Source organism: Vitis vinifera, chromosome 17 (genome assembly GCF_030704535.1).
Source record: "Vitis vinifera cultivar Pinot Noir 40024 chromosome 17, ASM3070453v1".
NCBI lineage: Eukaryota > Viridiplantae > Streptophyta > Magnoliopsida > Vitales > Vitaceae > Vitis > Vitis vinifera.
Window position 1 is genome coordinate 2,542,633 of NC_081821.1, and position 144,179 is coordinate 2,686,811.

The 144,179-nt window shown below is 35.7% G+C and overlaps 9 protein-coding genes and 1 pseudogene across 11 annotated transcripts; 6 read left to right on the forward strand and 4 right to left on the reverse strand.

Annotated features, from left to right (window-relative positions):
- Positions 1–7,640: 7,640 nt before the first annotated feature.
- Positions 7,641–10,879, reverse strand: LOC109124293 (MDIS1-interacting receptor like kinase 2). Its single transcript, XM_019226368.2, has 2 exons — positions 8,101–10,879; positions 7,641–8,009 (listed from the first exon to the last, which is right to left on the reverse strand). Exons 1-2 carry the CDS (start codon positions 10,874–10,876, stop codon positions 7,711–7,713), a joined length of 3,075 nt encoding a protein of 1,024 aa, XP_019081913.2. The 5' UTR covers positions 10,877–10,879; the 3' UTR covers positions 7,641–7,710.
- A 2,699-nt stretch (positions 10,880–13,578) lies between these two features.
- On the forward strand, positions 13,579–38,806 carry LOC100244007 (translocon at the outer membrane of chloroplasts 64). Its single transcript, XM_002282366.4, has 13 exons — positions 13,579–13,974; positions 15,134–15,286; positions 15,458–15,582; positions 22,082–22,207; positions 22,990–23,172; positions 23,296–23,440; positions 25,595–25,763; positions 28,749–28,883; positions 29,066–29,266; positions 35,948–36,075; positions 36,153–36,204; positions 37,924–37,993; positions 38,377–38,806. Exons 1-13 carry the CDS (start codon positions 13,772–13,774, stop codon positions 38,457–38,459), a joined length of 1,773 nt encoding a protein of 590 aa, XP_002282402.1. The 5' UTR covers positions 13,579–13,771; the 3' UTR covers positions 38,460–38,806.
- Positions 38,807–41,023: 2,217 nt separating this feature from the next.
- On the forward strand, positions 41,024–43,744 carry LOC100259327 (wall-associated receptor kinase-like 22; annotated as a pseudogene).
- A 1,653-nt stretch (positions 43,745–45,397) lies between these two features.
- LOC104882358 (wall-associated receptor kinase-like 8) lies at positions 45,398–48,603 on the forward strand. Its single transcript, XM_010665380.3, has 3 exons — positions 45,398–46,454; positions 46,723–46,824; positions 47,219–48,603. Exons 1-3 carry the CDS (start codon positions 45,632–45,634, stop codon positions 48,409–48,411), a joined length of 2,118 nt encoding a protein of 705 aa, XP_010663682.1. The 5' UTR covers positions 45,398–45,631; the 3' UTR covers positions 48,412–48,603.
- A 4,489-nt stretch (positions 48,604–53,092) lies between these two features.
- LOC100249181 (auxin efflux carrier component 1-like) lies at positions 53,093–56,945 on the forward strand. The gene is made up of 6 exons (XM_002282184.4): positions 53,093–54,796; positions 54,888–55,134; positions 55,285–55,370; positions 55,662–55,819; positions 56,214–56,290; positions 56,381–56,945. Exons 1-6 carry the CDS (start codon positions 53,617–53,619, stop codon positions 56,445–56,447), a joined length of 1,815 nt encoding a protein of 604 aa, XP_002282220.1. The 5' UTR covers positions 53,093–53,616; the 3' UTR covers positions 56,448–56,945.
- Positions 56,946–87,732: 30,787 nt separating this feature from the next.
- Positions 87,733–97,807, forward strand: LOC100254279 (phosphoethanolamine N-methyltransferase). 2 transcript variants are annotated; one of them, XM_002282146.5, is made up of 12 exons: positions 87,733–88,034; positions 88,165–88,283; positions 92,114–92,251; positions 92,365–92,502; positions 93,379–93,522; positions 94,090–94,200; positions 94,296–94,437; positions 95,947–96,227; positions 96,825–96,986; positions 97,094–97,147; positions 97,245–97,319; positions 97,438–97,807. In XM_002282146.5, the coding sequence occupies exons 1-12, from the start codon at positions 88,022–88,024 to the stop codon at positions 97,534–97,536; spliced, it is 1,476 nt and encodes a 491-aa protein (XP_002282182.1). In that variant the 5' UTR covers positions 87,733–88,021; the 3' UTR covers positions 97,537–97,807. The 2 variants fall into 2 exon arrangements, with proteins under 2 accessions (XP_002282182.1, XP_059589935.1); XM_059733952.1 differs by having other exon boundaries at positions 87,796–88,034; positions 88,168–88,283.
- Positions 97,808–97,913: 106 nt separating this feature from the next.
- Positions 97,914–101,458, reverse strand: LOC100247357 (uncharacterized). 2 transcript variants are annotated; one of them, XM_002278412.4, is made up of 7 exons: positions 100,844–101,453; positions 99,919–100,160; positions 99,709–99,831; positions 99,502–99,618; positions 99,240–99,422; positions 98,372–98,513; positions 97,914–98,287 (listed from the first exon to the last, which is right to left on the reverse strand). In XM_002278412.4, the coding sequence occupies exons 1-7, from the start codon at positions 101,235–101,237 to the stop codon at positions 98,103–98,105; spliced, it is 1,386 nt and encodes a 461-aa protein (XP_002278448.1). In that variant the 5' UTR covers positions 101,238–101,453; the 3' UTR covers positions 97,914–98,102. The 2 variants fall into 2 exon arrangements, with proteins under 2 accessions (XP_002278448.1, XP_010663680.1); XM_010665378.3 differs by lacking the exons at positions 97,914–98,287; positions 98,372–98,513 and adding an exon at positions 98,520–98,635 and having other exon boundaries at positions 100,844–101,458.
- Positions 101,459–103,851: 2,393 nt separating this feature from the next.
- Positions 103,852–106,428, reverse strand: LOC100259401 (tubulin beta chain). The gene is made up of 3 exons (XM_002282121.4): positions 105,769–106,428; positions 104,876–105,145; positions 103,852–104,766 (listed from the first exon to the last, which is right to left on the reverse strand). Exons 1-3 carry the CDS (start codon positions 106,160–106,162, stop codon positions 104,093–104,095), a joined length of 1,338 nt encoding a protein of 445 aa, XP_002282157.1. The 5' UTR covers positions 106,163–106,428; the 3' UTR covers positions 103,852–104,092.
- Positions 106,429–120,132: 13,704 nt separating this feature from the next.
- LOC132252834 (uncharacterized) lies at positions 120,133–124,413 on the reverse strand. Its single transcript, XM_059734175.1, has 2 exons — positions 123,357–124,413; positions 120,133–120,305 (listed from the first exon to the last, which is right to left on the reverse strand). Exons 1-2 carry the CDS (start codon positions 124,411–124,413, stop codon positions 120,133–120,135), a joined length of 1,230 nt encoding a protein of 409 aa, XP_059590158.1.
- An 11,972-nt stretch (positions 124,414–136,385) lies between these two features.
- On the forward strand, positions 136,386–139,144 carry LOC100250993 (WUSCHEL-related homeobox 1). The gene is made up of 4 exons (XM_010665377.3): positions 136,386–137,222; positions 137,360–137,656; positions 137,857–137,930; positions 138,461–139,144. The coding sequence occupies exons 1-4, from the start codon at positions 137,042–137,044 to the stop codon at positions 138,950–138,952; spliced, it is 1,044 nt and encodes a 347-aa protein (XP_010663679.1). The 5' UTR covers positions 136,386–137,041; the 3' UTR covers positions 138,953–139,144.
- The last annotated feature ends 5,035 nt before the right edge of the window (positions 139,145–144,179 follow it).

A 144,179-nucleotide genomic window follows, 5' to 3' on the forward strand; every position in this document is an offset into this window, starting at 1 on the left:
GGTTCGATGGATCCATCCCTTATTGGCAACTTCATTCGGTTTCCAACGGCAAAGCAAGTTTGGGATGCAATTGCAACCACTTACTTTGATGGAAGTGATGCAACCCAAGTTTATGAACTCCGACGACGAGTGGCGCGACTCAGGCAGGGTAGTGGCTCTCTAGAAAAATACTACAATGATCTCCAAGGTCTATGGCGGGAGATTGATTTCCGTCGTCCCAATCCAATGCAATGTCCAGCAGATATCCAACATTTTAACAATATGCTGTAGGAGGATCGGGTATATACGTTTCTTGATGGTTTGGATGATAAACTTGATAATATTAGAAGTGATGTGTTGCAGCTTAAGCCATTTCCCACAGTGGAACAGGCATATGCCCATGTTCGTAGAGAAGCTGTGCGTCAGGCGGTGATGACAGCCAGTAATGGAGAAGAGGCGGCTGGAGCAGTGATGGCTTCACGAAGCCTCAAACAAGGGCCCTCCATTGCAGCCAACTCTCTGTCATTGAATGGAAAATTTTCTAAGTCAAATGGCCCATCCAATGACATGAAATGCTCTCATTGTGGAAATTCGAAGCATACTCGAGACACATGCTTCAAACTACATGGCTACCCAGATTGGTGGCATGAATTACAAGCCAAAAGGCGACGAGATAGGAATGGGAAAGATGGTGGAGCTAGCAAAAATGCAGCTAATGGCACGGGCAATGCCGCGATAGCCTCGGCTGAGTCCCAATTGTCACTTATTCTGACAACAACAATTGATTTGGATACAGGTATGAGTTTTCTCGGGACCAATACCACTAAATCATATGATGGTTGGATTCTTGATTCAGGGGCGACAGACCACATGACGTATGATGCAAGTGATTTTTCTGAACGATCCTCTCCTCGACGTACTAGCATTGCTAATGCTAATGGAGACATCTCTTTGGTAAAAGGGGCTGGTACAGTGATGATATCACCAGCTCTCTCCTTAACCAATACCCTTTTTGTACCCTCATTGTCTCATAAATTATTGTCCGTGAGCCAAGTCACGAAGGAGTTAAATTGTATTGTTCTAATTTATCCAACCTTTTGTCTTCTTCAGGATATTCTCACCAAGGAGATAATTGGGCGTGGTACTAAAAAGGGGGGGCTCTACTATATGGAAGATTTTAGCATCGGTCAAGCTAACCATACAAGAAGCTCTAGTGATCGAAATAAGGCGAACATTTTGTTGTGGCATCGTCGGTTAGGACATCCTTCATTTGGATATTTGAAACTTGTATTTCCTACTTTATTTTCAGGTTTGTCGAATTTGGATTTTAAATGCGAGACATGCATCTTAGATAAAAGTCATCGTGTTAGTTATCCTTTGAGTTTTAATAAGAGTCAGATGCCTTTTGAATTGATTCACTCTGATGTGTGGGGTCCATCTCCCAAATCCACCATATCTGGGGTTCGATGGTTTGTGATTTTTGTGGATGATTGCACTCGTATGACCTGGTTGTATCTAATGAAGAATAAGGATGAAGTTTTCTCTGTTTTTTGCTCCTTTCATGAGATGGTTAAAACTCAGTATTCTACTACAATTCGCATACTTCGATCCGACAATGGTGGAGAGTATATGCATCGTGACTTCAAAAATTATTTCAGTCACCATGGCTTGATTCATGAAACTACCTGTCCTCAAACACCACAACAAAACGGAATTGCCGAAAGGAAAAATCGGCATATTTTAGAGACTGCTCGGGCTATTCTTCTTGGTGCTCATGTACCTAATCATTTTTGGACTGATGATGTCACTACAGCAGTTCACCTTATTAATCGGATGCCTTCTAGGGTTCTTAAGTTCAAGACTCCTCTCCAGGCCCTATCCACTGTCATCTCTCTACCTACTGCCTTAATGCTTCCGCCTCGAGTATTTGGCTGTGTTGCCTTTGTTCATTTACACAAGAATCAACGCACTAAACTTGATCCCTGCGCAGTCCAGTGTCTTTTTTTGGGGTATGGCCTACATCAAAAGGGATATCGCTGTTATGATCCATCTAATCATCGCACCTATGTGACGATGAATGTCACCTTCTTGGAATCAGAGACTTTCTACTCTCCAACCACATCCACTTCTACTCTTCAGGGGGCGCCTCAAAATAAAGAGTTGAATTGGCTGAGGTTTGATTGGGAGCCTATTGTTTCTGAATCCAATACAGAACTTGATGTTGAGCCTGTTGTTTCTGTATCCAATACAGAACCTGATGTTGATGTTGACACAGAACCTGGTGTTCTACCATTAGTAATTGAAGAGCAACAGCCACAACAGTCGATAGTACCCCCTCCTTCCACAGTATCCAAAGACCCATCTCCTGAGAATATTCCTGAGGTAAGTTCCCTGAACACTCTGAGTACACCTGTGTTAACTAATGATGCTCATGTGGGCTATGAGTTACCATACAGGCATAATCGAGGCAAGCCACCAGATAGATACTCTCCTAACATAGAAGACCGGAGGTTGAAATACCCGATTGCCAACTATGTATCCACAAAGACACTTCCAGAACCTCTAAAGACTTTCGCAGCTGCACTCTCCTCGTGTCAGGTTCCTACAAGTGTTGAAGAAGCAATGAAAGACCCGAGGTGGGTCCAGGCTATGAAGGAGGAGATGGAGGCACTATTGAAAAATAAGACCTGGATTCTTGTCAATCTACCTAAATGACAGAAAACAGTGGGGTGCAAGTGGGTGTTTTCTATCAAATACAAGGTAGATGGAACAATTGAGCGTTACAAGGCGAGACTTGTAGCAAAGGGATTCACGCAGACATACGGAGTTGACTATCAGGAAACATTCTCACCCGTTGCCAAACTAAATACGATGAGAGTATTATTGTCACTTGCAGCAAATCTGGATTGGCCCCTGCATCAGTTCGATGTAAAGAATGCGTTTTTACATGGTGATCTAGAAGAAGATATATATATGGACATTCCCTCAGGATATGTAGCCAACACAGAAGGCAACATTGTTTGCAAGTTACAAAGAACTCTATACGGGTTGAAACAATCACCTCGAGCTTGGTTTGGGAGATTCAGTACAGCAATGAAAAAGTATGGATTCCAGCAAAGTAACTCTGATCACACTTTGTTCCTAAAGCATAGACAGGGCAAACTAACTGCTCTGATAGTCTATGTAGACGATATGATCATCACAGGAGACGATTCAGAGGAGATAGTGAGACTTCAAGAGCAATTGGCATCTGAGTTTGAAATGAAGAACCTAGGAGGACTAAAATACTTTCTGGGAATTGAAGTTGCTAGATCAAAGCGAGGTATATTCCTGTCTCAGAGAAAATATATTTTAGACCTATTAACAGAGGTTGGATTACTTGATTGTAAGCCTACAGAAACTCCAATAATTCCGAATCACAAACTTGGAGAATATCCCAATCAAGTACCAACAGACAAAGGAAGGTATCAAAGACTGGTAGGCAAGCTTATTTATCTTTCTCACACACGGCCGGATATTGCTTATGCAGTAAGTGTGGTAAGCCAGTTTATGCATTGTCCAAGTGAAGATCATATGAGTGCCGTTATGCAGATTTTGAGATATTTGAAGTCCTCCCCTGGAAAAGGACTTATGTTCTCCAAAAATGATCACCTAAGAGTAGAAGGATATACAGACGCAGATTGGGCAGGGAACATCATGGATAGGAAATCCACCTCAGGCTACTTCACTTTTGTTGGAGGAAACTTGGTTACTTGGAGAAGCAAAAAACAGAAGGTGGTCGCTCTATCCAGTGCGGAAGCTGAGTTTCGTGGAATGGCTAAAGGGCTATGTGAGTTATTGTGGCTTAGGAGACTTCTAACAGAGATTGGTTTTGCCCCTGACTCCGAGATGAAGTTGTTTTGTGATAATAAAGCAGCAATTGACATCTCCCATAATCCCATTCAGCATGATCGGACTAAGCACGTAGAAGTAGATCGACACTTTATTAAACAAAATCTTGATGCAAAGATTATCCAATTCCCTTTTGTGAAATCCGAAGACCAACTAGTCGATATTCTTACAAAAGCTGTGAGCAGTAAAATATTCCATCACTCACTAGACAAGTTGGGACTTATTGATATTTACATACCAACTTGAGGGGGAGTGTTAGCGTGAGCTGTTCTCTGAACCATTAAAGGAGAAAAATCAATCACTGCAATCAGTCACTGCAATCCCTCAGCAATTGTAGCCGTAATCCATGTAGTCCATGTATAGCCTTTTCTTTTATCTATATATACACTTGTACTCTAATGAATTGATATAGAATAAAAAAATATCTCAGACCAACAGATAACTGTTTTTTTTAAATAGTTTTTTATTCTAGAAAAAACAAAAAAGGTTTGATAGAAGAAAAAAAACAGAAAGTAAATTGTTTTTTGAGTATATATAAAAGTTATTTTTAAAATATATTTAAAAATATAAAAAATATATGTTTGGGAATGATTTTAAGAAATGTTTTTTATATTTTTTAAGATATGAAAATTTTTTATTTTTTAAAAATTATAAAAATTAAAAACACTTCTTAAAATCACTATTCATACACTTCCAAAATATTTTAAATTCTTTAACGAACTTTTGTTTTACAAAATATTATAAAATAGTTGTAAAAAATTATTCTCTTTTTAGATCCGTTTTCAAAAACACTTTTTAAATAAAGCCATAGTATTCACTTTTTATGGCATTTTTTTTTCTTTTTTCTTTTTTATAATTTTCAAATAAATTATTGTATAAAATCATAACTTTTTTCCTTTTTAGAAAAATCTTAAACAATGGTTGAAAATATTTAAAGTTAATAAAGTTACTTATTAAATTATGATTTTATAACCTTAAGAAAATTGACTTACCAAACCAATTAAAAAATATGTAGTATATTTTCTTTCACCAATTAAGGTTTATTTCACCATCAAACTAAGGGAAGTTTTAAATATTTCTATTATACGGTGGACTTGAACTCCAAGTATGAGTTTATGATTATCTTGAAACATTGGAGAGACTTGTGCATTTTGTATAATTGTTGAGATCATGATGCAAAATTTTTGTTGAGTTGTGATAATATATACAAAAATTTATTAGAATTTGTATGAGAATTGATTTTAAAAATAGTTTTTTGTTCCTAAAAATAGAAATTTGTTCTCCGAAAACTCATTTTTGATATAAATATCATTCACTATTTTAAATATTTTATATATATATATATATTTTAAAAAGTTATTTTTACAAGAAAATAATAAGGACATTTTTGTCAAAATGGGGCCAAAAAATAATAAAGGGTTAGATTTCCAAATTTAGGTTTCCAATAACCATTTTAATCAAATAACCCTAATAATTTTTGGAAAATTTTAAGTTTGGTATCATTTTGATATATTTTTTATTTTATGTTTTTAAAAAGAAAAAATAATATAAACTTTTACATTAAATATAAAAACTCTTTGAAACTTATTTTAAAAATATAATAATTTTTTTTAAAGATAAATTCATAAGTTTTATATAAAAGTCATTATATTTTATATTTTATATAGAAGTTTAAAAATAAAAAAATTCAAAAAAGTATTTATTTTTAGCAAATAATTTTAATAATTAAAGCGAATATTAAATAACAAATTTTAAATTAACAACTTAAACCTATCATATCGAATATGAAGTATTAAGTCGTGTACATATTTGTTTGTTGTAACTTCGTTAAAGTTGTTATTGAGCTCTTTATATAACTTTTGACTCTGTATTTTTTATTCAATTTTTTGTTAAATAAGAAAGGGTTATTTTCTTCTTCCATTTCCTTGTTTTCAACTTGATATGGTATTAAAGCAAATGATATGATTTGCTGCTCTTTCTCATCTCTAATTCTTCTTATCTTTGTTTTCCTTTAAGATTGTTGAGTATTGTTGTATTTTTTTTTTTCAATTGTTATGGAGACTCCATCATCTGAAAATTAATGAACCTTTCAATCCTTTCTTCATTATTTGGATAGTTCAAGACTCATTCTTGTTTCGCAATCTCTCATTGAAGATAACTATGCCTTTAAAAGTAAAGTGATGTCGATTGTTTTCTCTTTGAAGAACAAACAAATACGTACATGACATAATATGAAGGTTGGTTAGGATTATAGTGGAGTTTTGGTCTTCACTTTGTAAAGCCCTTTTTGCTTTCCACACTATGGATCCCTTGCTTTTTTGCATCTTTAAGTTCTCAGTGTAAAACTTACTTGTACAATAATGATAACCATTCAATATGATCTTATTAGTAAAAGTTACATGGTCGGTTACCTTGATAAAACTGCAACTTTAAGATAACACCCTTATATCAATAAAATAAAAAAAAGCCACCCATGTGTCTCATCCCACAAACAAAAAAAAAAAATTCAATGTGGCACAAAAAGTATCAATAGATGCAATATTTTTAGTTTTATATACAAACCCTTTTATGCAATTCCAAAGAAGGATGATTTAGTTCACTTTTGTTTTAGGGTGTTTCACGTGTTTTGATTTTTGAAGAATTCTTTAAAGAATTTTTTTACATATTTTATATTTTACCCTCTCATGTCTTACATTTGGTGCTTTACTCCCAACTTGTAAAAAAGTAACACTTTACCATTCAGACTTGAGTCATGTTTTCCCGTCAATGGTGAATGAATTACTTCTTAAGAAAAGAAATAAAGCTGAAATATATAAAAACAAAAATAAAAATACATATAGTCTAAGTTTGATTATCACATTTTAAATAATATGGAAAAATATGAATAATCATACAATATCTTTTCAAAATCAAAATTAGTGATCGTCATATTTAAAAAACATTTGAAAATTTTTGTTTCAACGCCGTTAATTGAAAATTATTTATATTCAATCTCAAACCAATGTTGGAATTAAAGTGTGAAAAAAAAACAAACAAGCAATTTCATTTATAATTTATAAAGGGTTCTCGAATGATATCGAAGTGTTACCGTTCAACAAGTTAGGGAATAAAATGTTAAATTTTAAATATAATAGGATAAATTCTAAAATATGCAAAAGGTCGGCCGATAACTTTTTTTTTTTCTATATGCAGCAAAATCAATATTGATAATGTTGGTTTTAAGCTTATTTAAAAAAAATTGAAACCAACAATGACAATTAATATTGATTTTAAGAAAACAATATTAATGGTGCTCTTAGTCTTTTACAAAATTATTCAAAAACCAACATTCCCAAATGAGATTTTATATAAAACAAATTTTAAAAAATAATTATTTCACTCCAAAATTTGCCAAACAAGTTCTTAAAGTTTGAATATTATTTTCTCTTTCTTGATAAAAAAAAATACTTTTAAAAATAGTATTTGTAGTAAAAAAAATTGTCTTTAAACAAAAGAGTACTAATCATTACTTTAAAATTTTAAAATAATTTTATTGTTTTATACTTTTTTATTAATAAATTTATTTCTTTGTATCTTCCTCGTATTTTGAATTTCATATCTTAGACTTTTGTAATCAAACTTTCTTGGACCCGGACCGGACCGGACCCTTGTTATAGAATACAATACCTGAAAATTTTGTTGATCGGAATCTTGATGGTGAGTGACAAATTAACCCAAAGAGGATATCACTGAATTGAAGATTTATTTTTTCATTAAATACAATTATTATATATACATATTTGCACACAAATTCGTCAGACTGGATCGAGTTCCACACAAATTAGATATTTCCTAGATGGATTAAATCCTTTGTGACAACATCTGAGAAACCATCTGCATGGTCGGCCTAGATTGTGGGCTGCCGTTTAAGCATGCAGTTGCGAGCTGTATGACAGACGTCACTTCTGCTTCGTCTCGGAATGTGGGAGGTGGGAGTCGAGGATCTAACACATCTTTCAACACTACGTTATCCTTCCCTGGTGAATCTGATAGAGAGGAGATAAGATCTCCAGGATGTCTTCCTCTCATCACTTCAAGTGCCAGCACTCCAAAGCTGTAGACATCGCATTTCTCGGTTACCTTCATCGTGTAAGCAAGCTCTGCAAAATCAAAAGACAGATTATATATACATACACCTGTACGTGTTAGATTATTTCTTTGATAACTGAAGAGAAGAGGGAACTGATGTACCTGGTGCGACATATCCATATGTGCCTGCAAGAGTGCTCCAGTTTGATGAGTCTAGCTTCAGAAACTTAGCAGTGCCAAAGTCGGATACATGGGCCTCATATTTAGAATCCAGCAGAACATTATTGCTTGATATGTCTCGATGAACAATTGGAGGCACACAATCATGGTGCAGGTAAGACAAAGCATGAGACACCCCTTTAATAATGTTTACCCTTGTACCCCAACCCACTTCCTTAGCTTGTAATTCTTTGCTCAAGATTGTACCCAAGCTCCCTCGTTCCAGGTACTCGTATACCAGAAATGAGTGTCGTGAATGTGAGCAGAAACCCAGAAGCTTCACGATATTTCGATGCTTTATCTCTGTCAATGCTCTTATTTCATTCACGAAATCCTTTTGATGTGCCATGTCAATGTCGAATCGGTGAAGCTTCTTCACAGCTACTATGTTACCTGACGGCAGCTCTGCTTTGTATACGCTTCCATGTCCTCCCTCTCCGATGCAATACATGGGATCAAAATCCTTGGTCGCCTCTATGATTGCTTCATACGTTGTTCTTCCATCAAAAGTCGAGATTGAGAAGAGATTTTCAGTCTGTACATCACCGGCCTTCTCCATTTTTGCATTTCTTCTTCCTTGAGAAATCAAGGAAATCCCAATGAAAGCAGAAAGAATTAGAAGTGCTCCCAAAAGAGAGAATATGATTATGAATACAGCTTTATGAGTACCCTTTGTTGCAGAACGATTTTCGCAAGGTTGTAACCCTTTAACGCTACCACACAAACCTTTGTTTCCCTGCAACACTTCAATGGTAACATTCTGAAATGCTTCGCTGTTGGGAATGGAACCCTGCAAATCATTGTAAGATATGTCGACTTGCCACAAGCCATGCATATCCTCAAAAGCCTTTGGAATGATACCAGATAGGTTGTTATGGGATAGATTAAGCTTCTCTAAGCTCTGCAAACCTTGGATTTGTGATGGGATTTCACCTGTAAGTAAGTTGTGACTCAGATCAAGCAGGGAGAGGTGACTGAGCTTGCCCATCTGAACCGGAATTCCGTGGCTGAGTTTGTTGTTGCTCAGGTTCAAGTAATTCAAGTCCAAGCAGTTACCCAAGTGCTCTGGTATTGACCCATTCAATCTATTTCCTGACAGGTCTAGATACCCAAGGTCAGCAAGCGATCCAAGTTCAGGTGGTATATTCCCGGAAAGTCGGTTATCATTCAAAATCAGCTTCCACAGAGACGATACACTTCCCAACTTCTTTGGAATTTCCCCAACCAAATGATTTGAAGAAAGATTAAGCACGGTTAGTTGAGTTGAGATTCCAAAATCTGCTGGTATGCTCCCTGTGATATTATTCCCGGCAATGTCTAGCCATTGTAGTTTGTGACACCTTCCCCAATTTTGAGAAAGTTCCCCATAGAACTTGTTGTTGCTCAAGTTGATGTGATACAGGTTTGGACAGACCCCAAATGCCTCGGATATATTTCCAGTGAGTTGGTTTCCCTGAAGCCGAGCTCTGGCTAAGCTTGGGCAATTTTTCAAGCTTTCGGGGATGGGCCCAATGAGAAAATTGTCAAACACCGTGAAGTTCTCCAGAGATCCACCTTGGCATATGCCTTCTGGTAAAAAACCAGATAGCTGGTTCGTGTCTATTTCTAGCTCAACCAACTTATGAAGTTTCCCAATTTCTGGAGGAATGGAACTAGAAAGTTTGTTATCACGGAGGTATAAAATTTCTAAGTTGATCAAATTACCCAGTAAAGTAGGAATGGAACCATTGAGTTGATTTTGGGATATTTCTAGGTCAACAAGAGATCTCAAGTTTCCCATTTCTTGAGGAATGGGGCCAGAAAGTTGATTATCAAAGAGCTGCAGAGATTTTAGGCCACTCAGATCACCTAATGACATGGGGATTGGACCTGAAAGATAGTTACTGGAAAGGCTTAGATTCCGGAGGTGCTTCAAATTTCCTATTTCTGTTGGGATAGGCCCAGAGAGTTGATTGTTGTAGAGGCGCAACAAAGTTAGACTTTTTAAATTGCCCAAGGTAGAAGGGATGGGACCTGTCAGATTGTTGGCATTCAAGCATAGCTCAACAAGTTTGGTGAGATTTCCCATTTCCGGAGGAATCAAACCAGAAAGTTTATTTTCATCAAGATACAAATTGGTCAAGTTGCTCAAATTACCCAGAGAAGCAGGAATTGTTCCCTCCAGTTTGTTGGTGTACAAAGAAAGATCACAAAGAGACTTCAACTGACCTATTTCATGAGGAATTGAACCATTCAGCTGATTCTCAACCAGGTGCAGGACCTCGAGATTAGTTAATAGGCCGATTTCCGACGGTATTCTCCCTGAAAACTGGTTGGTGGACAGATCAAGATATTTGAGCTTGGAGAGAAAACCAATTTGAGGTGGGATAGGACCAGAGAGCTTGTTCATGTTGATATCAAAATATGCAAGATTAGGAAAAGACGAGAATGAGAAGTCTTGGAGAGTACCGATTAAACCCAAATCTGTGAGGTTTATTCTGATTACACTTCCTGCCTTGCAAGATATCCCGAACCATTTGCATGGAGTTCTGGTTGCTGTTCCAGGTTGGGCAGAAGAATTTGTGATGTTGTTAGGATGAAGACTCCACAAAAGCAGGTTTTGGTTGAGAAGGGTGGCTTTCCATTTGAGCAGAGCTTGTGTTTCTTCATTAGAATGAGAAGAAACATTGTCTGAACAAACCAACATAATCCATAGGAGCAAGGAAACAAGGGAGAGCATTTTCTTCAAGGTGGAGAATGCCATGGTTTTGGTTGATGTACTGCATGTGCTGCTTCACAACTCTATTTATCCACTTTACTCCTTTCATCATTTACTTTTTTTTCTTTATATTTTTTTTTTGTTTCATGGTTATCATAATCTTCTCTGTCTTTGCATTAGAAAAATGAACTTACAAAGATTGGTTGGGAGTTGTATGATTGTGGGATTAGCCACTAATAAATTAATTTAATGACTTAATTCAAGTTATTAAATATATTTAATATATATGTTTAGTAAAAATGTATTACGTGTCTTGGTATGAACGGTAACACCATGGTATAGGGGGCCGTGACATGAGTCATAAGTGCACTCATCACATATCTTGGCACGAGTCATCATACTTTGATGAGTAAATATTTTAACTTAAAGGTAAAATAATTTTGATAAATTTAGTCAATGGCATTGGATGAATTTAAGGGTATTTAATAAATCAATTTAAGAATTTAAAATAATTTAAAGTAATAATCCTAAATAATTAATTTTTTTAATTCTAAACATATTTTGCCTTAAAATAGTTGCTTTCTTTTCTTTTTTTATTTATCTCTTATAATTTAACAGGGTAATATATAAAATAATTTTAAATTTTTTTTATTATCACGAATTTAGAAATTTTTAAAAATAATGTTTAAAATAATTTCATATTTTTTTATATAAAAGTTATTATATTTTAAATAAAAATTATTAATTTTAATAAACAATTTTAATATTTAAAATGAATATTAGGTAACAATTTAAAATTAACGACTTACATGAAATTTAGAATAATTATAGACCTGTTTTGGTCTCCGTTTTGTGGAGCCTTTGCTTGGAAGAGCTTTTGCTTTTTTTAATGGAACCAATAATGAAACCATATCTATATAGAAAACAATAATTCCAAAGAAGAATCCTTTAGTTCTCCTACTGCTTTTGCTTTCAAAAAGACTTGGGGTTTTTTTTACAGTTGTCTGCAGATGCTTGCATGGTCTTTCCCTTTAGAAAAAGCCAAGGCTTGCCACCAAACAAGAAAGATTTTGAAGTATTTGGCAACCTCATACTCCGAAGAAAAAACGGAGATACTAAAAAAAATTTAATAAAGATTTGTGCCCATTGTCCAAGATTCCTTTGTGGGACAAATGAAATTCTCAATCATATCGAATTGGCTTTTATGATTGTCTTCACATAACTTGAGTAGACAATAGCCGAAAGTCTCCTTTGGTTACTATAGCCGCTTGATTGCTTATTTACTATGAACCAGAATAACTTTCTTTCTTATTTAGAACTTAAGATTTATGCATATCATGTATCAATAACCTCATTTCCATTGATAGTTCTCCTAAGTCAATGGTTTTTACTTGAAAATAAATAAAGTATGGAGACCTATTAACATAGATTAAGCAACTACTAGATCCTCCATCTTATTGAAGAATAAAATACTTTGTTCTTGGGAAGTGAATGAAATTATGGTATGATGATACTACTTGATTAGTGATATCTCTTTGTTAGGTAAATACCGAAAAAAATATATTTATATGTTATAATCAAACTTTTTTAAAAGGAAACAAAGTTTTGTAATATTTTGATTGATTTCTATTATTTGACGTTTCTCTACTTAGTCATAATTTTATTTTTATTTTTTTTAAATTTAAGGGTGTGAATCAAGTGAAATTCGTGATAAAAAAAATGATAAAATCTTTTAATCCAATGGCCCGTCATAATAATTGATACCAAGAATGTTGGTTTAAATAATATTTTATTTTTCTATCAACAAATACGTGGTGAGGTTGACAAGCATGGGGATTGCTCAATTTTATCGTTGTTGCATGCAATCTCTCGTAATGGACAACACCAGAATCGACCTTTTCAACTTAGCCCTTCATTTGCTTTTCTCTGAGAAAGTAGCAGAAAATGGCCTCTTCCAGGAAGTTCTTCCAGCCCATTGGGCCTAATCAAGAAGCTGCCCGGTCTCACCATAATGTGGGCTTCGTCCAGCATAGAAATGCTTATCAAGATTCATTCTTTCAAAATGGGAGAGATTTCTCTTAAAAAAAAAAAATAGAAGAAAAAATTTAACTTACACATACTTTCCTGGGGCCCACTCCAGGATTGACTTCGTTGTGCTTCAACAAAGATGAATATGAGAAGATAATATATAGGTTTTATTTGAGAAGTGTTTTGAAAAGAATTTTGGAAAAATATTTTTTTGAAAACAATTTTTTGTACATCAAAAGTTTATTTAGAAAATTGAAATATTTTTTATTTATTTTTTATATTTTTACTAACATTTTAAAAAAAAATCTAATAATTTAATGATGTTTATAGAAGATTTAATTAAAGTTCTTGAAAGCTCATAAATACTAAAATTAGCTGTGAAAATTTAGGTATAAATGAATTTGATGGAGAAACAAAATAATAAGATTAAATAAATATTTGATATGACCTGATTCATCAAATACAAATCTATTTTTTGTTATTTTAAAATGATTGATTTAAATAAAAATGACAATTTATTTTTCTATCATTATTTTAAAACCGTTGATAAAAAGAGAAAAAGCATGTGCTTGGTTTTGAAAAGTAAAAAAATTGTTAAAAAATAAAAAAAAATAAATATAAATAAAATTTATATATTTTTTAATTATTTAGTCTTATTTTTCCTTAAACCAAACGTAGGTAGGGAAACTACAAATATTTGAGAATTTTCGAAGCATATAAACTATAAAGAGAGAGGAGATTGGGAGTGACACGCCACTAGTGAAGTAATTGGCTCGGCCTCTCTCATACAAAACAAAACCAACACCCACCCACGGTACGCAGTCTAGGTTTCGGAGTGGGCAGGGTTACTGTGTTATCCGCTTCTCCTTCTCCATCTCCGTCTCTCCCATGGCTTCGTCATCTGCGAATCTGTGGGTTTTGTTGGGATTGGGATTGGCTGGCGTATTGTTGATGACCAGAAAGCTTAAGAAAACCATCAGAGAAGATTTTGGCGCATTCGTCCAACGTCTTCAGCTTCTCCCTCCGCCCCAGCCCGCTCCTCCCAAAGCTCCTCATCCCCTCACCAACCTCTCCTTCGCCGTCTCAGACGTGTAAGAATCCACTCCCTGCGCCTTTTTTTTTCTTTTTTTTTTTTATGTTTGGTGCCAGAGAAAATGAATACTCTGAGAAAATCAAAGGGCGTTACTGTTTATTTTTGAGTTTCTATTAAGGGAATTTTTTTTCCTGATCTTTAACTAAGGGGGAGGGTTTGGTGAAAGAATAGAAAAGAAAGTTGAGATTTTTGGTTATTTTTGTGGTTTGGGACGCGGGTGATCATAGACCTCCATTGAATTTGGCTTCATACAAAAAATGTGTAGTTGATTGATTGTGGTGCGTTTTTAATGATTTGGAAAATCCAAGGTTCAACATATTCCGACCCTTGTTGGGCGGTGAAGAATTTGGTATGGGAAATGCAGGAAGCTCATCACAACCCTGCTAGCGTGTATGTGTGTGTATATATATATATATATATATATATAAAATGGATCAGAAACCCTGGATTTTGAATTTTAACCCCTTTTCTTTTACTAACTTTTCTGAGCAAACGAACAATCTTGATTTTCTGAATTAATTTTCTTTATTAATTTGGAGTGTTTGTATATTGAGGGGCTTATTAATTCAATTAAGATGCATCACTGCTTACTTTTTATGGCCCCCTTTCAGTTGTCAATAAAGTCCAACGGTGTAATGCTTTATTGTAGTAGTTGATATTTATGCATTTTTTTTATCTTAAAGTACTTGGGATTGGGTTAGATTGTACATTGAGGGTGGTTCTTTATCGTAGTTAGACTTCACATTCCTCTGGCTAGGGCAGTTAAGTTCGTGCCATGTGGATTGGGTAGGCTCTCGGTATGGTGCGATTGCAGGTTTTTCTGTCTTTGCGCCTTTTTTGTCCTTCTTTCTTTGTATATGGGCGTGTATACTTTCTTTCTTTTAATACAATTCTTATTTACCTACCAAAAAAAAAAGTACTTGGGATACTTTACTATTTTTACCATCTAAAGGACTTGTTGTACGTTAAGAGTTCAATTTGGTGATTCTGGTGACCTTGGTCATATCATTTACAGATTAGCATGTGTGAAATATAATGTCAATGGATGTCCTTTTTTGGCCTTGTATACATCGTGTATACTTTAGGCACTTTAAATACATTGTGTATCTACTTTTGGCACTGCTTTAGTGAAAAATTTTTCTTATTTTGCTTCTCAGATTTGACATTGAAGGATATGTGACTGGGTTTGGCAATCCAGACTGGGCCAGGACTCATGACACAGCTTCTAGGACCTCTCCTGTGGTTTCAGCTCTTGTTGAAGGAGGTGCCACATGCACTGGGAAAACTGTTGTGGATGAAATGGCATATAGGTTTGTGGTGGCTTCATTAAGTTCTCTTATAGGGCTCAGTTCAATGCTGAACGATGTTGCTTATCTATTCCTCTATTTTCCCAAGTTTCAGTGGTATCATACATGAGCTTTATGTTTGCTGTTGTTTAAATTTTTTAATTTCCAATGTTTTTCTGCATGATCTATTTTCAGTATCAATGGAGAAAATAAGCATTATGGTACACCCACCAATCCTGCTGCTCCTTCACGGATACCAGGAGGATCCTCCAGTGGAGCTGCTGTGGCCGTAGCTGCAAATTTTGTTGATTTCTCTTTAGGTAGGTTTCTTAATATCCGTTAAATTCAATCCCCTCTTATTTTCTCGTTCCTTTTTTTTTTTGCTTTCCCTAAGTTTAATAGGTCTTGCATTTACTTCTAGTTTTCTACTTTAGTAAATGGATCTCCTTTTGATTTTTTCCAAAGTTCGAGGGGATTGAGACAAGGAGATCCTCTCTCCCCTTATTTGTTTTTTGTTTGTGATAGCCATGAGGGTGTTTAGTTGTCTCTTGAGGAGGGCTATTAGCGGGGGCTACTTATTTGGTTGGAGGGTGAGAGGTAGGAGTGGTGAGGGGATTCTGATCTTGCACTTGTTATTTTCTGATGATACTTTGGTGTTTTGTGAGACGTCTCAAGACCAGATGACTTATCTAAGCTAGCTTCTCATGTGGTTTGAGGCTTGCTCAGGTTTGAGAATCAATCTGGAGAAAAGTGAGTTAATTCCAATGGGTAGGGTGTATGATGTAGAGGACTTGGCCTTGGAGGTGGGGTGTAAAGAGGGTGGTCTCCTTTCCCGCTATTTAGGTCTTCCTTTGGGGGCTCCCTTCAAATCAGTGGCAGTGTGGGATGGTGTTGAAGAGAGATTTCGAAAAAGGTTAGCAATGTGGAAGAGACATTATATCTCAAAAGAGAAGGAGACTCACTCTAATTCGAAACACTTTGTCTAGCATGTCTATCTATTTCATGTCCATTTTTTGCATGCTAGGACAAGTGAGGTTGAGATTGGAGAAGATTCAGAGGAATTTCTCTGGGGTGGTGGAGCTTTTGTGCAGAAACTGCATCTTGTTAGGTGGAACACGGTTTGCTTTGAGAAAAGAAAAGGTGGTTTGGGTGTGAGAGATCTCTCTAATGAATATAACTCTCTTAAACAAGTGGAATTGGTGGTTTGCCAATGAAAGAGAGATCCTTTGGAAGCAAGTCATCAGTCAAAAGTATGGTGAAGAGGATGAGGGGTGGTGCTCCTGCAAAGTGAGTGAGATATATGGTGTGGGATTGTGGAAAGCTATTAGGAAGAAGTGAAATTATTTGAGTAGGAGGCTGGCCTACCAAGGGGGTAATGGGCAGAGAGTGAGATTTTGGATGGACAAGTGGTGTGGAGATGAGCCACTTTGTGAGTCATTCCCTTCCTTATTTACCATTTCTTCGTCTAAGGAAGCTTGGGTGGCGGATGTTTGGAACCTTGATGGTGATGGAGATGGATGGACCCCTCTTTTCTCAAGGGCCTTTAATGATTGGGAGTTAGAGTTGGTGGAGCATTTTCTGCAAAAGATCCAAGCTTTTAAGGTGCACAGGGATGCGGAAGATAGAGTGATTTGGACAATTTCAAGGTATGGGACCTTTTCGGTCAAGTCTCTTTATTCTATCTTGGAGCCCGAAGTTTCTCCTTTGTTCCCTAGTGGTAGTATTTGGAGATCGAGCGTGCCTCCTAAGATAGCTTTCTTTGCTTGGGAGGCTTCTTGGGGGAAAGTCTTAACTTTGGATCAACTTCAAAGGAGGGAGCACTTCTTGGTAAATAGGTGTTTTCTTTGTCTCTCTAAAGTAGAGATGATTGATCACCTTCTTCTTCATTGTGCAAAGACTCAGGTTATTTGGAATCATTTTTTCTCCCTCTTTGGTGTGTCTTGGATTCTTTCTTGTTCAATAAAGGAAACTCTTCTTGGGTGGCATGGGTCGTTTGTGGGTAAAGCTCGTAAAAAGGCTTGACAAGTGTCCCCTTTATGTATATTTTGGACAATATGGTAGGAAAGAAATTTGTTAGCGTTTGGTAATAAAGAGCTTTCGCTCCAAAGATTGAAAAGTCTTTTGTATGTAACCTATGGTCTTGGGTTATGGTGTCTATAGATTTGAGCCCTTTTTCGCTTGTAAGCTTTATTGATTGGTTAGGCTCTAAGGAAAGGCAGGTGATGTTTTTTGTTTCTATCCCTCTCCCTCTAGTTTAAGCCTTTTGGCTTTTTTTGTATACTTGCTGTATACTTTGAGGACACTGTTTTTTATGTCCCCTTTTTTCTTTATATACAACTTTTCTTTATCTATCAAAAAAAAAAAGCAGTCTTGCATTTACATTAATAGAACTGTTAATGAACATCAATTTGTTAAAGTGTGTATGGGTTAGGAGAGTGGGGTGCCTCTTTTCTATGATCGGGTTTATATCTTATTTCATCTTGAACCTTGATGCTTTTCATCTTGCTTCATATCTTTTTTAAATCTTGGGTTAGAAGGGTTTGATATTGACCTGTGTTTGGCGCTATATTTTTGTCAATCTTCAAAGGTGTGTTTATGGGGTTATGGAACAGCTGTAGGAGGTTCCTATAAACAAAATAACCTTAGTAAGTGTATTCAGAAAAGGTAATTTTTTTTTTTTTATGGGCATATAAGAATATACATAAAGAGTGCCAAACTAAAGTGGCGAACACAACATAATGGAAGTTACAAGTGAGAAACAAAAAGACCAGCTACAGTAGCTACGACTCTACTTTAAGACTTGGAGCACAACCATTCTATAAAATCTAACAAAAAATGTAGACTTCTCTATCATCACCTAGAAGACACCCTTTATACCCATGAACAAATTAGTAATGAGCAAATTTTTTAAAGGCATTATTCAAGTGTGCATCAAGGTGCACTTCAGGGCGAGGTGGCTGCCAAACACGTTGAGGTGTAAGAAAAAAACGTCAACCCTAAAATGCGTATGTATGCCTTAGGGGTTAATGTTTGGTTGAGATGCGCCTCAAGCGCACTTTTCACGCCTTCTAGGTGAGGTGTAAGCCTCAATAAAGTTGCTTATGTGCGCAGAAAGATAAAAATAAAAATATAAATTGAATAGAAATGGATTGAGAGAGAGAGAGAAGATCCTCATTGTTTCAGTCTATGTTTGCTCTCATTGGGGTCACCACTTTTTTGTTTCTCCGGTTGCAAATTTATAAATGCTTTTCCCTCGTTTCTTTGGTTTCTCCGTTCATCTCTCTCATTTTCTCTCTCTGGTTATGTTTCTTCCTCTCTTCGTCTCTCTCGTTTCTTTGTTTTATGTTTTTTTTTTTCCTTTTATTTGTGTGGAAAAAGTCAAACCAACATCAGCCCTATCATGTGCCCTTTTCATGCATCTAAAATTCTAAATCATTATTTCCTATTTACTATTTCCAATGGTTGTATTTCTATTTTTTTTCCCTTTTTTATAATTAAATTTATTGAAAGAAATTTTTTTCTTTTCCATGAAATCATTTTCGAATTTGTAAGAATATTATAATGAAAATAGAAATGCATGTCACTTACTGTATTAATTATTATTATTTCTTTTCTTATTTTGTAGTATATATATTTTTTCTATATTTAATTTTATGATTTAATTATTATTTTGTATCAAATAAAAATAATTATGTATTGCAATTATTAATGTGGTTTTTATGAAAAATGAATTTATTATGAAATTTATTATTTATTTAATTTAATTTTATAGATTTAAAATTATTTTAATAACTATGAAAATTAGAGTCCTAAAAGGCTTACGCCTTAGCACTAAAACGCTTCGCCTTATGCTTTCGCCTTTAAAAACTTTGGTAAAGAGGGAGTCGTTTAGAGATTGGATAATGTGTTACTCTGCTTCAGAGGTTCTCTAGTTTTGTTCCGTCCATATTGTCCAAAAAACGCAAAACCTTCCTTCTTTTCTTACCCACAAAGCTTCCATATCAAACCATTAACAAATCCTTCGCTAAAAATGGGAGAACCCATGAAATGCAAAAAAAAGAAGAGAAAGTGTCGTAACTTTCTAGCTATCCCATAGTGGATGAGAAGATGATCTACCGATTCATTTGTAATTTTGCACATACAACAAAAACCCCCCAAAACCCATCGTCTCATTTTGAGTTGGTCCATAGTTAGGATCCTTCCCCAAGTTGCTTCTTAAGCAAAAAAACTCACTTTGCTAGGAGCCCAAGATCCCCATACTATCGTTGAGGGGAAAGTCACTTCACCCTCTGCTTCTAATGCATCATAGAAAGTCATTGGGAAAAATAATTGTTGAAAGATATAATGTCTGATTTTATGATTTTTTTTTTTTTTGTAAGGAAACATTTTTATTGTATCGAATTGGTACATCAATGCATTGAAATGGTAAATACAAAAAAGGATAAACAATCCTTCTAAAATGTGAAATTGTTGATCAAGTAGTAGCATAGTATACTATTATACTGTAAGTCCAGACACTAAATTATCTGCATAAATTATAGGTACAAAAGCAATACATGTACAAACCACTCTACATGCTCGAGGAGGGAAAAAATTCCCAACAAAGAAAAACAAAACTAAATATTTTGCTTCTTGTTGGGTTAATGGGTATGTAGCTTGATTAGCTCAGTGAGGAACCCAAGAGAAGGAGCATGGAGCATCCCGCCTCATTGGCAATACTTATAATCCTGCTAAGCCAACCATTGATCTTCGATGCACCTTTCTCTCTATTGGACTTACAAGAAATAATAACAAGTGAATCTCCCTTTACACTTAGATTGGAGAGATGCAAAGCTACAGATTGCAGGAAGTTCTCCAATAATGCGGGCCACTCAATAGCTAAATCCACTCTAATAGGTTTTGAATGAAACCTTCGACAGCCATAGTATCTTTTTATACTAGTAGAATGTTTAATTTTACTTTTAGCAGGAAGAAGGATAATAGAGAACAAAAAAGTGATGGCTGCATATCAATTTTCCAAAGCCCAAGCATTATACAATCCCATGAATGCTGGAGTTTTTTGGAATGGGAGCCAATTGGGAAGTCTGGCGGGTTGTGGTTCTGGAATGGAATGGGAGCTTTTTGAACAATAGTTGTGGTTTTGGTTTAATCCTATCTTCACTAATACTAACTACTTAAATAAATATGTTGAACATCTGGGTGTATTCTTTGATTTGTGATAAGACTTGAAAGTTTCATATACCTCAATTATGGATATAGAATTGTCTAATATTCCTTTTAACTTTGAATTGTAGAACTTTTTCCTTCTTCTTGAGAAGTTCAAAACTTATTATATTGTTGATTGGGACTTGCTTTGGAGTATTATGTGTATATGACTGTAATTGAGGTCTTGTTGTGTAAGATGGTTACTTCTATTGTCCTGTAGGGTGTAGGCAGGGTTATTTCCGTAGGCTGAAGATGTTGCATAATGGCGTTGGAAAAAGATGGTTTAATCATTCCCAATAAGCTTATTAAAAATTCCAAGGAAAGATAGAGGTGTTAATGCAGTTTCATCTTCAGGGTGCTTATTAGCATTCTTGGTGGTCATGTATGCGTTTGATTTGATGAATTTAATTCTTGGTTTTCTTTTGTCACCTGTTGGTTGTTCACTAAGTGTAAGGAAAGGGAGCCTTGTGAAGTTTTTGTCCTTATGAGGTGGGTTATGAAAAGGATTATTTGGTTCCCTTTTTATAGCTAGGTTGTTTATTGTTTCTTCATACTCGATGTGACTTCGCCAGGTGATGGGGATAGTTATTGATTTTAGAAAGATCTCCTTAACCAATATAGTTGGTTTTACTACTGGGAAACCACCTTTCTGCCACAGCCATACAACCTGTGAAATCTCTTCTTTGGCCTTTACTTGATGCCTTTATGTATGTATATACCAATACTTCTATGATTGCCATAATTTAACCTCAATAGCAAACTCTACCTGATAAATCAAGATAGTAAAAAAAGAGTAGTTCTTGCTGCCCTATGCATTCTATGCACATCCAACTTAGAACCCAACAAATAATGACCAAAAGTAATCTATATCTTGCCCTTTAGATGGGACTTGAACTTAAACCCTGCCTCATAATGGGGGTTTTTCCAAATAAAATTACATGCGGATTTTCCGGAGTGCTAATTATAGGAATGCCAGCCAACCAGTTCTAAAAGAAGCCTGTAGTGATGAAAAGAAATGAATCCTGTCCTAAATATCCTTTGCTGCAGCTGCTTTCCTTCAAATTGTACAATTTCTTCCCAGCCAAATGAACAGAAGAGTAGCCTCAAAAGCTTAGACTCTAGAACCTTGCCTTTCTTCTCCCACCCAAGATACCAAACAATGCCCTTCATCATGGACCTGTTTTCATGAAGGACCACCAAATTCATCATTGTGGTGGTGAAAAGACATTGCCAGAAAATATGCCACATGACAATGGAGGAACAAAAGGATCCACCACCAATTTATTGCCATCCTTACAAATGTGGGATTGCAGATTGATGTAGTATTGTGCTTTGTAAAGTAAGAATAAAATATAATATTTTAGACTGCATTATTGAGGCAAGGGTGGTTTCTATACTGTTGATTAATATGGGCCTTTATTTTGATTTGTTGAGTGAAACTGACCATTATTTATCCTTGTGTTCTATATTTCCTACAGTTCTTGTGTGTGTGTGTGTGTGTGTTGGCATCATTGAAATGTGAAAAAAGTAATGACTGTTTGATGCTATTTAGTTTGTGGGGCAGTGTTACATGTCTAGTTTGGTATAATTCAGAAAATGCTTTTCATATTGCAGGCCTCGATACTGTTGGTGGCGTGAGAGTACCTGCTGCATTTTGTGGTGTTATAGGATTCCGGCCCTCACATGGGGCGGTTTCTCACATGGGGATCATTCATGTTTCATCGAGTCTTGATACTGTTGGTATGTATGAGCAGCATTTATTGCCAACTAAATGCAATGATGTGGGTTTTTTTTTAATTCTCCTGTACCATTTGAGCTTGGGTTAAGGAGATAATAATACTCTAGTGCTGTAACATGTTCTTCTCCTTAAGATCTCACATGATATGAGTGTGATTAATCATTGTTGGAAAGTGATACTCTTAAATTATTTACCCTCAGAAAAGAAATGTAGAGCACATTTTAACTTGCTGTAATTGTTTGGCATAGTCAAGTTGTATATTTGTGGAGATTATCATTTTTTTGAATAGGATATATTTGTGAATTAACTAATGTCTAGTTAGTTTATTTAGGTTTCTGTTTCACTGTGTTTTCGCCATCTTTGCTCCATAGGGAAAAAACAATATAAGTAACCTTATAAGCTATACAGATCGACTTGGCTCTATCATTTAATCTGGGAACCCATTTTGAATGATTCATTTAGTCTTGAAGTTTAGCTAACCTATCAAAAAAAAAAAAAAAAAAAAAAGAAGAAAAAGTCTTGGAGTTTAGTTTCTTCACTTCTCCTTTCTTTGAAATTCTACATTTTACACTTCTGATGGGTGAATCTTTGATTGTTCTAGATACTGAAGTGGTAGCCACAGTTTGGTCAGAGAATTTGTACCCTCTTTGTTGACTGGTTACCATGATTCTTATTTTTTATTTGTCCTGTCTTTTTAGTTATTGCTTTATGTATTGATCTCTTTAGTTAAATAGATTCCTTCTAATACTTCACTGCATGTAACCTTTCAAATTTACTCTTGCAGGATGGTTTGCTAAGGATCCTAGTATACTTCGTCGTGTTGGCCATGTGCTACTGCAACTTACATATGCTGTTCAACGTAGTCCTAGACAAATTATATTTGCTGATGACTGTTTCCAATCACTAAGGATTCCTGTTGACAGGGTTTATCAGGTGGTGCTTAAATCAACTGAGAAGCTGTTTGGAAGTATGTTTTCTTTTCTTTATGCCCTTTTAACATAAGTTATCGAGTAATCCATCTATCGTGATATTTGTTTTTTCTTTTCTATTTGGAATTTCTCTGCATAACTTCTCGTTCATGCTTCTTCAGGACAAGTTCTGAAGCGTGAAAATCTTGAGAACTACTTAGATTCTAAAGTTCCAAGCTTGAAAGCATTTCATAGCCAGAAAACAAATGGTGAAACCAGAAATTCTTTGATAAGATCTCTTGTAAAAATTATGCATTGTCTTCAAAGGTGAGGTTGCTGCATTATGTTATAGGAAAGTAATTATTTGAAATAATTACATTGTCCTTTCATGAGGTTGAAATCTTTGTTGATACGGATATTTTGATCCTTGATCTTGCTTCATCTTTAAGAATCTGAAGATGTATCTGATTGATATTGGTTCTTGTAAAATTGTTTTGTTTTCTGAGATGATCTGCCTTAACATGACAGACCTAGCATGACAGTTGGTCATTAGAACTAAATTTTTGGAAAATGGTCCTTCTTGGGGGTTACTTTTGCATTTCTCCAACCTTAGGTTGATATTTTCTGAGGTCTCAAGCATATTTACTCTCATGTTTACTATTGGTTTTTATCATATGTTTGTTGTTTTGCTTGTTCCTTCAATAGTATATTTACTGTCATGTTTAATATTGGTTTTTATCATATGTTCATTTTTTGTGCTGGTTCTGTCAATAGTATATTTACTCTCATGTTTTATATTGGTTTTTATCATGTGCTTGTTTGTTTGGAATTTTTTTTTTTTTTTGTGCTGGTTCCTTCAATGGTAGAAATCAGTATCTCTATAGTTTGCTCTTTTTGAGCTAATCTTTGTTGTATTGTTGTATTGTTGTTTTTTGCAATGTTTTCAGAACCGGACCGATCATTGAACCAAAAAAGTTACCAGTTCATGGTTCACTGGTCGGACTGACGGTCGAATCGGTGACATTATAAATATATAATTTATAAATTATCAAAATTTAAAATAATTATAAAAATAAAAATAGTAATTTATATATTATATGAAAATTAAAATTTTATTTGAAAATCATTAAATTATTTTCAATAGTCATGATTCTTCTTTAATCATGGAAGAAAAACTCACATGCCTATTTAAAAATAAAAAAAAATGGCAAAAACATGGAATGTGAGTTTTTAATTTTTTTAATTATTTATTTGTTAAAAAAAAATACTTAGAAATTCTTAAATTTATTCTAATAAATTAAAATTTTATTTTTATTTAATTTTTAATAAATGCACATTGCCAAATGCGTCCTAGGGTTAAAGAGGAAAGGGCAAATCCTCTTAAAAGCAATGGCTTCTCACTTTCCACTGCTCTCTCGTCTTCTTCCTCCTTCCCATTTCTTCTTCCTTCTTCCGTGGCTTCTCATTTCTCTCCCAAACCCAGTTCTCTCTCAGTGCCACCACACTCCAGTTATATTCTCTTTCGGCGATTCCAACTCTGACACTCCGGACTCGTCGCTGGGCTTGGCTTCCCAGTCAACTTCCCCAATGGTCGTACCTTCTTCCGCAAATCAACTGGCCGTCTCTCCGATGGACACCTCAATCTTCTCTGTAAGTCATCGCACCCGACCACTACTTTGGATTCTCATTTCTTCTTCCAGTGCAGGGGGTGGGAGGGTGGCTTCGTAGGAAGAAGGGTGGGGTCCCGCTGGCGGGAGACCGTGAGGAGGGGGGCTTTTCCAGCGGTGGGGGACGGCAAGAAGGGGCTTTTCTAGCGCGGGGTGGGGGTCCTACCGATGGGGGACGACGACAATGGAAAAAAAAAAAAAGTTGAATTGGACGGTTCGAGGGAAACCGTCCGGTTCACCGGTCGGACCACCGGTTTAGCCGGCCTAATTCCGGTCTGAACACTTTCCGGTTTAAATGACCAGACTGAACAAGAATCGTGACCGGTCGGCGGTCGGACCGGCTGGTCCTGTTCGGTTTTTAAAACCATGGTTTTTTGTGGCAATTGGATATGGGGCAGTTGCTTGTTCAATCATATGTCCTTTGGATGACTTACTAATCTTTTAAGAACTACCTATGATGTGATTGACTTGAGTCTTGCTGTTTAGGTTGCTCTCATGTTTCTTGGATCTGCTTATTCTTGGAGGCAGCATGTATTTTCTGAAAGTGACCAGTGAAATCATTATTCTCTTCTTTGTCTGGTTTCGTCAATTTAAGTTCCTTTTTACTGTGGGCATAATAATGCACGTCCTTTGGTTTTGGCATATAATCCTATAAAGTCTGTCAATATGGTTTTGTTTCCATGGTTGAGCATTGCATACTTTTCTTTATATCATGAAAAGAATTCTGAGTGTGTCAGAATCTTCTATTTCGGTCATTTTGATACTTTCCTGGGCTCTGTGTAAGCTGAAGCTTGTCTTGTTCTTCTTAACAAAGGCATGAGTTCAAGCATAATCATGAAGAATGGATCAATTCAGTGAAGCCTATCCTTGATGCTTCTATTTCATCACAATTACATGATGTATTGGAGGTGGCAGATACTGAGATTGAAAACTGTCAATCATCCAGGATGGAAATACGTTCTGCTCTTAACTCTCTTTTGAAGGTACTGAATTTATACTGCAGTGTGTGGTACATATTGCAGAACTTCTATATCATTAATGAGTCATCTAATCATAAGTACTGAATTTATATCATATATGATTCTCTGGGTGAACTTATAGTAGAGCTGATTTTATGTGATCGGTCTTTAGTTTGGAGATGATTCTTTATGTGCAGATAGTAATATATAGGTGATTCCATCTTTTATGTTGATTAGAAAGAGAAAAAAAACAGTCCAAAAACAACCATTAAGGGCATATAAATCTCAAAGGGAGCATACTTGGTCAACCTATCGCCTATTTAGTCTGTCAGACAGAGAATCCAAGTATAGGAAAAACCCAACTCTTTAAGAACTCAATAATCATTCACGGCTATACATACTATTTGCAAGGTCCTTGCTTCTTCTCTGAGACCGAAGCTGAACCACCTTCACAAGGATATTATTAGGTCCAACGAAGCAGCCTGCTCCAGTCTTTCCAACATGCTAATAACTCTACCTCAATAGTCAACCTTCCCCCATCAGTTGTAGAAAAATCCCTAATCAATCTGCTCTCATGATCTGGGAGCTCGCCTACTATAACCATATATACCAGATTTTTCCAAAGAGCATCCTTCAATATTAAACTTGTTCTGGGTTCTGCTTAATATGCAACTTTTGAACCCTCCAAAATTAATTTCGCTGTGTGTTTCCATGCAACTCTTCAACCCTCCTACTTGAATAAACCTAAGCCCAATCTAACATGATCACATTGACCATTGTGCTGGGGAAAGCATTCACCAGCAGTGACTACCACCCGAAAAGAGGAAAGAAAATAGAACAAAACCTATAAAACTTCACATGCCTCCATCTATCCTCAAAGATTCTAGTTTTCCTCTTTAGCCAAATCAGCCATGGTAAGTTTAAGAGCCTCACACCTCCAGCATTGCTTCCAAACCCCAAGAAAGTGATCTTCATGCTTTGCACTCGTTTCAACTATTGTTAAAGTAATAGATAATCAACTGCCTTACCACTGTTTAAGCACCTGATAGGCTGATATAATACTTGGCCCTTATGACTTTAAAAGAGATGTCTTAGCTACAACTAATTGTTAATATTAACCCTTACATTAACAGTGAACTAAGAAAATCCTGGGCTTTTGGTGGATTTTTCAAACTTCAAATTGAATTGTCTTGACAAAAGTGATTGAAGCCTTAGATTAGAACAAAGCCCGAAACTTGAAGTAGTTGGAGACTTTCTGTGTCAATGTTTTAATAGTAGGGGAAGGCCATTAATTTCATGCTCCACATGATTAGGGAAAAAAAGAAAAAGATTGAAATTTCAATTAGTAGAGGGTTCTGAGTTATCACAATTCATGAATGGCAGAGATTGCTCCAAACTCAAAAAGGAAATAGAGGCCAAAATATAGATATTGTAAGAGTGGTCTTATCACCAAAGATTTTCCTGAAATCGGATCTTTATACCATCACCAATAGTAGAAGGAATAAGAAAAAACTAGGAAACCCTAGGGCAAAAGCTTTACGGGGATCATGTTGTGATAATCTAACCAAAATGTTGGTATCCCCATCCATTAGAGTGTGCTTTGTAGATACTTCTATTGACCTTGTGCTCAAGTGCATTGCTTTTCATAAGAAAGCTCCCTAGCCATTACCTTAGAAGCTCTATTCCTAAAAGAAACTTTACCAAAGACTTGAGCTCTTTATACTACTTCTATGCACCACAATCCCTTCTAGCAAGTCTTTTATCTTTTGCTTAGAATATCGATGTTCTCAAAACATGCACAAAAATCGTAAAAGGAAAAGGTGACTGCAGGTTGCCTTTCCTAAGCCCTGAAAAAGTGTCTACCTAACCCTTAGCATAATGATTAGAAAAATTTATAGTGTTGTTCAAAATGTATCTAGCATGAAAACCTTCCCTAAATAATACTTCATCCTCTGATACCAAGTATTTTATTATTTTTTTCATTCTTCTCCATTGCATCCCCATGAAAGAGCTTATGATTACAATCTTCTTCTTTGATCCATTTTCACTGTTAATTTTTCCTCCAAATAACATCTCCCTTCAGCAAGAAATAATTTAACTCCAATTTCCAAAGTCAGATCTACTGATCTGTAATTACCTTCCTCTATGTTCCTGTGCATATACGCCCATGTGCCCCAATCAACTTCTCCACTCTGATATTTTTGCATAATATGCTGAAGATGGTTCTAAGCTACTTAGTAATAACCTTAAAAGCAACTGAATTTTTGGAAACCAATCTGCATCCCATAGATAAAATTATGAGTTTTGTGCTTTCTTAACATGTTCAAAAAATTTTGTGGATGTGCCTTTAAGGCCCGACTCAAGTGATAAAGGGTTGGGGAGGATTTGTGGGAGGTTCTAGATTCAAGTCCCCTATAAATTTGCATATAAAAAAAAAAGTTGTAGATGTGCACCTATCTTCTTCTATGATATACTATTGATAGACTAGAGGGTAGTAGTTGCTAGATTATTTAAAATACAATTATTAGATAATACAGGAAAATCAATATTTTCTATGTTTGGGTCATTTAGTGACTAAATTACAGTTCATGTGGAGTTTTGGGATTCATTGAGTTAAATTTTAATCTTGAGGGCCACTTTGATTTTTCACCTGGCAACTACAATGATTATTGGATTGGTTAGGAGAGAATCTGGGGTCCAGTTGACATTCTTCCAATATCCACTTGCATCCCAAAGAAGCCTATTGTTTTTAATAAATTGCATTTTTCTTGGAATTTACCTCTTTTCCATTTTTGTAATATCATATATCCATATGCATGATTCATCATCAACAAAATATGCGTTCTTCCCCTGGTAATAAGTGACATCTCGGTCGGTACTTGCTCCCCTAATTTTGTTCTCTTTATTTTGACATGTGACTGCATGCTGTCCTTATTGCTAGTGTTCTCTTAATTTGTTTATCTGGGACTCTTTGAAGTATGCTTCTGTTGCTTGTTAATTTTTGGACAGGATGATGGAATTCTGGTGATCCCTACTGTTGCTGACCCTCCCCCAAAACTTGGTGGGAAGGAGAGTTTGTCAGAGGAATACCAGAACCGTACTCTTGGTCTGTTGAGTATTGCTAGTATGTCAGGTTGCTGTCAGGTTAAATTCTCTCTCACTCCCTCTTTTCATGTTTGAAGGGTGTTGCTTTTCACTGGATCTGTACTCTCCCACATTTTGAATATTTAACATTGAAATAATTGCAGTAGTTGGTTGAGTTTTCTCTGTGATGATGAATTCATGCTACTTATTTTCTTTGTTGGTGTTTCTACATCTTGTTTTAGGTCACAGTACCATTGGGACTTTATGACAAGTATCCTGTTTCAGTATCTTTCATGGCTAGACATGGGGGTGATCGCTTTTTACTAGATACAGTGCAGACCATGTATGCATCTCTTCAGGAGCAGGCTGACATTGCTGCAAAGTCCAAACTATCAAGTAATGCTGTTGACCGGGAAACATCTGCTGAAATTGCTAAAGAAAAGGTACCTTTTTAAATATATTTTTGAATGTAAAGTTTGTGGTCTGCAGCTTATTTAGCGAATAATTCTAATAGGACCTGCAATGAATCAGGGTCAGATCAACGTAATAAGGGGTCTTAAGGCAAAATTATAAATGAATCATTTTATCTATTATGTTATTATAAATCATATTATCTATCTATATGCATAAAGAATTCTAATCTAAAGTTCATTCTTGATTTAAATTGAATGAAAATAGTTGAGAGAGAGAGAGAGAAAGGAGAAAAACCTTAATTCTCATTCATGTGATTAACTACTTACAATTGAGAAGTATATATATATATACAAGCCTAGGAGAACTAACTACCATACATATAACCTATATTAAAAAAGGAAAGACTGTACACTATATATACATTATATTCAACACTCCCCCTCAAGTTGAAGCATATATGTCATATGCACCAAGCTTGTTACAAATGTATTTAATCCTAGGACCTCTGAGAGATTTAGTGAAGATGTCTGCTAGTTGATCATTTGAATTAACAAAACTTGTAGCAACACATACTGATGCGATCTTCTCTCTAATGAAGTGACAATCAACTTCAATATGCTTAGTCCTTTCATGAAAGACTGGATTGGATGCAATATGTAATGCGGCCTGGTTATCACAGATGAGTTTCATCTGTTCATCCTTTCCAAATCTCAACTCTTGAAGAAGATGTCTCAACCATATGAGTTCACATGTTGCCAGAGCCATAGCTCGATACTCGGCTTCAGCGCTAGATCTGGCCACTACATCTTGTTTCTTACTCTTCCAAGATATTAGATTACCTCCAATAAAAACACAGTACCTTGAAGTGGAACGTCTATCTGTGGGTGAGCCAGCCTAATCTGCATCTGTGTAACCAACAACCTGAGTATGACCTCTGTTCTCGTACAACACACCTTGGCCTGGTGTGCTTTTGATATATCGAAGAATGCGGATTACGGCATCCCAATGGCTATCACATGGTGACTGTAGGAATTGACTGACAACACTCACAGGAAAAGAAATGTATGGACGAGTAATGGTGAGGTAGTTCAATTTACCTACGAGTCATCGATATCTCCCAGGGTCTCCTAAAGGCTCCCCCTGTCCTGGTACAAGTTTGACATTCGGATCCATAGGTGTGTCTACCGGTTTACAGTTTAACATACCGGTTTCTTCCAGGATGTCTAAAGCATACTTCCTTTGGGAAAGGACCACACCGGAACTGGATTGAGTTATCCAATTCCCAAGAAATACTTGAGTTTCCCTAAGTCTTTAGTTTGAAAGTGGGTAAAAAGATGTTGCTTTAGTTTCTGAATACCATCTTGATCACTACCTGTAATGACAATGTCGTCCACATAAACAACCAGATAAATACACTGCCCCAAGGAGTTATGATGATAGAAAACTGAATGGTCTGCTGTACTGCGAAGCATGCCAAACTCTTGAACAATAGAGCTAAAACGGCCAAATCATGCTCGAGGAGATTGTTTCAAGCCATATAGAGAACGGCGTAACCTGCACACTAAACCAGACTCCCCCTGAGCAACAAAACCAGGAGGTTGCTCCATATAAACTTCCTCGACAAGATCACCATGAAGAAAGACATTTTTAATATCCAACTGATAAAGAGGCCAAAAACACATAGCAGCCATGGAGAGAAGCAGACGGACAGAAGCAATCTTGGCAACAGGGGAGAATGTGTCACCATAATCAGAACCATAAACCTGAGTATAGCCTTTAGCAACTAAGCGGGCCTTAAGGCGATCAACCTGACCATCAGGACCAACCTTAACTGCGTAGACCCAACGACAGCCAACTGTAGATTTACCAGAGGGTAAAACAACAAGATCCCAAGTGCCATTAGAGTGCAGAGCAGCCATTTCATCCACCATTGCCTGTCGCCAGCCTGGATGGGAAAGAGCTTCATGGGTGCTCTTTGGAAGAGAAACAGAGGATATAGCAGAAACAAAAGCAGAATAAGGTGAAGATAATCGATGATAACTCAAAAAATTGTAAATAGGATGAGGATTACGAGTAGAGCGAGTACCTTTCCGAATAGCAATGGGTAAATCATCAGGAGAAGGCAGAGCCGGGGCAGGAGAAGCCGAAGGGGTAGGAAGTGAGTTAGCAGGTGTCTCAGCAAAAGGGAGAGGAGCAGCGACACGAGGGCGACGATGATAAACCTGAAGTGGTTGAGGAGGCACGACATCAGCTGGGGAGACAATGGGAAGGGGCAAGATTTCAGAAACAGGAAGAGACTCAGAAGTGGTGGAAAAGAATGGTGAGTCCTCAAAGAAGGTGACATCAGCGGAGATAAAGTATCGATGAATCTCAAGGGAATAATAACGATAACCCTTCTGAAGTCTAGAATATCCCAAGAAGAGGCACTTCATGGCTTTGGCAGAAAGCTTGTCCTGCCCAGGAGTGAGAATATGAACAAAGCAAGTACAACCAAAGACACGAGGAGGAAAGAAATAAAGTGGTTGGTCAGGGAAGAGAAGGGAGTGAGGAATCTGATCGTGTAAGACAAAGGAGGGCATACGATTAATCAAATAACAAGCGGTAAGAACAGCGTCCCCCCAAAAACGAAAAGGAACATTACTATGGAGGAGGATAGTACGAGCTGTCTTAACAAGATGTCGATTCTTGCGTTCAGCTACCCCATTTTGTTAAGGAGTATGAGCACAAGAAGACTAATGAAGAATCCCATGATGAGACATAAATGAAGTAAATGGGGCTGAAAAATATTCCCTAGCATTGTCACTGCGTAACACACGAATAGAAATATTGAACTGGGTTTGGATTTCAACATAAAATTTCTGGAAAATAGAGAATAACTCAGCTCGATTTTTCATTAAAAATAACTAAGTACATCGAGAATAGTCATCAATGAAAGTGACAAAATACTGAAATCCTAAAGTAGACACAGTCCGACAAGGACCCCAAACATCAGTGTGGACAAGCTCAAAAGGAGACTTTGCCCGATTATTCAAACGCTTTGGGAACGAGACACGAGTATGTTTCCCAAGCTGACATGACTCACACGGAAGCGACGACAAAGTGGAAAAACGAGGGATCATCTTCTGGAACTTGGAGAGACTAGGATGACCTAGACGATTGTGAATGAGGAGAGGAGCATCAGTGGAAATGCAAACTACAGCAGATGAATCCGAGGTGAGGTGATAGAGGCCTTGAGACTCACGTCCTATGCCAATCGTCTTCCCCGTACTCCGGTCCTGCAAGGTCACAAATTTATCAGAAAAGGTAATAGAGCAATTAAGAGTACGAGTGAGTTTGCTGATGGAAATAAGATTAAAAGGACATTCAGAAGTATAAAGGATAGAAGTGAGAGGTAGAGAAGGCAGAGGAAGGACTAAACCAATACCTTTAGCCACAGTTTGAGAACCATTAGCTAAGGTAACAGTAGGTAAAGCAGAGGTAGTAGTAATAGAGGAGAAAAGATCCTTATTACCAGATAGGTGATCAGAAGCTCCAGAATCTAGAATCCAGGGTCCAAGAGAAGATGTGTGGGTAAGGCAGGCAGAGGCATTACCAGGCTAGGCAACAGAGGCAATAGAAGCCTGAGATGTCTGAGATGCGGAGGAGCTCGGAGGATGAGGCAGTGGAGAATCAGAGGACTGGGCCATATGGGCAGTGCGAGGAGGCCGTCCATGTAACTGATAGCAACGATCGCGAGTGTGGCCAAGTTTATTGCAATAGGTGCAATGAGGACGTTGGCCTCTACCTTGGGTACCACTGCGTCCTCCTCGAGAGGTAGTTTGAGAAACTAACACAGAAGAATCTGAAGTGCTATCAGATGGCAAAGTCTGAGTGGACGAGATACGGAGGAGGCGAGCAAACACATCATCCAAGGACGGAACTGATGAACTACCAAGAATTTGATCACGGATAGGCTCAAGATCCCGACGGAGGCCAATAAGAGTAAGGACCATGAAGAACTTGTCAAGCTGTGTTTGTTGAGCCCCAACATCAGGAGTAAGAGGCATCACAGTCAAGAACTCCTCCTTAAGAGAGGCAATCTGACCAATATAAGTAGATAGATCCAAGTCCTGTTGGCTGATATGGACAATAGCAGAAGCCACCTTATAAAGACGCTGGATATCATTCGTGTATAATCCTTTGGCCTGAGTCCAAAATTTAAAACAAGTTTTGTAGGCCTGAAGATGAAGAAGAATCCTGGGATCAACCGATTGCCATAATACACTACATAATTGTGCATCTATCTTCCTCCACTGTACGCGGTCAACCTCAGGGATATCTGCCTCCTGGGTAACTAAGTGATCCTCATATCCTTGACCCATAAACCAAAGTTCAACAGAGGCAGACCAGGAAAGATAATTTTCACTGCCAACCAATTTCTCCGAAGTAATCATAGGAGATCCAGATATGATAGAGGAAAAAATGGAAGTTTTAGTAGCCATATCCACTTATCTGGAGAATGAAGTATGTTTGGATCGAAGAGAGTCCTAATACGACTTCAGATTGCGGCGTGGCACCACTGAAAAAGGGAGACGACCTCAGATCGCGGCGTGGTACCACCAGAAAGGTAGAAGAACACTTCCCAAGGCACGTGCAGGGATTGGGGTGGAGAAAAAGTAGCCGGAGCTTCGCCGGAAAGACTGTTTGGAGGGCTGACGGAGACAAAAATCCCCAAAAGAGGTACATGCAGGGCTCGGATGGGAGAACCAAGGATGTAGGGAGGCTGGTCGGCGTCAGGCAAAGCTGGAGGAGGAGGCGTGTCGCCGGAAAAGGCCTCACGCGCCGGCGCGTGAGATGCAGTCGCCGGCCGGAAAATTGCGCGTGGCCGTCGTGTGGATGAGCTTTTGGTTCCGGTGCCTTCACAAAAGTTGGAGATCTCCTCTAGGCGCTCCTTCTGGTATGGTCGGTGTCGGAAAAAGACGTCGCCGGAAAGTTGGCCGGAAAATTTTGCCGGCGGTGAGTGTTTTCTGACGACGATCCGACTGACCGGAAAGTATTGGGAGATGGGGAAGGTGACCGGAATGAAACACGGTCACCGGAAGGTTTCCCGGAGTTGATGACACGGGAAACTAGAAAGAATTAGGTTTTCTCCCTTGGCTCTGATACCAAGTTGAGAGAGAGAGAGAGAAAGGAGAAAAACTTTAATTCTCATTCATGTGATTAACTACTTACAATTGAGAAGTATATATATATATACAAGCCTAGGAGAACTAACTACCATACATGTAACCTATATTAAAAAAGGAAAGACTGTACACTATATATACATTATATTCAACAAAAATGAAGAAGAAGCCGATAGGAAAAAAAATAACTAATCAAAGGTTTAAAGTTTAAATCCATATTTGAATTTTTTTTAGTGGGATGAAAATAAAAAAAAGGAGGGCACTCACTTGAAATTGCATCTCATTGGACAATGGGACCAGTTTTATTGAGGCCTAATTGAAACTAATGGGGTTTCCTTTTAAGGGGTTCTCATTGGTATTTGTCATATATTAAAATGTGACCTGTTAGAGACATCTCATAATGCATATAAAAAATTACCTATCAAAAAAAAAATCTTTGTTTTTAGCATCCCAATTCTTTGTATGCTAGGGTAGTCTAGATTCTCTGATGGCATTCTCTTGAAGGGTTTCTAGTTTTCACACTTTTGAATTTTCTACTAACAATTTGCATGTATGAAAAAGTTTTTGAAAAACGAGAAATTGTTTTATTTGCTTTCCTATTTCTTTCTGTAAACCTGGCATGATTGTTTCTTTTATTTGGATGTATTTAGCGTGCCTGTTATCTTAGTTGATAGCTGACATATTTTGGTGTTTTAGGAATTTTCTCTGTTAAACGCCTCTGAGTCCTTAGTGACATTTGGATTGGCTGTCAGCAAGCCTAAAGGAGCAGATTATTTTTTACAATTTCATTTAAAATCTTCTGGTAGCTTACCAAAGTAATTTAACTTCGAAAAACTGATTATATTCCACAATTGAGGTTGTGAATAGTACTAGATGGGGGGCTTTAATTTTCATCTGCCAACTTTACGCATTCAGTAGAATGTGGAGTTCTTCAAATTTCCAATGTATCACAACCTACTTCAGTTAAAATGAAGAATTGGCTTGGAGAGGAGCATGTGTGAATGTTAAGAGTGCCTTAAATGTAAATGTTGGGAAAACCAATCTGTGTAACTGATTAACTTCTTATTTTTGCTCCTGCATCTTCTAAACTTCTTTTTTACTGCTTATTGGGAACGTTGTTGAAGGAAACAGGAGACAACACATAGGGAGAGCTATATTAGAGAATGAGATGCCTGGTAAACCTGAACAAAAAATAACTTTTGTTGCCTATAAAGATTCAAATTACAGGGATTAGTTGAATGATAAGTTTGGATATAGCAATTTCATAATATGCTTCTCATTGGAATGTTCATTTTTCTTTGGATATTCTGTAGTTAAAATATTCTTCACCAGTATATGAACTATGTGCACATCCTTTTTTAGTTCTTAATTTGATATTCTGCTGTTAAGTGTTCTACATATTATTTCGAACGTCTTAGGCAACTGGGCAATTACTTACAATCAATCCAGAAATGGGCTATTGAATGTCTATGCTTTTCTTTGTACTTCTGTGTGTTTTCTTCTCTGAAATCAATTATTTTCTTGTGTTTTCTGTTCTTTGATTAGGGTAATCAAGCATTCAAAGATAAACAGTGGCAGAAGGCTGTTGGCTTCTATACAGAAGCCATTAAACTTAGTGGCAATAATGCAACATACTACAGCAATAGAGCTGCAGCATATCTGGAAATGGGAAGGTATTGTTACTTTATTGAGAATTTATGAATAATGGTTTTTTCAATGTGCTTAACAAGTTCCCTTTTTGTTTATCCAGTTTCCTCCAAGCTGAGGCTGATTGTACAGAAGCAATCAATCTTGATAAAAAGGTAAGTTTCTATCCCCAACCAAATCTTTTAGTTGGCGTGCAGTGGGTTCTTTGCCTAATGTTTTATGCCATGTATAGCGCCCCATCACTTTTTACATTAAACATGAATCACTTGATAGCAAAGATGCATATGCATTATATTTTTGTATAGTTACCCACATGGGTGTCCCAGTGGTAAAAGGGGTGAGCCTGGACTGAACCATAAACTCAAGCATACTGATTTCCTACTCCCAAGGGTGTTAAAACACCTGGGTTTAGCTACTAACTGTGTATCGTGTGCATTCAGGATTTACCCTGAATCCTTGTGCCCAATGAAGAATTGGGGCATGGGTGTTTCCCTCATTATCAAAAAACTATTTTATTTAGCTAAAGAGAATTCTCATATTTTAGTTTTCAGTGTTTTTTGTCAAACTAGGTGAGTATGCTATGGTGGACAATAGAAATTCAAAGTTCTTTATAATTGATTTGCAATGCCAGTTAGTATTTTAGGCCATATGGCATTCATTTAAGTTTTTATCTTTAACTTGTAACATTGAGCATCAGGCCATCAAATATTATAGTATATGTTGTTGTTGCTGCTGTTTTTTCCATGTTTGTTTGGGTTTAACTTCAACTAATAGAGGAATTTCTGTTTTTTGCCCTCAAAAGGTTGCCTTCAAAAGGAGTTTGCTTCCATGGATATTCTTTTCCTTGACAGCTACCACAGCTTTAGTATATTATGAAATCCCCTTTTTGGACATTTGCCTCTTAGCCATTCCTTCCCTTGTGTAGATGCCTTGTGCACCAGGCCATGGTGTATTAGATGGAATTATTATGGAAATATGTATTCATATTGCCCTGAACAAATGTTTCCTATACATTAAGAGAACTCCTTTGTAGAAATAATATATTCACTTTCTCCTTAAGCAAAAATTTCCTCATGTTCACCACCAAATTGAAGATTGTTGCTATGTTTGACTACCATCAACTTCAAGGAAAGGTGTCTTTTAGCAACCAGCTGAATCACATTTGAGCTACTGTTGGCCTATATGGACCTTATTTTCTAAAAATTATCCTGTTTATTTATTTATTTATTTATTTTGCATTTCTTGTGTAAGCCATTCATAACATACTCTATTATTTCTGGAACTCTTTACTCCAACTTTTTCCTGTGAACTAGAGGTTAAGTATCAAATATACAATGTTCTATTATATGCTTGGAAGCTTTCCTATAGGAAGTGTATCCAGTGAATATTTACTTGTTTTCTGGGTCGTCCCTTTTCCAGGTAAGTAGCCTAGATTAGTTTGCTTGGGAATGTGACTTCCAGGTGGGAAATAATACCTCTGGAACCTTCAAGAGATAAATTATCGATCTCTCTGAAGAAAAGTAGTAGGTATTTTTTCTGTAGATTATTTGAAGAAGCAAAGAAAAAGATAATTGTGAACTGGTTTCATGCCCATTGGAAGTTGCACATTCGATTCTAGTGGCCATGGACCCATGACCCCTTGTTCCATGAATTTGGTTCCAATTAGAGCCTATTTCCATTTGTGGGAAATGTCTATCTACCGGCTATAGCTAATTGTGCATACATGGCATGGACAATAGCTACATCTCCTGTGTTTCTTGTGCTGCAACTGTATAGCTTTTGTTCTGACTTTATCTTTCGTAGTACAAGTTTCTTGTGCTGTAATATGAAATGCGTGGAGTTCTATGTTATTGATACTGGCCTCTACTGTGCAGAATGTGAAGGCCTACTTAAGGAGAGGCACGGCAAGAGAGATGCTTGGCTATTATAAGGATGCAATTGAAGGTGAGTCGATTCATTGTTCATTGAATGGAAATGTGCATGGTTTGTGTTATGTATTTGTATGGTTCTTCAGGCACAAACAATTATGGAAGAAACACATCCTCAAATCAGAAAATGCTAAATGATACCGGTTTTCAGATTATAGGAAAATTATAACACTTGAAATCATTACAGAATAATTGCTAGTTGAAATTGCAGTTAAAAAAATTACCAACAGATAGTGCTAGATTTGATTTCTTATTCTTTCCAGACTACAAATTCATAATACATCTCATTTAAGAGCTTGTTGGAGCTATACGTTGACCATAGTTTGCTTCTGGGGTACACAATGCAAATTTGTTTTGATCCCTGAATGTTCTTGGACTAACGTCACTTTCACCCTGCAGATTTCAGATACGCACTTGTTCTTGAGCCAACCAATAAAAGAGCATCCCTTTCTGCTGACAGACTAAAGAAGTTATTTCAGTAAGTGATTGAAATATAATCAAGGCTTCAGGAGGCTCAGTGTCACAGAAACAGGTCTTCCTCATTCATTACCTTGCCTCATTCCATTCAGAAAGATGATTTTGCCATACCTTCCCAGCAGCCCCACAGATCTAATTCTTTTTCTCTTGGTTAAGGCATTGTGAAGGCCTGGAGTAGTCACTTGATCTAGTCGCCATTTTGGTAGCTGTAGTATATCACTATTGCTGGAACTTGTAATTATGGTTCGATTTTGTTTACTCTGATATTTACATTCGGGTTGTAATTCTAGCATTGAGCTGAGGTTTTATACTTTTGATTTTGGTTGAGGTGATGAAATAATTTTTCCCTTGATTAGTAGCTGTTCATAGATTTTTAGCTCTTGAATGAATGCGAGGAGTCTGGTGGCTCTCCAAAAACTTCTCAATTAATTCTTTAGAATGATACCAAAAGGACAATGTCGCTGACAGTAGGATATTGTCTCTAATTTGTTTCTTGTCAGTTTTGGCATGTTAATTTTAATAATCATACAATCAGTATGAATGATTTGGATCTGCTGGAGATGGGTTTAGTCTGATAGTTGATAATTCTGGATTTTTGAATTGTTTAGCATTGAAGTGATTCATAGATCTCTCTATTAGTTAGGGGGAAAATCTATGTGAATCGAAAGGGATTGTGAAAGATGTTCCACTAGAAATATCATCTTTCTAAATGGAATGGGTAATGACTTAGGAAGATTGTTTCCCTTATGCCCCATACTAACACGCACTCTGCGTTATTTGCTTTCGGGAGGAGATATTGTTGAACTAACGTTCTGATGGATAGATGAAGGGGTCAAGAGCAAAATGTTGAATGGATAAATGCTTGAATTTGAATATTCCAAGGAGGAAAATTCATTGAAGAATTTTCTTACGGTTGAAGTAGCATTCTGATAGCTAGAAGCGGGCAAAGAAGAAAAAGTAGAGACATCTAGATAAAAATACGAGCAAACCATATATCATTATTGGTCAGATTTTATACGAATGTTTAACATGGTTGCATCAATCATATCTATTTCCATCGATTGAGTCGTTTTTACTTCAGTAAATGTCTCTCATTTTTTTTCGTATCTACATTGTAAATTATTTCTCTTCCTCACATTTCTCTCTGCCACACGAATCGTACCGTCCCGTCCCTAATCATTAGGGACGGGGTTTAAATTTAATAAACGGGTTTGGGATGGGTATGCGATTTTTTTTTTAAAACCGGGGCCGGTTCAGGTATTGCCTCATCCTGTCCCGCTTTGTCTCGTTTACATATAAAATTAATTTTAAAATTTAAAATTAATTTAATTTAAAATTTTATTTTACTATTTTTAATATATAGATAATAATAAAAAATTTAATAAAATAAGTTATAAAAAAATATAATAATTTTATTATTTATAAAATATATTTATTTTCATGTAATTAAAAAATTTAAAAGTAATTTTTAAAAAAAAATTAGTAATTTTTTAAAAAATAATTAAAATTTTTTTTTAAAAAAAACAAAAATCTAAAGGGACGGGGGGACCCGTTCCGAACCCACCCCATTGTCATTCCTAGCCACACGTATAATTAGAATTTTCCCCACCATGACCCCTCGTGTTTACAAAGATAACTTTTGTTAGTTTTTCAAAGGAAACATAGACATCCGACTTTTCTCACAAGTCACAACTGAAGATATGAAACACCCGGTCAATAAATGAAAAACGGAAGCTCGAATTTTCCACGGGTCGACCACCTATAAAGGGGAATGTAATTTAGATGTCAGAGCATAATTGCTTGCCTAAATCTTGATTATCGAGTATCAACCATAGCTCTTTCAAAAAAGACCCAAAATGATTGGGCGGTTGTTGCTTCAGCTGATCATCTTCATACTATGCTTGACACGAGCATCATCAGCTGCTCCATCTCTAGCACAGCCTGGTTGTAACGATGCCTGTGGAAGTGTTTCCATTCCATACCCGTTTGGTGTAGGGAAGGACTGCTACCTTAATGAATGGTTCTCTATAAATTGCAAACATTCCACACCCTTCTTTACCCATCCTAACCTCAATGGTTCGCAGGTGAGCTCCATTATCACTGGAGGACGAGACTGTGGTGGTTCAAACTCCCATAGTTGACTTCTGCAAGCTTCCTGAGTCTCAGCACACCCAAGTGTTGGATAGTGTTGATCTGGAAGGAAGCCCATTTCTCTTCTCAAAAAAAGGTAACGCCGTTAGTGTGAGCGGTTGTGGCAGTGTATCACTGCTCTCCCGGCAAGACAAAATACTGGCAGGTTGTTCCACCATTTGTGACAATAACGGTTCATGCACCGGTATCAATTGTTGTCGAACCACACCGCCATCCCCACTCAATTTCTACCATCTGGAAACCACACTTGATCAAAATCAATGAAGACTAGAATGGCCTAATTGTACGATTGCTGCCTTGGGGAATTTTATATTCAACTCTACATCCTGGGCTGAGTCGCAACTGATCTGGAGGATTGAAGAATCAGCAAGCGGTTACAACTGTAATCACAACGCATCAACAGAGTGGTCCACGCAAAATGTTTCCAGTTATAAATGTTTATGTTGACCTTACGAGGAGGGGAACCCTTATCTACCCCATCCCCATGGATGCCAAGGTAAGCTCTTCTCTTTATTATAATCTTTTGTGTGCATGTACGAGGAGAAATCATATCATATGCCTCTAGAGGTGCAGATTGGATGGATTAGCTGAACCAACCCGACATTTGGGTCTGTTTGAATTAGGTTTTTTCAACCCGAAATCAATCCGAATTGAGTTCGGGTTAAGGTTTAGATAGCCCGAGTATAACTCAAATCCGATTTAATATTCTTATAATATCATATTATTAATAATATTTATTTTCTGTTTATATTATTAACCAAAAATATCATATTATATTATATCATATCATATAATTTGTTAATTATTTTAGAAAAATATATAAAATGTATGTTTTTTTTAGATCTTGAAAGTTTGTCTTATTTATTATTTAAATTTTCATATAAATACATATAAAAATAATATTTAAAAATTATTATAAATAAATTTTAAATTATGCAATTGATCAACCCAAATCTAACTCAATTAATATGTGAACAACTCTAACTTAACCCAAGGTTAGAGAAATAATAATGAATTGAGCTTGAGTTGGCATGTTGGCATGTCAACTTAAAAGTCAGATTGGATCTGGGTGTATTGTTTCTTAATTTGGTCTTGGGTCAAACATCAAGCTAACTAACCTGCCTAAGTTGTAACCTATCCATAGAAATATTACACTACCTTTATTTTCTCATGTTATTCAATCACCCAATAAAATAAAATAAAATAGAGATTAATACAAATTTTAATTATCATTTTCATATTTGTCTTAATTGTTGAAGCATGTTCAAACTGCAAAGATAGATGTCGCAAGAGAGAGTTCTCATCGAACTCATCAACGGAAGGTAGTGAGTTCTTCTGTGCAAATGAATTCTCCACCTCACTAAAAGCTTTGATTATAGGTAAATAATGATGATCTACATTTTTCTTTTAGTTGGTCTCGTGTGTTTTCTTTTACTTGTTTTATATGCTTGTCTATTATAATATCCTATATCTCATTTTAGAAATCAACATAAATTATTTTATAAAAATGAAATAATTCATATAAAAATACACGAGATTTTAATGTGGTTCGATTAGACATGCTTATATCTATCGAGAGAGAATTAGTTCACAATATCATTTGAGTATTTCTCATTTTCTCTATTTACCTCGTATAGTCTTTACAAGTCTATTTTCATCTTATAATTTTTTTCTGCTCTTACCCAAGAATATTTATAAAGATATTCTAAATAACTTTATATATCTTACAAGAAATTTAATATTACAATGACATATGAATATAAAATAATATTTCATACAGTATTCTTGATACAAAATGAACTAATTAGAAATTCAAAACACTTTTCGAACAATATTTTAATATTTGATATTTTTAAAATAAAAATATATTGTATCTCAATGTTTATGTTAAAAAATATTAATGAAATATTATTTGTCATATTTATTATTATTTGGAAATCATTCATTAATTGATAATTTTGTAAGTAATTTTTTTATTTCTTTGTTAATAATATTTATAATTAAAATTTTTAAAATTTAAAAAAAATTATATTATGTTATTAAATAATAATTATTTTTTGTGTGTATATATACAATTGAGGGTTTTATTGTACTAGAATCAATTTGAAAGAAAAAAGAGAAGATATGTTGCACTTGTTATAGGACCCAATACTCCATTTGATTTTGAGCATCTATTGCCATTTTCTTAGGTGCCAAACAAAAGAAGAGGTTTATAATAGATACCAAAGCCCATATAGGTTGATGACAGGAACAAAGACAATAACAATAAGAAACTAAGCAGGTTTTCTTGCATTTTAAACAATGATGTAATTGTTTTGCATTTTTCTTAACTTAGCAGGTTTAAGCGTTGTTGGAGGATCCTTGTTTCTACTCCTAGGGAGCTTTTGGTTGTATAAAGTACTTAAGAAAAGGAGGGAAATCAAACTGAAAAAACAATTCTTTAAACAAAATGGTGGTTTGTTATTACAACAACAAATATCTTCTAATAAAGTTGTTGAAAAAACAAAGATTTTCACTACAGAAGAGTTGGAGAAGGCAATAGACAATTTCAATACAAACAGAATTCTTGATCAAGGAGGTCAAGGGACGGTTTATAAAGGTATGTAATTAGCTAACGGAAATATTGTAGCAATCAAAAAATCAAAAAGGGTCGACAACAATGAAGTGGAACAATTCATTAATGAGATTGTGATTCTTTCTCAAATCAACCATCGGAATATAGTCGGGCTATTAGGGTGTTGTTTGGAAACTGAGGTACCTTTATTAGTTTATGAGTTCGTCTCCAATGGCACATTGTTTCAACTTATTCATGATCAAGGTGAGTTCCCATTTTCTTGGGAAACACGTTTACAAGTTGCTAATGAAGTAGCAGGAGCACTAGCTTACTTACATTCAACGTCTTCCGTCCCTATTTTATCATAGGGATGTTAAATCCGCTAATATACTTTTGGATGATAAGTATAAAGCAAAAGTTTCAGATTTTGGAACATCAAGATCCATCTCCATTGATCAGACTCACTTGCCTACCATTGTACAAGGAACTTTTGGTTACTTGGATCCGGAATATTTTCAATCCGATCAATTCACTGAAAAAAAAGTGATGTCTATAGTTTTGGAGTTGTTCTTGTTGAGCTTTTGACGGGACAAAAGCCGATTTCTTTATTAAAATTAGAAGAACGAAAAAGTTTGGCAATACATTTTATTTTATCACTGGAGGAGAATAATCTATTTGATATTCTTGATGCTCGAGTTTCAAAAGAAGGCCAAAAAGAGGAGATCATGGCAATCGCTAACCTTGCAAGTCGATGCTTGAACTTGAATGGGAGAAAAAGGCCAACAATGGGAGAAGTAGCAATGGAGTTGGTGCATATCAGAACATCTTCTTTGCCATTGAATACTAAAGAAAATGTCAAAGAGGATGAAGCTATTATAATTGACATAAGTGGGCCTTTAGATAGTGTTTTAACATCAACAATGACAATGCAGTTCAACTAGGTCGGGTGGGTCTTTTTGGGTATCCGTCCTGTCCCGTCCCTAATAGGACGGGGTTTAATTTTAATAAACGGGTTTGGAATGGGATTAAGAATTTTTTTAAAAACCCAGGGTAGGTTTGGGGCGGGCTCGGGTATTGCTCCACCCCCACCCCAATTATATATAAAATTAATTTAATTTAATTTTTATTTTACTGTTTTTAATATATAGATAATAATAAAATATTTTTAATAAAATATTTTTAATAAAATAAGTTATAAAAAATATAATAATTTAATTATTTATAAATATATTTATTTTAATATAATTAAAATTTTTAAAAGTAATTTTTTTAAAAAAATTAAAATTCAAAAAAAAGCTAAACGGGTGGGTATGAGAATTTATCATACCCGCTTGCCCCGCCCCTCCCCGTTTAATTTTTTAAATGAGATAGGGATGAGAATTGTTTCTATTAAACGGGACAGGGTTGGGATGGGGACGACCCGTCTCGAACCCGCTCCGTTGCCATCCCTAAGTTCGTCTACAAAAAAACATTCTTATTAGATGTTCAACCACTACTATTTAACACGTGATAATGAGGCAGTTAAATCATGTTTCATTTTTTAAGTTGTAATATTTTACTATCATGAACCATTTCTTTGTTAATATGCACTTAATACTAATGTAAATTAGATATTTGATTTCTTTAAATGCCAACTATTTATATATGTTACATTTTAATAGTTCAATTTAATTTCAAAATGAAGATTGATGTGGGTCCATGACATTGGAGGATAAAGGAAGGTATTCCATCTTGGTGGTGGAGACAATATTAATATCATGATCAATAAATATAAAATAATCCAATTTTTAATTAAATTACTAGATTTTGAATATAAATATTTTATTATTAGTTTCTTGATATTGTAAAATCAATTTTTTTCAAAAAAAAATTATATCTTAATGGGTTTATAAATCAATAAAATTGAACTTTCTTTTAAACAAAGTTTTTTTTTATTGATTCCCTAGTATAATAAAATTACAATTATCATTAAACTATATTTTATTGATTTATAAAAATTCTTCTTCATATTAGAGACAAAAAAAAAAAAAACTAAACAATGTAAAGTACGTTAAATAATATTTTTATTTTTATTTTTAATTTCTATGGGTGAATCTTTTAAATGCAATTGCTAGTTCTTGAAATAAATTAAAAAATAATAATTAAAAAAAAAAAGGCTTTTGATTTATGCAGGCTTGTATGGACAGGTGTACACGGTATGCTAAGATTATTTCCCTTCACGCGGTAAGATGATTTAAAATTTCTGAAAATCGGAGAAGGTTGAAAGTCAAACAACATGAAGGGTTGAAGCAATCCAACTGTGTTTTTAGATATTTTATAAGGGGAGCCCCTAATCTCTGACCAGCAAAAAATTGTTTATTCTTTGGAGATGGTGGAGCTGTGGGTTCATCGGTCATCACATGAGCCAACTAATCTAATGTCCTACCCTCCCAAAGAAGACGAATACCACTTTGAAGATCTTCGGCTGAAGAAATGAATGTGAAGTCTGTGCTTCTGCTCATCTCCTTACTATGGCTAACAACTGCGTCAACAGCTACTCCCTCCATGGCAAAGCAAAACTGCCAAGAACGATGCGGAGATGTTACCATTCCATACCCATTTGGAATAGGGAAAGATTGCTACCTTAATGAGTGGTTTGCAGTCAACTGCAACGATTCTTTTAATCCTCCAACGCCATATTTGAGTCATCCTGAGCTCAATCTGAAGCTGACGTTTGTATCACTGGCTTACCAACTGGTCACTGTTATCAGCCCCATGGCTGTCTACTGTCAAGACCATGACAGGAATAGATCGACATGGAAGGGCATTGATTTGAGTAAAACCCCATTTTTTTACTCAGAAGGTAACGCACTGAGGGTGGTGGGTTGTGCCAATTCGGTCCTGATCACGCGTCAAGGTACCATCTTAGCAGGCTGCTCTTCCATTTGCGATAACAGCTCTAGTGTTCTGAGCAATGGTTGCTACGGGATCAACTGTTGCAAAACCACAGTTCCATCCAATCTTGATTTCTATATTCTGAACACCACATGGAGTACAAATATGGGCACAGAATTGAATTGTACGTATGCTGCCTTCGGTAGAAATTTCATTTTGAGGGGGAAGTCTTCAGGTTCAGGTATGGAATATGAGGCTTCATCGGAGGGAGAAATGATCTGGATGATAAAAGAATCGGTGGAGGGCAGTGATTGTCACAAAAACACAGTCCCTGACGGGGCACTGGGAAATCATTCTTATTATTCTTGCTCCTGTCCGGCTTACCAAGAAGGGAACCCTTATCTACCCAATGGATGCCAAGGTAAGACTCCATTAAAGCCTGTTCATCCACGAATTTTAGAGATATATGTCTTTGTATATTAGGGTTTGATCAATCCATGATGACCCTTTCTTGATCATCAATCTAACTATGCATAACAAATATATAATCATTCACATGACATTATTCATTTGTCAGGCCTTTTGAACATTTGGTTTGAAGAGATCAAAAAATTATTTTACTAATTTGGTTAATTTAAGTTAGAAGTTGTTGATTGTGACCAAAGGATGATAAAATTTTCATGTTACAGTTGTTGAAGTATGTGCAAACTGCAAAGGAAGATGTCTAACCAGAATTGACGGTCGTTTCTTCTGCGATGAAAGATCTTTGGCTTCAAAATTTTGGATTCTAGGTAATGATATGCTTCTCTGGTTTAATATGTGTTTACTAAATCATCAATGTAGAATTTCTTAGTCTCATTGCCCAAAAAAAATACCCCTAACAATTTTAAATATGTAAAGGGTAATAACCGAATCTCAATTATGTAGATATTGTCGGTCCTTAAATTCAGAATTGACAATATCTATCCGATTTGACATAGTATATTTTCAAAATTCTCACAATTTCTCACTTTTTTTTAACTAAGTTTATCTTTCCTTTGGTTAGTGAAACTCTGTATCTTTTTTTTTCACTTAAGTGTTGAGTTGAACCAATTTGAATATATGATATGAGAATGTCAAAATTCGAACTTTCTTGATACATTTTAGTAATAAAGGTTATCTTTTCATTACTTGTGAGATGTGCAGGTATTAGCCTAGGTGGGGGATTGTTGTTTCTACTTCTTGGAGGGTTCTGGTTATATAAAGTTTTAAGGAGAAGGCGAAAGATCAAACTCAGAGAACAGTTCTTCCAGCAACAGTTATTACAACACCAAATGTCTTCTAATGAAATCAGCATTGAGAATACAAAAATATTCACTTTCAATGAATTGAAGAAGGCAAGTGACAACTTCAATGAGAATCGTATTCTTGGTCGTGGAGGTCAAGGAACGGTTTATAAAGGTATGTTGACTGATGGAAGAATCGTAGCCATTAAGAAGTCAAAAATAGTTGATGAGAGTCAATATGAGCAATTCATCAATGAGATTGTGATTCTTTCCCAACTTAATCATAGAAATATAGTAAAGCTATTGGGATGTTGCTTGGAGATAGAAGTTCCCTTATTAGTTTACGAGTTTATCTCGCACGGAACTCTATTTCAGCTTATTCATGATGAAAACAATGAGTTGCCATTTTCTTGGGAAAGGCGCTTGGAGATTGCCACAGAGGTAGCAGGAGCACTTGCTTACTTACATTCTGCCTCTAGTACACCTATTTTTCATAGAGATATCAAGTCTAAAAATATACTCTTAGATGAGAAATATAGAGCAAAAGTGGCAGATTTTGGGACATCGAGGTCTGTTTCCATTGACCAAACTCACTTGACTACTCTTGTGCGAGGGACTTTCGGCTACTTAGATCCAGAATATTTTCGAACAGGACAATTCACTGAAAAAAGTGATGTATATAGTTTTGGAATTGTTTTGGTTGAGCTTTTAACGGGCCAAAAGCCGATTTCTTCAACAAGAACCGAAGAAGAGAGAAGCTTAGCAAGTTATTTTATTTTGTCAATAGAGGAGACAAACTTATTTGATATTCTTGATGCTCAAGTTGTGAAGGAGGGTGGAGAAGAGGAGATAATGGCTGTTGTTAACGTTGCAACACAATGTTTGAATTTGAATGGGAAGAAAAGGCCTACAATGAAGGAAGTAGCCTTAGAGCTAGAGAGGGTCAAATCTCATCTGCCTCTACATGTTCGAGGACATTTTGAATTAGCAGAGTATATTAGAACTGAAATAATTGGGCCTTCGGATTGTGCTTCTTCTTCAACAGGGTCAGGTTTGACATATAGAAATACTCCTTCATTGAATGAAAATTCATCATTTTCTAATACACTATAATGATATGATTAGACAATGATTCTATTGTAAGGATTCTCTATTAGCTAGCTGTATGCTACGGACTTAGCTTATTTTCTAAGCTCACATACGACACTTATTTTAAGTAGATTGTGACATGTATCTTTAAAACACTTCTATCTCATTCATGTAGATATACTTATTTTCTTTCTTATGATATTTATGGTATGATCTTTCAATATATTACCATTCAATTAATTTTCGTTTCTATTGCAAAAGGGGCACAAGCTTTATGCAGAAACTGAATTCGAGTTGGGCTTTTGTTAGTTAGTTTCTTAAAATTGGTTTCAAAACCTTGAGCCCATGGGCAGGCCTCATGTAAATGAGCATTGATCTTTTCCATTACCACCCAATATTTTGCAACCCAAGCCAGAGCCCAGTACAAGCTATGTTTTTTGGTCATGTACAAGCTTCTTTGAAATGCCCAAAACAATATTTCATCTTCCATTTTCTTCTTGATTGGCCTTTTAAGGTATGGAAAGTTCTCTTCTAGACCTTGAGCTCATCCAAATATGATAATGATGAAATTTGTAAGGATGATCTTAATTTCTCCAATATTAGTAACTGAATGGATTCCCAGTCCCCCATTTGGATCAACCAAACAGGAGGCAGATGATGGCTGCTTCCATGAACAAACTTGATCTCCCAATGGTATGAGATTGTTATAATACCTTCATATGATTATTGATCAATGACAGCATCCTTAGAATTAAATCCTTGAATGAGTTAGAACTGATGAAATGCTGGGATGCTGACTACCATGAAACCTTGAGGCTGAGGCTCATATTTGAACACCCCAAATGGACCAATTTTCAGCTAACAATCAGAACTTAAGATAAGCTTTTGGAGGCCATTAGAAGCTGTAAATGTATGGGATAAGTGCGAGAGGAAGATGAGGATGTTGTAACATATCACTTTCTCCCATTCTTATCATATGTTGACTTGTCACATGTCCAATGCCAATGGGCTCTTATTTTTAGGCATCAAACCATCTACAAGCATATTTTCTTACCAAATAAGCCTCATGAACAAGAACTTTTCAGCATATTTTTATGAAATGACTTAAAGGCATGAAAACTTGCGAAAACACATGTAAACATGCTTAGGTCAAATAATTATCCCCTATGGAGCCCTCATAGATTTCAATTGACCAGTCAAAAATTCCCTAAGCAGTGAACAATTTTCCCAATTATAAACATGGCATGCACGTCACCTCATAATTTCTTCATCACCTTTCCTCCTCCTCATTGTAGTGTTAGAAGCACAACCATCAAATGGGTATTATATCAAACTGAAAATATCAATCATTGAATAGTAAAATTGAATGGTTAATGAAGATATAAAGAAATAATATTTGTACAAAATTAAAAAAAAAAAAAAAAAGTGATTGGACTTTTTTACCTAATGTGAAGGTAAAAAGGGTAGTCTTTGGGGTTTTAAACTTTTTACCCCTTCTTCACCCATCTCCATAAAGCAATCTTTTGAGCCATGGATGACATAGAATGAAGGAAGACCCACTTGGTGGCCCTGAAAACAAATCTTGGGTTCACCTTTTCACCGAAAGGTAAAATCTTAGTTTAATAATTAATTTATGTGGGTGAGTGCCTAGAAGTGATAAAATCTAAGCAAGCATGCGTTGAAGTTAATGATGGGTGTGGCAAAGAATGAAAGGTTTTTTTTTTAATAGAAAGAAAAAAAAAAGATTGGGTTGTAAGGCTGAGAGGTGTCTTGAAATTGAAAACCCCAAGCACCATGCTCAAGTGCACGCATTGCAACAGTGGTTATGTTTTCAAAGAGTACAAAGTGCATGAATTTTATTAGTTTAAAGCTTTTTCTGTCTTATCCTCACCAACCCCATTTTTGAATTGGATTTCTATGCAGATTTTTTTTTTAATTATTATTTAAGAAATGGTGGCACTGGTGAATGCAACCTTGATGAGTTATTTTTTCACTGGTCCACTTTTATTTTAGCACATGTAATTTAAAATATTAAGGCAATGTTTGGTTGCACGTAAAATCAAGGGAAAATATATTAAAAAAAATTAATAAATTATTTTTATTTGTTATTTTAAACTTATTTTATTTATTGATATAAAAATTAAATAAATTTAAAATATGTAAACTTTTAATTAATTTTAATTTTATTTGGTATTTTTGAATAGTATAATTAAATATGAGAAAATAATTTTCTTTAATATTTGTTTTTTTTAACTATTTTTTGAGAACCAAACACATTTTAAATATTTTTCATGTTATCTTATTTTTTTAATATATTTAAAATTTAAATGAATAAAAAATATCATTTCAACTATATATTTTATATAAAAATTAGATAATTTATTTTCCTATAACAAGCCCAAAAATTAACAATGGATTTTAATTAACTAGAAAAAAAAGTACATTAAACTTTATTTAATGTGGAATTAATTTATATTTTTTTTTCAATGGGATGTTGATGGAATGTGGGTTACCTGAGTAATGTCTTTAAAAAAAATTAAAGTAAAAAAGAGAAGGTGAGAAGGCTGCTATTTATTTATTTATTTATTTTTGCATTTTGTGTGTGAACGTGGGATTAAAAAATGAAAAGAAGACAGTGATTGGACCAATGAGACGAACGTGTGATTAGAAGGGAGAAAGGAACGGTGAGTGCACCGATAAGAAGTCTAAACTCCAAAACCTCAAAAAAGAAAAGAAATAATAATAATAATAATAATAATTTTAATAGGGTTTTATTTTTCCCATTTAATAGAAAAAAAAGATAAATAAATTCTAAGAAGCATGTTGGAAAAGTTTATTGAATTTAAAGTTTATTTTTTATTTTTTTTTTTTTATTTTTTTCTCAATTTTTGTTATATATTTTCTTGTAAGTAAGGGTAGTAGATTCGAGAGAAAGGACTTTAGAATCGATTGATTATTCTAATTTTAAAATGTTTCAACAAGTAAATGAATAAGATATGATGATTGAAATTATGACAATTAAGATGGTCGATTGATTCTAATCTTTTCCCCCAATCTACTACTCTTAATTAATTGTAGTTCGAAACAATTTTTCTTAAATTTTTCATCCAAATGAAGTATTAGATGTGCTTTTTTCTACTCTAAAATAATATTTTAGTTTTAAAAACACATTCTATAAATTTTAGAACGAAAACAATTTTTAAAAAATGGGGTTATCTTATAAAAACAAATTTGATATAATTTTAGTAATTTTTTATAAAATATTTTAAGAAATATATATATATATTTAAAAAAAAAAATCTAAAACATTACATCATGCATAAAAATAATGTACCTTCATAAGAATAAGAATTCAATCCCAAAATAACATATCATGCCAAACACACATGTATTATTTTTCTATATTTCATCCAGACGCATCCTTCCAAAACACGACTCTTGAAAAGATCTTTTGGTCTATATAATTTCCTTCTTAATTACTTCTATTCCATGATATGATGCAATGCATGATCAATGCTTAATTTTCTTTGGCGGAATGCAAGGGACTTGACACTTGGGACTTGCGGTTTGGAGCCTTCCCAATCGAAGTACTAGCTATGAAGAAACCCATGGAACTTGTATTTAGTCATTGTCTTGGATTGCCTCATCTTATTTTAAATGCCTTGCAACTCCATCTCTAATTTTATAATTTTCAATTTTTTTTTATTATTTCGACTCTAAAGCCGTCTTTGAATTATTTTCTAAAATAATTCTAAAAGCTGATTTTTAAAAATTATTTTATGATATTTTAGTGAACAAAAGTTAATTTGAGAACTTAAAATTTTCTTAACATATTTCTTATATTTTTAAAATTAATTTTATATGCAGTGTTTTATTTTTAATTATTTTTTATATTTGTATAATTATGTTTTAAAACAATCACAAAACAAATGAAATAATTGAAAGTGTTATCTAAAAACATCATATTTTTTATTTTTTAAAAATAAAAATCGATTTTCTTTTATATAATTAATAAACATGCTTTCCTTTTTTTTTGTTTTAAAAAACATAAAACCTTTTTAAAAATTAGTTATTAAAAAAAGGCCTAACCATGGCCAAAATAATATTCATTTATTAATTTGTCTTGGACACTCTTAGTCGAAGGTACCAAAAATTAGTATCTTATACCCCATAATAACTTCTATAGAATCCTAGAAAACAGGAATGGACTAATTTCTATTGCCAAAGGAGTTCTAACTTCTGACTACTATACCGGAGCCAAAGTCCTAACCAACCCAACCCCACCACACCACCGGACTTGGCTTGAACTGGGGTGGCCAGGTGGTCTGCTAGTTAGAATTGGGCTTGGGGTGGCGTCACCTTCCTGACTCAAAACGCCAAGTTGAAGCCTTAGCAGGTTTCCAGTAGCATGTATGGCGCGGAATGGTGATGGGGTAGGGTCTACATGAAAGGCTTGCAAATCCTCGCATACTTATCCTTCTCCTGTCTTCCAATCTTAGCCCAGCCCCTTTGACAAGCGCGTAGCCCAAAAATGATTAATCGCCCCCAGTCAGTGGGCAACGAGGAGACCAAAGAATTTTTACTAGTAATACTTCTAATTTAACAAAACAAAAAGAAAGGGAAAAAGAGAGAATAAAACATAAAAACACAGCCACAGCCCATCCACGGCCCATGAGCAAGAAAAGAGAATCCAAGAAGAAAGAGGGGAAAAAGAAGCAAGAAGGGGTGGAGGGTCTCTGCAAAGCTTAAAAAAGGTCTCCAAACAAGTACTTAGAGACACACCACCTCCAACCAAATTGCTTTTTCTACACTTTCTACTACCATTAATTCATAGGAGATAGAGCCATACACCACCTTACCAAGTTATCAATAGCAATACCTCATCCCAAATCCAAACAAAGCTCAAAACAAAAAGCAAAAAACAAAGGGGAAAAAAAAAGGGAGGTCTGTGCTTTGGGGACTGCAAGTGCAAGCTTGCTCGCAACTCTCAAAGCTGTATTGTATAGTGAAAAATATTGCTGTATTCTGCTTCTTACCCACTACCCCAAAAACCCAAACACATGCTCCTCCATTACATTAAACTTTCTCACTACCACCACCTCCTCCTTCACCACCACCACCACCACCACCACCACCAACAGTATCATCATCTTCTTCATCTCATCTTTCTTCTTCCTCAGAGTCTGCAGTAGAGAGACTATCTTGCTTGAGGAATTCAAGTGAGCCAAGATGATTAGTTTATTAGACTTCTACCATGTCATGACTGCAGTGGTTCCACTCTACGTGGCCATGATCTTAGCTTATGGGTCGGTGAAATGGTGGAAGATCTTCACTCCAGACCAGTGCTCCGGTATAAACCGATTTGTTGCTCTCTTTGCTGTTCCTCTTCTCTCCTTCCACTTCATCTCCACCAACGATCCTTATGCCATGAACTTCAGATTCATAGCTGCAGATACCCTTCAGAAGATTATAGTCTTGGCAGTGTTAGCTGTGTGGAGTAATGTGAGCAAAAGGGGTTGCCTAGAATGGACTATAACACTCTTCTCTCTTTCCACGCTTCCAAACACTCTGGTGATGGGCATTCCTTTACTGAAAGGAATGTATGGAGAGTATTCTGGTAGCTTAATGGTCCAAATTGTTGTACTTCAGTGCATCATATGGTACACTTTGATGTTATTTCTGTTTGAATATAGAGGTGCAAAGATGCTCATCTCTGAGCAGTTCCCAGATACTGCTGGCTCGATTGTGTCCATCCATGTGGATTCTGATATCATGTCATTGGATGGAAGGCAAGCCTTGGAAACTGAGGCTGAAATTAAGGAGGATGGGAAGCTTCATGTCACTGTGAGAAAATCAAATGCTTCAAGATCAGATATATTCTCCAGAAGGTCACAGGGGTTGTCGTCTACCACTCCACGGCCATCGAATCTAACAAATGCAGAGATATACTCGTTACAGTCCTCACGAAACCCAACTCCAAGAGGGTCCAGTTTCAATCACACTGATTTCTACTCAATGGTAGCGGGTGGGCGCAATTCAAACTTTGGTTCATCTGACGTGTACGGCCTGACCACTTCGAGAGGCCCAACGCCGAGGCCTTCCAATTATGAAGAAGATGGTAACAACAACAACAAGATCAGATTTCACTACCACGCTCAGGGTGGTAACCATTACCCGGCACCCAACCCAGGCATGTTTTCGCCGACTGGGTCCAAAAATGTTGCTTCTGCTGCTGCTGCTAAGAAGCCTAATGGCCAAGCTCAGCAGAAGCCAGACGAAGGAACTAGGGATCTTCATATGTTTGTTTGGAGTTCAAGTGCTTCTCCTGTTTCAGATGTGTTTGGGGGCCATGAATACGGAGCCAATGATCAGAACGTGAAAGAGAGAGTGGCAGTGTCTCCCGGAAAAGGTAGTTTTTTTTTCCTTTGCCATGTTTCTTTGATTTAGATTTGTATTTGTTGAGTTTTCAATCATTTTTTCTTGCGGGTTTGGATTATCAGTGGAGGGTCACAGAGAGAATCAAGAAGATTACTTGGAGAGAGACGATTTCAGCTTTGGAAACAGGGTGTTAGCCCAAGAGATGAACAACCACGAAGGTGAAAAAGTGGGAGATGGAAAAGCCAAAGCCATGCCTCCAGCTAGCGTCATGACTAGACTCATCCTGATAATGGTTTGGAGAAAGCTCATCAGAAACCCCAACACTTACTCAAGCTTAATAGGCCTTATTTGGTCTCTAGTTTCATTCAAGTGCGTGTCTCTTCTCTGTTGATTCCCCCATTAAACCCATTAGATTCTTGAAGACTTTTCCAAGTTTTCCTTCATTTTTCAGTATTTGAACCGTTGTAATTTCTGGGCTTTTGTCTTTTTACTAATATTTTCTTTGTGGGTTTCTTGTAGGTGGAAAGTTCAGATGCCTGCTATTATAGAAAAGTCCATTGCCATACTGTCAGATGCAGGGCTTGGCATGGCCATGTTCAGTCTAGGTCAGTAACTTGAATCAAAATTCTCTCTCTCTCTCCCTCCCTTTCCCAATCTTTTCTGATTCTCTCTCCTTACTTTTTCATAATTAAATTTTCAAGAAAAGCAAACAAAGCAAAGCAACAAACAGTGTTCTCATAATAACATGTCTGCATCTTTCCATAAAAATGTTTGGTTATACGGGGGGTAATGGTAATGGGAGGTTGTGGGGGTGATGATGAAAGGTCTTTCAAAGTGTCTGGTGGTGACTGACAGTGGTTTGTGGGTGTGGTGGTGATGGCATTGATTGATGACAGGTCTGTTCATGGCTTTGCAACCAAGGATCATAGCATGTGGAAATTCCATAGCAGTTTTTGCCATGGCCGTGAGATTCCTTACAGGCCCAGCTGTCATGGCAGCTGCTTCCATTGCTGTTGGGCTTCGCGGAGTCCTCCTGCGCGTTGCCATTGTCCAGGTCATTCCTTTCTTTCTCTACCTTTTGATTCCTTTCCTCTCTCCCTCCTTTTCTTTACTTTGCTTGCTTGCCTCCTCCTGACACAACCAATCCTACTTAACTCTCCAAGCTTCAATCACTTTAATCCTTTAAAAAAACACACACACAGAGATTGCTCCTTTCAGATAAGTTTTTTTATTATTTCCCTTTCAATTTACCTTTGTCAAAAGACTCTACACAGTACCCACCTTTTATTTAATGTCATACTTGAAAATACCAACAAAATGCACACAAAAACAGAAAAAATATTTATACATTAATTAATCCAAACTCTGAATATTTATACTTTGACCCACTATCTATTGGCATTTTTTTTTCTCCTCATATGCTTGGATTGACAAGCTTTGAAAAACAGGCAGCTTTACCCCAAGGAATCGTGCCCTTTGTCTTTGCTAAAGAATACAATGTACACCCTGATATTCTCAGCACAGGGTGAGTATATTTTCTCGCTAAAACACAAGATTTTTCTTTTTTTAGCTTTCCGACTTTTCTTTTTCTAAAGTGTGGTTGAATGCACTGCAGAGTCATATTTGGGATGTTAATTGCATTGCCCATTACACTTGTCTACTACATTTTACTGGGAATATGAAAAGAGGAGGATGCATACGGCTTGGCATCTTATGCAAAAAGGCTCAGCCAGGTCCATTGCTGCACCAGAAACTTGGACGGGGAAACCAGAAGGAAGATGATGAAGAAACTGGACCATGGATGGATCTTTTCTTATGGATTGTCTCTTTTAGTAAAGTTGTAAAATCATGTTTGTAGTCAATTTAAAAAAAAAAAAAAAGAAAAAAAGAAGAAAAAAAAATCTCTCTAGTTAAGTATAACTTCTCTTCCTTCTATTCCAAGAATTTATTCTATTTTCAAAGCAAAAGAGAAAGAAAAGTGGTTGATGTGATGATATGCTCTTGCATTCAATTTACACCAATGTTGTGTTTGGCCTCCAAGAATCTTATTAGTTCTAGTTGGGTTTGAAGAGGATATGCTTCCCAAGGCCCTTTTGATATTCTTGACTTGTAAACAATCAAATGTAGGGTGATGGTTAAGGCAAAGGGCAGGATGCATATATATGAGGTATGTTTGTTCATGGATTTGAGTGTAGCTTTTTTGATTTATTATTATAAAAAAAACTTTAATCAACCTCAATTTGTCGCATTCATAAAATTAGGTAACCTTAAGCGACAATTCTTCGCAAATTTTACGCTAATTTTGTATTTAGTTTTCACAATCTAGCTAGTACAAGTTGGGTTTGATGGGATTTTATTGGCAAAGGCTTTTAATTTTCCTTTTGATTTGAAGAAAATGAAATGTAGGTCCATGGTTAAGATAAAGGGATACATGAGGGGTAGTGTTTTTTCATGGATTTGAGTGTTCAATTTTATTTTGTTGTTAACACAAGTAAACATTGATTAACCATAATTTTGTCACACTCATAAGTAGGTAGCCTTAAGTTAAGGATGACTCTCTTACATAATTTTGCACTAATTTTGTGTTTGGTTTCCTAGAATCTTATTGGTACAAGTAGGGTTTGAAGTGGGATATCCTTGCTAAGTGCCTTTAGTTTGCTCTTCACTTGAAGACAATTTAATGTAGTGTCATGGTTAAGGTAAAGGGACACACAAGGGGCACATGTTTCCATGGATTTGAGGGTTCATGTTGATTTTGTTAACATAAATAAATTTTGATTAACCATAATTTGTCACTTTTTGTTAAAGTAGATTGTTTTAGGCTTTGGTCTCTTTATATTAATTTCACACTAATTTTTTGTTTGGTTTCGCCTTTATCTTCCTAGTGCAAATTGGGTTTGCCCTTGGTAAGGGTCTTTAATTTTCTTTTCCCTTACACACAAAAACTCATTTTAGTTGCATAGTATTATAATCCATCTTTATTTTCATTTCAATTTATATTTCTATTCTCCCGGACTAAATACAAGTAAAATGATGATTCTTTTGGATTGATTTTAAATTAATTTTATGTTTGATTTTTAAGAACCTTACATCGATTATTTTTGTTCACGTGGTATTATGATAGATTGTTATTTCTATTTCGATTTTTGTTCTATTCTATTCTCGCACGTTAAACACAGGCAAAATAGTGATGCTCCTAAATCGATTTCAAACTAATTTTGTGTTTGGTTTCCAAGAATCCTACTAATAGAAGATGGGGTTTGAAAGGGATATGTTTGGCAAAGGGCTTGGTTGGTTTTCTTTTGACTTGAAGATAATTAAATGTGTAATGTAGGGTCATGGTTAAGGCAAAGGAGGCACATATATGTTCATGGATTTGGGAGTTAAAATTTGATTTGTGAACAAAAACCGATTTGATTAACTCTAATATGTCACGTTTACAAAAGTAGGTAACCTTAAGTGATGAAACTGGTGGGTGGGTGGGTGAAAGAAGATTTTGTTGTGACCTTTTGCATTGAGAGGGGATGAGACCTGTGACTAGTGAGGGCTATGGATTTAGAATGAATTTAGATAGTGCAATGGGGGTCCCCCCATTATAAGATGGGGATTGATTTGATGTAGACTCCTTTAGAATATTGCTAGACAATAGTCACATCTAAAGTTTCTTCTCCTTTTCTCTGCCCTCTTTTCTTAATCTCCCTATTCTTTTAGTTACACATATTGCCATTTTTTGAAACATTTCCTTTTCACTATTGGGGTGTGTTTGGTTCATGTTTGTATAAGATACTTTTCCTTACAAATATCCAAAGGTTGCGATGAGGATATTCCTGTGCCAAGTGATATGGGATGGGATGAGCTCTTCCACTCACCTGTCCAAGTGATATCTTTATTGTATATTTTGGAAAGTCACATTTTTTTTTTTCCTTTAAGCGTGGGGAAATCATAGCTAGGGTGTCCTTTTTATGCTAAATGGATGGTTTGGTGCGGCAGACCCTTCTTCTGTAAAGAAAAAGTATTCTTTTTGAGGTGGGATGATATTCATTTAGGTCATCTTCTCGTATAGTGGCAAAGATATTATACCTTTACTATGCTTCAAAACTAATTTTAACTTTTAGAATTTAATCATGGAGATTAATTTTTAAATTAGTCCATTAAAACTACAAAATATGATGTTTTTGGAGTGTAATCATAGATTATAAAGAACAATGATATACATCAAACTAATTATTCTTTACGTACGACGTTTCTTTTAGTACTCAGATCCCAAAAGTGAAAAGGAAATATTTAGACTTCAGAGTATCAAAAATTTTTATTTCTTTATTAAAATTGGATAAATTAGTTGTAAAATTAAGCTTGTAAAGTAGGAATTTTTTATTTGATGGAAAAAAATAACCCCCACTTTCAAAAAAACTATAAATTATGACTTTTTTGTGGAGATAAGGAGCATTAATTATGTTGAATTGAAACCAAATATTTACAATTTTAACAAGTCAATGCTGGGATTATTTTGTCTTTTTAATTAAAATATTAAGTGATAATTTGAAATTACCAATATATTTGAATAAAAAAATCATGTGATGTAAAAATTTAAAATGTCACTATCAACTTGATTCATGAAAGATCTCATAGGAGCACGATGGACAGCCATTGAGGCTGAAAATTGTTAGCTGGCAGATGGAATTAATCCGAATGTATTCATGAGTTGAGACAAAAGCATGCATTATGAGCAGTATATACGAGGGACAAAGCAGCATGGGCTAAAGGCATGGTGACCATCCCTACCCAATGTCCTGCTCCTAGCCTTAGCCTAAATGATCAAAACCAAAATTTTATGTACTTTTTGATTGAATTTCCTACTAACTTCCCCACTTGCAGAAGAATCTATTTTGGTGAAATTTGACTAGAAGCAATAAGTGCCCTCAAAAATGGCTGAAAGGCATGCAATCGGGGCCAGAAGGAGTTGGGTTTGGGCATGATTCAGGCCAAGGCACATGGTTGAATGTAATAGCCCATTAAGTTGTTTGCTGGTGCTGCATGCTCTGCAGGTAATGGTAATGGTAATGGAAGCTTCATGGGATTTTGATGACTTGGCTACCAATAGTTTTGGGGGTTTGGCCTACCAAGTGTGGCATCTTGAAAACATGTCACCATACATTATGCATTTTGTCAGTGAATAATTGTGCCCATTGCCTCACATACTTGCCTACATCTGTGGCCTCCACGACCAACTACCTTAGTCAAGACCCCTCTTCATTGCTCAAGTGGAAACATGAAATTTTCTTTTTCTTTTTCAACTCTTTTTTTTTTTCTCTCGGTTTATTCTCTCTTCTCTTCTCTGTTTAAAAGCATGATGCGCCTTATGAACTCATACCTTATAAGTTTAAACTTTTTCATAATTTTTTTTGTCATCTAGTGATAAATATATTTTACTATAAAAATCTTATTTTTTTGTTATGAAAACTTTTATGACGAACTATCATTTTTGTTATAACGTTGATATTAGAACTTTGTTTAGTGGAAAATCTTATCTTCGAACCTCACAATCGCTAGTGGTAGAGTCAAAAAAATAGGTTAAGAGACAAAATAATATATAAGACTTATTATAGGGGGGCAAAACAACATTAAATTACTTTGCGTATTGTAGTGGTAGACAATTAGTTTTCGTAGAATTTTTTATCCAGGTATCAAATCCTATGACTACTTGCCCCTCTTGGATACTACTTCATCTAGGTATCAAATTCTATGACTACTTGCCTCTCTTGGATACTACTTCGTTCCACACCCTTGACCGTTGTATTAATTTTCAATGTCGTTGTCTTTTTTATTTTCTTGTTGAAGCAAGCTCCAAAATTTGGTAGACTTTCATTTTCGTTCCTTTGTAGTTTTATTCAACTATACGTTCACCCGTGCTTTCTCCACAAAAATCATTTTCCAAATAATAATTGGATTATTGTATGAATTAAATGACCCAATTATGTGAATTGGAATTTGCCTTCACCAAATCCCACCTTGCTTGATTTGAGGTCCCTACTAAATATTTGGGTTCACTAGATTTGATGCCATAAATTTTGGTTACATAATTTGCAACCTTTAATTAGTTTTTATGTAAACACCCTCTAAATACTCATACTATTAAAGTTCATTTTAGTTATTCATTAATTTATTTCATTTTCTTTCACATTTTGCTATCTACTTTTTATCATTTTCTTTCGTCAGGTAATGAGTTGTGTCCTTGCCATTGAAATTCAACTCTTCTACCTCACGGATGAGTGCTATCCTAGTCATTGGAATTGAACTTCTCATTGAAAATAGTTTGGTTTTTATTTTATTTTATTTCTCAAGACCACCTTAACCAATCCATTGTGCAAGATTACTACAATGTATTTGTAACACATTTTTAGTGACTTCTTTGAATTAAAAATGCTCTCCCTAAAATTTAAAAATAAAAAACACTTTGACTGTAATTACTTTAAGATAACACATTAACGTTATAATATTTAGAGTACATTTTATAGTGATTTTAAAAAATGTTTATAATTTTTTAAATATTTAAATAATAAAAATTTTCAAGTATTAAAAATGTTAAAAATATTTCTTAAAATCACTGTTAAACTGATTCATGTATTTACGAGTATTTATACTTAAAGTATTTTTTTTGTAAAGTGTTTCTTAAATTTTATCAAATACTTCACATTTTTCATAAACAAGTTTTAAACTGTCAGTATTTCCTAGAATCACTGTCTAAGTGATTTTAGGAAACACTTTCAATATTTTTAACATTTCAAAAATTTTATTATTCAAATATTAAAAATATTTTCTAAAATTAGTGTCAAATGTAAGTTATCAATTAATAACTATTTAATATTTTTTTAATTATATGTTATGAAAGTTCAATTTTAAAATTTTATATTTATTGTAAATTTTTATTATTATTATTATAATGAATAGGTAAAAAGACATGTGAAATTAATTTTCACTTTTTTTTTTTTTTTTTTGCCTCTCCCACAGTCCCACTTGGTCTTCTCATTTTGTCTTGTTCCTTGCCCCATAAATATTTCAAACCATCATTCACTTTTATCGAGCCGCCCAGATGAAAGGATGTCACCTCTTCTTTTCTTCTTTTTCCGACATATTATTGCAAATGATTCAACTCTGGTATTATGAACTTGTGAGCAGCCTACGAAATTTACAATACAATTGTGTAGTGTTAAAGTCAAAAGAAGGGGGCTCATCAAAGCATACTAGACGATAAACCAACCAACGAAGTATAAATGTGAGTTAGCACACGCAACATTGTCTTGTCCCTTGTCATCAACTACCGAGCCACCGCTCTTTCAATTCTTCTTGGATCATGTTTGGTAGTTGGGAGCCGCACCTAGGATTACCATCTCTTTCTGATTCCTCATTTGAACTAACCATTATGAATTCAGAGACTCATTGGAGACTATAACCTCTTTTTCAAATATCCCATTACTCAAATAATCTTTCTTTTTTCTTTTTGTTTTTTTTAATTATAAATATTTTTAGAAAAAGAAATTAAAAATTAATGAAAACACTATAATGGCCCTATACTAGGCTACTAACTACCCTCTTAGCCTTTTTTATTTTACATGTTATATGCTAATGATGAGAAGAATGGTGTATGATGATGTTGGATAAAAATGTTTATTATATTAAGTTAATTTTAAATTAAATTATTTATAAGTTATTAACTTTAAAACTTAGTATTTAATTTTTTTATGTGAAATATTAAGATTGATTAAAAAACTTAACTTAATTGTTAAATATTTATATTCAAAGCGTTATAAATATATAAGTTAACAATAAAATAATAACTACGAAAAATGTCTGATAGTAAAAACTAGTTAACTATTTTGACTTAATACTTAAAAGTTATTTTTAATTTTAAATTATAATATTAAATTATTTTATCAATGTTTAATCTATTTAATGATTAAAATTAAGTTATTAAATGCTTAAGTTGATTTATCAAATACTCTTTTAATATTCAATGTTATTGACAATCCTGTCTAAGTAAAGATTTCAAATATATCATATTCCATTTTGGGATTTACTTGAATTGCGGAATGAAGTTTCACATTCAAACAAGTTCATGTTTGCTATTATTGCTATTAATATTTGATTTTGTATGAAAGGGAAGCTTTTTAAATCAAATCATGGGAAAATGAAGAAGAAAATCGCATGCAAAAACCTTTCTAGACGACACATCTTGAAGTCTGTCTCATGGTTCAATTCTTGTAAAATTTAGTTACTAGAATTTCATTTGATTAGGGCACGTCAAATGACAAGAAAGATTCACGAACCTCATAGAATACAGTGTATGTATAAAGGAAATGATTAATTTTAATGTCTCAACTACATACGTCACTCTAATGAATGCTTTGTAATCTAATAATTATCGTTAATTTTCAATCCACAAAATAATTCAATTTATGATCATGTTGTGATAAAAGTCTTAATATCAAAGGAATATTTCTTCATCATAATTATTTATACATACATGTATATTCATCTGGCACACAAACGCTTAAGAAAGAGGGCACTGGCCATTCATTCATCATCATTTCTGCACTGAATATTCAACAAGGAATATTACACACTTAAATTCCCAAATTGGAGATTCTCTTCTTGGACTAGCGAACACAGGGGGAGGCTCCTGATGGTGGCACTTCAGCAACGTAAACAACCTTGAATTTTTTTAATACAAGTATGAAAAATAGAAAATAGATATTAAAATAATGAAAAAGGTCATAAAACATAAAGATAGTTTTATAGTTTTTTTTAACACATTTTTCTTTAAATTTACTTTTTTCGGGAAAGATAAAAAGGAATTTAAAATTAATAATTTTTTTTCTCATTTTTCTTTAAAATTATTTTTCTTCCTTTTTAATTAAAAAATTAACATCTTAAAATTATAAATTATTAAATAATTTCATATTTGATCTTTTTTTTTTTTTTTTCATATTTTAAATCCTTTCTTATTAAAGATGACAATAGATCAATTTTTTTTTTAGGTATTTACCCTTAATAAGGCAAATTTATGTTAGTGTAAAATTAGATTTACTTATAAAATAAAGAAAGTTATTAAGAATATTTACATAAATATTTTAGGTAATGAGGGCAAAAAGTTATGAAATAGAGATGAGTTTGTAGAGATTATATGAAATAGATAAAAATACGAGGAAGAATGAGAGACACCCATGAAATGAGGGAGCTAATGATTCAAGGGATGGATACAAAGAGTAGGGAATGTGGAAATGTTTCAAGAACTCAATAATTGTATCTGGTTTTTTTTTTTTATGTAATATTTTTTTTACAGTATAATAAAAAAATTCTCTCTCATTCGTAAATGTAAACATGGTTAGTCGAACTACGCTAAAATATCGTGTCAAGACAAGTCATCCTTCTAATTAGGAGGTGGTGCACTACAGTCTCTACTGAATTGCCTAAATCCATGAACCAATTGTAGAAAACTTATCTACTTACAAGAAACTCGTGACTTGTACATTCCATGCAACTCCTAATGCACCCAAGTCATGTAAAATATTAGAGACATGGGTTGAATGCTCAAATCAATGTCAATACATCAAAGGGATAACAAGGGGATAGTGAAGTATCGTGCATATGATAATTTTATCTTTATGTTCTTGAATTAACCTTATTTATATTAAAACTTTGGTTCGCACAACAAATCCCATTAAAATTGATCAATGAATGAGAACATATGAGATTAGAGAAATGTAATAAGGTATAAACACATGATCATACGAAGGTTTAAATAATTAATTTCTTTTAGAAATCTTGCATTCATTTTAATTCCAATTTAATTATTTTTGTCGTGTGATCTAAAGCACTGCAAGTCAAGAAAGAGAGGCATGCGGTGGAATAATCTCTCCATTAATAAATGAATTTAGTATGGGTATTGAAGATAAAAGTTGTCCTTGCATTCAATTTTGGAAGACGAGCAGCGGCTCTTTGGCCATTACTATTCGCCAGTGGGTCGTGTTATTTCTGAGTACAATTTTTATTTCTTATTTTAAGATTTCTTTTTTAAAAAATATGTTTAATTAGAAGACATAAAAAGAAAATATTTCTAAGGAATTAAATTATAATTGATGTTGACTTGGCGGCTTTTACTTGTTAAATGATATAATAAAATGTTTAATCTATTTATAATAAATGTATAATTTGGCTACATAAGTCGCCTTTTACTTATGCATTTGGTAGTACATCGAATATAAATTCAACTTGGAGAAGTGTCTTGTCTTGCTTGTTATGAGAGAGGAAACTCTTGGACCACTTTTTTCGCTAATTGTAGATGGATAGGAATAAGTATCTATCCTTTTGATGAGAATCGAACTCGTCTCATCAACATAAAAATTCAATGTCTTGAACACCAAATGAAAGGGACCTAAAAGCCTAATCTTCAACTACCCTAAGCTCTACAAATAGAAGTGGTTTGTTTTATTTCTCCGTTTGATTGTGTTTTACATAATTACCTAGTTATGATTTTAATGTTATTATCAATTCAGTTATAAACAATATCCTTAGACTATTTATCCTCCAAACTAAAAAATAAATTAACTAAAAAAAAGAGCAACTTATTGTACAAGGGTATGATCATCTCCTCAAGGATTGCAATAAGCTTTCAATAAAGAAAAAAATTGATATTCAAATAAAAATTATTATTATTTATGTCCTAAATCTAAATGATAAAATGAATCCTCTTTTGTTATGATTTTGAAATAACATTACAATGTAAATGGAACAAAGTTCTTAAGGAAAACATAGTAGTGTGAAATGAGCAATAAGATTGAGAAACCATCAAGATGAAGTTATATATTTAAGATCAAATTTTAATTAAGAATATGATCTTATCATTTCTTAAAATGAATTTACTCTTTCGAATTCAAATCTCTACAACTTTTAAGCTTTAACTGATTTCAAGATATGACTTAAGATTTTGATATCATTGATCAAACTTTGTTATTAATGAATCAAATCACAAAAATAATTTTTTACTAACACTATGTAAGCATTTGGGATACATATTCTTGATGAACTTGCAAAGAATTTTGTCGTATTGATAGCTAAGATTTACAAATTTAGAAAATAGAGAGAATTTTATCACAGAAGATGTATTAAAATTTTCCCTCAAATGTACTCATCCTTTAAATAAATAAAGATTTTACCATACAGTATAGGGTATTAATATAGTCTTCCCTATTAATTAATTTAGTCTTGATTCCCATACTTGATAGCTAGGAAATGTGAGAAAATGAAGTTGAGGGAAAACAACATTTTGAAAAGTTCTCTACTAAATTTGAAACATAAATTACATAGAGTGTATATATTCCTCTATATTATTTACTAACTAATTAGCCTAATAATCTATTTTATTTATGAATACTAATGTCATATGGCAATCTCCTAACATGTCATGTAATCAAGTCTAGATGGAGTACAAAAGTTCAAAAAAGAGCTATAGCACAAAAAAAAAAACTAGAATTTGGTATTACAATTATGAGGTCAACATAAAATATCAAAAATAAATAAGTACAATTAGTCATGACCAAGGAGGAAAATGTCAGGATATATCGGCGATATATCGTGTATCGGAAGAGGTCGACACAATATTTCGTGAAGAAAAATCGGAGGGGAGATATTTCCGTAAATATCGCCAAAATATCGGCAATATATCGGTTCGGGGAGATATATCGGAGATATTTTGAAAAAATCGCCTCTGGTGACAAAATATCGGTGATATATCGGCGATATATCATTGATTTTTTTGTGATATTTCCCCTCCTTCATGCAACGTGATCTGACGGCCCAAATCACATCCGTGTTTATCCGACGGCCTAGATGTGATTCCAATGGTAATATGGCAATCCAACGGCCAGATTACTCCCAGATTTTGATCCAACGGCCAAAATTGATTTTCAATGGTAAATTAATGTTCCAACAGCTATTTTGGCCCAAATTTCTTCTATAAATAGCCCAAATTTCATCTATTTCATCCATTTTTTCTTTCATTCTTCATTTGCTCTCTTATTACTCCAATTTTTATTAAGGTTGCTTAATTATTTAATCATTTTAAGGTATATTTAATTTAAATTGTAATTAATTTTGTTTGCAATTGTAATTAGTTCATGTATTTTCAATTAATTAGTATGTTTGCAATATGGATGATTTACTGCTATTTTTACATTCAATTGTAATTAATTTTTATATTTTTATTGAATTAACTTAGGTTAATTTGATTATTTAATTATAAATTGATATATTTATTTTAGATGATTATTTGTGATTTATTTTCACATTTAGAATTAAATTAAACTAGTTAACTTAGCTAAATTATTTAATTAATTTAATTAACATCCTAAATTATTTAATTAATTTAATTAACATGAACTAGTATATTTTGAATATGAAATATGTTTATTTAATGAATTTAATGTGTACAAATTATTGATATTTAATGAAATAAAGTATTTTATGTGACTTTATAATGAGAACAATTACAAAATTAACATTTTTTATAGATCGACATGATATAATTATATCTAATATCGCAAATTATATCATATATATATATATATATATATATATATATATCAAATTTTTCAATAAAATAACTTTAAAATGTCCATTATACTTCTAATTATATTATTATGAGGTTTTCCTTGCATTTCTATGAGTTTTTAATAATTTTAAGTCTATCGATATTTTTTTCTAGAATATCCGCCGATATATCTCCGATATATCCGATATATATCCGATATATCCGATATATCCGTAAAATCGAAGTACCGATATATCCGTGATTACCAAAATTTTCATCCTTGGTCATAACCAAGTTTAACATCTTAATCGTTCTTCATTTTGGTAAGGACGATAATGAACTTTAAGGACATTCATAACTTTATATTGCAAGATGTTCAATCATTACTCCAACATGAAAAACGATTAATAATTCTTCGAAGACGATTAATTGTAATTGTAATGGTCATTTGCTTCAGCCTAATTTCTCTTATTCTTCTCGAACACTCACAAAAGGACAATTAGTTGTTATTCTTGAGATGATTGATTGTTTATTATAGAGTAACTATGCTCTTATCAAAGTATAATAGTTGTCTTTTCCATATAATTGCTCTTCCTTTTTCTTCTTTTTTTTTTTTTTTTTTTGCTACACCTTCATCCTTCCAACTTTAAATAACCTCTCAAACTTCCAAGTACCCTTTTGCACAATTAGTTCATGGATTCATAAGCTCTCGCTCTCATTCATCAACTTATATATATCATTATTTTTATTTCCACTCTAACTTGAGAGGAACGTTAATGATACAAAATTATGTTAGAAAATACGCTTCCATTGTTCAAAATATCATATATTTTTTCAGTCAATCAATGGTAAAACTAAAGTAAACAATTCTAGATGTATACCTTATCTATATGTATAATGCATAAGTAGACACTATCCGCGCAGAATCTCTCCAAAATTCACAAGTTTGCATGCAATTATTGTTAGTTGTATATATATATATAGGAGAGCTTTTCCCCATGAAATTTACTATAAAAATGAATAATCAAGATTCAAAAAGATTTTTAATTGTGAAAAGTAAAAACCTCCCATCCAAAGGCCTCTTTAGCTATTGACTGATGGGCATGTCAATTATGCATGTATGTTCGTACTACTTTTTTTAATTAAGGGAACTATCTTATAGCAATCAGTGCTGCTCTCTGCCAAGGACCCCATAACCCAAAATAAAACTAGAAAAAAACGGTAGACAAAAGCTGATAAAGAGGAGAGAATAAATGCAGAGAGAAGATATAAAGGAGCGGATTTCCATAAGAAAAGCTTCAGACCACCCTCATGGACAACCACCATTTTCTTTTGAAAAACAAATCTTGCCTGTTTGAATAATTTTGACAGACTTGCATGCCTTTCAAATTCTCAATCAAATGAACAACTTTCTACTCACTCTTTTTTCTATATATGCTTAATAAGCCATTATTAAGTAAAAATTTTAAAATATTCAATCATATATACTAATGATAGAGTAGGTAGTATAAACTTTTTTAAAAGCTTCAACTGTATGTAAAGAGAAAAAAAATTGGTGACAATTATGGATATGAGGCCATAAGTTAGAAATATATCAACCCAAGTGGCGTTCAATATATGAATAATTGATGGGAGAGATGACAACATTAGTTCTATGAAAACATCATGTACAAGACTAATTTTTTCTTCATTGGAAACATCAAATGCTAAGTTGGATTAATTGTTGACATGAAATGCTAAGTACAAAATACTTTTTGTGCATCACAGGAGGGACCACACATATTTTGGAGGTTCTCTCCTCTTGGAGGGGGGTCTGTTGTATGATATATAAAACCATGCACGCACTTGTATGAAACAACTAAACTAGTGAGCGAGCGAGTGAGTGAGTGAGTGAGAGTGAGTGAGTGAGTGAGTGAGTGAAATTAACATTTGAGTGAGTGAGTGGGGGATGTGAAAGTGGGTACAGAATGCCAAACAAAGCACTAAAATTTACAAAAGAAAAGGCAGGCAACGTCAGTGTTGTCTTTATCAGATGGATGCAACTCGAAAAAGATATCAGAGAAAGAGAGAGAGAGAGAGAGAGAGAGAGAGAGGGAGGGAGGGAGAGAGGGGGGGTCTGAGTTTTGGCTAAACGCTTTGGTGTCTCCCACTACCTCATGTTGGGTCGGCCATTTTGTAGACAATCCTTTGTGGGCTTGTCCCGTCCGTATTGAAACTCTCTTTCTCCTTCTCCCTTACCCCTTGTGCTAGGGAACTGAGAGGTGGGTGTGTGTTTGTTGCATTCCTAGTCTTCCATGATTTCCATCTTCCTCACTTCTCTATAGTGATCCATTGAGAATATTGAGGCCTTTCCATTATTAAAAGTTGTTTGTACCTTTTCACTTAACTCTTCCATCAACCTCTTGCCTGCACTCTCTCTCTCTGTATGTAAACTAAATGTGTCCTCTCTGCACGTGAGAGTGATGAATCCCAATACTCACTGACATGTTGTGTGTGTATATTTTAATGTTGTCTTGGACCTTAGTTTTAATTAATGGGAATGGGTGTGGGGTGGTCACATTGTACCCAACTCCATTAACTCACCACCTAAAGTATAAAAATAAAGGACTTAAAAAGTGGTGGTGATCAGCTAACTAGATAGCATATGGGCCCTCCTCCACCATACCTTTGATGCCCACCACCCATGACTCTGCTTCTACCCTAAACAATCGAGCCTTTATTTGTGATTATGTACAAGGCGTGCTTTCAAGTGGCAGTTTTCATTAAACCGCCCAACATCTTCCCAAGCTTTCTCTCATCACAATACTTTATTTTCTGCACAATATTCCCTTTTGTTTTTCAAACTTTTTAATCCAATTTGTTCCTTTCCAAACGAACCCTTATTCTCTCGCACACATATGTTTACCAAATGAATGGTCACAACACTGTTATTGAAGGAGCCATATAAACGGGCCGACAGCCGTGGAGGGCATATGTGTTTAGTGGAGACATATTCATGGAGAAATGGAAGACTAAAACAGCTCTTTCAACATGCAAATATCTTACCTAAGAACATCTTTTTATGAAAAAAGTTGATACACTAAAATTTACAATCATGTTGAAAGATCTACTTAGATTATCACATTGTGAGCCCTGTATATACATTTATATCACTTTCTCGGAACATTACCTAGCCCTGATGAGGCCATAAAGACTAATCCATAGTGTATGTACTGTCCTAGGCTTTTATCAAATACTCTAATCCAGCCCATTAAATGGGTTATAAATAATATGAGGCAAAAATTCAGCACCACGTATTTTCATGTCCTAAAACTTTGCTAATAATGAATGAAGAAGATATATACTAAAAAAAATGGCAACGACTATTTGTGAGATCTCTAATCATTACCTTAACAGTTGCAAAGAAAATGTGTGGGAGAAATATAATGGGAAGATGCAGGCACGCATGGGGAGCATGTGATGAAATGGAAGGGGATAAAATGCACCCAACAAAGCATCGAATCAAGAAGAAAAGACCCATCCATTATTACCAAGCGTGTAGGGAAGTAATTAGTGAGAGACAAACAAGGAGTCCAAATGAAATCAGCTCAATCATTTGACCCTATTCCCAGCCACATGCATGCATGTATATGCGACTCCTTGCCCCACCCCTGATCTAATCTTTCCACTCCTTCCCACGTTAATGCTTGTTTTTTTGCATGGCTTCCTGATTAGGGTTCTCATCTCTCTCAATTTCTACATATCAAATCTGTCATTTAATTGAAAGGATGTTGCTTTGTTTTAAGGGTTTTGGTTGAACCTGCAGGTGGTTGAATCCAGTTGATAAAGATAAGTTTTTTAATTTCAGTTTGGATGGTTTCATATGTAAGTGTTTCGTTAGATTTTAGTAAGCAGTCCAACTTGGAGGGACGACAAGAAAGATTTTAGAGTTGAGAAAAGTGTAGTAGCCTTCTAGGGAGATCTTTCAAAATAAATCAAGTAGCCTTCTACCATGAGGATTAAAGTAGATGCCTACCTTGAAAATATTTCAATTTTGGCTATGACCACATGGAGCCCACTCATAGTGTTTTGCCTAGATGAGAGCCAATTCCATTGAAAACCCATTTGTCAATAAATTGAACCAGTTAAGTAATTTGATAACTTGGCATGCCCACAAATGATACCGATGCTTTTGATCTTCTCAACTCCATTGAAGTCTATCAAGACTCTTGAACCATCTCATGTACTTGAGAGTGACATAGGCCGGCGCCGAGTCCATCATTAAAGTACCTAATGTGCTTGGACTTCTTGATCATAATCCTAACTCAAGAACACAAACACTCGAGCATTGATTAGTAGTTATAGTCTTAATGCAATGGAAGCTCTTGTCTCTTAAAGAGGTGAAGAGATAATTGTTAAGAGATATCTTAATAACATGAAAAGCTTCTAAGCAAAGTCCACTAATGGAAATAGAAAAACAAGTATCATCATTTGACATGTTAATTTCTTTTATCAATGGATGGTGAGCACTTTTCTTTGTATGCATCTCCTATGAATGGACACTTAGTATATCATTTATGTCATGGACCCGAATCTTCCCTAAAAATCCAAACGGGACATAGTGGGCATATTTGTATCCCATAGACACGTTGCAAAAAAAATAAATTAAAATTTTGCATAAGTTATTTTCATATAAATTCGTCAATGAGGCTCTCCAATAAGATATAATGTCGAAAAATATTTTGTTGCAAAAGATTACATGTCATACTAGTGGATTGGATGGAGAAGACCATTTTTTTTTCTGAGGTCTAATATCAACTCAGTTTAGAATCTTGTTATTGAACTACCAATTTTTCTAAAAGCTTAAACTTATAAGATTTGAATTCATTATGCATATTATGCTCGTTAATATACACTACCTCATGAATAATTCGTTAAAATTTTAGAATAAAAACAAACTATATTTACACATTTTAAAATTAAATTAATTAGTATTTTTCTATTTTAGCATGTAGGTAAAGATTCCTCATGCCAAAATATCTTCATTTGTTGGAGAGATTAGTTGTTGACTTGAAAATTTTTCGTTTAACTCTTACTTTTCCTTTAAAAGCATTAAGATGGTTTGATAGAATTAACTTAATTTTATTTTTATTTTTGTAAAATTATTAAATTAGCATATTTACCTTTATTAATATTTATTCATAAATATATATGTACATATAAAATATTGATCATTGGGGAAGAAGATATTTGGTTTGTAGAAAAATTATTTTATTTTAATTTATTATTAATTTTTATTATTTTTAACTTTAAAACATTTAATTGTACTTGTATATATATTTTAGTTTATATTATTGATTTAATTGCTAAAAAGTGGCAATTGGTGTGCCCCTAATTTTAACTTTCTGTTGGTCTACAGGCTCATTAGGTCCATCAGGGACAGGGCTTCATAGTTTCAACTTTCAACTATTTTAGGCCAGGGAACGCTTCTGTTTTCTGTTGGCCCAACTCACAGCCCATCAATATGCTCATTTTTTTCTAGGCCTCGTAGCTTCAACCCTTTGGGCCAGAGAATACTTCTGTTTTCTGTTGGCCCAACACATAGCCCATCAATCAAATAGTACGCTGATTTTTATTTTTATTTTTTTCAAAATGTCACATTTTTGGGAGATTCAAAATTAATTACAGGAAAAGATTTATGTGATAACTAAGAAAATTCATGGGATTTTCTTGAATAATAAGCACGGGAGAAGCCACTGAGATAATAAGAAAACAAAGGGACGTAAATTTCGTCTGTTGGCCCAAGGCTCAGCCCAACCCAGCCAATACTTTCAAGACCAAAGCCAGTCCGGCTCACAACCAAGCACAGTCTAAGCATGGCCCAATTCCAACTGATTAATCTTGGGCTGACTTTTTAAGCTTGAGCCCACGCCCTTGGGCTGGCCCAAGCTAGCCCGGGCATCAAAACAAAGTTGTAAATCTATAAATATTATAAATTATATAAGATTTAAATCATTGTAAAAGGTAGCAATTCTGAATATTTAAATCCAGTTAATTTTTTTTTTTTTTTTATAAATGTAATTATATACATCAAAGAGTTAGGCTTATGATCGAGCTTAGGCTAGAGTTAAATTTCTGGACCGGCCCGAACACCAAGAGGGCCCGAGTCAGGCCGGTTTGCATAGGGATTCGTCAGGAAAAATTGTGTGAACTCTGTATTTTTCAGGGAGAAAGAAACTTGAACTCATCAAAGTTAACATTCTTTCCAATATAAAGAAGACCAATGAATGAAGACGCTTATACCCTTTGTGACAAGAACCATATCCTACAAAAGACACCATTGGTATGTATGAAAATTAAACTCATGTTTGTTGTAGGGTTGAAGGAAAAGATACTAAGCACAATCAACAGACTTTAGGTTATGTTTGGTTTTCGAAAAATTTGAAAGAAAATAAGGAAAATAAAATATAAAAGAATAGTAAAATAAAAGAAAAACTAATGATAAATAAAAAAAATAGATTTAAGTTAATAAATTATTTTTATAAGTTATTTCAAATTCATTTCATTTATTTTAACTATCTAATATAAAGATTAAATGATTTGAAAATGTACAAGTGTCTGACTAATTTTAATTATTTTTTATTTTTTATATTATATTCTATCTTATAACTAAATATGAGAAAATCATTTTCTTCAACATTTTTTTCTTTCTTTAATATTTTCCAAGAACCGAAGGTAAGTTTAGGAAATGAAATGTTAATTTTATTTTTGGTTAAAGAAGGCATCAAAATGTTAAAGGTGATTGAGAGCCGAATTTATAAAAAAAAATAGCAGTTGAAAATGATTCCTACCCATATTGATGAAGCATATGAGCTTGAGTTAAAAGGGTTACGCTTACTTCAACAAGGTGTCTATGTTATAAAAAATTTTCTTACCTATAATAAAAAAAGCTGAAAACTAATTTCTCAATGAACGTGATGTTTGCAAAAATTCTATTTTTTATAATTAAAATATTTTCTCTATAAAAAAAAATATCAAAGGTGTTGTCGCCTCGCGTATCCGGTGGTCCACGTTGCTGCTAGATGGAGGGACACGCGATTCTCAACACACAAAGGGTTCTTGATTCAGCGATCATACCTGCAAGAAGGCATCCGGACAGGGTGTCCGGACGCACCCTCCGATGGTTTTGTTAGTCATGGTGAGGGAGAGGAATATAAATCAGTTGACCTTTTACTAGGTATTAAAGAGTTACCAGGAGGATCGCTTTCTTCTTCGTGCGAAGGCATATATATACAGCTTCAGGGGTACTGTTCCTCTCATTAATGGTGAGGAGATATTTTATGTTGTGATGATGACAATAGGTGTCAGTAGGAGCATTATCACCCTACGAACGACTGTCAGAAACCATGGTAGGTGATGCGGTTGTCAGAGATCGTGGGAAGGTGATCATGTAGAATGATCGTGGGAAGTGACTTGCTATCACTTCATCTTGTCTTCTCACTCTGCAGGTGACAAGATGTGGGCCATGGCTGCTTGTTGTGATTGCGTGTAAGACTTGCTTTACTTTAATTGACCATCCAGACGATTTATATCCGGATGGCTCATGCCGATTATCCGGATGTGTTGTGGAGACTATCCGGATGTCTACGCTCTGCCAGCGTCGTTTGCTCTTCCTTGGATAGGAGAAGCTGAAACGTCGTTTGCCTTTCCTTGAGGTGGTCCGGATAGGATGACTGCACCATGCATATCCTTAGGGGAATCCGGATGGTGATGGTCCGGCTGATAACACGTGCCACGCGTCACCATGAGCTGCGTGCCACGTGTTTCCTAAGGGGAGGGGTCCCTAAATTGCCCCCCTTTTTAACTTGCCTATTTTGCCCAAAAAAATGGGCGGGTTAAAAATAACTGGCTTTTGAATATTGAAGAAGTCCCTTCGTCTGATTGGGCCACGTGGCGAGTGGGGGTGCGGAAGCCAAAAAGGCATTTATGAAGAGTCGCCGACCCTGTGTATCCCCAGGCAATATGTCGTTTCAATGATAACACGACTGTCCTGCTATAAATAGGGCACTGTACCTCTTTGTGCATTTTTTCCTACTGCGTTTTCTTGAGAGCCTTTCTTCTTGTTGCTTTTTCCTGCGCCCTTTGCTTTTCTGAGAAAAACTTCGAACGACTTCGTTTGTCTACTGCTGGTGATTTTGTACCGAGACAGTAACCGTTCTTCTTCTTCAGAGCTTTATTTGGTACGTACCTCTTTGCTACTGTCATTCCTTTGGTTGCGTTTGCTGGTTCTTTAAACTTGGTTTCTGGCTTGCTTGGGCATTGTTTTGGACAGGTCGCTTGCAATTGTTGTTGGATGTTGGTATTTTGTTGGTGTTCGGGGGGGTTTTTGAGAGGTTTTTCTGACTGCTTTAGGTTAGGGTTTGTGTATTTTCTGACTGCTTGGTTTGAACCGTTGCATTGCTTTTGTATGTAGATTTTGGTTTGGCTTTGTGGTAAGAAATGGCTTCAAAAAAGACTGTTTCATCTGCCCGGGTTAGCGAAGCTGGCGAAAAGGCGATAGACAAATTAGATGTGAAGGAATTCCGGGAGCGGTTCTGCATCCCAAATGACGTATCTATAGACTTGGTGAACGAGGAGGCGGGTATGCCTACTGAGAAAGGTGAAGAAAACGTTATCCTCTTCACAAAGGAACAATTCAACGCGGGGCTCCGGTTCCCTCTGCCGGCGTTGTTCAAGGAATTCCTCCACTTCTCTCAGGTTCCACCCATCTTCATTCATCCCAACCTTGTCCGGGTGCTGATGGGATGCAGCATCATCAACATGCTGTACAGCCTTGACCTTACGCTACTGGAAGTGTTCTTTGTCTATTCCCTGAAGAAAGCAAAAAATGATATCTTCAGTGTGTCCGCGCACCTGCCCTCCCTTCAAGTGGTGACAGAGCTGCCAGATTTAACAAAGGGAGGGGCGAAGGGGTTGGTGGCGGTCCGGGGTGGATGGGCGGGGCTACCGGAGCGTCCGTTGAGGCCCTTTTCTCCAAATTATACCTTAAAAATTCCGGGTATTCTTGTTTTGCGATTCTTTGTCCGGATTTTACTTTGCTGATTTTTTTTTTTTTTTTTTGCTGATTTTCCCGGACGGAATTCTCACCTTTTGTTGCTGTTAATGCAGGTCTGGAATTGAGGGGCCACCTTGTGGATTGGGTGGAAAAGGCGTCCTTCGCCTGTGTCTGCAAATTATTCGAGATAGATCCCAAGGAGAGGGCCTACAAGACATTGCTTTCCGCGCGGAATTTGATAGCGGTCGTCCGGGAGTCCCAGGAATACGTTATCAATATTCTCCCCAGGAAACTGGCAAAGGAAGAGATAGTGCCTGGGGAGCATTATACTGTGAAGGAGCTTCCCCTCTATCAGGAAGCTAAAGAGGCTGATGCTGAGAGACGGCGAAAGCTCCTGGAGGATCGAGATCAGAGGAAAAATGAAGGCACTATCCGGAAGGCTCCCGGACAGAAGCGGGGTCCGGATTCTCCTCCAAAGAAAGCTCCAGCAAAAAGGAGGAAGCTGGTGAAGAAGAATGAGAAGGATGTGAAGGAACCCACTCCTCCCAAGGAGTTTCCTCCTCCGCAAATTACCTATGAGGGGGAGGTAATGATAGAGGAGCCAGTAAACGCTGCTCCGCACTCTATCTCAAGCGGCCCCGGACGCATGTCGGGGTTGAACCATTCGGGCACTTCCTTGGCCGCGGTTGCGCGTCTGGCTAACGTGGCTGAGGAAGCTACATCTATCAATCGTCCGGGCAACCTTAATCCGAATGCTGATGCAGCTGAAACGACCCCGTTGGAGGAAGCGGGGGCAGAAAGCCAAAGTCAGCCTTCCGACGACCCAGATCGCTTGGCCATAGTCCCGGTGAAAGGGCCTCCTTCAAAGAAGCCGCGTTCGACGCGCGATCTACTGTCCGGACTCCCTGGGCGGCTTCAAGAGCGGCAGCAAGAGATTGAAGTTAGCTGCGCTTCTACCCATGACGCTCATCCAGATGGAGGCGAGGTGGAGGTAGCAACTGAGACTTCAGCCGCCCCGGCAATAATTCCGGCTGAAGGTGCATCCGGACATCTTCGTCCGGACGAAGATGTGGGGGTCCCGAATCCGGGACAAGAGTCACCTTCTGTTTCCTCATCTGAGGAGGAACCTGCTGACGACGCAGCTCCTGCTAGCCCTTTCAGCTACGCGGAGTTGGAGGCTAAGCTTAAAACAGATTACACCCGACTGGAAAGTCGTCAAGCCTTCTGCTAAGATGTTTGATATGATAGAAACGGTATACCGTTGTCTTGTGCTTTTGCTTTTTGATTCTTTGTTGCGCTGATGTGCTTGTTGTAGTATGATTTATGTCTTTGCTTTTCTTATTTGTGTGTCAGCTGGTGAGGGGCCTCCGCGGCATGGCTCAACAACACGATCTTTTTACTCAGCTGCTGCAGACTGCAGACTATATGAGGACCTTCTCCTCTCAGCGCCAAGAGATTGAAAATCAGCTGCGTCTGAGAATGGAGGAGGCTGAGGCCAATCTATCCACCATGCGACAGGAAAATGAAGCCCTCCGAGTGGAGTTGGCTGAGGCGAAGAGTCGAGAAGAATCAACTGCGGGCCGCCTATATGAGGCGGAAGGTGAGGCAGCCCGGCTAAGGGATGAAGTGAGTCAACTCCGGACAGAAGTTTGGAATGAAAAGAAACAGAAGGAAGACTTGCAGCTGCGCCTGGATGTGCAAAAAGAAGAACTTGAACGGGATTTTGCTGTGGAAAGGGAGGAACTTGCAGCGGATTACCAGCAACAAGTGGATGATACGTTTATCTTTGGGTATCGCTGCTGCATGAAGAAGAACGGCATCAAGCGAGATACCCCTTCAATTCCTCCGGGTGAAGAAAAGAAACTCCATGAGAAGCCCGCTCCCTGATAGTTTATTTCTTTTTGCAATTTTTCTGCTGTAATTTTTCCTTCTGTATTTTTGTGGTCCGGAGATCTTTTTGTAATTACACTTATTCATATCAATAAAAACATATTTCTTTCTCATTTGGACTTGTGTATACTTTTTATTGATAGTACTGCTTTAAGTTGGACACATTCCATGGTCTGAGTAACGGAGTGCCATCTAGCTTTTGTAAATGATAGGCTCCATTTTCGTTTGCTTTAGACACTATGTAGGGTCCTTCCCAATTGGCTTGGAACTTTCCTGCGCCTACTTCAGCAGTATTTTCAAAAACTTTTCTAAGTACTAGCGTACCATTTTTGAAGTTTCTGGGCCTGACTTTTCGATTGTAATGCGCTGATGCCCTTTGTTGATAATCTGCCATCCGGATGGCCGCGCTTTCTCTGACTTCGTCTGCCTAGTCCAAATTTCTTCCTAGTTCCGTGTTGGCATCTTCTTGTTTTGCTGCATCGGTCCGGATAGTAGGAAAACCTATTTAAGTGGGAATGACTGCATCCATTCCATATGTGAGGGCGAAAGGAGTGTTTCCTGTTGGTCGTCCGGGTGTGGTTCGATAGGCCCACAGGACGCCGGGTAGCTCCTCCACCCACTTCCCTTTGGCTTGCTCAAGCCTTTTTTTTAAGGCATTGATTAGAGTTTTGTTTGTGGCTTCCGCCTGCCCATTGCTTTAAGGATAATGCGGCGTGGAGTATGAATTCCGGATGTTCAGTTCCGAACAGAAATTCCTGAATGCAATGCTGTCAAATTGTGGACCATTGTCAGCTATGATGATTTGGGGAATTCCAAAGCGGCAAACAATGTTCTTCCACACGAATTTGATGACATCTTTATCTTTGATGCTTGCATATGCTTCGGCTTCTACCCATTTACTGAAGTAATCAGTGGCGACAAGGAGGAATTTCTTCTGGGCAGGTGCTGCTGGGAAAGGTCACACTATGTCCATGCCCCACTGCGCGAAAGGCCATGGGCCTGAGACCGATTTCAATGCTGCCGATGACATATGTGGAATGGGAGCGTATCTTTGACATTTATCACATTTTTGGACATATGCTGCCGCGTCTTTCTTCATTGTTGGCCAATAGTATCCTTGTGAATGAGCTCTATGTGCCAGGGATCGTCCTCCCGTATGATTTCCGCATATTCCTTCATGTAATTCAGCTAGCACATACTGGGCCTCTGAATGCCCAAGACAGCGAAGATAAGGCCCTGTGAAGGATCGCTTGTACAGGTACCCCCCAATCAGGGTGAAACGGGAAGCTTGCACCCGGATTTTGTGCGCTTGTTTAGGATCTTCGGGTAAGGTGCCTGTCCGGAGATATTTTGCAATATCATGCGTCCATTCTTGATCATTCGCTTGGTTTGCCTCAACGGTGTTGCAAGTGGAATTTCTTGCGACAGAGGGATTAACTTGTACATGGATAGGCAATAGAATGGCTTCTCTGATGGGGAGGGAAGCAGCTATACCGGCCAAGGCGTCAGCGCCCCCATTGTCAGCTCGCTTAATTTTTTCGATTGTCCACTCGGTGAATTGCTGTAAGGTGCTTCTTACTTTGGCCAAGTATCGCGCCATGCGTGCGTCCTTAGCCTCATATTCTTTCTAGACATGCCTTACCACTAGTTGCGAGTCGCTGTATATCCGGAGTTTGGAGACGGATAGAGCAAGGGCGAGGTCCAATCCGGACAGGATGGCCTCGTATTCTGCTTCATTGTTAGACGCGGGGAATCCCAGCCGGATGGCTTGCTCCAGATGTTCCCCAGTTGGGGACTGCAATAAGAGCTCGACTCCAGATCCTGATGAACGTGAGGCTCCATCAACTCGCAGAGTCCACCATTCTTTTTTACTTGATTCTTCATGCTGGCCGGGTTTTCGGGAATATTCTAGCACGAAGTCAGCCATTACCTGGCCTTTCATGGATAGCCTTGGTTGGAATTCAATTCCAAACTCGCTTAATTCGATGGCCCATTGTAGCATTCTCCCGGTTAAATCTGGCTTGTGCAAAATGTTGCGAAGGGGTTGATCAGTCAACACGATCACCGGGTGGGCTTGAAAATAGGGGCGGAGCTTTTGAGCAGCACTTCGAAGAGCTAAGGTTGTTAGCTCCATTTTTGAATACCTGGTTTCTACATCTACCAATGCTCTGCTGACATAGTAGACAGGTTTCTGCTCCTTTGGTGAAGGGCAGCGGAATAGAACGGCGCTGATTGCCCATTCTGAGACAGCCAGATACATGTATAGCTTCTCCTTTGGGATGGGGCTGCTCAAGATGGGTGGATGCATAAGACAACGTTTAATTCTTTCCAAAGCGTTTTGGCAATTGTCCGTCCACCCGTGCGTTCCAGCTTTTCGTATTGCCAAGAAGAAGGGTCGCAACTCATCAGTGAAGCGGGCTATGAAACGTCCTAACGCCACGAGTTTGCCTGTGAGGCGCTGTAACTCTTTCTTGTTCCTGGGAGGGGGTGTTTCAATGACTGCCTTGACTTGATCCGGGCTGACTTCTATGCCTCTCTGGCTGACCATAAATCCCAGGAACTTGCCAGCGCTTACTCCAAAGGCGCATTTAGAAGGATTTAGCTTCATGCCATACCTTCGCAAGAGATGAAAAACTTCTTGTAAGTGAAGATCATGCTGCTCTCGGGTTTTGCTTTTAACCACAATGTCATCAATATACACTTCTACCGTGTGGCCTATTAGTGGTTTGAAGATTTTAGTCATTAATCTCTGATAAGTGGCGCTAGCATTTTTGAGTCCGAATGGCATGACTTTGTAGCAGTAGAGGCCATGTGGTGTTATGAATGCTGTTTTTTCTTCGTCATCCGGGGACATGGGGATTTGATGATATCCGGAGAAGGCATCCAAGAAAGAGAGCTTCCCTTGCCCGGAAGTGGAATCCACAATCTGATCTATTCGCGGTAAGGGAAAACTGTCTTTTGGACACGCATTGTTGAGATTGGTGTAATCTACACAAACTCGCCATTTTCCTTCTTTTTTGGGTACCACGACTACGTTTGCCAACCAATCCGGATAAGAAACTTCTCTGATGAATTCGGCTTTGAGCAATTTGTCAATCTCATTCCGGATGATTTTTTGCCTCTCCGGTTGAAAGCGCCTAATCTTCTGCCGGACGGGTCTGGCAGTTGAAAAGACGTTAAGCCTGTGAGATGCAATGGAGGGATGAATTCCCTTCATGTCAGAATGTGCCCACGCGAAGATGTCATGGTTCTGTCTGAGGATATTTTGCATGCCCTGAGTTTCTTCTTGTGTCATGAGGGAACTGATGTTCGTGAAGTGATCGATTTCCTCCGAAATTTGGATTGTTTGTAAGGGATCTGCTGCCGGGGGATCTTTGTCCGCCGGACCCAATAATTGCTATTGGTCGTGTGCAATGCTGGGTTCAGGGGGAGATGCATCCTCCTGGCTAGTTCCCGCTTCTCGTGCTATTTGATAGCACTGTCGAGCGGCCAATTGGCTGTCATACAAGTCAGTTTGCCCTTCGTTGGTGAGGAAACTCACCATTTGATGATATGTGGAAGGGATGGCTTTCATGTAGTGAAGCCATGTGCGTCCTAAGATGACATTGAAGGGTGATAACTCTTGTACCACCGAGAATTGCACGTTGAGAGTGACTGAGCCAGCTTGGACCGGCAGTATAATGTCTCCTAAGGATGTGGTTGATGACCCGTTGAATCCGGATAAGATTCGTCCGGGGTTTTCAAGGCCTGCGAGACTATGTCCCATGCGGCCAACGACTGATGCTTGTACCAGGTCGGCTGAACTGCCTGGGTCGACTAAGATACGTCTTACATCGAAATCTCCTATTTCTAGGGAGAGGATGAGGGCGTCGCGATGTGGCTGTAGCGTCCGGGTGGGATCTACTGGTGGAAAAATGATTGTCCCATCTATGGGGTGAGGGCCCTCTCCAGTGAGACCCGGCCGGATGGAATTAATGCGTTCGCGTATTGACGCGGCTCGCAGCAATTTCTGCCTTTTCCGCCTGGAATCGTATTCCTCGTCAGATGGGCCCCCGTTGATATAGTTTATGACAGCCTTGGGGGCGACTGGGGCCCTCGGGGCCCCAGAGTTATGATGTTGAGATGCGTCCCTTCCTCTAGTATCTGAGCGGAGGTACTGTTTTAAATGTTCTGCTTTGATGAGTCTTTCAACTAGATACTGGAGGGACCGACATGTTTCTGTTGTATGACCATGGTCTTTGTGGAAGGCGCATTTCTTGCTGCGGTCTCTCATGGATGGGTCCGTTTCGAGGGGTCTAGGCCACCTGAAGTCGGACAACCCTTGGATCATTGGGAGAAGTTTTTCGTACGACACGGATAGGGGTGTGATGGGCGGCCTATCCGGACGACTCGGCCCGTCCTTCTTCCGGTCAACTGGTTTTGGCCGGTCCGGAGGTTTGGCATGTCTGTCCGCGTCATCTCTAGAAGCCCGTCCGACAACCAAAACTTGCTGAGTGGCTGCACGTACGTCATCTTCGAGCATTGAATATTTGTTAGCACGTCTGAACAAATCGTCCATCGTTGTAGGAGGCTTTTTGGCTAGCGATTCGAAAAATGGAGTGCCTGGACAGATGCTTCTCTTGAAGATCTGTAGGACAGCATCCATGCTGCAAGCCTCTATTTGAAGTACGGCTTGGCCAAATCGTTTCACAAATTCCCTCAAGGATTCGTTGTCTCTCATTTTTATGTTCTGGAGGGTGCTGATATTCTGCTTGTGTCGAGCAGAGCACAAGTACTGTCCCAAGAAAGCTTCAGAGAGGTCCCTGAAATTGTCAACAGAGTTAGGAGGTAGGCGATGAAACCATGAAAGGGCCTGCCCTTGAAGGCTGGCGGGAAATACTTTGCATAGCAATGCATCGTTGCCAATATCGAGCGTCATAAGCTGTCGATAGTGCATGATGTGATCGAAGGGATCGTTGGTCCCATCGTATGTGGAAAACTTTGGTACGAGGAATCCCCTTGGGGGCTCGTAATGGGTGATATGAGAGCAAAAGGGCGTGGAGAGCATGTCATCCAGCCTTTTGCTGATGGAGCCAATGGGTGGCTCGTTTGGGAGGTTTCTCCCAGCTGGTCGTTCCGCTAGGTGTGAGTGAACGTTCCGCATCGCTGGGGTGACCATGGGGTCACGACGCGGAGGTACGTTCTGCACCATGGGAGCGATCATAGGATCGGGGCGTGGTGCCCGGGTTGTGGCTACTGGTGGCCTTGATCTCCCAGGTTCTTGTGGGCCTAGTCTTGCGCGCATAGAACTTGACAACTGTGATTTTCTATCACGTTGTCTCTTTGCTGAAAAATGAGTGGAATCTGAGCTTTCCTCACGGGGAGCTCGAGGCATAGGTGTACGTGGCTCATGGGGCCTTGCGTTGTATGCTCCTGGGACAGCTCCTGTTGACCCAGGATATATTGATTCTGGCTCTGGCCTTGAGTTTGCCACCTGGCCTCTTGAACGCTGACGACGAGGAAGACCTGACGTTGAGGCTTGAATGCGTAACACAGCGTTTTCTTCCCTTAACCTCACCGTCTCCTGGAGGAGAGCTCTTAACTGTTTTTCACTCGCCAACTGTCTTTTTTCGATGGCCTGACGCCATTCGAGATTATCTTCCTCCCCTCTACCAGATGATCGACTTTGGGAAGGTGTGGCCATCTTTGCTAGTGACTGAATCAAAATAAAAAGTAAAGTTTCCCACAGACGGCGCCAATGTTGTCGCCTCGCATATCCGGTGGTCCACGTTGCTGCTAGATGGATGGACACGCGATTCTCAACACACAAAGGGTTCTTGATTCAGCGATCATACCTACAAGAAGGCATCCGGACAGGGTGTCCGGACGCACCCTCCGATGGTTTTGTTAGCCATGGTGAGAGAGAGGAATATAAATCAGTTGGCCTTTTACTAGGTATTAAAGAGTTACCAGGAGGATCGCTTTCTTCATCGTGCGAAGGCATATATATACAGCTTCAGGGGTACTGTTCCTCTCATTAATGGTGAGGAGATATTTTATGTTGTGATGATGACAATAGGTGTCAGTAGGAGCATTATCACCCTACGAACGACTGTCAGAAACCATGGTAGGTGATGCGGTTGTCAGAGATCGTGGGAAGGTGATCATGTAGAATGATCGTGGGAAGTGACTTGTTATCACTTCATCTTGTCTTCTCACTCTGCAGGTGACAAGATGTGGGCCATGGCTGCTTGTTGTGATTGCGTGTAAGACTTGCTTTACTTTAATTGACCATCCAGACAATTTATATCCGGATGGCTCATGCCGATTATCCGGATGTGTTGTGGAGACTATCCGGATGTCTACGCTCTGCCAGCGTCGTTTGCTCTTCCTTGAATAGGAGAAGCTGAAACGTCGTTTGCCTTTCCTTGAGGTGGTCCGGATAGGATGACTGCACCATGCATATCCTTAGGGGAATCCGGATGGTGATGGTCCGGCTGATAACACGTGCCACGCGTCACCATGAGCTGCGTGCCACGTGTTTCCCAAGGGGAGGGGTCCCTACAAAAGGTACTTTTGACATTAAAAATCATTTTTTTGCAATAAATACTTATTATTTAATTACTTAAATTGACTTTAAGTTTAATTATACTAAATATATTAACTTAAAATTTATTACTTAATTTTTATTTTAAATATTAAGGTTATTTGATTAAAAAAATAACTTAAAATGTATTCTTAATCATCAAATTGACATATTTATTCTCATAAATTATAATTAGAGCAACAAAATCAAGTAACAATGGAGGTCATGGAGTAATAAAAAAAAAAAATTATAGAGGTAATTGTATGACTTTAGGTGCTATCAACTCTTTTAAAAGTAATTACTGATAGAAAATGTGTATACCCTATCCCAGTGTATAAGGGAAGTTGATGGATATGGTTAACCTTTCGATTTGTCAATAGTAACTAAAGTAAATGATGAGAAAAAAGTAAAATAAAAATGTAAATTTAAAAATAAATTATTATTATTTATTTATTACTTAAAATTATTTTTTATTTTAAATTATATGGTTAAATTATTTTATTAAATTAATTATTTAAATTAAATTATTAAATCACTTTAAGTTTTTAAATTGGTTTTACAGATGACTCAATTTCTATAAAAAATATTAATTCCGAAAACATAAATATACTACCACTGAAATTAAATAATTAGAGCTTGGGACCAGTACGAGGTGCATTGCATGTGAGTGTGGGGATTACTTTCTGAAATCACGGAGTTGGTTTCAGAAAAAGCCAAATTCAAATAAGACAATGGCCGTTTTGTCTGTCTTCGTTAATTAGCGGGTTGATTTGCTTTGTTCCCATGCTTAAATTGTGAATTAAAAAAGGAGAATCCATCATCAATTTTAGTTTATTTCCGTGTCGGCAATCGGCATCATGCTATATAAACCAAGGCCATTTCTGGTATTAAACATTAGGCCTGAACAGTTGTCTTGATTTTTAAAAGATTGTTAATAGGATATTGATATACTAATAATAAAACATAATAAAAAAAAAAAAATAAGAGTGTGTTTGATAATAATTTTAAAAAACGTTTTAATTTTTTTATATTAAAAAAATAAAAAATTTTAAATTTTAAAATGTTAAAAAGGTTGAAAGAAAAAAATAAATAAATTATTAATAAAAACATTTTTTCTTATTTTTTTCTCGTTTTTTCTAAGAAAAATGAGAATTTTCCTCTCCTTTCCCTTGGTATTTTACTTTGTCACATTTTTTTGTTATGATATCTAAAAATAAGAAAATTATTTCCCTAAATATCTTTCGTTTAGTATTTTATTTTATTAAATTTTTTCTTTTCTTATCTTAAACATAATTTAGATAATTTTATTATATTTTAATTATAATTTCCAATCACCCATGTTGGATAGTTGTTGAGTAAGGGAATTAGTTCAAAAAGAAAAGATTTAAATCTATATTTGGTTGTCATAAATTACTAAGAAAATAAAACAATAAAAAAAAAATAAGAAAAATAATATATATTTTATTTTCTTCATTTATCTTCTTTTTTTCTCTATTTTCTATGTCTTGTATTTTTTTAGAAGCCTAAAATTTTATTTAATAGAATAAATCATGGGGTAAGTTTGGTTGAAGGTAGAAAGAAAAGGTAAAAAAATAAATAAAGGAAAAAAAATTAAAATTAATAAATTATTTGTATTTACTATTTCAAACTCATTTTAATTTTTTAATATAAAAATTAAATAATTAAAAATATATAAGTTTTAAACTAGTTTGAATCATATTTAATATTTTTTTATAAAGAAAATCAAATATAAAAAAGTTATTTTTCTAATAATTTCTTTTTGTCTTCCATGTAACTGTATCCTTCAATGTCACAAAGCGGCAGGAGAGCTCAGTGTCACGGATTTAGGTATTCTCTAACCTCATATGGGAGCGGGTTGTGACACAAGGCACTTCAATTATGGAGATATGTGTATTGAGATTTTATAATTTGTGGGAGTGAGTAGTGAGGGCAGAAGATAGTAGTGCCAAAAATTTGATACCAGAACTTTGGATCAAGTGCCAAGCTTCACGTGCCCCTGCCCACCACGATCCCGATCTCTTAAGATTCTCCTCCTTTTGGCCCTTCCTTTTTCACGCCTTTCTCCCCACCTATGCACCTGCCATGATCCTCTCCATCCACCTTTTTTTTACGTGTCTAACACCATTTTTAATAATTCTAATATTTAAATAATAAAAAATTTTAAATGTTAAAAATATTACAAATATTTTTGAAAATCATTATCAAATAAATTATATTTAGATTACATATCAAAATGAGAAGCAAACATATCACGAGAGCCAAACACGTGACCTCTCGTGATATCATATTAAATTATCAATTTTTTTAAAAATTAAGTTTATAAAATAAATAAATATAAAGTATATAATATAATAAGACTATTTTTTTATTTATTATTTGATCATTTTATATTAGATGATATTTTTAATATGGTAGTAAAAACTTTGTTAGTATCGTAGAAAAAAATCCAATTAAGAATATTGCAGTTTTACTGTGATTGTCAAATTATTAATATAATTTCAAGATAATAAATAATATTATAATGTTGTTTGATTAATTTGATCAAATTCTACATCTTTTACGATGTTAGAAATAGTGAAACTTGAACATAAAATGAAACTTTTAACTTAATACATATAGGTTATGTGTGATTCCTGAAAAATATTAAGACAATGCAAATGGAGGACAATACATGAAATATAATCTTTATTTTTTTTTAACAAAATATTATTTTAATAATTTTTAAAATTCTTTTATCGTCTAAAACAAATTTTAGGTAAAAAAAAAATATCGGATAAAACGTTAAAATAGGATTACACGTGTAATTTTTAATATTATTTTCTCAGATATTTCCAAAAGAAATAGGTAAAACTGGTAATGGAAATAACATGTACAGCGGCGAAAGAAGAGTTCAAACGGAGTGAATCAGCCGACACCCTCGGGCCTATAAATTCATAACAGAATGGGGATACGAACCAGAGAGAAAGAGAGACAGGAGAGGCAGAGGGTGACAAAGAGGTGGTGATGCAGCAGAGAGGCAGGGGCTATAACCGTAGATCAAGGACTTTTTCGAGATCTCGCCTCGCAGTTGAGGGTTGTTAGAGCCCCTTACATAACCGCATTCACTGCTTTCTCTCGATTACTGCATTCTCATCCTCATTCCATTTCTCAACATCCAGCCATGGCCGCTCAAGGTCCAGACGTTCTCTCTCTCTACTTTTTTTTTTTTTTTTTTTTCTTTCAAATTTTCAATGCAATTGAATTGTATTTTTTTTTTTTTTAAATCTATGAGTGCTGATATATTTGATGCAATTGGTTTTGTAGTAGGACAAGAGCGTGAGATCCAGAAGAACTACTGGGCGGAGCACTCGGCGGACCTCACTGTTGAGGCGATGATGCTCGATTCCAAAGCCGCTGACCTTGACAAGGAAGAGAGACCTGAAGTAATGTCTCTTTTCTCATGGATCTGATGCGCGTACTTTTAGTTTGATGTGTTTGCATTTCGAATTATTTGATTTGATCCGACTTGTCGAGGTCATTCTCTGGTAAATAAACTTTATTGGTTGCCAATTGCTGCCTTGTTGAGGTTTTGTCATGGTTATTAGTTTCCTTTCAATGAAAAAAGGCATAAAAGGTCGAGGGCGATTGAACTAGGAGGGGAGAGAGTTAATGTCTATGTTTGTTGGTACAAGTGAAAATGATTTTTTTTAGGTACGGTTTTTTATTTTGATGGTTTTGAACTGAATTATTTAATTTAATTTGATTTTGATAATTTTCGAACGGAATTATTTTATTTTATTTTATTTTATTCCTTAGTGGCTCTGGGTGAGGTCATCTTGGGTTTACTGGGGCTTGTTTGAAGGGGGAAATGAAAACTATTCTCTGAAAGTGATATGATTCTGAAAATTTCTGCAAATTGTTTTCAAATGATCTTCTGAAAATGGTTCTGTTTTAGAAAACATCAAAATATTTTTGCAAGCGGCACAAACAGACAGGCCCCTGTATGCGGTTTCTCCAGTTTCTCCAGTTTTTTATTAGCTTCATATTAAAGATTTGTTGTAATAGTTATGATTCTTTACGTAGAAAAAAAAAACTATAAGAAGTTAAAAGGCGTTGTTTGGTAACTATTTTTTAAAATAGTTTTTAAGAACAATTTTTGAAAATTGTTCTTTGATGTTTTGTACAACAAAAGTTTATTTGAAACCTAAAATTGTTTTTAACTTGTTTTTAATATTTTTAAATATGTTTTAAAAATAATTTTTATGTCCATAGCTTTATTTTTAATCATTATATATGTTTATATAATTATTCTTTAAAACAGCTCTAAAAAAACAATTAAAAGAAGTTCTCTTAAAACACCTTGTTTTCTGTTTTCTGAGAGTAGAAAATAGAAAAAAAAAACAGTTTTTCAATTTTTTTTGTTCTTAAAAATGGAAAATTGTTCTTGAAAACAATTTCCAAACAGGACCTAAGTCTCTATAATCGGTAAATAGGGCTAATAAATTAAAAGGCAAGGGAGTCAATGGCTACCAATGCAACTTTTTGAGAGAAGGCTAATCAAATCACAGATTCGATATGAGTCTGTTGATGCAGTAATATCTTGACAAATAAAATATATATTAGTGGAGTTTTCAAGTTTTCTTTGTTATCTTCTTCCTTTTTCTTTTATTGAACTTATTTTAATACAAATATTTTTATATACAATTCACTTTTTTTCCTGATTTTATTTAAAAATTACTATATTTTCTTTATGTTTTAAGATCATACAAATTTAACGTTTTTCAAAGTATCATTATTCTTTTTCTATTGGGAGTTATGGGACTGGTAATCAGACCCTGATCCACTTCCTTTATATTACATATATCTAACATTACATGGGTATATGAGAAAATAAAAGTAGAAACAAAATTCTTTTACCTTTTCCCTCTATTGAAATCCTTTCTTTGGAGGGAGTTTTCTTTTGGTTTGAGGAATTACTTTGATACATAAAACACATGGTACATATTGTTTTATCTTTGGGAGAGGTATGCAAAAATGCACTGTTTGGAAGGGTGGTATCTTATAAGTTATAAGCCAAATGTTAGGAATCTACTGCAAAAGGTCCGCTTGTTTCTGAAGGAAGCAAATAGAACCATTAACAAGTCACAGAACTTTCTAAACCTTACTGTTAGGAATTTGAGGCTAATCCAACCTATGATAATCACCCTAGAGGGGGGGTGAATAGGGTGATGGTCTCTTTTTTAAATTTAAACTAAGTAAAAATAAGAGACAATTTATATGCAAGTATATGATAAGCAAAATAAAGACAATTGCATATAAATTAAAAGAGTTAGGGAAGAGAGAGTGCAAACACGAGAGTTTATAGTGGTTCGGCACTTCCTTGCCTACGTCCACTCTCCTCAACCTCCTAACCGAGTGAGGGTTCCACTATCTTGAAGCTTCAACCAAGCTTCCAATCTCTTTACAATTGGATTATGGTTCCAATTCACCCTCTTGGACTTTTGGCTTCCAAGCACCCTTTACAATTCTCAAGAGATATCCCACTCTTGAAACTTCCTCTCAAGGTTTACAAATGATTGATCTCACAAAATCCTAGTATTAGCTTTAAGCTCAAATGATACAAGAAAAATTAGGATTGAATGGTGCACTAAAGATATGCAAGTTATAAAACAATGGTGCACTCAAAAACACTCTTCTAAGGCTCAAATATAATCAAGAATGATTTGGGAAGGTTAAGCTCTTTAAACAATGAAGATTGAAGCCTTTTTATAGAAGAAAAAAGCTAAACTAGCCGTTGGAGGTTCGACCGGTCGAGCTATGGGTCGACCGGTTGACTAGCCGTTAGCATTTAATGTTGGCAGGTGACCGTTAGGCCTCGACCGGACCTCGACCGGACCTCAACCGAACCTCGACCGGACAAGGGGTGAGGCTCGACCGGGAAGAGAAAGCTACTGGGAGAGAGAGAAGGTTTTTGTGCCTCCCTCGACCGGACCTCGACCGGACAAGGGAAACCGGTCGACCGGTTTCCCAACCGGTTGAGCCGGTTGGCCATAGCCTCGACCGGATGAGCTTTTTGGCCCTGAACACCTATCCTTTTTGATTTCTTTCTTTTCCAATACTTAGGCAAGGTCTTTAGGTGAGTTAATATGCCAATTTTAAAGAATAAACCGAGTTTTCTAAGATGTATGAAAATCCTAGTGCACCAACAACCTTACAAAGAGACTTAAGAAGTTTTGGTCTTGAAAAACTCTTCTCTTTGAGGTGGTCTTCTTTTTCATGATTTCTCCTTGGCTTGATTTGTCTTTGGATTGCCACTTTAGAAGTCATCTTGCCTAATCACACTTAAAATGTAGTCATTAGTTCTAAACCTTGTTTTGTTATCATCAAAATCAAGATTAACCAAACCTTGGTTTCACACTTACTCTTTCTAATGAGTAATAGATATTACAAGTTCTCTACTAAAAGGCATGCTTGTTCTTTACTTGTCTTTTGAAATTCCATTCAAGAAAAGAAGAGTAGAGAAAAAAGAAAGGAAGAGAAAGTGTATAGTGCCAAAAGAAAGTGTACCTCTTGATCTACAAGTGTCTTTTGCCTAGTGTCTACTCACTTTCTGTCTCATTCATTTTCTTTTTGGCTTCAATTAGCATGTGTCAATTTTTTTAGAGGGATGACATGCATCAATGAGAGCTTTCCTTCTTTTCTTGCATTTTTCAGTTTTAATATATTGAGAAATGTGGTGGCTTTGCTATGCAAGAGATGTACTTCAAGTTTAGTTATGATCTTTATATATTCATTTTAAGTTGGGGGTGAGCTAATATGATGATGAAACTCGGCAATAAAAGGATCTGGTAATCTTTTGGCTTGTGAGGAATTTATGTGAGATAAATGAAGTGGTTTCATCATGGAAATAAAGGAATTGTAGACTTTATTAATTATTTACATCATTAACATTTATACTGATAAGTTATTTTTCCCCCTTTGCTTTTGTGTGTTTGAATTCAACTATAATTTTTTATCCTCCTTTTTTTATATGTAAAATTGTTTGCCTTGACACCATTTAACTGTTCTCAGCTTTTTCTAATGTCTATGATCTTGTTCAATATTTTGGATCAGTTTTATCGGTATGTCAAGCTAAGAGAAATAGATCAATGATAAAGATGCTCCCCACTCCTTTTCTTTATTTTTTATTTGTTTTATATTATGTTTTGGAGATGTTGTTTGTCATACTGTCCATGCTGAACTTCCGAAATCTAATTTAGTGAACTACAAATAGGTGCTTTCACTACTCCCACCATTTGAAGGGAAATCAGTTTTGGAACTAGGAGCAGGTATTGGTCGTTTTACTGGTGAATTAGCTCAGAAAGCTGGCCAGGTTATCTCTTTGGACTTTATTGAAAGTGTTATAAAAAAGGTAACTTTGGTTTCCTACCTTGACAAATATCATCTGTTCTTGTAAAAAAAAACAAGAATAATGCTCAAATATGAAGCTTAGTTGAATCTTCTTTTTCAATGTCCATTTTGCAGAATGAAAGCATAAATGGGCACTACAAGAATGTCAAGTTTATGTGTGCTGATGTAGCATCTCCAGAGCTGAATTTTTCAGCAGAATCAGTGGACTTGATATTCTCTAATTGGCTTCTGATGTATCTTTCTGATAAAGAGGTATGTACTCGATAACATCCTATGCTATAAGGGCTACTAGTTGAATGTCTGGCTTGTTGAAGTATTATAGTGTTCAGGAGAATACAGAAAAAAAGGGGGAAAAAAGAGAAAGGTTTAGCTTCGGCGCATCACCTTATTTGCTAACAATTTTTTAAAGTAAAATAATTTAATTCTTTAAAATACTTATAGAATTTAGAAAGTTGTGTTTGTAGACCTGCATTTCTCATCTAGTTACTTCCATTGATTTCCTCACATGTGCTCTATTTCCTTCGTGTCTGAGCATGGCTGGCATTTTCATCTCGTCACTATCTAATCTTCCTGTTTATTGTGGAAAATATTTTATGCCCCCCTGGGAGATTAACGGTGAATTCTCTTTACTGAATTGTCACACCACCTATGTTTACATCGTTCTAATGGTAAGCAAGGGACTTTGCCACATAAGTGGAAGCTGAAGGCCAATATAGCACTAGTAATTTGAGAGGAGCAAAATGTGGGGCAGTGTTTTTATATACTTTCCTAGGACAGATGTCAACATTTTCATTTTTCTTTGTGTGGATGCTATTTCTCTCTGATTTTATGGTTATAAGTTCATGACCAGAATCAAGGCTTCCATTTTCCACTGGGACTTTCTATTGTCCTTTATGCTACTATTTCTTGTGGTGCTATATTTACCTCAGGACTTCATCTGTACTGATGATTCATTTCAGAATATCTTCAAGTATTACTCTTGTCACTTCTGATACTAAATCTATAATTCATAGCTTAACGTGTGAGATTTGGCCTTTTTGTTTGATGTACTCCCACTGTCTTGTTGCTCACCAGCTAATGATTGTTTCATTTGCTATAACACCCTTCTTCATTCCCTATGGATTGCAGGTTGAGGAACTGGTTGAAAGAATGGTCAAATGGTTAAAGGTTGGAGGCTTTATTTTCTTCCGAGAGTCGTGTTTTCATCAGTCTGGAGATTCTAAGCGAAAAGTAAATCCGACCCACTATCGGGAACCCAGATTTTATACAAAGGTTTGTTTTGCAATTTATTTTCACCATTTTAGTCAATTGAATTTCCATGATAAAAATTGCTGTTGTTGTTTATATTTTCTATGAGTCACCATTGTGACTGCAGTTGATTAACATGTGCAGAAGGATATCCCTATAACAGAAATTATTTATCATGCCTGCGTATGAGGTATTGGTGATCAGAAGGCAATTTAAGTATGTAGACATTAAATGAACTGAGACTTGGAGAATTCAATTCATTAAAATTCAAAGTAGGGCTATGTCTTGCCTTAGGTCCTTAGAGCATGGTTCAACTTCAGAAAATTCTATGCTTCATTTTTCCCTACTCAGGTTCCCTCATGTTGTAGTAATAATGATGTTTTGAAGAGGTGATATTTAATTCAAATCATTCAGTTAAGCTCTATTTTACCAAATTCTAGAACAAGTTTTGAACGGTTAATATCAGTGTATCTTCTCAAAAGGATAACTAGCATTAATATACGTAAATTGTGATAGCCTGGGTTCTGCATGTGGAGTTATGCCTTATATGACACTGCTAATTTGTTCAAACATAATTATGTTGTCCTGCAGGTGTTTAAAGAATGCCAAACACATGATTGTTCCGGGAATCTCTATGAACTATCTCTTGTTGGCTGTAAATGCATTGGAGCTTATGTGAGAAACAAAAAAAATCAAAATCAGGTAATAAATTTGGATAGTCTTCCCTTTGATTTTCTATATTATCTTTGTAAAACTGACAGACTGAAAAATATGAATGTGATGATTACATAATGTAGATTTGCTGGTTATGGCAAAAAGTCAGCTCACAGGATGATAAGGGCTTCCAGAAGTTCTTGGATAATGTTCAGTATAAATGTAATGGCATATTACGCTATGAACGTGTCTTTGGAGAAGGCTTTGTAAGCACAGGAGGGATTGGTATGACACTTTTACCAAATTCATTTTTTAACTCCCAATAGAACATTTTTTTTAAAGAAAAAAAAACATGAAAAATCTTTGTGTATTGATTTTGTTGAATATAAAAATTCTTTTCCGTTAGGATTTCAGATGAGTTTGATTTGATCTTTAGAAGCAAGGCTGCAGGAATAATATTGGTTGTCAATTGTTCTGGCATCCTTTTTTAAGTTAGAAATCACATGATCACAATTCTAAATCCCAACTCCTTGAATTGTTTCATAAAATTTTGACTTAATTCTAGAAACCAAGTTTCAGTTGATTAAAATATTAACAAAGTTATATGGTAACTGTGCTATTTGTATTCATTGATTTAGAAAGGGTAATGCTAACTTTCTATTATCTTGAGGGGAAACTCTGATAGGACACTGAGTTTGTGTTAAGTTTTTCTACTTCATTCCAACACTTCAATTTTCTGTTAATTATCCAGATTATTTGTCCTTCTACCATACTCTGCTTAGTATAACCAGACTTTGATTACCTCGTATCAGGTTATGTTACTCTGAGCTGAAGGCTTTGTGAGCATCTTAGTCATGAATTATTACTTTAAACCAGTGAAAAGCTTTGATGCCGTGTGTTGATGCAATAACATAAAACTAAACAAATTTACACGAGTGTATATATATATGATTCAGCCAACCATGCCTACATCTATAGATAAAAAAGGACCATCTACAAGACCATCCCAATCTCATAATAGTTTCTCTTTATGACTTAAACATTTATAGAGATATTCCCAATATCTTTTCTTATTTTATAAGGAAATATATTTTCACAAGGAAATACCAATATATGAAATATGTTGCGTATAATATTCTTTATCAAAAGGAATTTGTACAAAATAAGAACTTGAAACACTTTGCAACATTTGCTTGTGTTGCTCAAAATTTATGTCCTTGGTTGACTTGTCTTCTGTGTTGTAAATGAACATTTACGAAGTCTGGATCAGTTGGCGGTTTGAACTTAGAACCCAATGATTCATTAACTAATTGGATAGGTAATATATATGGTTGTGCCGTGATATGTTCTTTCCCTCATTTTGTGACATTGGAGAACTAGGAATTTGTGTAGGGGAAGTTCTTGTCAAATGTCAGATTTTGTTAATTATATCTTGTATGACTCCAAATTTTTTCCCCTCTTGCTATTATATCTATATGAGGAGAAAATCAATGTTTGAAAACCTAAAATTTTCATGAATATGAACAATATTTAAGTGTTCATGTTCTCTGTGTTTGATTTTTCTACATCTTGCAATTTATTTTAAAAACACGAGTGTATCTTTTTATGCATGGTATAGTACAACAGACTATGGAATATACAAAAATCAATACTTGATACAGTGGACATTGTGACTATGCTTATGACAATTCTGCCAGATAATTATTAGCTGGTTTTCATGAATCATTTGAAATTCAGTGACTTGTTAATTAGTATTCTTCTAATTTCTTTGAGTGAACCCTGGTCTTTGAGCAGAGACAACAAAAGAATTTGTGGGAAAACTGGACCTTAAACCTGGCCAGAAGGTCCTAGATGTGGGCTGTGGCATTGGAGGAGGTGACTTCTATATGGCAGAGAACTTTGATGTTGAGGTTGTTGGCATTGACCTCTCCATAAATATGGTTTCTTTTGCTCTTGAACGTGCGATTGGACTCAAGTGCTCAGTTGAATTCGAGGTAGCTGACTGCACCAAGAAATCATATCCTGACAACACATTTGATGTGATCTACAGCCGTGACACCATTCTTCACATTCAAGTAATATACCTTTCTTTTTTCTGTGGGACTTTTGAATGGTTATGCATCTGTTAATTTTATTATTCTGCCTTTATATTCTAGTTCCATTTGGTTCGAAAAGCATATGCTATAAGGCCTTACCCTCTTAAGCATTCATGAGCATTTTCTCTTTTCTTTAGGTATGCAATATTCTTCTTTCTGTGTCTGAAGAAGTTATGAGTTGAGGTGTAAGACAGTCCATGTCCAATTTCCTGAGCAAAATAGTGTCATGCTCTGTTAGCTTTTTTGGGGAAGAACCTTGAAATATACCCCGGAAATACATGCAAGTACAAATACAGATTTGTAGTGAAGGTTTCCATCATATGAGTGATCTTAAATCAAGCTAATTTCCCTTGAACAGCTTTAAGTCTTGGCTCTAGCCTAATCTTTATTATCTTTAAGTTGGACATCTAATCCAACAGCCTATCAACTTGTACTCTACTTGTGTGGCATATATGGGCAATTTGTTGTGGGTTTGGCCTGAAGATTCGATTTCTTTGTTTTTTTATATTTTATTTTATTTCATTTACTTCATTCCATGATTGCACTATTATTGAACAACTTGTGATGTATTTCCAGGACAAACCTGCACTATTTAAATCCTTTTTCAAGTGGCTGAAGCCAGGAGGTAAAGTTCTGATTAGTGATTACTGCAAAAGAGCTGGACCTCCATCATCAGAATTTTCAGAATATATTAAACAAAGAGGGTATGATCTTCACGATGTGGAAGCGTATGGTGAGGTATAGTTCATGTCATCAACCCACGATTTTCTTCCATCTCTTTTTTTTTGGGGGGGCACATTCTCCTCATATAACAAGCCTAATATTCTATGTTGAATCATCTACAGATGCTTAGAGATGCTGGTTTCATTGAGGTCATTGCAGAGGATAGAACTGATCAGGTTGGTATACACCTGCATTTTTTTTTTCCATCTATGAGTATGCTATGCACGGTATCATGTGTTTCTCAATTTGAAACAATGGTTTTGTTGTGCACAGTTCCTACAAGTTCTGCAGAGGGAGTTAAATGCTGTTGAGACAAACAAGAACGAATTTGTTCAGGACTTCTCCGAAGTATGTGTGCTTCATTTTCTCTCATTTTCTTTTCATTTATATTAAACGAGATTAGACTTTGGTTTTATCTAATTTACAATTTGGTTCTTATTCCTTTTATTATCTGAATAATCTCCAGGACGACTACAATGAAATAGTTGATGGTTGGAAGGCTAAGCTGATGAGGAGTTCATCTGGTGAGCAGAGATGGGGCCTTTTCATTGCAAAGAAGAAGTGAATCCCAATTCTCGTTTATTCTCCTTTTCAGTGTCTGCTTAGCTACAAATGGATTGGAAACCATGGCATCTAGTTGTTGGTTTGATATCTAGTAAGAACTTCTGTTATGTTTACCATAAAATAAAAAGGCAGTTGTATTTGCCACAAATGGACGAGGGACTTGGAGTTTGTAGAAAATTCTAAGGATTCGAATTTGAAAGTCCAACGTTGGAGAATTGTATGATGCACTTTTTAAGGGATGCTATTGAATTCTATAGTCTCATTTTCCTAAACCTAATAGGGTTTGTGTCAATATGAAGTACATCCTGTTAGGCAAATTGTGACTGCTGGTGTATACTGAAAAATTCAATTCGACCACTGAAGGGTTCAGGATAAGAATTGAAGCCAAAATGATAAAGCTTTGGACCCTTCTATTTCTGTACTCAAGTACAAAAAATGTATCTATAGATGTACACATTAGCCTTCAAAATCTTGGAGAAAACTAGGAAAGGAACATATGATAATCACTGCAGCCTGTGGACTTGTGAAAGAATTTACATAAACTTAGAGAAATATAGGAGAACGTGATCACTTCTTTAACATGTCAATTACATCCTTTCTGGAGCTGATAATAACTACAGGTGAAGCAGAGAGACCAGTCTGCAGCTTTTGCTTCTCCGAAACAAGAATATCTACTTCCTTATCCCCATCTTCAACTCCTATTGATTCACTGGAAGATGAAGATCCAAACATTTGTACTGTTAAGCTTCCACCTGCAATCAAACAATGCCTTATAATTTTCAGTATACTTTTGGGGCAGAGAAAAGGGGGCTTGTGTCAAAAACAAGAGACATTACCCAGTAAGAGAGCAGCTCCGATCCATCCGGTTGTGCCCCATCTCTCACCCAGGAGAAACCATGCAAAACCAGCTCCCCATAGCGGTTCTAGGCCGTAAATTATGGCTGTTTCTGTTGCTGAAACATCGCGCATTGCACCAATCTGTCCAGATACACACACTTTCCGTAAGGAGCTACCAAGAGTGGAGCCTAAATTCTTTGAAAGTGAAGATAAAATTCCAATATATTGATGGTTTCTGCAGATGCATACAACACAGGCAAGTCCTGAAAATACGAGATGTTGATACCATCTGGATAAGTGAATGAGAAAATGTAACGACTCACTCTTAATCGTGTAAATATTGTCTATCATAAATCTAAGGATAATTACGACTTGCATAGATATTGTTCGTTTTGACCCAAAGGGCCATGATGGCTTTTAACATCGTTTACACCCTATTTTAGGGACATAATGTCAAAGTTGTATCCCATGGTGGGATTGTAGGGCCAAATAGAAAATTTTGTGTCCCAAACTCCCATACTGACTTCCTAGATAGACAAATGCCCTGAACTTACATTGGAGTAGGGGATTGACTTTGATACATTTTGTAATGATCCACTTCCAACGGTATGGATATCATCCATTTTAGGCCCAAAGAGCTATCATAATTTTAAAATGTGTCTACATGTAACTCCTCTTAACTATGCACATTCGTTTCAAAGCTGTAATGACTCTTTGGACCTAGAAGGAACAATCTTTATATGGTTGGGAGTAAACCATAACAAATGACATCAAAATCGATCCCCTATTCTAGTGTGAACATGTGATATATATCCGTTGAAATTGTTCCAATGTACAACTTTTAATCGGTCTGTACAGAAATGTTACCTCCAGCCATAAGCATAATCCAGTTGAGAATACACCAGTATAAAGTGCAGGAATCCATGGAAACGCAACCATAGAATCCCACAGCACTGCCCATGTCCAGGATGCTTGGTCAGAATCTTGAATTCCATCAAACCATCCTCCAATTACATACCAGAATGTAGATAACAGAGCAACAACACACACCTACATCAAACCACAGAATGGCTTACTGAACATGGCCTAAATTAAATGGTTAATTACCCAAATTATCAAATGAACAAACCTCATATCCAAGTAGAGGCAGGAAATTCTCTTTCTTTGTGCTTCTCGACAATTGTTCGGTTCGAAGGATGTGAATACCGAAAAATATTGCACTTAGGAAGTTCAAAAGATCTCCAACCTGAAACCATTTAACCCAATACTCTTAATCTAAAGTTTTCCCTTATGATAGCAAGAAAAGACTGTTGAGAAAGAAGTATAGAGAGCTCACGTTAGGAGGAGATCCACTGCATTCCAGCATAGCAACCCCTAGTACAGACATGAGAACTCCAAACCAGGTTCTGGCAGGTACTATTGCCCCCAACATTGAATCAAGAAGAGGTACCACAATAACCTGCTCAATTCACTAGAAATCACTAAAAATAATGGTACTAAAAGCATCATAAATTTTTCAGAGAAGCTTAATTTATTAAGTGCTTACTGTAATGAACGAAAAAAAGGATGCTCGCCCAGCTTCAGATGTGAGTAGTCCGAGTGCCTCAGCAAGGTAGCCTAAGCTGATCCACAGTCCCAACTCTAGCCCAGCATTACGGGTCTGAACATCACCTCGTGCCCGAAAAACAAAGGGTAGGAATGGGATGGCTGACACAGCAAATCGCACTGCAGAGAAGGCTGCTGGGTCCATTATAGTTTCCACCTCTTTCACAACTGCAATGTTGCTTGCTGCAATTCGAAACCAAGAACTCTTTAGAAATATGAGGTGTTTGATAAATCTCGAGATCTCCCTTCTCAGTTTGTCATAAAATCTCCTCTTCCCGAGTCTCACCTGTCCTTAACATCCGGTTCTTCAATTATGGCTCCTTAAACAGGCTACAGAAAAATTATTTTTAAAGGGTAGGCTTCAGCAGAGCATCATCTCATGCTTATTACAAGCCTGAATCAAGGTGGGCAGAGCTCAGAACAGCTGGTTTACAAATTGTGAAAGTCATAACTCATACCCAAAATCTAATTCTGAAACTAGCCAGCCTCTCTTAATTGGAAGCAAAAATGGTGAACTTGATCATAGAGACCTGTATTTGTTTTCGTTCCCTGATGATTACACCAAAGATTTTTTCTTTTCAACCTATACTAGGAGAAGAGATCACTCATGGAATCAATATTTATCAATTATTCCATTTATTTCAAAGAAAATGTTATTTTCTCAGTCTAGTTAGGAAAGAAAATCTTTATTATACTATTATAAAAATTATGAGAACCACCTGTACCTTATCTAACTAACAAGAAAAAACAAAATTAGCAAATTTATTGATGAAGTTTTACATTTCTTGGAGCGTTGGAAAGTAGATAGAAAAAAGAGAAATATTTGGAAAGGAAAAAACAAAGGGGGTAGAACCAGAGGAACATACCGTAGACAATGGTGACTACATTCAGCAATATGATGCTTTTCATCTTTTTGGATGCAAACAGAACCCTCCTCCACAAAGGCCTTGACTTGGCTCCCTTCTGAATGCTCTTTTTCCAATCAAACTTTGCCTTAACCTTAGCCTTGCTGATGCACTTATCATGAATAATTGAGACTGTTTGCTGATGGGGTCTCCCAATTTCCACTGATTTCTTCTTCTTTGCTGGACCCAAATGATATTCATGAGGATTCAGCAACAAAGAAGAGAAAGTAGCGAAGCGACCTCGTTTTGTACGTGGGCTAGGACTGGTGGAGAAGAAGAAGCAACAGGGAAGTGTGGAAGAGTCGCTAGAAGATGTTGTTGCTATTGTCTTCCACCGTGGGTATGTTGCCGCCATGGATCATTGGTTTCAGAGCTTGAGATTTACTCATGGAAATATGTGAAAATTTAAAGGACAAGGATGATGAGATTTTCACATTTGAATCCTAAAGTCGGTGGGCATATGTAGTTTCTGTGGATGAGTAGTCAAATGCTGACATGTTTATGGTGTGTGTTCTCCAAACAAAAATCCAAAAAACCAGGGAGAGGATGGGATTAGGATTCCAATCAGGAATGGGGCCAACAAGGGCAACCCCACTAGGAAAATGTTCAATAATGTCCAGCGTGAAAAAATGATTGCCTCTCAATTATTTCAATCCATTTGAGGATAGATGTTTCATATATATTACCCAATATTTGACGTATTTATTATTATTTTTTGAAATATTTCGTTTACATGTTTATGAGTTGAAAGTTGAAACAAATTCATGCATGTATTATGAAAAGGAAGTGACTTGGATGATTGATTCGAAGAGAATAGTATTCAATTAAATTCGTTCTTTTATATATATATATATATTTATTATTATTAGTTGTTTTATAATGTGGAGAAGCTTTTGTAATTATATCAAGGCTTTTTGTCGTTTCTTGGATTCACAATAACACATGGACTTGAATAAATGTGTCACATGTTCATTGTAACATAAAAGACTATAACTTATGGACATGATGGTAACCTAGGTGGATGCTTAGGAATAGTGGGTACTTCCAATGGCTGCTTGCATGTGATGGATGCCTATAAGATTGGATGCCAATTTGTGATGAATGATTGGTTGAAGGTTTCTTTCTCACAAAGGATGGAAACCTAATAATGCAAATGAAAAAGGGTTCATTTCACATGTTAAGATGGGTGATATGATGTATAATCTCATCTTCATATGTTGTATTTATTGTCTATTTCTAACTTCATCAAGATGTTTATTTAGGTGGTGACTCAAATGGTCTCACCGGAACCATGACATAAGCAACGAGGATGGTATTATTTTATTAATTAATTGAAAATTCTGTCATGTTTTTATTTTCTTATAATTAAATCGTCGTACCATGTGGAGACATTATATATAAGCGATTTGTTACTTCCTAATCATAGGATGAAGTTAAAAATAAATAAAAAAAATGTGAGATGCTCACATGTTCATTATCACACAAAAGAGTAATTGTGCATCTATTTTTTATAAATAGGGCATGGTGGTAATTAACTTAATGAGGTAGTTTTTCACCTTTACATCTCGACTTTATAAACTTTCTATAGGTTTATAAAAACGATGGTTGAACTAAATATCTTTCTATTCATTTTCCGAGAGGATTGCCTTTTAAGTGTATTTTTATTGTGTTTTAACTTATTCATACTTTTCTCCTCTTAGATATAAGCAAAAACATTGCATTCAAATATTATGTCTATTGAAATCAAAATTATGAATCAAGAAAAGTTTGTTTGGTAGTGATTTTAAGAAGCATTTATAACATTTTTAGTACTTAAAAATTTGTATCATTTAAATATTAGAAAAATTATAAACACTTTTTAGAATTACTCTTAAATGCGTTTGAAATCTAACTAGGCTTAATGCACTTTTAGCATGTACTTGACCAACTCCATGATTAGCATATAGGAAAGTTCGAGGTTGTAATTTAATAGTTAAAATTGGAGGGCCGGTAGAGCTATATAAATAAAACCAAAAATTGTCAAGCTCATTCCGATTAAAACGAGGACATTAATGGAGACTACTATGTGTGACACATATTATCATTATTTAATTTATCCAAAAAGGTCAACTAGTTATAAATATAACATTTATTTATAGCCCGAATACATTTGGCATCTTATTAGTTATTGTATCTATGTATCCTCATTCAACTCAATTATTTTTGTTGTTTCAAAGACTTATTTTATCAAATGTCTTGACTTATTTATCATTTTTTCCAAAAATCTTATGTCTTAATTATGATTCAAAGGAATTTAAGCACATATTCCAAAAAAATGGAGACAACAATATCATTTTATTAGTCGAAATACTTGAATTCCTTCCTTGTCCCTATTTTCTTATTAATAGTTAACATGTGGAGTGGGTTGTGTGTCCAGGGTATTTGTCAGTTCCTAAACTCAAACCCACACACGAATTTAAGAAAAGCAAAATGTCACAACTCACAAGTTCATCACTATATAGGATAGTTAATATTGGAGGCTCCCTGGACCAACACTGATTAGAGGCCAAAGGTGGGATTTATATTTATTCTCAATTAAAATTAATTACTTTTTTTTCGGATTAGGTGAAAATGAAGATAGAAAAGAAAATTATCCAAGAACCTTGGCTATGTTTGGTTCTCCAAATATTTGGGGAAAAATGCAAGATAAAGAAAATAGAAAGGAAAAATAGAAAGAAGTATAAAGTGAAAGAAAATAAAAATAGATTTAAAATTGATAAATTATTTTTATATATTATTTCAAACTCATTTAACTTGTTTTAACTATTTGATATAAAAATTAAATAGTTTTAAAATACATAAAATTTTAATTATATTTAATTTTTTTATTTTTCATAATTTAATTAAACATAAGAAAATAATTTTTCTTAAAACAATTTTTTTTTCTCATTAATACTTTCTGGAACCAAATATAACCTAAAGATTGAAGCTTACCAGTAATATAAATAAGCATTTCATAGCATTTAAGGTTCTTGGATTAAAGAATCCAGGAAATTCATTACCCAAATTATCCAAATCTGCTCATCATAATAATAAGATATAAAGAAGCCCAAAACAAAAGGCCAAGGCAGAGGCTGGCACAAAGCTACCAAATCACTTAATTTTAGAAATTCGAACTTAATGATTTATTGCTGCATAGAACATTCGGAGCAGCAAGCTGGCCGAACACCTTCAGCTCTCAGTGTCCCCATCATCGTCTTCATAATCACCCTCATCATCAGCTGTAGCATCCTGGTACTGTTGGTACTCAGCAACAAGGTCATTCATGTTACTCTCCGCTTCAGTAAACTCCATCTCATCCATTCCTTCTCCGGTATACCAGTGCAAGAAGGCCTTCCTCCTAAACATGGCTGTAAACTGCTCGCTTACTCTCCGGAACATCTCCTGTATAGAGGTCGAATTCCCAATGAAAGTCGAAGCCATTGAGAGCCCTTTTGGAGGGATGTCACAGACACTAGACTTGACATTGTTTGGGATCCACTCCACGAAGTAGGAAGAGTTTTTGTTCTGCACATTTATTATCTGTTCATCCACTTCTTTCGTGCTCATTTTGCCTCTAAACATGGCCGATGCTGTGAGGTAACGGCCGTGCCGTGGATCAGCTGCGCACATCATGTTCTTGGCATCCCACATTTGTTGCGTCAGCTCAGGGACAGTCAGTGCCCGGTACTGCTGCGATCCGCGGGAGGTCAAAGGAGCAAACCCCACCATGAAGAAGTGAAGTCGAGGGAATGGGATTAAGTTCACGGCTAGCTTTCGAAGGTCTGAGTTCAGCTGGCCCGGAAACCTCAAGCAGCAAGTTACTCCACTCATTGTTGCAGAGATCAGATGATTCAAGTCCCCAACTGGATATATATGATGAAACTCCATAGTTATAAACATGAATGATTCGTCCATTTTTCAATCTCAAACTGACCCATTTCTAAGCGATTCTGTATGTGTTTATATACTTACAACTTGGGGTGGCGAGCTTGAGAGTTCTGAAGCAGATATCATAGAGTGCTTCATTGTCAAGCACCATACACTCATCGGCATTCTCCACCAGCTGATGAACAGAAAGCGTTGCATTGTAAGGCTCTACAACTGTGTCGGATACCTTTGGAGACGGGAAGACTGAAAATGTAAGCATCATCCTATCTGGGTACTCTTCTCGGATCTTTGAAATGAGCAGAGTTCCCATTCCAGACCCCGTTCCACCTCCAAGAGAATGACATACTTGAAATCCTACATAAACCACAATGCCCAAGGGCGTGTAAGAAATTTAATTGGAAATGAGTGTATACATGGTCTAAATTCAACTGAACTTTTCTCTGCTATGACTAAATTCTCAGAAAAAATATTGAAGCCGATAATCTGGAGAGCTACAATTAGTTTCATGCTTGAAAGTTTGGTTCAAAATTAAGACTATCAGACTCGGGTCCTTAGCTTAATAGATCAGACTACAGTAACAACATTATAGATGAAAATTATTATATTTACACCACTCTGTTTCCTTTCATATAGATATTATGTACTCCGGATCAAATGGAGTGGGTCGGTTTTAAAGCACATCTACACGGTACAAAAATACCTTCTTCTCTTATCCTTTTCCAGTTTGGATATTACAATATTAAACTCCCAAGTACCCTAAATCTTTAATCTATTGGCCTGACAACTAGAATCATTGGATCAATGTTCTCAATCCCAAGATTTAGATGTAAGTTCTACCTTCTATAGGTATGCGTGACTGAACACCAATCTGCTTTTGTCAAATGTTTCGAAAATAAAGTAAATAAAATGAAATAAAGATTTAGAAACCATGTGAAACACAAAGTATAGAACAGTGCCTCAAAATTCAGAACACCAACCTTGCAAACAGTCACAATTCTCAACCTCCTTCCTCACAACATCAAGGACCGAATCAATAAGCTCTGCGCCTTCCGTGTAGTGTCCCTTCGCCCAATTGTTTCCGGCACCAGACTGCCCAAAAACAAAGTTATCCGGCCGGAAAATTTGGCCAAAGGGACCAGTCCGGATGCTGTCCATGGTGCCTGGCTCAAGGTCCATGAGCACCGCCCGCGGCACAAACCGGCCGCCACCGGCCTCATTATAGTACACATTGACTCTCTCCAGCTGCAAATCAGAATTTCCGGTGTACCGGCCGGTGGGATCAATGCCATGTTCATCACATACAACTTCCCAGAACTTTGATCCAATTTGGTTCCCACATTGCCCTCCCTGAATGTGAAGAATCTCACGCATGTTGGCTCTGGCTAGGTTAGCGCCTAGGGGAAAATTAGGAAGAACGCAAATTCTGTAACCACCGATGACTCTCCTTGAAGGGCTTGGGAGGGAAAAGGGGCGTGGCAGTTATTTATTGATAGAAGAGGTGGGGACTGAAATTACATAGTTGTTCTTGTGACAGTGAAATGAAGGGGTGGGATTTGAAGGTAGTGGGATCGGACGGCTGAGGGGAGTCCGGCCAGGCAAAGATGGGATGTGGGTTTGGAATGGTGCCAAATGTAGTTGTTTGATTCAGCATGGCCGGCTGAATGGGATTGCTATGGATATTGATTTGTCATTTAGGTGTGATAATAAAATAGTTAAATTTAAGATAAACTATAAAAAATCCCTATTTGTTTAAGATGTATCTTATAGGCTCTCACCATTTTTTAAACAATATTAAACCTAAACTATATGCAAATGACCCATTCTATATGTTAGGTCGTGTATGTGTTTTTGACATAATTTCAAATAAAATTTAAAGTTAAATAGTACTTAATAGTATTAAATATTAAGTTGTTTATTTTTTAATATTTTATTTTTATTAAATATTAAAAAATAAAAAAAAATGAACAATTTTAATTTTAAAAACTTAAGAAATAAGTAATACATTCAATAAAAAATAAAAAAATAAATTATCTGAAATTTAAAAGTAAATTACTTTTAATAAAAATTTTAAAAAACAAACCACAACTTCATCCATTCATCTCAAAGTGTTTGCTATCTTAAATACCAAGCATAGAAAAGGGAAACAAAAATGATTATCCTTCGTTCTTTCATTCATTGTTTTTATTAAAAGTGTTGGATTGTTCACCCATTAATAGGGAATACGGAACGTGAACCGGGTTTAGACCATCGTGAGACAGGTTAATTTTACCTTAGGTGAAATAGGTGAAATGAAATTTTTGAATATATGAGAATAGAACTAAAACAATGATGAGTTTTTGCTTTCAAAAGGATCATTTTCTAATTCTGACTTAATATATATCCATTTAATTTAACCACTTTCCATAATGGTAGGCGGTAGGTACTAGGTAGTAGGTGCCAGTTCTCAAATACATCTGGCCCCCAGTTGACCGAGAAAAAATCAGTAACCGACCAGGGGAGATTCAGATACCCCAAACAAACTATCCTAGAAAAATGACCCTAGAAACCAATAATATATTTGGGTTCCGCTTACTGTTGTTTAGTGTGGCCTGGAACCGGTCTCTAGAAGCAAGAAAAGTAAAGGTCGTCCCTACGTGGATTCATGCCTAAAACAATAATATATATTGGGGGTGGGGGCTTTTTTAATTTTTACGGTCATTTTAAAAAATAATTCTTAAAAAATGGTACTTTACAAAATAATTCTTAAAATATAGTACTTTAAAAAATAATTTCAAATCTACGGTACTTTTTGTTACTTTAAAAGGTGTTTTTTGAGGAGACATTTTCTATATATTTCATATCAATCATAAATATAAAAAAAAAAATTGAATTTACACTAAATGTGTCTTTTCAAGAGACACCTTTTATAATTCTATAAAATCAAATTTATATTAAAAATGTCTTTTAAATAGACATTTTTCACAATTTTCATATCAGTTTCATAATAAAAAAATTGAATTTATATTAAAGATGTCTTCTTAAGACACACTTTCTATAATTTTACAAAATTAAATTGTATCAATGATCCATTGAAATAATTGAATTTATACTAAAAGTGTATTTTCAAAACACACATTCCACAATTTCATAAAATTAAATTTATATTGAAAGGTTTTCCTTCAAGAGACACTTTTAGTATAAATTTAATTTTTTTGATAGGTAACTAATATAAAAATTATGGAAAGTGTTTCTTCAAAAGACATATTTAGTATAAATTCAATTTTATGGAATTGTATAAACTCTTTCAATGTAAATTCAATTTTTTTCATTGTGTGAATGATATGAAAATATCAATGATGTTTTTTCTATAAACACCTTTAGTATTAATTTGATTTTATGGTATTGTGGAAATGATATTTTTTTAGTATAAATTCATTTTTTTTTTAACGTGTATGACTAATAAAAAAATTATGGAAAAGTGTCTTTTGAAGAGACACCTTTAACATAAATTCAATTTCATAAAATTATGGAAGGTGTCTCTTGAAGAGACACCTTTAGTGTAAATTCAAATTTTTTTTAACATTTATAGTTGATATAAAAAAATATAAAAGGTGTCTCTTCAATAAACACATTTCAAAATGGCAAAAAGTACCATAAATTTGGAATTATTTTGAAAAGTACCATTTTTTAGGAATTATTTTTTAAAATAGCCGTAAAAGTTAAAAATGCCCTTGGGGGTGGCGGCGAGGTCGCCGACTTGTACACAACAATTCACAGAACTAGACAAAGGTTCAAGAATTAGTGAAAATCACATAAAAATGTCAATAAATATTAGCATATAAAAAAATAAAAATATGATTTTGGGTCTTTGGCGTAAACTATCAAATACACTTGATGTTAATCAAATCAGACATACGAGTTAAATATATAATAGATGTTTAGCGGTTGACAAGAATGATCAATACGGTGGATGTTTGCATCCGTGTGCGTGGCTTGGCATTTTCCCGGAATTGATTGAAACCTAAAAGGAGAAAATCTCCAATGGGAGCTTTGAAAGGAGCTTAAGATGCGGGAAGCGGGCCACAATGTCAAGGAAGGTGCTATCGAAGACCAAGTGGGCTAGTTTCACCGACATGCAGCTCTGAGTCAACAAGAAAACTAAAGTATAAAAAAGGTAGAATACAAAGAATTACTTGTAACAGATGGCAGCTCCGAGATTCTCAGAGCTCTTCTCTGCCATCATCTCAGCAATATCCCAGTTCCTGCCACGATCAATGTCACTGCAGCTGCCGCCGCGGCCACCACCTCCGGCAGCAACAGACATCGAAAGGGCACTTGAGGTTGATTCCAACCATGACCCCTTTCCTTCAATTACGGAAAGAAGCAAGTCACCATTTGCTCAACCCAATCTCAACTGGTCCAAGCTAGTTATAGCATTTTGCTTTGGGTCAGCACTAGATATAGCTCACCAAGCTCAGTCTCAGTCTCATCGACTCCCTTCAACCCTGTATTTGCTGCTGTGCCTTTCAATCTGTGTTTCTTTCTCCTGCATATTTGTTGCCAAATTCATTGGTTCCAGGTTCTCCATGTCAGCACGAGTGCTGGAACATGTTGGTGTCTTATTTGCGGTCACAGCTTTCTTCCTCGCCATCACGTCTCCGTTTCCGCTGAGCCTCAAGTGCACCATTTGGGCCCTCTATGCCGTCTCCTTGCTTGCCATACTCATCTCCAATCTCTTATAATCATGCATGTCGATTTGTATATATGCCATCAAAATATAACAACGAAGAAGAAAAAGGTGAAGAGATGGTAAAACTGCGACCGTGGAGTTGTTTCTAATTTGAAAAATATTTAAGCTGTTTTGGCCATGGTAGGGTTCCTGTCTGATTCTTGGCCATGTTTTTAGTAAATTATGCTGCGGTGCCGCTTCTTAAGTAAGGATGAAAATATCGTGGATATTTTGATACAAAATATAGGTGGATGAAAATTGATAAAAATATTAAGAGAAACTCAAAAAATAATACATATATTGAAGTTATTTTAATAAAAATTATATATATATAGATGAAAATATCGATCTGTTTTTCATTTTTGAAAAGATAGGTTGGTATATTATGCTATCCTTTTGTGCTTCTAATTTGTTAATTTGATGATAGGTTACATTATGATTTTTATTTGATGCATTTTCCATGTTTGTATAAACAATTGTTGTGGTTTTAGGATAAAAGCTAACTTGGTTATTTTGTATTGTTATCATTTCTTGTAAAGAATGTACAAAATTTAAACCTAAAATAAAATGATATAAACTTATAGTAAGTACAAGATAAGTTTGAGGTAATACTAAGGTTATGTTATTAAAAAAAATGATTAAGTTATTTAGAAAGTTTTGAATGTAAAATTAGGTTTTAAAACTAGAGTCTTTAGTCTTAACCCTTGATCTGTAATCAATTTTTGCCGAAAAATTGGTGTGTTAGGGAGACTGTCTGGTCGAAAGAGGGATATCACCTTGATACAAAGTGATGTTTTGAAATTCTGAATTTATTCTTTAAACTTTTTAAATAGCCGATCTTCAAAAACTTTACTTTCTATGTTATAAATGCTTTCACACTATAAATTGAAAGTTTTAAGTTAAATAAATATTATAATAATATGTAATAAATGGTTTCACACTATATTTGAAAGTTTTTATTTTAAAATAATAAGTATAATAAATACGTTTGAAAGTTTTTATTTTCAAATAATCAGTATAATAAATATGTTCACACTGGTTTTGGTTTAAAACTTTAATTTTTATTCAAAGTTTATGTCGATTACCTTGACAGTGAATGGTGGATGGGAAAAGTTGGTATCAGAGCTACGTGTATATTGTTAGTATATTAATTAGGAAAGAAAACCATTGATTCAAATTAATTTTCAGAGTACCGAACTTTATCTTACCCCATTAAAAGTCTGATTATATTTGCTTGATCTGTTCTGCATCTTTATTCAGCCTGCTTATTTGATATGAATTGATGTCTTTTATTCCTTATTCTCCTGGTGTATATATATATAACTTAGATTACGATCGTGTAAAAGAACTTAATAATAGATTGTATGCTCAACGGAAAGAATTTTGAGAACTTTGTGATAAATTGCATAATTTAAGAACTACTGTAAAATATTTAACCATAGATATCAAAAACCTAACATCTCTTAAATATTTGAATGAATACGAAGTGGCTATACAAGAAGCCTTTGACGAACTTTTTGCTACAAAAACCTTAATTAAAAGAGAAATTATAAAATATTATATCGATAATTTATATGCTAGTTCATTTAATTAGAAAATATTAAAAACTAACGAACCCTCATCTACAAACCCAAGAGGTAAAGCAGTTAAAATTTATAGTAGAAATACAATTAAAAATAACAAACATAGTATTACAAGAACATAAGAAACAAATTCAGGAAGAAAACCAAAATAATATCAACCAAAATAATATAGATTGTTTAAAAGAAAATAAAGAAAGACTGATAAAGGATTTGAAAACCAGTACAGTGTCAACCAGTCAAACTAGTTGTTCGAATAGTCAACCTGAAATGCTTAATTTAATTAAGAAATCAGCTCTACTGTCTGAACAATATGAAAAACTTGTTATTATAAAACCTAATTGGAGCTGATAACTACTCTTTAGTTGAAACCTTCTTTTTGCAAACCCAATATAACAAAGTGTTTAAAAACCAAGAATTTTTTTACAAACATTTTAGAACAAAAAATGTCGGGATAAAAACAGGGTATATGACATATCATGACCCTAAATTTTTCTTTGTTATACATTCAGACTTTGTAAATATGTCTATTGTAAATAAACAAAATTTTGATTTAGTACCCTAATTCATGGATCAGGGAATTTTAAAAAATATTTTTATGAACCATGTATCTCAAATCCCTGAAAATTTCCCTGAAAAATTAATCTATCTTCTCAAAACCGAAAAACAAATTGACATATCTTTTGAAACCATTCCACCTTTATTTCAAACCGATGGATCAGTAGTGCCAGCCTATCACCATGTTTATATAAAATATAATAAAGACCACTTATTCCTCAACAAAAACCAAAATGGGAAATGACCCATCCAAATGAATTTCTAGAATTTCTTACTCTTTTTAGAGCCCTTCAAATTTATGATCTTATATCAACCGGAACAAATTATTTCATCTCATTGGAGAAACAAAAACCATGTCCATATGGGGAAACAAACCTTTAGAACACATTATTGTTCCAAAACCTCTTATTACTCCTCAAGAACAAGATTTTATAATCGAACTCGATGTAGAAATATTAGAAGCATCTTCTTACCTTAGCAATGACACATCATTTTGGGAAAACCTTAATGATGAAAGTTATTATAATCTACAAAATGCTATGGAAGGTTGATGTCGACAATGACAATATTGAAGCAGTAAATGCATCTCTAACTATAAGAATTTAATATAGCAGTAGAAGTTCAAAACTAGTAAAGCCATGTACAAGCCACGTATTCTGCATGTGATAGAAAGAGGAGAAAAAGACAAGGAGAAAGTGACCAGACGGATGGTGAAAAAAGAAACAAAAGTCAAACCTCATAAGACTTTACCATCTTTGTATTTATTTTGTATTTATTATTAACCAAACCTCTGAACACCTTGTAAATATTTGTCGTGCCATCTATCAATTGGCCCAATGACTTAATTAAATTTCACTTGTCGTTTGTAAATGTTTTGCCTATAAATAAGTCATAGAAGGAAAAAGAAAAGCAAGTGAGAGTGAAGTAAGTAGCAAACTAGAAGTGAGCGATCAGAATTTCAATTGTAGCCTTGTAAATTTCTACGATCAGTAATAAGAAAGTAAGAAATTTATGTTAAATTTATGCTCTCATTTTATTTCGAATTTATTTCATTTTGTGTCTTTTTTCTTACCCTTAAAGGGGTAAAAAGAGTAAAAAGATAAATTAGGGAAATGAAAATTATTTAAATTATAGTTCAGTTTTCTTTTACTATTTAATATCTGCAATATACATAGATATTTTATATTTACTGTTTCCATCAATTTTTTTTTTTTTTAAATGATCGGGTTATTTAGAAAGTTTTGAGTATTCTATATTTTAAAATTATTTTTTATATGAAAGAATTAAATAAATGAAAAAAGTTTGAAGTAATATATCAAAATAATTTATAGATTTTAAATTTATTTTTAATTTTTCTTTTTTTTTTCTTTGTATTTTCCTTCAAAATTTCCTAGAACCAAGCATAATATTAGGGAATATGATATATATTGTCAATCTAAAAACTATAAACTTAAATTTTTAGAAAGATCGATAGTATAATATGGTGTCCGACTGGACTTGATGGGGGAGTCAACCTAAACAGTTTAACCCAAAAATTAATAGGTATTCTTTAACTTCAGCTCAAAAGTCTATTTTAACTCTTTTTCGTATGTTGTTGCCCAAAAATCTATTTTAACTTTTATATATGCTCTTTGATTAATATATAATTAATCAATAAAAATAAAGAACATTTAGTACACATATTTACTAAATATAAAAGATCAAATACACATATTTACTTGATCATATGCTACTTTTCCTTAGACTTATACTAAATTAAAAATAATATATATATTTTTTCTTATTCTTAATAAAAAAAATTTAATAGAAAAGTGGAGGTACCAAAAATTAGCATATCTTTAATACACCACCTTCCAAATGAGGTACCTGAAAAAGTACAAAATCACCTCATCTCAAAATTGAGATCATAAAAAAAGACGATCTTTCAAATCTACACGATGATCTGATTTGTGTCTAGAAAGATGAGTTCAATTACCTTTATCCTTATGTGTCCAAAAGTCAACAAAGCATGTTAACCTAGCGCAAAAGTCACTCTTTTATACTCCTTCACAAGGAAAAGTGGCTATAAAAGAGGAGTTTCTTTCTCCGTAAGAAACTCTCTCGACCTATAAGAAACTCTCTCGACCTTTAAAAGAAAACTACAGAAAATATAGAAAATGCATTTCTATACAAAAAAAAAAAAAAAAAAATGGTGGAACGAAATCTTCAATATTTTCCTTGAAGAATTTTAGCTTCTTCAAAAAGGTTATTTGACATTTAAGCAAAGTTTTAAATTAAAATTACTTTGAAAAAGGGAGATACATAAAATTGCTTCATGGGGATCCATTGATCTCCTCCGTTTGGCCAACACATTTTTCACTGGGTCAAAACTATGGCAATGTATTGAATTTTCAATTTATTGGCCAAACACCAAAATACGATGAATTCTACTTCTAGATCATACTCTAGATTTGACTTTAGGTATAAAAAGTATGTTTAAAAACCCAAAAACCCCCAAGCACTGCCAGGAAATTATAGAGAAAAAATGACCTTAGAAGCCATAACATATTTCGGTGCCACAACAGGTTCTAGAATCAAGAAAAAGGCCGGGCCTGCCACGTGGAATCCTAGCCTAGAAATATAATTAAAAAATGTGATTAAATAAATCATGTCATTTGCCGACTTAAGTCTCAAATTTCTTTTTCTCAATAAATGTAATTAAACTATATAGATTAATCTTTATTTAATTGTATATTAATCTCAAAAAAACTTGGGCTAGGTTTGGTTCTTGAAAAGTTTGTGGGAAAACACAAAATATATATATATATATAGAGGTAAAAAAAATTAAAAATAAATTTAAAGTTGATAAATTATTTTCATATCCTATTCCAAACTTATTTTGCTTAATTTAAATCTTCCATATAAAAATTAAATAATTTGAAAATGTATAAATTTTTAATTAATTTTAAATATATTTTATTTTTTTATATTTTTTAAAACACAATTAAATATGAAAAAAATATTTTTTTCTTATATATATATTTTTTCTTAGTGCTTACCGGAACTAAACATTACCTTAACAATTTGATTTTGAAATTTTAGTATTAAGTTAAAATTTTGAAAGGCTTTAGATTTAGGGTCTAATTATATAGATAAACTATTTTTTGGTACCATATATTAAATTTAGTTTATGCGATCTAGTTTGATTTGTTGTCATATACCGAAAATTGTTTCGATTTATGTTCGTGGATACTCATATATAAGTATGATATATCATTCTCATTAACTTTTCGATACTTACTAAGAAAATGAAAGAAAGGGGAAAATGAGGAAGAAACAGATGTAAAAATGAAAAAACTTCTGAAACGCATGAAATTATCTAAATAGGAACAAGAGAGATCCACTGAAAAAGATCATTCTCCTTCCCTTTTCTTGGAAGAAAAGGAGGATTCGGACAAAATCGATGAAACGGAAGAGATTTAGTAAGTGGAAAGAAAAAAAAAAAAAAGGATAAATTCCACTTTAAAGAGACATGTTACAAAAATAACTCAATTTATGAAACTTTTTATCTAAATGGGAATCAAGAAAAATCGAAGTTAGAAATACTTAAAAGAAGACGAAGATAATAAAAACAAAAAATGGTTTGAAAAAACCTTTGTTACAAAAATGATCACAAGATACGGTGGATGTTACATTTCAGCATTTTCTCCCTGGCAACTTTGAAAGGGCCTTGGGACTTGGGACTTGGGGCTTGGGAGGTGGGCCACAATGTCGAGGAAGGTGGTATGGAAGACCGACTGGATTTCTTGTACCGACACTAAGCTTTGAGTCAAGAAAACTGGGTATGAAAACGTGGAATACAAAGAATTACGTGTAACAAATGGCAGCACCGCGGATCTCAGAGTTGTTCCGTGCCATCATCTCAGCAGTATCCCCGTTGCAGCCACGATCAGTATTACTGCAGCTGCCGCCGCCGCCGCACCACCACCAGACATCGAAAGGGAAGCTGAGGTTGATGCCAATCATGAGCTCTTTCCTTCAATTACGGAAAGAAGTCACCACTTGCTCAACCCAATCTCGATCAACCGGTCCAAGCTAGTCATAGCATTTTGCATTGGGTCAGCACTAGAAATAGCTCACCAAGCTCAGTCTCAGTCTCATGATCAACTCCCTTCAACCCTGTATATTTGTCGCCAAATTCATTGGTTCCAGGTTCTCCATGGCAGCACAAGTGCTGTGTTAGTGAACTCAGTTGAGTTAGTTTCCAGTTTCAGTTAGTTACAACTGATCACTTCTATTAAAACCAGTCCCTCAAGTTAGTTATAGGCACCAACAACTACTTAAACACATATATAAGCTACAGAAGTGTAATGTAATTTTCCGTCCATGAAATAAGAACAGAAGCATTAATCTGTCCATTTCTCTTTAATTCTCTCTCATTCTAATCTTTTCTGTCATTCCATTTTATCAAACATGCTGGAACATGTCGGTGTCTTGTTTGCGGTCACAGTTTTCTTCCTCGCCATGATGTCTCCGTTTCCGCTGAGCCTCAAGTGCACCATCTGGGCCCTTTATGCCGTCTCCTTGCTTTCCATACTCATCTCCAATCTCTTATAATTATGGATGTCGATCAGCATATGCCATCAAAATATAACAAAGAAGAAAAAGGTGAAGAGACGATGGTAAATTACGACTGTGGATTAGCGTCTAATTTGAAAATATTTAAGCTATTTTAGCCATGGTAAAGCTTCTGTCTGATTCTTGTTCATGTTTTTAGTCAATTCTGATAAGTTGGTGTTGTTGGAGGATCTAAAATTCCTGATTAGTATAGATTTTTCTTTTTTTTTAAAAAAAAGGAATATTATGGATTATATAGAATGTCATAATTAAGGAGAAAATGTTATAAGATAGATAAGCTTGTGAAGACTACATGTGATGGATAAAAATACAAGGAAGAGCGAATGACTATCAATGGTGTAAGAGGACTCATCGGGCTGTTCATATGAGGAAGAGTGAAAAACACGTGGAGCAAAATGGTTCATGGTTTAAGATGAAAATACATAAAGTAAAAAAAAGTATGATGTTTTGGGTCCAATAGTAATATTGATTTTTATCCTATATAATTAATATTTTATATTATATAGTAGAATATTTTCTCATTCATAAAGGTGACACAATATGTTAAGACTATTAGAAACTCACCTATTAATTAAACACGTATAAATATAAAATCAAAACTCTTAGTTTGACAACCAAAGAGTCTTAACAATTAGTCTTTCATCTCTCTTTAGTTTTGTTATCTCATTCTCATATTAATTAAATCCTCTAATAGCAAACCTTAGAAGATAGAAACAATTATGGTTTTTGGAAAATTAAGGTGTTGATAATGGTCAAAGCTCGTGATTTAGAAGGATATATAGCTTCTTGGGTCAAAAATTCGACCACCAAACTCCACATAAAGAAAAATTGAGTGAAGCAATAGTTTAATCAAATCCAAAATTTGATCTCTAAACAAAAGTCGATTAATCACTTATGAGTTATGTTAAAAATAAAAAATATAACAAACACTCTCATTACCACCAGTTATAATATTACCCATGAAGAGCTGATGATGAATATATATTAGGAGGCTTAGGAGGTGAGTATGAACCTCTTTGACAAACTAATATCCTGGAGCAATTTCCTGCATGCCTTGTATGTGTTGTGTTGGTGCACAACCTTTCCGGATGCAAGGATTCGATGACTATTCAGGGCCTTAGGCTACCTCAAGTGTCATCTTCTCTTCTTATATGTGTCTCCCCCTTTCTCATTTCCTTCTTCTCATTTTATAAGGCTTCCAAGCTATCACTTGATCGGTCAAGTATGTCAGCATTCTCCTGGGGGAGTGGTGTGTCAGGAGGGTAAATGTCAAAGGTTGTGTGGCGTCCACGATTGGGTGGACGGAACCTGTGTCAAGCTGTGTGTGGCTAACCCCTCTAGTACTTGCTGGTAACAAGACCGATTAAAGCTTTGCTTCAGAACTTGCTCCTCGTATCAATCTTGTTGTAGCCTCTTGCTCCTCATACCAGTCTTGTCACTGCCCATCATTCCTTGTACTAGTCTTATCGCAATCTATGGTGTCTATGTCGCATGAGTTAGTGTGCAAGCTAGCATTGTGCTCCCGGACATGTTTAACTTTCCCATATCAACTAGCACGTCTCCCGGGAGATCTAAGCCTTGATTTCCCAGGCACACTTCCCCGGTGTTATTTTTCGAGGTAAACTTTTTTATACCGAGAAGATTGATGTGGGTGAGATGGTGTTGTTCTCCTTTGTTTAGCGACTTACCATCTACTTCGAGAACCATCACGTCTGGGGAAATCCACTTGAGTCACGTGATTCTGGTCCCTTTTTCAACGAAGGCTTTGGTTCGACGAAGAGGTGTCGGCTGATAGACAAACACCCATGTCAGTAGCTGATGCTTCTCCTCCATAACAGATGCGGTTATGCTGAGTCTTCTCTAACAGATGCTGTTGTGCTGAGTTAGAAAGTTGTTAGATTAGTTAGATGGTTAGATTAGTTAGATGTTGTAATATATATATATAGCTATTGATGTACTGTACATTCATGCAGTGAATAGAATAAACTCCTTATTCTTGTTAAATCCGTGCCTGAGCACTTTCATCGGCCACTCAAACAAGTGGGCAAACCCACGGGTTGGACACCCATCAAGCCTAGTACCTTCAATAGGCGGACCCGTGTTTAAGCCCAGTACCTCCAATGTCTTCTTTTGCGGTTAAGAGAGTCAGGAATCATGTTAACGGGGTGACTTTTGGGCGCAAAACTTCTTCACTAATTATGCATAGGGGTTCATAGGTCAAACACGCGTTGCCAGGAGGGTGCAAAGCTTTGGGAGTGGTGCCATGATGGCAGGCGCTCAACTCGATTGGCGTGTTGCATTAAATGCTTGGGCAGGACCTTCCCTCACTCTTATAAGGAAACCTTTGGGGTACCCAAGCACATTTTCACTTTGTGCTTGTAGTCGTCTATGCCAAGTGCGGCCCAGGAGCCTTGAATTTTGTTGTGTTGTGATATTGCCGTCGACAATCGCGCTACAAGTAAGTTCCAACACTTTTTCATGCACTTCTTTTTTGTTGGTTTTTGCGTGTTGTGTTTTTCCTTTCTTTCTTTGTGGGTCTTCAAGAGGTGTTGGTTGGGGTGCCATGAGTAGTGAGGTTTTTTGTGTTTGTGTAGAGTGTTTGCTCCCTTGTCCAGATGAATGTATGTGGAGGTGGGTTGACGTCACCCTGCTCCCTGGCTCTAGTTAGGTTAGTGTTCCACAATGGTGCTCTTATAACGTGGTGTGTGTTGCTAGGTAGTCTCAGAGCTTCCGGGGATGTTGTTAGAGTCCACGAGCGAGGAGCAACCCATTGTTGATCGTCAGCTTCAAGCGACCTTCTTGAGCTCGATTGCTCGCGGGCGTACCTAAGCACGTAGGATTGTCGAGTCATCGCGTTCTGGGAGGGTCTCTTTGATAGAAGAGTTCCGTGCTCAATACGATATTTTGGATGATTTGTAGGTTATTTTCTCGAAGAATCTTGATGACTTGAGATTTACCATGAACTCATCTTCCTAGGAAATCTTCCTTACTCGGGAACAATTCTAGACGAGGCTTCGACTTCCTCTACCTTTTTTAGTGAGGCAATTTCTATACCATACTGAGGCGCACCCCGTGCACATGCACCCAAACATTGCACGCATCCTTATGGGTTGTGCGGTGTTGAATAGGTTTTACGCCATAGAGTTTTCAGTGCTTGAAGTATTGTTCATGTATACAGTCCAACTAGGTGTTGTCGGTCGGTTCACCTTATCAGCGCAGTGTCACACTTTCCAATTTGTGACAGAGTTACCAAATTCCAAAAATGGATGGCTAAAGGGGAACATGCTTGTTTTCGGGATTTGGGATATGCCTCCTGGTCCTAGTCACCCGAATAAGGAGTTTTGGGTTAATCGTCCAATTGTATACCCAGGTATTGCTACCACATCGACATGTTTTTTTTTCTTTTTTTGCTTCTCCAATGGCGGGTTTATTGCAGAAAATGAGAAGCGGGAGTGCCTCGCCAAGTGGGTGGAGAAGGCATCTTTCGACCTATCTATTGGCTGCTAAACATTGAGCCGACTCAAATGACTTCTTAGGTCTTGCTAACTGCTTTGAACCTGCTTGACGTCCATAGGCATCTAGAACGGTTCATTAGTGTTGTTCTGCATAGAAAGGCGCATTGTCTACTGATGCGAGGCAATCATTTTGTAATCAAGGACATAGAGAATTATGAGAAGGCTCACGCGCAAGAGTCGGAGGCACGCCATAAGCTTCTAGTTGAGAGAGATCGAAAAAGGTAGAAAGGTACACTTCGACATGCGCAAGCTAAGCGGGTTGCTTATACAAAGTTGCTTTAGTGGGCCTTCGGATCCTTTCAAATGACATAATCATCAAGCAGGCCGGCAACTTCTGTTGGAGGTACTGAGCTTAACGCGAGTCTACCCGTTGGAGATACCAAGCTTGATGGGTGTCCAACTCGTGGGTTCGCTCACCCGTTCGAGTGGTCGGCACTCCTCCATCGAACCAAAGCCTTCACCGAAAAGGAGACCAAAATCACGCAACCCAAGTAGGTCTCCCCGGACGCAATGGTTCTTGAAGTAGAGATGGTAAGCTGCTAAACAATTGAGAACGACATCGTCTTACCCAAATCAACATAACAGAGCTTATCCCAGAAGACATCATTGGGGAAGTGTGCCTAGGAAATCAAGGTTTAGATCCCTCAGGAGCCCTACTAGTCGATCCGGGAAAGTTGAACATGTCCAAGAGCATAGTACCGGCTTGCACACTGACTCATGCGACATAGACACCATGGACTACAATAAGACTGGTATAAAGAACATAGGACGGTGACAAGATTGGCAAGGACGGTGACAATACTGATATGAGGAACAAGAGGTTGCAACAAGATTGATATGAGAAACAGGTCCCAAAGCAAAGCTCCAACCGATCATGTTACCAACAAGTACCGGAGAGGTCAGCCATGCATGACCTGACACAGGTTTCGTCCACTCAATCATGGATGCCACGCAACCTTTGACGTCCGTCCTCCTAACACACCACTCCCCCAAGAGAAAGCTGATGTACTCGACCAGTCAGGTGATGGCTTGAAAGCCCTATAAAATGATAAGAATGAAATGAGAAATGAGGAGACACATATCAGAAGAGAATATGGCACTTAAGGTAGCCTAAGGCCTTGACTAGTCATCGAATCCTCGCATCCGCAAAGGTTGTGCACCAACTGAAGAATTTGAAGAAAAATATGAAGAATTTGAAGACAAAATATGGAGGAACACCTCAATTCATTTTGTGATACCTCTCTTTACAATGAATGAAAGCATAAATAAATAGCCTACGGATATGAGACAATTCCGGAATGGAATTTCCCTTACATGGAAAGTGAATAAACTCTTACATGGGAAGTGAATAAACTACTCTTACATGGAAAGTGAATAAACTACCTTGCTAGAATTACTCCTAAATATATAAACTACTCTTACATGGAAAGTGAATAAACTACCTTACTAGAATTACTCCTAAATCAATTATAATAAAGGTTGTACATTACACTAATTAGGGAAGTAAACAGAGGATGCTGGCTTGATTTCCAACACTCCCCCTCAAGCCGCGTTGTAGATGTTGATCATTCCAAGTTTTTCTGTCAGATCTTCGAAGTTAACTCGAGCAATAGCTTTTGTGAGAATGTCAGCCGTTTGACAGTTTGTCGGAGTGTAGCTGACTTTGAAAACTCCTTCTTCAATCTTTTCCTTGATAAAGTGTCGATCTATCTCCACGTGCTTAGTTCGATCATGATGAACCGGATTCTTTGCGATACTGATGGCAGCTTGATTGTCGCAGTATAACACCATGGGATGCTTGAAAGCTTCCTGAATATTCTGAGGAACTTGTATCTCTGTGATGCTAGAAGTGAATGCACGAAACGTAGGTGATAGCTTATCATAAGAAATAAAATTTCCAATGGGATGCTGAGTGCATGATCTAACTCCTTTCCTCCAAGCTATGGGCATATTAAGAATATCATTTTCTAACTCGGAATCAACAGTACCATCAGGAGCATTGTTACCTGGAAGTTTGCTTGGATTAGGACCCGGTTCTGCCTCATGGGTTTGTTGAGAAAGTGCTCTTTCCTCCGTTTCCTCTTGGATGTACTCCTTATCCCACAAGTCAACAATGGACTCGAGTTGATTAAATGACTCTGGAGGAATGTGATTTTCAGTGGTGATGGGTGACTCACTGAATGACTCAAGATCCCAAAATTGATATTCTTGAGTTGAATTCTCCCCCTGAATATCGTTTTTGGGATAGTAAGGCTGGGTTTCAAAAAAGGTGACATCCATTGAATTGTAGAATTTTCTTGTGACCGGAGAGTAACACTTATACCCTTTTTGATTTGAAGAATACCCAAGAAAGATGCACTTGAGTGACCTAGGATCAAGTTTACTTCTATGTTGTTGATTGATATGAACAAAGACAGAGCACCCGAAAATTTTGGGTGGGACGGTGGAGATGAGACGAGTAGTCGGAAAGGATTTTAGAAGTGTTTGACAAGGTGTTTGGAATTTTAGTACCCTAGACGGCATCCTATTGATGAGGTAGGCTACCGTAAGGACAGCTTGCCCCCAGAATAATTTTGGAACATTCATGGAGAACATTAGTGATCTAGCCACCTCTAACAAATGCCTATTTTTCCTTTCAGCGATTCCGTTTTGTTGTGGGGTATCAACACATGAACTTAAGTGAACTATCCCTTCTTGTGCTAGAAATTCTCCTAGAATGGAGTTGAAATAATCCCTAGCATTATCAGACTTTAGAATTTGTATTTTTGACTGGAATTGGGTCTGAATCATATTTTTAAAATTTTTGAAAATTTGACTCGTTTCAGATTTTTCTTTCATGAGGAATACCCAAGTTAATCTAGTGTGATCATCTATGAATGAGACAAACCACCTAGTACCAGTTACATTTTTTATTCTTGACGGACCCCAGATATCGCTATGAATCATTGAGAATGGACTAGACTCTTTATAGGGTTGAATGGGAAAGTGAGACCGGACTTGCTTTGATAATTGACAGATTTCACACTCAAAGGATTTTGGATTTTTATTAAATAATGAAGGAAATAAATGCTTGAGATACATAACATTTGGATGACCTAAGCGATAGTGCCACAACCTAATTGCACTATCGTTATTTTGACATGAAACCGAAAAAGAATTACTACCAACTGTCATTTGAGGTTGTTCTTGTGGATCATGGCGCTCCTTAAGGATGTAGAGTCCAGAGCATTCCTCAGCATTGCCAATCGTCTTCCCCGAATCCAAATCCTGAAATTCACAGTGAGTGGAGGAAAAATTAGTAATACACCTCTTTTCCTTAGTGAGTTTACTAATTGACAATAGATTACAGTCCAAGTTAGGAACAAGGAGAACAGAGTTGAGAGTAAGATCCCTTGATAGCACAACTGAACCTGTTCCGGCAACCTTTGATAGTGAACCATCTGCTATTCGGACTGTTAAATTATTTGGACATGAGCTATATGTATCAAAAATTGTCGCATCTCCCGTCATATGATCAGATGCTCCTGAGTCCACTATCCAAGGTTTTTTACGTTTCTTACCAGCAGTGAAGGCACTCAAAAAATTACCTTTGTGAGCCAAGGTTCCGGAACCAATGACCTGGTTGGAAGATGAGCCAGTTTGTGACTGTACTGACAAAAGAGGAGACAATAGTTTCTGAAGCATCTCCATTTGCTCCTTATTAAAAGGGCTAGCTTCAGGTTGTGGCGATTGTTCATCGGTAGCCACATGATTGCCTCGTCCTTCTTTCTCAAGTGGTTGACGTGGCTTCCAATCTACTGGCTTTCCATGAATCTTCCAGCAAGTTTCTCTTGAGTGTCCCGGCTTTCTGCAATGATCACACCAAGGTCTACCTCCTTTAATTTTTTGACGGTTGTCAAAAGGAGCGAATTGAGTCTTAAGAGCCGAGCTTTCTGCCATATTCAGTTGTTGATGGGATCCCATCATGAGATTTTTCCGACTTTCTTCGCGACAGACTTCAGAGAATGCCTCTCTGAGGCTAGGTAGGGGTTTTACTCCCATGATTCTTCCTCTGATTTCATCAAGATTTTTGTTCAAACCTAACAAAAATTTAAACACACGTTTCCCTTCGACAATCTTTTTATACAAAAAACCATCTGTAACACAATTCCAGTTATGAACCTCAAACGTATCAAGTTGACGCCATAGACGAGTAAGAGTATTGAAATATTCAGTTACCGTAAGGTTCCCTTGACGCAAATCGTGGAGGATGCCTTCAATCTGGATGATTTCAGATGTGTTTTCCTTGTCTGAAAAAGTTTCTTTTGCAGTGTCCCAGATTTCTTTGGCAGTATCAAATGACAGAAAATTTTCACCAATGTCAGCGGTCATAGAGTTGACTAGCCAGGACATGACCATATTATTTTCTGCTATCCACTTTTTGTAGGTTGATGCTGTGGTTTCTGGTGCCGCCGAAGCTCCAGTGATGTAGTCATCTTTCTCCTTTCCCCGTATAAACATTAATATGGACTGAGACCATTGCAAATAATTTTGCCCATTCAGTTTATGGGCTGTGATTGGAAGATGAGAGGTTTCCATCTGATGAGAGGATGAAGATGATGAGATGATGATATCAGAAGTAGAGGATGATGAATTGGTAGCCATTCCAAAGGCTGGACCGTATTTAGGCATAAATTAGAAGAATAGAATTGAGTAAAAAAAACTGACTAAAGATGAAGACGATGAGACAGGATTAAACCTGCTCTGATACCATGAAGAATTTAAAGAAAAATATGAAGAATTTGAAGACAAAATATGGAGGAACACCTCAATTCATTCTGTGATACCTCTCTTTACAATGAATGAAAGCATAAATAAATAGCCTACGGATATGAGACAATTCCGGAATGGAATTTCCCTTACATGGAAAGTGAATAAACTCTTACATGGGAAGTGAATAAACTACTCTTATATGGAAAGTGAATAAACTACCTTGCTAGAATTACTCCTAAATATATAAACTACTCTTACATGGAAAGTGAATAAACTACCTTGCTAGAATTACTCCTAAATCAATTATAATAAAGGTTGTACATTACACTAATTAGGGAAGTAAACAGAGGATGCTGGCTTGATTTCCAACACCAACAATTGGCTTTATTTGTGAGAACTAACAAAAAAGCCAACCATGGTGACTACACGGGCAGCTAGCCACGCCAACGATGCATGTGTTGCACATCTAATTGAGGAGCAATAGTCAACAATCGAGCCCCAACTGATGGAGTATCAAAGGCAGTTGGATGAGTTGAGAAGAATTGTCGCAGAACGAGATATTGGTAACCCAACTCAGCATAACAACCCAATGACAATCAACAAATGGTGAGGCCCTGGTCGGCCCTACGAAAAAAAACCCCTCGGACCTACCGAATAGGTCGATCCACCTAGGGCCACAAATTCCTAAGTGGAGATATGCGACCGGCAAGCCTTGGGAGGAGAATGCCTAAAGCGAAGCAACCAACCCTGCCTAGGACCGGACCAAAAGGTATTGCCCAGGAGACACCAACTGACCATAGACCGAGTGAATGGTTTTTCCCATGCAAGGCCATCAAAAGAGCGCCGCTCGGAACCACCACACACTTTTTTAATGATATGCTATCAACATCTTTGACTCCCTACATTGTGCAACAAAGGCACCCTCTAGGATTCATGGTGCCCAAATTCACAATGTATGATGGTACCACAGACCCTTTCGAGCACCTCATGCACTACTGTTAGGTAATGACCTTGGACGTAGGAGACAATACGCTTCTATGAAACCAAGGTTTGGTTAATCTTGATTTTGATGATAACAAAACAAGGTTTAGAACTAATGATTATATTTCAAGTGTGATTAGGCAAGACGATTTCCAAAGTGGCAATCACAGAAAATCAAGCCAATGAGAAATCATGAAGAAGAAGACCACCTCACAGAGAAGTGTTTTTCAAGACCCAAGCTTCATAAGATCTCTTTGTAAGGTTGTTGGTGCACTAGGATTTTCATGCATTACATTCTTTACTTATGCACCAAAATCATCCAAGAGTTATTTTGTTTTAAATATTTTAAGAATTGGATGATTTCATGTTTTCAACTAAAACCTTGTGTTAAATGTTGTTCAAACTTGTTTTAAAAAGGTTTTAAGTTGAAAAAGTTGGGTGTTGAGTCAAAAAAATGGCTCAACCGGTTGAGAAACCGGTCAACCGGTTATGCTCGTCCGGTCGAGGGATGCCAAAAACTTTTTCTCTCTCCCAGTGGCCTTCTCTTCCCGGTCGAGATCCGGTTGGGGCCCAACGGTCACCTGTCAAGCATTAAATGTTAACAGCTAGTCAATCGATCAACCCCTAGCTTGATCGATCGAACCCCCAAACGGCTAGTTTGGCTTTTCTCTTCTATAAAAAGGCTCTAATCTTCATTGTTTAAAAAAACTTAATCTTCCCAAACCTTTCTTGAATATATTTGAGCCTTGGAAGAGTGTTTTTTAGTGCACCATTGTTCTAAAACTTGCATATCTTTAGTGCATCATTCAATCCTAGTTTTCTTGTATCATTTGAGCTTAAAGTTTTTATATTAGGATTTTGTGAGATCATTTATTTGTAAATCTTTGAGAGGAAGTTTCTCAAGTGTGGGATATCACTTGAGAGGTTGTTCAAGAGTGGGATATCTCTTGAGAAGTGTAAATGGTGCTTGGAGCCAAAAGTCCAAGAGGGTGAATTGGAACCATAATCCAATTGTATTGTTTGAAGGCTTGGTTTGGAAGCCTTGAATTAGTGAAACCTCAAGCTTGGGATTGAAGCTAGAAGAGAGTGGATGTAGGTCGGGTTGCGCCGAACCACTATAAAATCTTGTGTTTGCATTCTCTCTTCCCTACTCTTTTAATTTATATACAATTGTCTTTATATTGTTTATTATATACTTGCATATAATTTTCTCTTACATTCACATAGTTTAAATTAGCAAAAAGAGACCATCACCCTATTCACCCCCCCCCTCTAGGGTGATTACCATAGGTTGGATTAACCTTTTTTTTCTAACAGCTTCTATGCCAAGTATTCCTGGCTAGCCTGCACGAGCCAACCCTTGCCTGGTTTCATCGAGTCCCAACCAATTCGATCAATGACTTCCGAGAATTGTCAAAGGTATTCGTGGCTTACCATTTATGCTATGCCAGGAAGAAGTAGGGCCTCAATAGCCTAAGCAACTTGAAAATGATGGAGTCTGAATCCCTAGGGGATTTTATGCAAAGATTTAGTCTAGCCTTGATCCAAATAGAGTCCTGTAGTACTGATGCAATCATGCAAGCTTTCAAACGGAGTATCATCTCGGGGACCCCATTCTTCAAATCTATATCAAAGAAGTCGTTAGATATAATGGATGACCTCTTCCGAAGAGCCAACAAGTACTCCATGTTAAAGAACGATCACAGAGCAGCATCCCAGCAAATCGTTGCAGCTTCTCGAACAATTGTTTCTCGACCAAGCAATCATACCCGACCCACCAAAGGACTTCATCAGCAAGAGGGCAGAAAAAACCAAACTCAAAGGACACTTAAAACCTAACACCAGGAAAATAGGTCGACACCCCAGTTTACGAAGCTCATCCTCGATTACGGCTAGTTGTTGCCGATAATTCAGAATCTAGACAGCTTTTGTTGGTCGAACCCTGTACAAGGGGATGCAAGTCAGAGGGATCATTATTGTTTTTGTGAGTACCATAAAGACAAGGGTCATTCTACCGAGGAGTGTTGCCATCTCCATTACTCGGTTGAACGAATGGTACAAGCCGATCAACTCAACAAGTATATTCACAATTGAACGAAACCTCCCCGACCTGGCCAAGTTGTTCCTGTCTCTACAACTGGCACCAAAGCCAGACAAGTAATCCATGTCATACACGAGAAATTGAATGATAACCAATGGAAAAGCAAACGGCATGCCAAGGTGTTGATAAAAAATGTAGAACGAGCGACTCAGGTTTGCAATGGGGGAAGCATATTTGTTGTCGAAAGCCTAGTCCCGATGAACAGAACCATTGTATTCTTCGAAACAAACCTACTCCGAGTCGCTCGACCACATGAAAATGTCTTCATCCTAATGCTGAATGTCGTTGAATATGATGTGTGTCATATATTAATCGACCAATGGAGTTCTGCAAACCTGCTACATATATCCGGCTGCAAATAGATGAACTTTTCTATGAATGTGTTGGAAAGTCCTAGGAGGGAGCTGACAAGCTTTAACGATTAAACCATAATTTTCCTCGATAACATCGTGTTTCTCATTTCCTCAGGACCCCTCACCATGATGGTTAAATTCTCAATCGTAGAGGACCCTTTTCCTTATAATGTAATCCTCGGTAGAGCCTGGATCTATAGCATGAAGGACATACCATCGACGTACCACCAGAAAGTAAGCTACTTGACGATGCAAAAGAAAATAGACATTTATGAAGATCAGACGACATCACGACGATGCTATTAGGTGACAATGCTTTTGACTTCTAGCACAGATGATGGAAAAAATGGCCCCGAGGGAAAAAAAAAATAGCATCAATCGAATGACTCCCACCCGAAGTTGGATGAGCGAGAGTCTCCGGCCGCTAAGCCGCTAAAGGCCATCAATCTATTTAACGACAACTCTAGCAGAAAAAGTGTTTTTGGGAGAGATGCTGTCAGAAAAAGGGAAAAAAAAATAAGTTAACTCAGCTACTAAGGCAAAACGCAGATTTCTTCGCATGGAAACACTCTGATGTAAAGGGGATTCACTCCTTAGTAGCTTGCCACCACTTGAATGTGAAGAGAGAATGGCACCCAGTTAGGCAGAAATTGCGAAAATTCCATGAAGAACTACATAAGATCATCGCAGAAGAGGTAAACCGGTTGCTTGAAGTTGGATTCATCCAAGATGTGTAGTATCCGAAATGGTTGGCCAACGTTGTTGTGGTCCTAAAGAAAAGCGGCAAGTGGCGTGTGTGCGTCAACTTCACTAATCTTAATGAAGTTTTCCCGAAAAACAATTTTCCTCTTCCTCGGATAGACCAAATTGTTGACACCACAGCAGGCCATGAACTTTTTTGGATGTTTTTTCCAGGTACAATTAGATACTGATGTACTCGCCAGATAAGGAGGAGACAACCTTCATTACTAGCCAAGGCTTATTCTGTTATGACATAATGTCATTCGACCTCAAGAATGTAGGAGCAACCTATCAACGATTGGTGACGAAGATATTCCGACCTTTGTTGGGAAGAAACGTAGAAGTTTACATCAACAACATGTTGATCAAGAGCAAGTAGAGGTAGAACCACCTCCAAGACCTTGCAAAAGCTTTCATCCTACTTTGTAGATATGGCATGATACTGAATCTGGAAAGGTTGTGCACCAACATGTTGCATGTGCAGGAAATTGTAAAATTGCATGGAATGCCATTCTCCATAGTATCTTACTAAGGCCCAAATGTGGACCATCTCAATGTTGGGATTCATGCACAGTTGCAGGCTCAGGAAGGTGAACAAACCTTAAAACATATTTTGTTTATACACTACTTAAAAGATATTATGATCATCACGTATTAGTTTTTTGTATACAAATTATTATGTAGTATGCTTTACAATTATTTATATCAAGATTGACCATGATCAAGATTATTCAATGGATTATTGTTCATCCCAATCAATCTAAACTTTTGAGATAAGGAACCAATACAGAGAGCTTACTAGTGGTGAGACAGAACACTTGTTAGACAGCGAGCCATAGGGCCCATAGCTCACAGCTCATGATCTATTGGTTCATTTGAGTGTTGAACTTATTGATTTTCTTGTTATAATCTATTAGAGTTTGGTGATTCGAATTCTATTTGGTCTGGCTCAAAGAGCTCGCAGTACAACATATATGGTAAAATTATAATTATGAATTTTATTTTATTTTTTATTATTTATTTATTTATTTATCTGTGGTGATAACGAAGGGATAGGATTGATAGACCTTATTGTGTAACACAATCTTTGTTACATTTTGTTTTGTACTAAGCCATTGGAACCTATGTTTACTTCATTGTTGGTATTTTTATTTTATGTTAGTTGCTTTTATTCTTTTTTAAGATGTTGATTCCACCTTGGATTTCAATTCAACATGGACTTTATATATCCTAATGAGACCTAAAAAAAATTAAATGATCCAAATATATGTAGGAAACAAAATCAAAGATTATATTGAGAAACTTAGTTTATTCAATAAATTTACCATTACTTCTACTTGTTTTTTTTTTTCATTCTTAATTTTTCCTAAAATCATAATAAAAAATAACACGAAAAAATCTTAATGAAGAGATTTTATTTTATGTAGATTTTAAGTATTTTTAGATAATTAATTAAAATTTATTAATTTAATCAGGATAATGTAATTTTTAAAAGAGAGAAAAAACCGTTTTTTTTTCCATTATTTTCATGGAAAAGGGCCTTTTACATGGAAGCTTTAAAGGAACTAGGGGGGTGGCCGCCCCCTCTGTCAAGGAAAGTTCCTCCGTAGACTTATGGGCAGGTCGCACCGTCCATGGTTAGAGTCAACAAGAAAACTAAGGTATAAACATGGAATACAAATAATAATTGTACAACAAACGGTAGCTCCGGGGACATCAGAGTTCTTCCGTCCATCATCCCAGCAATGTCCCAGCTGCTCCCACAATCAATAACACCGCAGCTGCCGACGCCACCACCACCACCGACAGAAGACGTGGAAAGGGCAGCCGAGGTTGATGCCGGTCATAAGCCCTACCCTTCATCACCACTGGCGCAACATAAGCTCAACTGGTCCAAGCTAGTTATCGCATTTTGCTTTGGATCAGCACTTGAAATAGCTCACCAGTCCCAACAATATTCTCAGTCTCAATTGAGTCAATTCCCTTCAACCTTGTACTTGGTGCTGTGCTTTGCAATCTCTGTTTCCTTCTCCTGTATATTTGTTGCCATATTTATTCGTTTCAAGTTCTCCATGGCAGCACAAGTGCTGGAATATGTTGGTGTCTTCTCTGCCGTCACAGCCTTCTTCCTTGCCATCACATCTCCGTTTCCACTGTACCTCAAGTGCACCATCTGGGCCCTCTATGGCGTCTCCTTGCTGGCCATAGTCATCTGCAATCTCTTGTAATCATCTCTTTATATGTCATCAAAATGATGTCGTAATTGTTAAAGAGCATGATGTGCATTCTAAGCCCAAATCCTACAAGCATAAACTCGTAAGGAAATGGGTATGTCAACATGGTATCAGAATTTCATTTGAAGGGTGGGTCTTTCCGCAATTTGTATATTTGTTTCTTCTTTTACATATTTGTAAGTCCAAAAAATGACCATTTACAGCTGTTTACTTTCGGGTCCATGTATCTTTCCACAGCCCTGTGTAGGAAAATGTCTAGGAATTTATATTTCAGAATTAAGAAGATATTAATATAGTTATATGTTTTTTATTAGAATAAAGATGTAGAAACTTGTATTCATCGAATAAGGAAAGAGAACTACTTTTTTTTTTTTATTTGGTCTTTCAAACCTGGGTTTGTAAATTAGATTATATTCCTATTACATTTGATTTGGGTTGGAGCTTTAAATTTTTAACTGGGCTCCTGCCATGAAACCAAAGAAAAAAAAAATACTTAACTCTTTGATTATAAACAGATGTAATTTACTTATAAAAGTTAATGAAGAAAAATTAGTTTTTATTAAAATGCACTTGTAAATGGCTTGACAAATTGAATTATAAAGTCTGAATCAATTTTATTGTGTTTTATTTAAAATATCGGGATAAAACAATTTGATTAAATGAAGCCCGAACAATTTTATTTGTTCATTTTAAATGAACTCTCCATCAATTTGGTTAAAGAATCCAATATGAAATTATCACCCATTTTAAAGAGAAATAATAACGACTCAAACAAAATTTTTGTTATCCCTTAATTATTAATCTAGATTGCGTCCCCACATACCCTTATCTAAATTCCTGGGTCCAAGCAACCTTCACTGATCTTTTTCTCAATCCTTTCTGCTTATATCTCTTAATGTATCTTTTGCCTCTCTAAAGTTCCACTAATGTAAAAATAATAATAATAATAATAATAACAACAATAACCATAATAATTATAATAATAAGTTAATCTTCAAAGTGTCGTATGGAGGAGCTTAATTAGGACCTAGCCCGTGACGATCCGAGGGCGACATGTCCGTATCAAGTGTCAACTTTCAAAAATCATGGCTAGTTGTGAATAAGGTGTAAGTATCGCGGCACCTTGTGGATCAGAGCTCTTGAAGATAAGCTTCTCAAAGTCGGCTTTTAAGTCAAAATGAGAATTGTACGTAATATGTATTCCGCAACATCATTCATCCTATTCCAACCCATGTCCATTGTGGCATAATAAAGGCGTCGGTTTGAAATTCTAGTCCAATTCCCCTACATGTTTATATATATACCATTTGGATTTTTCTGGGTAGGGATGAAAAAGAAAGAAAGAGACAATTTTTTTTTATATAATTTTATTCTTTCATTTACCTTTAATCATCTTTTTATAAAATTCTATTTCCTTGGTTATAGATATTGTCCACGACTTTCACAATTTAAAAAGCATATATATATTTACATAAAATTAAGAAGAGTTCAATTATATATTTAATGTTGAAAACTTCTTCTTCCTATCCTATGTGATGTCAAACAAACAAAAAGCTTATTCTTATATAAATATTATCCGTTTTAGGTACAAGAGACACTCACACTATTAAAAATTATTTATGTAGGAGTTTATTCTCCTATCTAATACCTAACATTTAAAAGTTCACATAGAGGTTAGGAATGCTCTAATACTATTTATAGGAATCCACTACGGGATCCAATGAGCTTTAAAATGTAACACGATCAACTCCTCAAAAACAATTACATAAAGTTAAAAAGAGTTCAAACGTGTGTCCCTATGTAATGTCAAACAAACAAAAACATGTATATCGAACTTTTTTTTTTAATATTGATATTGTCTATTTTAGGATCAATAGGTACTAAGTTCTAAAGAATACTTACATTAAAGTTCATAAGTTTGTTCCGCTATCTTGATCCCTATATGATATCAAACAAGTACAAACATATATCAAGCTTCCTCTCAAGTAGACATTGTCTATTTTAGACACAATGGACACTCACATCTTTAAAAAATATTTACATAGAAGTTCATAAGTTCATTCTCTGATCCAATGCCCGATATTTAAAAGTTTACATTGAGGTCAAGAATGCTCTAATAGTAGTTATAACAATCCTAAAAACCCATTTGCATAAAAGAAGAGGTCAAACATGTGTGGCGTGTGTCTATATATATATATATATAGTGTAGTATCCCTATGCGATGTCAAACGAGTAAAAAAATACATCAAGCTTCCTCTCATATAGATATTCTCTATTTTAACTATAATAGTCACTTAGTTTTAAAAAATATTTATATAGAAGTTCATTTGTCTACCTAATGCTTGACATTTAAAAGCTCACATCTAGGTTAGAAATGCTTGCTATTTTTAACAAACCTAAAAAACCATTTACATAAAATAAAAAAATAAAAAAAGAGTCCTAGGCATATATATATATATATTTCTTGTCTTGATGTTTGACAAAAAAAAATAATTAAAAAAAAATTACATAGAAGTTCGTCCCATATTTGGTACCCAATATTTAAAAGCTTACGTCAAGGTTAGAAATACTCACTTTAAAGAACTCAATGTCCTAAAATACATTAACAAAATTAAAACAAGTCTATATACATATATAATGTTAGAAACTTTTCCCTATCATAAATGGTATATCCCAATATTTGTAATGACTCATTCTCTTTATATGGATATTGTTTGCCCTAAACTTGATGGACTTCCATCACGACATTAAACGCATTACTTAATTAAAAATAATTCATACATATATAATAGCTAGAATTTTTTCCCAACTTAGGAAATTATATTTTCCTTATATTCTATTTTCCTTTGCTATATATGTTAGATTTGCATACCATTCAAGAATTTTTATTTTTATTTTTTTTAGTCCAAATATTGATCTGCATCTACTTATTGCATATCTAAAATGAGAACTAGTTTTGTTTTTTAAAAATAAAATAAAATGAAAATGATATTAAAATATATATTTAGTAGCACATTTTAAACACCATGTGGCAAAACAAATACTAAAAATCGATTATTTCCTGAAAATGTCAAAATGTCAATCTTATGTTTTTTGTAAATATTAATATTTTAATAATTGTGGACTGATTAAAAATGATATAAACTTCTTAAAAGGTGAGATTTTTTTTAGCAAGTCTTTTTCCCAAAATTTAGGCTTTAGAGGGAATATTCTTTTTCCCAAAAGTGAGTTCATGAGTGTGTCAAATTCTTATTTTTAAAGTGGTTTAAAAATTGGAAATTAAAAAATATATTACTTACTTTAAAAAAAAAAAAAAAAGCGTCACTTTTAAATTTTAAAAATAAAAATTGGAAAAGAAAAACGCATCAGAAGATACCATAATTCACAAGTAGCTGAAGTAGAGCTACGGCCATAGCAAAGAATCAATCATATAGAGGGTTTAAGAGGGATTTTTGAAAGATTTCTTTTGTTTGTATCTTGCAAGCTGACCATAGATGCCTTCCTGTTTAAATGAATGGTCAATTTGATTCTATTTTTGTTGTCTCATGTTACAGAGCTGGACGTTAACCACCATCTTTTTAAGGATAAATTATGGAAACCCATCTCATCTCTTGATCTTGTAAGTAACTCGAGCCAAAAAATGACCAAGTCCGTTAGCTTGGGACTCAACTCTAGCCAAAAGTCTTCCACTATGAACTCAAATTTCTCAACAACATCCAACCAAACAAAATCAAAACATGTAAAGATTTATGAATCCGATGCATGAACTCAAAACCCAATAAAAATATAAAAATAACCTTGTTGGACTTGGGTTTGTAGAGTCCTAGGTCGTTCATGCGTATATCTGAGTGGGAAAGCAAAAATCCAATTTTGAATAATCAAGAATTGCAAGAAAATTAAACTTCCTAAGATACTGAATTGGATGAAACTACTTAAAACCCATCTTTGGACCTAGACTTATAGACCATGGATGCTATGGCTAATCATCTGGCCCATGTTGTGGAAGGTAGGAGTTTATATAGCATATGTTTTTGGCTTACTTTGAAAGTTAAAACCTGCATTTAAATGGAAAAATCTTCAATATTTAGGGCGTAATGTATGGTTTACAACAAAAGAAAAAGTCTGCAATTTGGATTTTCGGAAAGTGAAATACATGTACTCCTAAATCAGATAAGGGGTTCCAAAGCTCACTATATATTTGAACTCATATTTGCCGGAAAATTTTCAGATTCAATGGAGTCTTTTGTTTGTTGAGAGATAGGGAGTTTTTGTTCTATACTCCTATACTTGTGGAATTTCTGTGAATATCTCATTTTGGCTACCTCTTATTTCTCCATTTTTCCACCGCAAATCGTTGCTATTCTTCTGTAAAGCCTCTCTCACCAAATCGCCCCCTTGGTGTCTCAACCATCTCTCTTCCCTTCACCATGTGCGTAGAGTAGTACTAGCTTTGGACTTGGGTTTTGAGTCTATCCCCTGGCCCATCTAGGGCATGGAATTTTTGCGTCCTTCTGCCTCTTTGAAGCCCAAGCCTGAGCTGACCCATGACCTAGTTCGCATTCCAACCTTTCTAAATACAGCCAACCTGCATGTCCATATCAATCTTGAAATCCATGGCAACTTGTGGATGAGGTGGTAATGTCGTGGAAACTTGTGGATCAGAGCTCTTGAATCTTCTCAAAGCCATCTTTCTAGGCTCCAAAATGAGTATGTGGTACAATATTTTTAAAATATATCTATTTATAGATAACAACTATGGCTTTGGAGCGCTTGAGTGGCACTCAAAGCTATCCTCTCATTTTACTACTTGCTGGGGTTTTGGTGCAAAAGATTCAATAGATGGTTACACGTACAAGTGAAATGAAAAAGAGAATGTTGTATGCCTCTACCCTACAAGTGAAGTAGAAATAAATAATTATTGAACAATGATGATATGAAAAAGGGCAGATATAGATGGGCATGTACACTAACGACTCAAGAATTGAATCATTCCTTCATAATGGAGCCATGGGTGGGGGAGTGCTGAAGCTGTTGAAGCTAAGGGGCTATGCATACCCTACCTTCATGGACATGGACATCTCAAAAAATGAAATAAGGAGAGAAGAGAGCAGCAGCAGAGAAGATTCCAAATCAGACCCTGCAAATTTGATAGCACGTAAAGGTGTTATATCATTCTATCACCATAGGTTAACCTAAAGGACAATAATCTATAGGGTATAAAACAAAGCTATATTATTGAAAGGACAAAGGTGTGAATGGAGGGAGAGAGAGAGAAGAGGGTAGAAAAGGAATGTAATAAAAGAACCGTACAGAGAGAGAGGAGGGGTGGAGAAAGAGAGAGAGACAAAGGAGAGGGGTGTGAGAGAGGGGCAGTTCGGATTTAGAATAAGTGTGAAAGGCACGAGACAGTGAGAGCAACAATAAATGAGAGAAAGAAGGTGATGAGGCTTATGATAACCCTCATGATCGTCACGTCGTTTTTCATTCGCTTCTCCCGATAACTCCCAGAATTCCACGCTTCCTCTCTCTTCTCTTCGCTTCTTCTCCTCCTTGCTTTTTTGCCTTTGCTTTTTGTCCATTTTAGACACACAGACTCTCTCTCTCCCCCCTTTCTTCTCTCTCCTGATATAGCCCAGTCAACCTCACGTCTTCCTCACTTTGTTCCATTTTAAACCAACACCATTCTCTTTCTCCCATCCATTGGTCAATCTTCATCTCTGAAACCCTGAAACTCAAACGCTCTCTATTCGGCTCACCTCTCCCATTTCAACTAAATCACTTTTCATTACCATCAAATACATACTACTTGTGACCCATTTCTGGTTTCTCCTTCCAGAGTAAAAGACAGACTTGGTGGAGCATTATATATCTACAGTTGTAGACCACCTCCACGCCAATCCACCATTGCTTGCTCCATTCCCATTTGATCTGCAACTCAAAAACCTAATTTTCATCCCAATATCATATATCATATGATTATATGCTAGTTGGGAACCAAAAATATTCATGATTAGACTCTCCTTCTTGTTCATTACTCATCTCTACACCCAAAATCCTTTCCTCTAGTTTGGTGTTCTTTACCCTCCACCTTCAAAGCAAAGCAACTTACAATGTGGATGATGGGTTACAATGATGGGGGAGAGCTGAATATGCCTGATTCATTCAATGGCAGGAAGCTTCGGCCTCTGATTCCAAGACCAGCTACTTCTACCAGCGGCACTGCAACTACCACGTCTTCTTGTTTAAGCCGCATCCATGGGACTGATCTTTTTGGACTGAATCACCATCTGGGTATGCGTTCTCTTCCCTCTTTTTCACTCCCATTATTTGTGTCTTTCTGTGTTTTCTGGCCTATCTGGGTGTCGTAAGTATTTAAATGCATTGGCTCCATTACTTGATTTTGTTACATGTTGCATCAACTATGACAGAGCAAAGCAACATTAGAGAGTTCAATACAACTCCAGTCATAGTGAGCTCACGTTGGAATCCAACCCCGGAGCAGCTAAGGACCCTAGAAGAATTATATCGGCGCGGGACTCGAACGCCTTCGGCTGAGCAAATTCAGCATATCACCGCACAGCTCCGCCGATACGGCAAGATTGAAGGCAAGAATGTGTTTTACTGGTTTCAGAACCACAAGGCAAGGGAACGGCAGAAGCGGCGCCGACAACTTGAACCAGATGAGCAGAATCGCGATGTTGAAAGCACAGAGAGGAAGGAATCAGGTAAAAGCCACAAAAAATAACTTATATATTTTCCCTAATTTTTTATCAGAAAGTACTTGATCTCATGCAAGAGAGACAAGAGTGGGGGATGAATGATGAGGGAGAGGTGTTTGATCCAAAATGCTTTTTTTTTCCTCCCATTTCATTTGTTGTTTTGAGATGTAAAGTTGCGTTCTTTTTGTTTTTCTTTTTGTCTACAGGAGGAAGTAGGACAGGTTTTGAAGAACAGACCAAGAACTGGGCACTCTCTACAAACTGCAGTATACTTGCAGAGGTCCATTTAACTTGCTTTTTGTCTTTCTCCGTAGACTAACACTCTTTCTCAGCTAAGATTACCTATGATCTCTAAAAGCCTATTAGAAGCAATTAATCAGAGATAATAAGCATATGATTACAAGTTTTTCATGTAAGATTTGTTTAAAAGCTGTGTAGGATAAAATGTAGGGAACAACAAAAGCTTTGTTTGTTGGGAAATGAAAAGGGTCTAAAAGCTGCATTCCTTCCTTTCTGTCGGGGCTGCTGTTTTGAAATAAGCTAGGTTTTTGGGTCTTGTGCTTATTCATACACATCTCATTCTTACTCTAAAGCTTGTTGCAATTCCCCTTGATGCTCATGAAAGGACAATGCTCTCCTTATTATAGGATGTACGCATGGCTTCTCATTTTTTTTCCATGGACCATTGCCCTCATGAGTTTGGGTTGATTAATAATAAAATAACATCTCATATGGGGCGCCCATAATGGCTTTATTTCAGCTGCATGTGAGTTGGGTTTTCATGTTTTGCATGCCCTTTTGATTTATCAGGAATCTCTTTCAATACAAAGGGCAGCAAAAGCAACAGCTGCAGCAGCAGAATGTAGAACAGATGGATGGATCCAATTCGATGAAGGGGAATTACAGCATAGAAGAAGCTTGGTAGAAAGAAATGCCATTTGGCAGATGATGCAGTTGTCTTGTCCTTCTCCCACCACCCACCTCATAAACACGACTACTACTACAAGAACCAAAGAAGCTGCAGCAGTTAGAAGAATGGACCCAAAGTTCATAAAGACTCGAGATCTGAACATCTTTATAGCTCCCTACAGATCAGAAGGTCATAATCACTTGGCCGGTGTCGGCGCCGATCACTCCAATGAAGAAGAGGGTGGAGAATCCCAAACCCTTCAGCTGTTCCCCCTCCGGAGCGGCGATGGCAATGAAAACATTAATGAAAAAGAGGGCGAGATATCAGTTGCTGCCATGAATACCAACCTCACTCCTCACCAGTTTTTTGAGTTCCTTCCACTGAAGAATTAAACAAGGGGAAGTTAACCCCATGTGGGTTGCAGGCCTCCTCAGCTTACTATGTATGCAACATGATGATGGGTTGTGCTAGATTTTGTATTTTTGTTGGAAACTGAGACTGCTTTTATTGCTCTTGATGTTACATTTCATGGAAGCCATGCAATGTTAGCAAGTGGGTATGAAACAAGGTTGCCTTAAACTGCATTTGGACCATGTTGGCTTAATCAATGAACAGTAACATTAAAGAAAAATACCACAGAGGTTGTGCGTTTACAGAAACAGGCCTCCTTTCAGTAACCAGATGTGTCCTCATGCGTGTGAAATGTTGAGAGAGAGAGATGAGATGGGGAGATGGGTCCTCCCCCATGAAGGGATCTGAAATAGAAGCAGATGTGAGAGTTTGATGTTGAAATAAGGGATTGAAATGGGAAATGGATGTGAAAGACTTCTGATGTTGAAGTGACTTGGAATATGGCCTTTGAGCCTTCTCTTGTTCTTCTCTTACATATTTGGAATTAAATCCAAAGAAAACAAACTTGTCACGTAAATGACAATGGAAGAATACATAAAAGAGAGCTTTCCTTGTATCCTTTCTTAGGCATCCTATATACATCCTCTGCCTATAGTTTTGAGAATTCCAACACCTTGGGGGAATTCACACTTAAAACCTCTATGCTTTTAAGTTCATCCTCGTGAGGGAATTTTTGGCACAAAAATTCATTCCCTGCAATTCATTCTTCAATATATAGTAAACTCTTTATGCATTCATGCATGAGATTATAGAATATTTTGGATGAGCTGCCAAATGGATATGGAAGACAACTGATAAAGAAAAGAGTACAAGATGGACCTTACTCACTATTAGAACTTTCTTACTCCATGACTGTGTCAGCCATTGAGGAATAACCCTAATAACAAGTAGAAGAATATATTCTCATTAATTAATTAAAAAGTGAAAAATATATTGATCACTTGGCATTTATGTTCTATAACTAAAGCACTATCCCTTGCTCTCCAACTATGAAAATCTCAAAATTTATCCCATTACATATCTCCCAAATGGGTTTTAAATCAATTCATATGTTGTATATAACATGTACAAAATTTGTTGAGATGACATGAACAAAATTAAAAATAAGTAATACAAAATTTCAACATGAAATAAGAAACATAGCTCATGAAATTTAAAAATCGGGTTACTTGATTAAAAGGATCACTGAAAACCTTATTTTTGAAATTTAATTTTTTGTCATTTTCTTGTCTCATTTTAACAAAAATGTCCTCGTTATTTTTTTATATATAAAAATAACCTTTTATTTGAAAATTTACATATAAATACTTGAAATAGTAAATGACATTTATGTCAAAAATTGATTACTTTTCAATATAAAAAAATATGGGAATGGTTAAATTCATAATTTGAGAATTATTTCATCCATTTTAATCAAATATTTCTTAAAAATTTGAAACTATACATTTAATTGAAATTCTTTGTGGGGATAATTAATATATAAATTTTTTTCTCTATTCAAGATTAACATACATGGGAATGTGATTGTAACCCAAGACGGCATTCATGAAAAAAAAATCACTTGATCATCAATTCCACGTAAAGGGAAAGCTGTCGTTCGGTCATTTACATGTTTGGATTCTATGAGTGAAGTCACCATTTTTTGAATAAAAACTTGGCTCCAAAATTTCAGTGGCATTGTGCTTTAGGTTTCTATGCATGTGTGTTGTGGATTTAGATATCAAAATGAGTGAATTTTTGCACTGAATATAGGTTTTTACTCAGCCACGCACATACATAAAGAGGTTTTTTATGCAGCTGTCGGGTTGTCTGGTCAATTATTAATGCATGTGACCTTCCTCTACTTGAATGAAAATAATTGTAGGGTGCCCCATCTGCGACCTCTATTATGTTTTTGCCTCTTTGGACTTTCAATGCCCTTTGGGACCGCGATGCTTTCTGAAAAAGTTATGAAACAAATGCATGCATGGAGGGAAAAAAACATGACTCAACAGAATGATTGATCCAGAATTCGATTGATGAGTTTCACAATTTCAAACTTTTATGTCAACTATAACTTTGTAATCCTGAAACTTCAATTTCGTGTAAAAGTGGAACTTTATTACCAAGACTGTTTGGTTTCAGAAAACTCGAGGAAAAGATGGGATGGAAAGAAACTAAAAAGGGAGATGAGGTTAGGGGGGAATTTGACCGAAAGGAAAAGGAGAAGGAAGGAAAAACCAAAAGAATTTATATGTGTCAATTAATTATTTTTATATGCTTCTTTACCTTCGTTTTAATTTTTTTCTTTTCTTGTATAAAGATTTAAATAATTTAAAAGTATATAAATTTTTAATTAATTTTAATTATATTTAATTTTTTTATATTTTTTATAACTAATAAACCTAAACATGAAAACCATTTTTTTAAATATTTTTTTCTTTTCTTAATATTTTTGAAAAATCAAACCAAAAAGAAAAGTAGAAGAAATAAAAAAAATGAAGGAAAATAATATATATATATATATATATATATATTAAAATGATTAAATTATTTTTATATACCATTTTAAACTCATTTCATTTATTTTAACTCTTTCTCTTTTATATTTTATTTTTTAAATATTTTTTATATTAAAACTAAACATAATAAAATTATTTTTTTTTTTCTTTTCTTTTCTTTAGAACTTTTCAGAAGCCAAAAATGGTCCACATATATTTTCCCCTGCTATTTTTGTTAGCTCATAAATACTAAAACTTTTCAAAATGAAAACATGCATGTTTATATTTACTTATATTTCTCAAACTAAGCTCTTCTTTTCTTTTTACTCAAGTTTACTTGTCATGTGTTTGGACGATGGAAAGTATCAAAAGAAAATTAAGGAAAGACAAAATATAAGGGAATTCAAATCTATTCTTTGATTTACTCAGGAAATGAAATATGGTGAATATAAAATACAATGAATATTATTTAATTTGAAAATTTACATATTTTAAAATTCTTCCTTCTAGAAGAAAAAATGAGAAATAATTTTAAAAAGCATGCATGAGAAATTTATTGAATTTTATGCCTCATGGGAAATATTAAGCAATAAAAAATAAAAGGAAGAAAGAAATCCAAAATATTTGGCTTGATTTAAAATGAAAAATATGATCTAAAATAAAATTTATTTACAAATTTATATAGTTCGAATCCTTATACATAATAAAAGAAGAGAAGAAATTTGAAATAGCCATAAAAATTTATTAATTTTAAACTTCTTATTTTTCCTCCATTTTATATATATTCTCTCAAGTTTTTGAGTATGCTTGAACTAAACAATTCACTCATTTTCTATTTTGAAAATGAGTTTTTAATGTTTTTGGTATGTCCATCATCTCAACTTTTCCGATCTTCATCTTGTCTCTACACGTCAATGAGATCGTGGAACTCAAAATATTCACTCAAAGTTAGTGATGGATTGACTCGATACCATTATGAACTCTCATTCAATAAATCTTCACAACTTTAAAATATATCTACATAATTAAGAGAAACACCCCACATAAATAATATAAAAAAATTCTTTATTGTAATATATAAGAAAATTAGCTTGTACAAAATAATTATATAAAGTAAAAAACCAATGTGATAATTATTTTTTGTAAGAATATAATGTTAAATTACTAGCATTTAAATTTTTTTTTACGGTTGTGATCATTTTTATTTTAAATATTTGAAAATAGATTAAATTACATTTTTGTCCAATTATTAGTTTCTAATGTCTTATCATAATTATGTAGGATAAAAACACACATAGTAATTGTTTTTTAGGTCTAAGGCATCTAATTATCAATTTCCATATTTTTAAGTACTTAAAACCAAATAGACTTAACACTACAACATTTAAATAGAATCAAAAAAACATTCAGACTTAGGATTCAGCTCCAGTCAGATTTAAATTAAACTTAACACTACTAAGATTTCAGTAGAAAAAGGCAAACAGCACCTAAAAAAGAAGATCTTTAACAACTTGATTGATCAGTGAATATATTCCATGAAAACTAGGAGATACATAATATGGAATAATAATTAATTAATTAACAGTTGACTTACTTAATCTGCAATCAATATTGGAAGTACTACTTTTTATAGTAAGTATTAAGTACCACGATTATGATAATCAGAAAGCTCCCACTACCATTCAATCTTCATTCTGCAATGGAGTTGAAGAAATCAAAAATAGTACTTTCACTGAATGTACATCCCAAATATCCTCACTGTAAACCAATCACTTAACTATTCAATGTAAGATGAATTTGTGAAAATCCCAAGAAATAATAGTCATTAACTTTTTCCCCTGACCAAGATAAAACGAAAAAGCTTTTCAATATAGGGTTGTATATTAGTTTATTACATCTGAGGAAGCAGGGGGTACATTTCAAAGTGTGAAGAAAAGGACATGCAGGCATGAGTGCAGAAGAGAGAGAGAGAGAGAGACGAGAAGAAGAAGAAGAAGAAGAGAGACAGAAGGGAAGTGAAGGACGAAGCCGACTTACCTTTTCAAGGGTGCAATCAATGCTTAACATTGAGAAACCCTAGGCTTTGATTCTCACAAGATCACTGTCGGGTGGCTTACCGATCTGGTCACCTGTTCTCTTCTCTTCTTCTCTTCTCTTGAATCCATGCATGACATATATGTATATATATATATATATAAGGGCTGATAAGATAATGCCTTTTCTTCTGCTATCTTTGCTTGCTTACATATGCATGTTCTCAAGAGTAAAGAGCTCTGCCTTTCTTCTTTCTTCTTTCCTTCTCTGTCTTTCATGCCACTTGTTCCACCTGTCTATGCATTGAGATTAACACAAGGAATCCTCATCCTCTCCACCTGTGAAGTGGATAACGAGACTTCTGCAACAGGTAAGCTCACAGTCATCCACCTTATGCCCATCTTGTACCACTCTCCCTCATTCCACCACCTTATGGGCCCTTGGACTACACTGATCCCCATCATAAACAAACCAAAGAAAAAAAAAATTCTATATATATTGAACTTGGGTTTTCCAACACCCAATTGAATAATTCAATCCAACCATTAAATAAATAATAATCATGTTAAAAATATAAACTTAAGGGTTTAATATACTTTACCCCCTTAACCTATCCCGTGTTTTGCACATTACCCCTTTAGGTTTAAAATTAAACACATTACACTCTAAGTTTCTTAAATTGCAACACTTTGTC

Bases quoted from the DNA above. Each gene is read 5' to 3' on its own strand.
- LOC109124293 (XM_019226368.2), bottom strand. From the start codon at position 10,876: ATGCTCTCCCTTGTTTCCTTGCTCCTATGGATTATGTTGGTTTGTTCA. The intron at 8,010-8,100 runs GTACATCAGTTC...TTGATTTTGCAG, and splicing joins ATATGGATATGTCGCACCAG to AGCTTGCTTACACGATGAAG.
- LOC100244007 (XM_002282366.4), top strand. From the start codon at position 13,772: ATGGCTTCGTCATCTGCGAATCTGTGGGTTTTGTTGGGATTGGGATTG. The intron at 25,764-28,748 runs GTACTGAATTTA...ATTTTTGGACAG, and splicing joins CTCTTAACTCTCTTTTGAAG to GATGATGGAATTCTGGTGAT. The intron at 28,884-29,065 runs GTTAAATTCTCT...ATCTTGTTTTAG, and splicing joins GTATGTCAGGTTGCTGTCAG to GTCACAGTACCATTGGGACT.
- LOC104882358 (XM_010665380.3), top strand. From the start codon at position 45,632: ATGAATGTGAAGTCTGTGCTTCTGCTCATCTCCTTACTATGGCTAACA. The intron at 46,455-46,722 runs GTAAGACTCCAT...TTCATGTTACAG, and splicing joins TCTACCCAATGGATGCCAAG to TTGTTGAAGTATGTGCAAAC. The intron at 46,825-47,218 runs GTAATGATATGC...TGAGATGTGCAG, and splicing joins TTCAAAATTTTGGATTCTAG to GTATTAGCCTAGGTGGGGGA.
- LOC100249181 (XM_002282184.4), top strand. From the start codon at position 53,617: ATGATTAGTTTATTAGACTTCTACCATGTCATGACTGCAGTGGTTCCA. The intron at 55,135-55,284 runs GTGCGTGTCTCT...GGTTTCTTGTAG, and splicing joins TGGTCTCTAGTTTCATTCAA to GTGGAAAGTTCAGATGCCTG. The intron at 55,820-56,213 runs GTCATTCCTTTC...TTTGAAAAACAG, and splicing joins TGCGCGTTGCCATTGTCCAG to GCAGCTTTACCCCAAGGAAT.
- LOC100254279 (XM_002282146.5), top strand. The intron at 92,252-92,364 runs GTAACTTTGGTT...TCCATTTTGCAG, and splicing joins TTGAAAGTGTTATAAAAAAG to AATGAAAGCATAAATGGGCA. The intron at 93,523-94,089 runs GTTTGTTTTGCA...GTTGTCCTGCAG, and splicing joins AACCCAGATTTTATACAAAG to GTGTTTAAAGAATGCCAAAC.
- LOC100247357 (XM_002278412.4), bottom strand. From the start codon at position 101,237: ATGGCGGCAACATACCCACGGTGGAAGACAATAGCAACAACATCTTCT. The intron at 99,619-99,708 runs GTGAGCTCTCTA...AAATGGTTTCAG, and splicing joins GCAGTGGATCTCCTCCTAAC to GTTGGAGATCTTTTGAACTT. The intron at 98,288-98,371 runs GTAATGTCTCTT...GTTTGATTGCAG, and splicing joins CGGAGCTGCTCTCTTACTGG to GTGGAAGCTTAACAGTACAA.
- LOC100259401 (XM_002282121.4), bottom strand. From the start codon at position 106,162: ATGCGTGAGATTCTTCACATTCAGGGAGGGCAATGTGGGAACCAAATT. The intron at 105,146-105,768 runs GTTGGTGTTCTG...TGGTTTATGTAG, and splicing joins GAATTGTGACTGTTTGCAAG to GATTTCAAGTATGTCATTCT. The intron at 104,767-104,875 runs GTAAGTATATAA...ATATATATCCAG, and splicing joins CAAGCTCGCCACCCCAAGTT to TTGGGGACTTGAATCATCTG.
- LOC132252834 (XM_059734175.1), bottom strand. From the start codon at position 124,413: ATGGCTACCAATTCATCATCCTCTACTTCTGATATCATCATCTCATCA. The intron at 120,306-123,356 runs GTAATTTTTTGA...ATTGTTTAGCAG, and splicing joins CGGAACCTTGGCTCACAAAG to CTTACCATCTCTACTTCAAG.
- LOC100250993 (XM_010665377.3), top strand. From the start codon at position 137,042: ATGTGGATGATGGGTTACAATGATGGGGGAGAGCTGAATATGCCTGAT. The intron at 137,223-137,359 runs GTATGCGTTCTC...CAACTATGACAG, and splicing joins TGGACTGAATCACCATCTGG to AGCAAAGCAACATTAGAGAG. The intron at 137,931-138,460 runs GTCCATTTAACT...TTGATTTATCAG, and splicing joins ACTGCAGTATACTTGCAGAG to GAATCTCTTTCAATACAAAG.